General features: G+C 39.5%; 7 protein-coding genes, 1 long non-coding RNA gene and 2 other non-coding genes across 11 annotated transcripts in view; 6 read left to right on the plus strand and 4 right to left on the minus strand.

Moving 5' to 3' along the window:
* Positions 1 to 784, minus strand: part of LOC103708272 (40S ribosomal protein S13-like) — a 4928-nt gene extending 4144 nt beyond the window's left edge. Inside the window, exons 1-4 of the mRNA XM_008793115.4 lie at positions 652 to 784; positions 486 to 558; positions 251 to 389; positions 1 to 161 (exon numbers count right to left, since the gene is read on the minus strand). The exon at positions 1 to 161 is cut by the window's left edge and continues 26 nt beyond it. Coding sequence (XP_008791337.2) covers positions 1 to 161; positions 251 to 389; positions 486 to 558; positions 652 to 674 — 396 coding nt within the window. The 5' untranslated portion in view covers positions 675 to 784. The remainder of the gene's footprint in view (positions 162 to 250; positions 390 to 485; positions 559 to 651) is intronic.
* Positions 785 to 14806: 14022 nt separating this feature from the next.
* On the plus strand, positions 14807 to 25011 carry LOC103723773 (tRNA 2'-phosphotransferase 1-like). Its single transcript, XM_008814804.4, has 8 exons — positions 14807 to 15572; positions 15660 to 15767; positions 16250 to 16397; positions 17544 to 17633; positions 21833 to 21887; positions 21981 to 22103; positions 24521 to 24577; positions 24667 to 25011. The coding sequence occupies exons 1-8, from the start codon at positions 15316 to 15318 to the stop codon at positions 24795 to 24797; spliced, it is 969 nt and encodes a 322-aa protein (XP_008813026.2). The 5' UTR covers positions 14807 to 15315; the 3' UTR covers positions 24798 to 25011.
* Positions 25012 to 26533: 1522 nt separating this feature from the next.
* Positions 26534 to 30522, plus strand: LOC103723774 (40S ribosomal protein S20-2-like). The gene is made up of 3 exons (XM_008814805.3): positions 26534 to 26809; positions 26900 to 27013; positions 30146 to 30522. The coding sequence occupies exons 1-3, from the start codon at positions 26680 to 26682 to the stop codon at positions 30286 to 30288; spliced, it is 387 nt and encodes a 128-aa protein (XP_008813027.1). The 5' UTR covers positions 26534 to 26679; the 3' UTR covers positions 30289 to 30522.
* Positions 27912 to 27998, plus strand: LOC113461049. The gene has a single exon (XR_003383011.2). It is a non-coding gene; the product is annotated as a small nucleolar RNA SNORD36 (small nucleolar RNA).
* LOC120104366 lies at positions 29005 to 29090 on the plus strand. The gene has a single exon (XR_005506773.1). It is a non-coding gene; the product is annotated as a small nucleolar RNA SNORD36 (small nucleolar RNA).
* A 1532-nt stretch (positions 30523 to 32054) lies between the features above and the next one.
* Positions 32055 to 54376, minus strand: LOC113461048. Its single transcript, XR_003383010.2, has 2 exons — positions 53608 to 54376; positions 32055 to 32639 (listed from the first exon to the last, which is right to left on the minus strand). It is a non-coding gene; the product is annotated as an uncharacterized LOC113461048 (long non-coding RNA).
* Positions 54377 to 55317: 941 nt separating this feature from the next.
* LOC103723775 (3-phosphoshikimate 1-carboxyvinyltransferase 2) lies at positions 55318 to 62020 on the minus strand. Its single transcript, XM_008814806.3, has 8 exons — positions 61566 to 62020; positions 60719 to 60960; positions 60446 to 60599; positions 56674 to 56888; positions 56456 to 56573; positions 56138 to 56348; positions 55907 to 55968; positions 55318 to 55815 (listed from the first exon to the last, which is right to left on the minus strand). The coding sequence occupies exons 1-8, from the start codon at positions 61908 to 61910 to the stop codon at positions 55597 to 55599; spliced, it is 1566 nt and encodes a 521-aa protein (XP_008813028.2). The 5' UTR covers positions 61911 to 62020; the 3' UTR covers positions 55318 to 55596.
* A 7441-nt stretch (positions 62021 to 69461) lies between these two features.
* Positions 69462 to 73574, minus strand: LOC103723776 (transketolase, chloroplastic). 2 transcript variants are annotated; one of them, XM_008814808.4, is made up of 7 exons: positions 72990 to 73571; positions 71920 to 72010; positions 71692 to 71797; positions 71304 to 71586; positions 71067 to 71215; positions 70826 to 70979; positions 69462 to 70721 (listed from the first exon to the last, which is right to left on the minus strand). In XM_008814808.4, exons 1-7 carry the CDS (start codon positions 73488 to 73490, stop codon positions 69765 to 69767), a joined length of 2241 nt encoding a protein of 746 aa, XP_008813030.1. In that variant the 5' UTR covers positions 73491 to 73571; the 3' UTR covers positions 69462 to 69764. The 2 variants fall into 2 exon arrangements, with proteins under 2 accessions (XP_008813030.1, XP_026656039.1); XM_026800238.2 differs by having other exon boundaries at positions 70826 to 71215; positions 72990 to 73574.
* A 9286-nt stretch (positions 73575 to 82860) lies between these two features.
* On the plus strand, positions 82861 to 85784 carry LOC103723779 (two-component response regulator 24-like). Its single transcript, XM_008814810.2, has 3 exons — positions 82861 to 82883; positions 84772 to 85020; positions 85494 to 85784. Exons 2-3 carry the CDS (start codon positions 84787 to 84789, stop codon positions 85665 to 85667), a joined length of 408 nt encoding a protein of 135 aa, XP_008813032.1. The 5' UTR covers positions 82861 to 82883; positions 84772 to 84786; the 3' UTR covers positions 85668 to 85784.
* A 20386-nt stretch (positions 85785 to 106170) lies between these two features.
* On the plus strand, positions 106171 to 107601 carry LOC103723777 (protein EXORDIUM-like 3). The gene has a single exon (XM_039114790.1). It carries the CDS (start codon positions 106273 to 106275, stop codon positions 107323 to 107325), a length of 1053 nt encoding a protein of 350 aa, XP_038970718.1. The 5' UTR covers positions 106171 to 106272; the 3' UTR covers positions 107326 to 107601.
* Positions 107602 to 115694: the final 8093 nt, after the last annotated feature.

Here is a 115694-nt window from a genome sequence, read left to right on the forward strand (position 1 = left end):
GGTCCTCTTGTAGTAACGAGCCAAGCGGTGGATCCTGCTCTCCACAAGAATCAGCCTGAACTTGGAATCCTTGTCCTTCCTGTTCCTCTCCAAGTGCTTCCTGATTGCCACCGCCTTCTTAATCAAATGGTATAAATCCTCTGGAATCTCCGGACCAAACCCTACCAATGACGCACATAAAAATTACAACTTTATACCAAAAACACTATAAAAATCCAAACAAAATCCAAACAAAACAAAAACATAATACCATGAGCCTTGAGAATCCGGAGAATCTTGCTCCCAGTGACGCTCTTCACCTGGGCAATACCATGAGAATCACGGAGAATAACACCGATCTGCGACGGCGTCAGCCCCTTCTTCGCAAACTTGCAGATGTTCTCCTCCACCTAAAAGATCGAACGTATCCAAAACCCAATCAAAACCAACAAAAGAAAAGGAAAAAAAAAAAAGCTAAAATTGAGAGAAAGAGAGCGCTTGCTCACGTCCGGAGCGGAGATCTTGAGCCAGCTCGGAGGAGTCCTCTTGTACGGCAACGCCGACGAGGAGATACCCTTTCTGCGACCCAATAACAAAGAGATCAGGGAGATGGTATAAACGAAGAAGAAGGAGACTGCGAGGTAGAGGAATTGGAAGAAGAAGGGAGGATACCCGCGGCTGTGCATACGACCCATGACGGCGGCAGTGGCGAAGCTCCTGCGGTTCTCTCGATTTGGAGTGAAGAAGAAACCTAGCAGGCGGCTAGGTTTTGAAATATATATAGGAGGAGAAGAGGAAACCCTAGCCGTCGGATCTCTCTCCCCACAACTCTTAAAGCACTACAAACCCTTATACTCATCTCACGAACCGATCATTACGCGATCTAACGGTGGATTCGCGCGAAGGAAGGTGGATTCTTCTTTCGCGCGAAAGATGCAGAACCCCTGTTCTATTGGATTTCGCCGAGAATCCACCCACCCCTGTTCTATTGGAGAGCCCAACCCACCCCTGTTCTATTGGATTTTGCCGAGAATCTACCCGAGAGAGCCCAACCCACCCCTGTTCTATTGGATTTTGCCGAGAATCTACCCGAGAGAGCCCAACCCAACATGGATCCCACTATCTTAAGAGTCCATGGGAAGCCCATACTCCCTGCGTTTATCCAAATTTCCCATATCCTTTAGCCTATAATGGTAGAATCCTCCCTGAACCACTCGCAGAAAATGGAAAGAGTTATAATCCTACACTCGAGTAACTATTCTTTCTTTCTTTTTCTTTTTTTTTTTTGGTACAACAGCTGCTCACATTGCTCTAAGATGAGTGCAACCATCAAGGAGCTGCTACAAAATACGTCCAAAGGATCTCTCCTAAATAGTGAGGAGCGAAGAAGGTAACTCAGTTTGCAGCTCTATCTGCCTTCCGATACACAAATGAGTCACAGTCTCTCGCTATTCTATGGATATTTTTGAGAAATGGGTGGCCATTGCCCCTCTACTTCGTATGAATTCTCACTTCATATCACCTTTTCTCAAAATTGTCTTATATTTTCAATGTAATATTTCATTGACTCGATTACCTCATGTCTGCGTACATAACTGATGCGGGTACCATGATAGGTTTGTCTTTCCTTCTTGAAGTCTAACAAGTTGGAAGACCAATCACGTCTAATCCAATTATAGTTTTATCCTCAAAATACCAGGATATTTTTCAAACCGATCAAAGTAATAAACTTAATATTTCATCCATCTTTGTTCCCCTCACGTTTTTGTAAAAGACCGACGTGTGTGTTTCTCATATGCATGCACATCTAGATTGATGTTTGATAGGTTAATCAAGAGAAGAATGCACTTGAGTCTTGAGATGCCAATGGCAATGTGCTTTCGTAACAGAATTCTTGTAATTTGAAAAGTCAATTGTTTGCTTGCCTGGGGTTTTTGTCATCCCTAACTTTTTACTTAATAGGATCTTGGGAATTATTATTAGAATTTGAGAATCTTTGTTTATCAAAAGAATTTTTTGAGTACATAACTTTTAAATATTGAAATTTGCATGAATACTCTTCCAAAATTGATATTTGCATTTACATCCTTATAAAACTTATTTTGTAAGTATATCTTTCTCTTTTCTCTCTTTTGTTTTTTACATATATATACCTATGACATCTAAGTCATTAAGAAATTAACCGTTTAAAATTGAAATAACTTAAATATCATTAATAGGTAGACATACAAAAGAAAATATTTATAAGTATATATATATATATATATATGTAGATAGCAACTTTACAAGGATATTTATATAATTTCACATATTTAGAGGGCTATAAAAAATCTAATTTTGTTTTTATCTATTTCATCTTATATTAACACTCATATTTGTCTACTCCTTAATATCTTATGTGAAAATATAGCTTAGGAAAAAAAATAGATCTGACGATTATATTGTAATGATCAAACTTTATTTTTACTGCTATGCTCATAGGTGGAAGAATAGTACTACTAAGGAACTAAACTTGTTAACATAGCAATAGATGGTGGATGGCGGATAAACTTTCACAACAAAATTATATAATAGGCAATCTTTAGTCGATGTCAATGCTAAATTTTTTGTAGCTGTCATTCTATTTGCTAGGTAGTTAAGAAGTAAAAGAATTTAATTTAATTAATTAATCAATTGTGTATGTATGTATACAGAAGTCATAAATACACATATTAAGAATTAGATTACCAATTATTTTGGCATCATCCCACAATGACATCCACTGCGGCCATAATTTGGCATTTATACTCTTCATCTAATTATTATTCAAACTAGAAATTGCAACTTAATACACACCTTAGGGAGGACTAAACTCTTTCTTTACACTGATATCACAATTTTTTTTTATTATTCATTTTAATACAAGATGGACGAACCCATTATTAAAAAGAGTCCCATTACAGCTTTTGGGTTTCCACATAAAAATGCACGTTATACGATAGGAAAAAAGCTTGCTCCATGCGATTTTCTATAGGCTTTTTGTTCCCGTTCCCATCTTTCCTCCATCTTCTCCAATCTCCTTCTTTTCGATAATGGCCTTTGCCGCCTTCACCCATTCCCCCTTCGCTTTTACCTAGGGCAGCTCAACTTGCTTCATTGACGCTGGCACCGCGCCCTCTCCCTCACTGTCCTCATCACTGAGGATAGCTTCGCGAACCTCGTCTCCCATCGCCTCCTTACTCAATGTCGTTCTCAGTTCCCTCCTACCTCTGTTAAGTTAGCAGAAGATAGTGGACAGAAAATGCAGTAGAGTTGCGAGGTTAGAAAAAAAACTTGAGAGATTTTTGAATACTTTAGCTGCTACTCAAAGTATGTTTTTGATTATATTTTTTTGCTTTTATAAACTGCTTTCAGCTTCTCATATTTATATACCTATATAGAATTTTTTAGATATAATTTTCTAGACAGAATGTTCCTCATGATTCTTCATACTTGAAGACTAATCAATCATCTTTTAGGTTCTTTCACATGATTCTTCATCCATCATCTTCTAAATTCTTCCATATGATTCTTCATCCATCATCTTCAAGTTCTTCCATATGATTATTCATGCTTTCAGAAAATTACAAATTATTTTTTCCAACACCCTCTTTTAATTTGTAATTTTAGTTGCTTCTTGAAGTTCTCAAATTTTTTACTTGTGACAACTTTAGTAAGAAAATCTGCTAGCTGAGAGTCTCTGTTGATAAACTCCAAGCATATCTCTACTTTGTATACCAAATCTCTTATAAAATGATGCTGAAGTTCAATATGCTTTGTCCGGTATGAAACGCTGGATTTTTTGTCATTGCTATGGCCAACATGTTGTCGCAATGAATTATTGTTGGCTATGATTGAACTTGACGTAAATCTGAGAGAATTCTTCTTAGTCATACTACTTCACAAGCAGCATCTGTAGTAGCTATGTATTCAGCTTCGGCTGATGATAACACCACCGTCTTTTGCTTCTTTGAGCTCCAAGAAATTACCTTTGTACCAAGGCAAAACAAATAGCCCGAAGTGCTTTTTCTATCATCAAAGAAGCCTGCCCAATCACTGTCAGTGAATCCAATAAGCTTATTATCTTCTTCTTCCTCATATAAGATGCCATGTTTCTTTGTTCCTTGAAGATATCTAAGCACCCTTTTTGCGGCAGCATAATGAAGTTTGCTTGGCTCACTCATGAATCTTGAAATCATGCTTACTGAGTGCACAATATCGGGCCTTGTATTTGTGAGATAAATCAAGGAATCTACAAGACTTCTGAATGTTTTTGCATCAACTTTTTCAGCACCATCATTTTGCTACAACTTTTTATTCAAGCCCCTAGGAGTTGAAACTGGTTTGCACTTGTCCATTTGGAATTTTTTCAACAAATCTTCAAGATACTTTTCTTGAAAAATAAATATCTTTTCTTTGGATTGCTTAACTTGAATTGTAAGAAAGTACTTCATAAGGCCCAAATCAGTCATCTCAAATTCCTTCATCATCCTCTTCTTGAATTCTTCAACCATTTCAATATTTGTGCTCATGTAAATCAAGGCATCAACATATAAGCAAATAACGAAAATATTTTTACCTTCAATCTTCACATAAAGTGATGGTTCACTTGGGCTTCTTTGGAATCCATTTTGAATGAAGTATCCATCAATCTTGCTATTCCAAGCTCTCGGTGCTCTTTTGAAGTTTGTATACTTTGTCTTTTTTTTCTTTTACTTTATAACCTTGTGGTTGCTTCACATATACTTCTTCTTCAAGGTCTCCATTGAGAAATGCTGATTTGACATCCAATTGGAAAACATTCAACTCCAATTGTGTAGCTAATGCAAGAATAGTTCTTATGGTTTCCATTCGAGCAACCGGGGCAAATGTTTCATTAAATCTATTCCGAATTGTTATGAGTAGCCCTTAGCAATAAGCCTTGCTTTGTGCCTTTGAATATAACCATCTTCCTTGAACTTTGTCTTATAAATCCACTTTAGGCCAATTACATCCTTTCCTTTTGGCAAGTCCACAAGCTTCCAAGTGTTGTTCTTCTCAATGGTTTCAATTTCTTCATCCATAGCTTTCCTCCATACTTCTTCTTTGGTGGCTTCTTCAAAAGTTTGTAGTTCACAAGAGAAGAAAGCAACATCACATGTTTCATAAATATCTTGTAGTGTCTGCATCTTCCTTGGCGGTGAAGTTGAACTTTGTTGGTTTGAAGATCTTGAAATTGGTGATGTTGAGCTTCTTCTTGCCTTGTCAATGGTTCCCAAAACTCAAATGTAAATAGTGCTTAATGGGATTTTCTTTCCATTTCTATGATGACATCTCATCAAAAACAACATCCCTTGAGACAACAAGATTGTTTGTTTTGGGATTAAAGAAACGATAGCCTTTGGACTCATCACTATATCCAATGAAAATAAGTTTCTCACCTTTTGCATCAAACTTGACTTGAGTTTGAGTTGAGATATGAGAATAAGCTATGGATCCAAAGACTTTGAAATGACTTACCATCAGCTTTCTTTGATTCCAAGCTTCAAATGGAGTTTTATTTCTTACCGCTTTAGTAGGAGAGCGATTGAGAATGTAGATCGCCGTGTTAATAGCTTTGGCCCAAAAATTTTTGGATAGGTCTTTGCCTTTCATCATGCTCCTTGCCATTTCTATAATAGTACAATTTTTTCTTTTCACCACTCCATTTTGTTGTGGATTTCTTTTGATAGTGAGCTGCCCTTGAATGCCATTTTTCTTACAATAATTCATGAATGGAGTGTAAATAAATTCTCTTTCTCGATCAGTCCGAAGGGTCTTGATTTGGCGACCACTTTGCTTTTCCACAAGTGTTCCACATCATCCTTGTGAAATCATCTACGAAAAGAATAAAGTACCTCTTGTTGTTGAGAGATGGAGTTCTTGAAGGACTCGGCATGAACTAACTCCAATGGTGCTTTGGCTCTTCAAGAGGTCTTGGAGAATGGAAGCCTATGCATCTTCCCATATATGCATCCTTCACAAGCTTGATTTCTTTGCTCTATTGTTGGAAGATCAATAACCATATTCTTTTGCTTGAGCAAATGAAGCCCTTTGTTGTTCAAGTGACCATATCTCAAGTGACATAAGAAGGTCTTGTCTAGAGTCTCACTTTTAAAAATAACTTTTTCAACTTGTGGCATAAAGAAACGAAACACTTTGTTTTGAGCCATCTCAATTATTGTCATAGTGAGATTATTTTTCTTGTCAAGTATTTTGCATTTTCTATTTTCAAAAATTAGTGAATAACCCTTTTGTAAGAGTTGTCCAACACTTAGGAGATTTAGTACAAGATTTAGAACATAAAGAACATCTTTAATGAGTTTTTGCTTACCTCCATAAGTGTGGACTGAAATGACTCTCTTGCCAATGGCATTTTGAAGCTTTCCATCTCCAAGTTTAACTTGAGAAGTGATGCTTTGATCAAGCTCCACAAACAAGTCGCGGTTTTCGGTCATGTGGTTGCTACAACCACTATCCAAGTACCAAACTTGTTGGTTTTTTTGTTGAATACTCATGCAAGAGAAGAGTTGATTGGATTCACCTTTTGTGAAGTTGGCTTCATTCTTCTTCTTATTTTGAAACCAACAATTCCATTGAGAATGATTGAGATTTTTGCACTTCTTGCACTTATAGTAGCAATTCTTTGTCTCATAGTTAGATTTCTTGCAAATTCGGCAACTGGCACTTAAGCTTTTAAATTTTTGTTGTGTGCTTCCGTATCTTCTTTTAGCTTGACCATCTTCTTCATTTTGGTAGTGATGCCCTTTGCTATTTTTGAAGGATGAGACTTTTCTTGCTTGTCTTGGCTTTGCCGCCTTGAAGGTTAGCTTGGATTAGAATGCATGCTCTAAGTGAGAATTTAAAGATCTATTAATTCTTTGCTCATGAGTTTGAAGAGAACACATGAGCTCATGCAAAGTATATTTGGCGAGGTCTTTGGATTCTTCAATGGTAGCCACAACATGATCAAATTTTGGGGGAAAGGCTCCGAAGAACCTTTTGGACAATTTTTTTTGTCTTCAATGGTGTCTCCACAACTTTGTATTTGATTAACAATTTCAACAATTTTGAAGAAAAATTTCTAAGAACTTTCACTCTTCTTCATTGCCATAATTTCAAAATTCCTCCAAAGAGATTGCAGCTTCATGGAGATGACTCTATCATTTTCATGAAATTTATCTTTCAATATATCTCATGCTTGCTTTGCTTTGTTGGCACCAAATATCCTAGGATAAATGGCCTTTCTACCCCTTGTTGGATAAGCCCTAGTTCACTTGCATCTCTTTTCATATTTTCTTTATATTGCTTTTGTTGCTCTTCTGTCCAAGTTGATGAGCTTCCCTCAGCAGGTGGTTCTTCATAAGTGTCTTCAATCACCTCTCAAAGGTCTTGAGAGATGAAAATGGTCTTCATTTGGCTACTCCAATAGTCATAGTATTCTCCTTCAAAAATAGAAACTTGATTAGGAGAGTATAGGAACATGGTTGGAACATGATTAGCCGCCATTACAAGCTCTGATACCAATTTTTTTTGGGTTAGCGGAAGATAGTGAACAGAAAATACAGTAGAGTTGTGAGGTTAGAAAGGAAACTTGAGAGATTTTTGAATACTTTAGCTGCTACTCAAAGTATGTTTTTGATTATATTTTTTTGCTTTTACAAACCGATTTCAGCTTCTCATATTTATAAACCTAGACATAATTTTTTAGACTGAATCTTCCTTATGACTCTTCATACTCAAGACTAATCCATCATCTTATTGATAAAATCATCTTAAATAGGATCATAATAGAACCAATCTTGAAAGGAAGCATACCTGGATCCATGATAGACTGAACGATCAAAGCTTCCTTTGTTTTCTGGATGATCAAGTCCTTAGTTCGTATCTCCCTTTTGGCCCCTGTTCGAACACTCAGGAGATGGAGTCCAATTTTCTGTTCGCTTCTAGGCAGAGGGTGAGACCCGTTATGTTATCCTACCATCAAGGATAATGCTTCCACTTCTCACGGAATCGTAACTGACCACGATGTGGTCATGTGGGTCAAAACCCAACATTCTCCCACTTGGCCCATATGACCATACTTTGGTTAGAAATGATATAAACATTAGGCGCGCATCATTCTAATCCATAGTCAGTTGGGTCATCATAATACCATAATTAAACAACTTACTAATGCGAGTCAAGGCGGTTCCACATCAATATAATGACATAGTTCCTTCCAAGTACTACAACACTAGCAAATTATTTAACCATAGTCCATAAATGAGAAGTATCTTTAATGGTCAAACATTATGTCTTTGTCAGAGACAATTCCTGTAATCATACATTCAAACCCATACATGTACATATATTTGAAGAACAGGAAAAACAGAAACATAATCAATTATATCTAAGTGTCAAAGAAATAAACATAATACAATCCTCAACAAATATCATGGATTACAACTAAGACCCATTCTTTCAACATGCTCTTTAAAAGTCTTCGGTTGTAAACCTTTCGTCAAAGGATCTGCAATCATGAGCTCTGTCCTCATATTTTCTATAGACACATTTTGTTTCTGAACTTCCTCCTTGACAACAAAATATTTAAGTTCGATGTGCTTGGCACCATTAGAATATTTGTCGTTTCTGGAGAAATGGACGACTGCAGTATTGTCACAAAAGATTCTCAGCGGCCTGGCAATAGAGTCGACAATCCCAAGTCCCGAGATAAAGTTACGCAGCCACAAACTATGAACCGTGGCCTCAAAGCATGCCACAAATTCTGCTTCCATGGTGGACGAAGCAGTGCTTGTCTGTTTGGCACTTTTCCATGAGATTGTTCCTCCAGCTAATAGGAACAAATAGCCAAACGTTGACTTTCTACTATCCACACATCCAGCAAAGTCTGAATCCGAATAGCCAATCACCTCAAGACTATCTGACTTTCTATATGTAAGCATGTAATTCTTTGTTCCTTGTAAGTATCTCATCACCTTTTTGCAGCTTTCCAGTGATCCATCCCTGGATTACTTTGGTATCTTCCTAACATTCCAACTGCAAAATTGATGTCCGGTCTGGTACAGGTCTGAGCGTACATCAAGCTACCAACTGCAGAAGCATAAGGTATATTTTCCATCTGCTTACGTTCCAATTCATTCTGTGGGCATTGCATGAGACTAAATTTATCCCCTTTCTGAATTGGAACAACACTGGCTGAACAATTCTCCATACCAAATCTCTCTAGAACTCTGTCTATATATGCCTTTTGAGACAACCCTAACAATCCACGTGATCGATCACGAAATATTTCAATGCCTATCACGTAGGTTGCCTCATTCATATCTTTCATTTCAAAGTTCTTTGAGAGAAAAACCTTAGTTTCATACAATAAGCCAAGATCACTACTGGCAAGCAATATATCATCAACATATAGGACCAAAAAGATAAACTTGCTCCCACTGACCTTCAGGTATATACACCGATCAACAGTGTTTTCCTTAAAACCGAAGGAAGTGATGGTATCATTGAACTTGCGATACCATTGTCGGGAAGCTTGTTTAAGACCATATATTGACTTCTTTAATTTGCAAACCATGTGTTCTTTTCCCTTTAATGGAAAACCTTCGGGCTGGTCCATATAGACTTCTTCATCTAAACTCCCATTTAGAAAAGCAGTTTTTACATCCATTTGGTGCAACTCTAAATCATAATGTGCAACCAAAGCCATAATAATTCTAAATGAGTCCTTTTTAGATACAGGAGAAAAGGTCTCTTTATAATCAATGCCTCCTTTCTGAGTGAAACCCTTGGCCACCAGTCTGGCTTTATGTCGTTCAACATTACCCTTTGAGTCGAGCTTGGTCTTAAAGACCCACTTACACCCAACTGTCTTACAACCTTCGGACAAATCAACGACATCCCAGACTTCATTCTGATTCATTGATTTTAACTCATCTTTCATGGCATCAATCCATTTAGTCGAATCAATACTTTCTATGGCTTGTTTAAAAGAAACCGGATCTTTTCTTGTCCCTATATCAAAATTAAATTCTTGTAGATAAACCATATAATCATTTGGAATGGCAGATCTTCTTTCTCTTTGAGATCTCCTTAATGTCATCCCTTGTGGTTCTTCTACAACTTGTTCAGTGGTGATAACTTCATTATGGAGTGTTTGATCATTAATTTGTTGTTCATTGTTATTAAACTGTGTGACAACTGTAGGAACAACAATTTTCTTAGAAGTCATGGGTAAAGGGACTTGCACCCTAACTTCTTGAATTTTCACATTTTGTGGTTTATCACTCCCACTGGTTTCACCATTCTCAATGAATTTGACATTACCGGTCTCTATAATTCTCGTACTATGGTTAGGACAGTAAATCCTATACCCTTTGGATTTTTCGGGATAACCTATAAAGTATCCACTAATCGTTCTAAAATCCAATTTCTTTTCATGTGGATTATAAATTCTGGCCTCCGCCGGACAACCCCAAACATGCAGGTGTCTTAAACTCGGTTTCCTTCCTGTCCATAACTCAAAAGGAGTTTTTGGAACTGCCTTACTAGGAACCCGGTTTAATATGTATACAGCGGTCTTAAGGGCTTCCATCCACAACGATATGGGTAACGGAAAATTACTTAACATACTCCTAACCATATCCATAAGTGTACGATTACGCCTTTCAGCTACTCCATTCTGCTGTGGCGTTCCCGGCATAGTGTATTGAGCACGTATGCCATGCTTTTCTAAGAGTTTAGCAAATGGGCCAGGGTGTTGTCCTGTTTCATCATACCTACCATAATATTCACCACCTCTATCAGACCTGACAATTTTCACCTTTCTATCTAATTGTCTTTCAACCTCAGTAATGTATACCTCTAGGACATCCACTGCCTGAGATTTTTCATGCAACAAATAGACATAACCATAACGTGAAAAATCATCAATAAAGGTGATAAAATACTTCTCTCCACCAAATGATGGGGAGTCAAAAGGCCCACAAATGTCTGTATGGATAATTTCAAGAAGTTCTTCACTTCTTGTGGCAACTTTCTTTGTGTGTTTGGTTTGCTTTCCCTTAATGCAGTCTACACACATACCGAGATCAGTAAAGTCTAAGTTTGACAAAATCCCATCCTTTACTAATCTCTCTAATCTTTCTTTGGATATATGACCCAATCTTTTATGCCACAAGTTAGAAGATCTTTCATTTATCATGTTTCGTTTAATTCCAATATTACGATGCAAGGTCATAAGAGTTTCAGCAAAATGATTATCAAGATTTACTTTATATAAACCATCACACAAGACACCAGAACCAATGAAGAGATTGTCTTTGAAAAGACGCAAACTAGCATTCCCAATTTTAAAGAAATATCCTTCAACATCAAGTTTAGAAACAGAAATTAAATTTCTAGAAATAGAAGGAACATAAAGAGTCTGAAGCAAATCTAAATGACAACCAGTATTTAAAAGCAAACGATAGGTTCCAACAGCTGTTACAGGAACTCTAACCCCATTCCCCAAAACGATAAAACTCTCATTTGGATCTTGCATCTGGGTTGTAAGGAATCCCTGCATCGTATTTGAAACATGAACATTAGAACCTGAGTCAAACCACCAAGTATTAGAAGGAACTTCAGTAAGATTTGATTCAAAACATACATAAGCCAAAGGCTTACCTTTCTTTTCAAACCATGCCTTGCGTTTATGGCAGTCCTTCTGATAGTGTCCCAATTTCTTGCAAAAATGGCATCTATCTTTGTTTTGTTTCTTCTTATGAACCTCGGTATCATGATGAGGCTCTTTACCCTTGGATGGTCCACTCTTCATGCCCTTTCTTGGCTTCTTCCATTTCTTCTTGGCTCCATGACTTACAAGATTGACAGAATGATGTCCTTGTTGCTTAAGTCTTGTCTCCTCTTGAACAAGCATACTGGTCAATTCATTCACATTCCACTTATCCTTAATAGTGTTATAGTGAATTTGAAATGATCCAAATTGAGGAGGCAAGGAGTTCAAAATAAATTGAACTAAAAAGGATTCATTCACATCCATCCCAAGAGCCTTCAGCTTAGCAGCTATATTTGTCATTTCAAGGATATGCTCATGCATCCCACAAGTACCATCAAATTTCATGGTGATAAGTTTAGCCATTAATGTCCCAGCTAGAGACTTATCAGCAGATCGGAAACGTTCTTCCACAGTTTTCAATAATGCTTGAGCACTGTCACATTCAGGAAGCGTTGACTTGATATTGTTCACTATACTCATCCGCATAAACATAATGCTCAATCTGTTCGATCTTTCCCAAGTCTTATAAAAAGACCTTTCTTTCGAGCTGCTCAAATCAGTAATGTCAGCCGGTTTCTCAGATCGGAGTGCTAAATCAAGATCCAGAACACCTAGGTGAAACTGGACTTGTTCATTCCACTCTGAGAAATTAGTTCCATTAAAGATCGTAACAGATGAAGCTTGCGAATGAAGCGAAACAGGAATAGATACTGCAATAAGAAAATTAACAATAAGAAAATGCTTACAACATTAACACTTTGAGTTAGCAATAATGATGAATAACATAAACAGTATTACCATAATACACCTTTGGGTAGTAATTATGAAACACTAAATTACTATTATGGTGATTCCCAATTCACCTAGGAATAATTAATGATATAGGTCCAAAATTTAAATAGGTCTGTTGCCTTTGAGCATCCAATACCTATTAAATCAAGGATACTCATTAATTATCCTAACTCAGCAAATCAATCATTTGAAAGTGGTGCACCTTTGGGCCAATCCATAATATCTCATGATTGAAAAACTGTAAGTCATAATTTGCAAAGTCATTATCTTAATACCTGAGATTAGAGTATTTGATGACTTGATGTCTATTAAACATTCTAGTTGGGTTACTTTGGCAACTACCAAACTATTTCATAATATAGACATCAAATTAAAATAATGACATTGCACATAATTGACAATTCATAATATGACAAATTAAAATAAAACATGTATTTAATATTTTACTAATCTACACAATCAGTACATATGTCATATCATGCTATCAAGTATACTAAAATGTAAAATAAATGACAAAATTTTTTATCACATTACCCTACAAGGACCTCTGCATAAATAATATGTTTTATAGGGACTAAATTAACATATTTTGAGGACCTCTAAATAAGTGATATGCTTTACAGGGACTAAATCAAAATATTTTGTTTCTTATAGCCCTGGAAGGATGTCAGCATAAATAAAATGTTTCACAGGGGCTTAACAGAAACAATTTCATCTTTTAACAGCCCTCTAAGGACTTCACTATAAATAAAATATTTCACAGGGATTTAACAGAAACATTTCTTTCTTTAACAGCCCTGGAAGGACTGTATGCATAAGTTTAACATTTAACAGGGACTGAAATGAAAATTATTCGTCCTTCTAACAGCCCTGGAAGGACTGTTTGCACAAATAAACTATGCAGAGGGGCTTAACCAAAAATTTCCTTTTTATTGGCCAAACGAACTCGGGTTTCGGATCGAAACCCAAAAACCCGAACCCGTTATGCCCGTTATGCCCTTTTTTAAATGCAGACGGGTTACCAATTACGGGTTCGGGTTAAAACTCAAAACCCGGACCCGTTATGAATAAATTAGTATTTTTTTTTTTTAAAAAGAACTGAAGATCTTCCCCCTCTTTTAGCGGCGGGCTAGGGTTCCGCCGAACCCAGCCCGCCAGCCTCCGGTCGCCGGGCGACGAGCGTGCCGCCTCCTTCCGGTGGACTCGCCGCCCGATGGCGAGCCCACCGGCGGTCGCACGCCAGCAGGGCAACGCCGGCGGGTTGGGGTTCCGCCGAACCCAACCCGTCGGCTCTTAGGAGCAGCGGGCGGCGATCATGCCGCCGGACGAAGTGCCGCCCGACGGCGCCACCGGGATGGGCCCGGTGCCGGACGAAACGCCGCCCGACGGCGTCACCCGGGCGGTCGAACCACCCGCACTGACTCCGGTGAGTTTTATCTTTTTTTTTTTAAAAAAAAAAGGGTGGGAGGCAGACCATGGCCGGCGGCTACGCCGGATCCTCTGATGGCTCATGGCGGCATATGCCGGCCAAATCCGGCGTCAGCAGGGTCATTCTTCCCCTTTTGGGGTTGTTTCTCAAATCCATGAATCCGGCCCGATCCGGCATTTGGATGGGATGGAAGCCATGGCCGATCCGGCATTGGGGTTGTTTTGCCGGCCATCACAGGGTCGGACCATCCCATTGCCAAGTCCCTGCGGCCGTGGAGGACTATCCATGGACTGTCAAAAATGGGTCTTTTACCATGATCTGGTTCTCCCCTTTACTGTGATCTGGTTCTAGGATGAACCAGGCTCTGGTACCACATGATAAAATCATCTTAAATAGGATCATAATAGAACCAATCTTGAAAGGAAGCATACCTGGATCCATGATAGACTGAACGATCAAAGCTTCCTTTGTTTTCTGGATGATCAAGTCCTTAGTTCGTATCTCCCTCTTGGCCCCTGTTCGAACACTCAGGAGATGGAGTCCAATTTTCTGTTCGCTTCTAGGCAGAGGGTGAGACCCATTATGTTATCCTACCATCAAGGATAATGCTTCCACTTCTCACGAAATCGTAACTGACCACGATGTGGTCATGTGGGTCAAAACCCAACACTTATGGGTTCTTTCATATGATTCTTCATCCATCATCTTGTAGGTTCTTCCACATGATTCTTCATCCATCATCTTCTAGGTTCTTCTACATAATTCTTTATGCTTCCAGAAAATTACAAATTCTTTTTTCCAACAGCCTCTCCCTTCCTCCAGCGTCAAGCCCATGTGCGGCCCTCCTTTCCACCCTCGCCTCCGCCTCCGCCTCCGCCTCCGTCCCTGACCTCACCGACGCTAGGGTCACCATCAAGATCGTCATCGACGGCGTCGAGGTCACCCGACCGGACCTCTTCAACGACGGCCGGATCGTGATCCACGGCCTCCAAGGTCTCATCAGCCCCCTCTCCTCGCTTTCTTGCCGTTAGGACTACCTTCCCTACCCCAACTCCTACTCTCCGCCGGATTGTGATCTCCGGCCTGATGCAAGCTCACCTAGTGGTTACCCACTCCGGCACCGCGGACACCACCGCCGTCGGTCCCTCCTGATGATGCCTCAGAATCAACTGTGTGCCGATCGTTGCGGTTTCGACGTGGCAGGATGCTATAGGCTGTGCTATAGCTGAGCCGGTAGACCGGGTCTACCCAATAATTTCTCCACGTCCACGCACCCCCTCCCAGCCTCCGGTTCTCGATGTGGGCTTCAGCGGCTGCTGCTCTCCGCGTCAGGCGCGGCCCTCCGTCGCCCCCTCCTCCTCCTCGCTCTCGCTCTTCTTATTCTTCTTATCCGAACGTTATTCCAACCCTATTCCTGTCGACTCTTCCCCTGTACCCTGACCGCCTTCTTCGTATGGCGAACCCTAATCCCGAGCCCACCGCTCCCAATCCCTCCTCGTCCTCCAAACCCTTCTCTGCTGCCTCCATCTCCGCTTCCTCCACCTCCAGAAGAAGGTAAGCTACTGCCTCGTTGCCCGTCTCTTCTATCCTCTGATTTGAATTCGTTTGGTGGTCTCAATTTGGTTTCTTATTTCTTTGCAGCGGGAGAGGGAGAGGGAGGGATTCCGGCTTTAGAGAGGACCGGCACCGCGGGAGAGGAGGCGGCGCGGATGGGGATAGCAATCGGATAGACGCTCTTGGTCGTCTCTTGTAATCTACTCCATTCTCGTCTTTTTTTCTCTTGTTTTCCACTTCAGTCTTCTTATTTGTTTGTTTAGTTTCTTAAAGTTTGGTTTTTGATAACTATATTGTTCTGTTAAACTCTAAATGAGATCTAGAATAGTATAAGATGGGGAACTGAATGATAGGAGTCGTTGTAATGCATGAAACTCTCTGGATGATTGCTATTTCCCCAAATCCAAGGTAAATGAATTCTTATCAATATCTTTTAAACAACAACTCTGGTTGAATGGCTCTATTTGTGATTATTGAACCAATAATTGTTTGCTATTCGATGGTGGACACTTTGGCAATGAATTTCTCAAGAATAAAAGGTGCTAAAACATCGTTTTGGGTTTGGTGTTTTCCAGAGAGCTAGTTCAAAAAATGCTTTTCTGTTCAATCATTGGTGCGAAACTAGACAAACAAGGGTAAATGCTTAATGGATGCTTATGTTGATCGACCAATTCCAGGACACGGATATTGCGCCATATGGCTTCGGAGCTGAACCTGGATATAAGGAGTGATGGGTTTGTCCGAGTCCGTGATTTATTAAAGTTGAACATGACAACTTATGCAAAAGTTCCATTAAGATCGCATACTGTGGAAGAAGTTAAAGAGGTCGGTTCTGTATTGCCTCTATTCTGATAATTGCTTCTAAATGCTATAGTATCTTGTCAGCTGCATTAAACAAAATTTCCTTTCAGTGGACTCTGAAGATGTGATTTTGGGGCATGATTATGCTAGTTATCTCCATTGAGTTCAATATCTATGTAACAGAATACGTACCAGCATTTGATCTTTGTATAGTATTATTGGCTTACATCTGTTTATCTTTGGATTTCCAAGTACATGCTACCAAGCATAACATCATCTATCTGTGAGGAGTTGCCCCATCCAGATATGGATATTCATCCCCATCTCTTCATTCAGAGGATAAAAAGCAAACATGCATCTTACTTCATGATTTAAACGAATCTATATAGTGTGAATTAGTTAAAAACAATAAATTAATCCTACCTTAAGATTTTGCTTCTAATTGTGGTTGAAACTATGTAAGTTAAGTATTTTGTTGATTTTGTGATATAAATCTTGTATGGGAAGCTGCGTGTCTTTAGACAAATTTACATTGTGTCATGTATGCACATACATATGTAATGGGGCAAGTATATGTTGTTTGTGATCCTTAAATATTCACAACCTCATAGAGTGTTCAACAACAAACTATGTAAAAGATGCCTATTAACTCAAAAACATCAACCATTGGTTTAAGGTACTATGATACCCTTGTATTGTGACTCTTTGCTGACAAAATTCAAGTATAAGTAGAATTTTAAAATTTTTATTTTATTTTTCATTGACGGACAGTGGAGAAATCACTGAAATTAAACTAAACAATTAGTTTCTCTGTTGGTTTGGAATATTGCATATAGAATGGACATATTGGACCAAGAATTGAAATAGAAAATGCATAAAATTATCTCTGCAAATTGCTATTGTCTAATTGTGTATCATTTTCCATTCTTCCCTTTAATTACATGTTTTCTTGTCTAATTTACAAATAATTTAAGATTTAAACTCTTGGTGGAATATATTTCAGTTGTATACCGATGGTGGAGAATATCTGCTGCTGTTGTTTCAGTAATTTTGTTCACCAACAACAATAAATTATTAGCTAATTTTAGGCCTTTTTTTATATTTATCTATTAATAAGCAGCGTCTTTCTCCCTCCATGATATTGCTCTAACAAATTGTTCATGGTTGCAGGCAGTGAAGAGGGATAATAAGCAAAGATTTAGCCTCTTGGAAGAAAATGGGGAGCTTTTGATTCGTGCAAATCAAGGGCACACAATAACGGTGGATTTTCTTCTCTAATTGAGCATTTGTCCTTTTTTTTTAATGATAGAAACTCATAGAAGTCCTTCATCAGTAAAATTGGAGCTGTTGTTGCTGTCCTTTTTATCTTTGCATGCAGACATTTTAAAACTAATGCTGATCATCCTCTTATTCTGATTATCATTCTTTTCTTAGACAATGATTATCATTCTTTTCTTTAGAGTATGAAATATAGCTTAGACAAATGGATGCTACAGAGATATTGATGTTACTGCATGTGCATAGTAGGTAAATAATTTTTAAAAATTTTAAAATCCATAAAAGTTAACAAAGGAATTTACAAGATAAACATTTCAAATTTCGCTTTGAGACATCTATATTGATATTGTTGAATTCTGTGCACATTTTGTGGAAATAATAACATTAGGATTTGGATCTTATTAGAAATATCCAACCTTTCGGCATTCACATCAAAGGTTGTTTTTCTCATGCCAAAGACCCTGCACATAGCATTGGCTGAACTCCTATTTTATATCTTTTGTATCCTAACTTCTACTATGAGGCTGGATAACCAAGAAGATAGTATGGATTACATCACCCAAACAATGGCCTGAGGGCAGAGAGTTTTGCTCGGAAGATCTGTCTGCCTAATTTCATTTTTAATTCAATGGAACCTAAAATCTAATAATGTATTGAAGTTCATAATTGGAAGGGGCAGCTTTCCAGTTACACATGTGAAGTTAGGATTTTGCACATTTGTGGACAGGTAAATGTGAGTATTTTTTTTGGGAGTTCGTGCAATAAAATGTTCTAAGAGTCAGTAGAGTCAGTGGATTAGAGAAAGGATGAATGAGTAAGGGAAGTTGTGTGATGCATGCAAGCAAAAAGCTAATATAGATAATATAATATGTATCATGACATTGATTTCTTATTTTTAGATAGCCCAAACATGGAGTAACCTTAGGGTAATTCCTTGGCCAATTCCACAGACTAAGTCAGCATCCACATAGTCTCTTCTTTTTTTGTTCTCCCTGTTTTAGTAGTAGTTGGGCATTTGTATTTTCTTTCAATATTTGGAGTTTGTTATGGTTTTTGTTATTTCTACTGGACGTTGAATCAGTGTCTGATATCAACTTTAAGCTTAGGTTCAGTTAGAAAATTTCTAGTCATTAGGATTTTCTTTAGAAAATAATTTGATGGCTTGCTGTGGTCGCACCATTCTATTTGTGCTTTCCGCAATCAGGTGATGCAAATCTTTGGTGAAGATTTTCAATTGATACACCAATTGCTTGGATCCATTTGAAAGCCTGAAATTATGCTCTGTGTGTGTGTGTGTGTGTTACCATGAAGACATCTTATTTCAATCTTTTTCTTGTTTCTTTCTTAGGGAAAGGGTCTAGAGGTGTTCTATTTAATGAGTCCTATCCAGTAAGTGTTTCATTGTTCCTTTCGCTATAAAATGAGATGAAGAAGAGTATTAATCAGTTTTGTTGATGGATTACTACTTGCTGCCTGTCCATTTTGTTTCTTTGCATCAAACTCTTTTACTGTGCTTGTGGAATCTCATAAATTATGGAACAGCCGCCGTTGGGGCGTATAATCATTTCCTCTTGTTGATTTTCTCGACAAATATCTGAATAAGTTTTCGGGTTTCATTTTTGCATGAAGGATATGCCCAAATTGTGGTTGTTCTGGCCCTGGAAGGCTGCCAGTTAGGTATTGCCTTTGGAAGCCTGGTGGCTGAACTCGTCCTAGTTCTTAATGGTATCAAGATTGGAGTCGTGTGGATAAGGCTGCCGTGACTATGGTGGGAGTAATGGGATAAGGCTGTGACAATGAATATCACCTTGGCAGTTGAATCATACTCAGGTTGGATCTCTTCACCAAGGCCATGGCTATGGAGTTGTTGATAAAGGTCCACTCTACCGGAGTAGCAGTGCGCTCAGATCTCATGAGTTCGCTCGGATCTCACAAGTCTGCATGTTTCCAGCATCCAAGTTGGGTAGCAAAATACTGGGGTGTGGCAACCTTTGTCTACGAGAGTTTATAGATGGTTTGTTTTGGTTACGGTCATATCGGCTACGACCATGCTTCTTATCCTATCCTAGAGGGCCAGGATAGCAAGGTGATTACTTTTGAGAATATCTAACCAGAAGATCAGATTAGGCGGACTCTCCTCCCCAACCAGCTTAGGGCCATAGTAAGAGACAGTAGTCTATGGGCTGTGGTTTCTAACGATGCCTATCCGTGTGTGATGAGCCAAGGGCTCATGACAAACGAGAAGCGCTAGTTTGATGGTAGGGTTCTCATTGGCAGTGAGGAGAACCCTTATGGAAGTTGAGTGAGCGATGCATAACACAGCCGTAGATAAAGTCTAGGTAGCGCTCCTTGGTTGCTCATCCACCACCTTTGTTAATTCAGAGTAAATTGGATGATCTGCTGATGGCATGCTAGCCCCTGCTTCGGGTCAGGTTCATGGTTTTGTATTGTGCTATCAAATCCTGCTGACTTGAGATTGTCGGTGTCCTAGGCTGAGCCGACTCCTTGGGCCCTCTTTGTAACTCTCTCCTCTATCGAACCCCAGCCACCGGGTGTATTCCACTGCATTCTCCTGTTGCATTGATGCTGTTTCATGATCACTGTGGGTCACTGCATGGTTTTTGCATGAGTTTGCTTTCTAATTCTTTGTGCATTTTGGTTGGGTCAATTGGCATTTGATGCCTTCTTTTGTTTTAGCGTATGTAATCTGGCTTTACAACCATGGTATGCTGGTCTCCAATGCTGGCTGTTGAATGGTATCATTTGCTACTGTTATACATAAAATAAAGCACAGGATACTTACCAAAAGAATTATTTCACATCCCCACTTATGTTCAATTTTTCAATTTGAATCTACATTATCATGCTAGTGAAACTAGGCATTTTATGCAAAGTTAGATGTGGTTATGAATATGTCTGAGGAATAAGATCGAATAATACAAAGCTGTTCAATTGGCTATTTACCAAGTGCAATTCATGGGCAACCTTTTATTTAGCTTTATTATGTATGATACATATTTGTACCATATGAGAGAGCAAACCAGAAGAGTCCATTATACAATGTTGTTGAGTTATACCTTTTGATGTGTTATAGCAAAAGGAAAGCTGTGAACTTTTGATAATTTTTATTTGAAAGTGAAAAGTGACTAATCATAAAAACAAAACTACTATGATTAGTATGATAGTTTAGCACCTAAGAACTTTCCAAATTAGAAAGCTAATAATGGTAATGCAATTTGTACACTGCACTTGGTAGTAAAAAGTTATGGTCTAGATGCTGGATATAAATATGAAATCATATTGTATCAATAGCAGATGGAGACCAAAATAAGACCCTTTCAGAGTTGATGCTATGAAATATTTTATTAAGAGTCATCCTCTTGTTGGAATCTTTTATAAAAATAGATAAAATGATAATTGAAGACATATCAGATTGTTTAAGATTGGTGTAGATGAAGTGGCGAGGTTTCCTCAGGGTCTTATGTAACCAGTGCATGCCTTAATGGAAAATTCGATTTGGTAATAAGCTCCATAAAATTATGTAGTTAAGAATGTTGGGCAATAGAGGGGGCAGGAGAACAAGATGAATGTGAAATGCTGGGCTGAAGAATGAGTCTAATAGAGGAGGCATACAACAAGATGGATTTTGTTAAGATGAGTACATTATGTTGAACAAGTAGATAGAAAAGGCATGTAAGTTGAACCATTTGAGGATAAAATGATGGAGAAGCCCTTGTGATGGTTCAATTATTGACCCGATGAAGAATTCAGCATAGTTGGTAAGGAGAGGTGTTCAAGTTATTTTTGAAAGGTTAATTAAAAGAGAGGCTTTTATAAGCTTACCTGCTACATGGATGGAAGTTGCAGAAAAAAGATTGTTTGGAAAATACTGCAGTAACATTGGAGGTAGTCTCTATCAGATGATGGACTTATATAGTTAGCAAGTGGTTGATAATCAATTGTTAAAATATTGTTTACTTAGTTTGTTCTAAGATTTTATTTTATATTTATAGTTTTATTTTTTTGGTGAACCTACTATGTTAGGATTATTCTGTTATAAAACTTGTCCAAGGCCTATGCTTACTCATGCATCAGTTGCTTATACTTGTTATAGTACCTGCTTTTCTTGCAGTTTTTCTTAATATATTTTGATCAGTAATCTGCATTTCCCCCCTTTGCAGACTATTAGCTCAGAAAGCTTACTAAAGCCTATCCTATCTGCTGAGGAAATACCAGGTAAAGTGCTAAGCAAACAATGTCATGACTAAGTTTCTATCTTCTGAAGGATTTGAAATATTTTATTCAGAAAATAATTGATGTATGATGCAGTTTGTGTGCATGGGACTTATAAGAAGAACTTGGAATCGATCTTGAAATCTGGGCTTAATCGCATGACAAGGTTACATGTGCACTTCTCAAGTGGTTTACCTGCAGATGGTGGAGTAATTAGCGGTATGTTTTATAGGATACTCAATTTGAGCCTCCAAAAGTAATGCCAAACAGGCCTATGACAAAACACACTTCACAAATGGTGCATGTTTGTCATCGGGCCACATTTTATTAGTATCTCTTTTATTTGGTAACATGCTTTCCAGCATTTATTTTATTAAAAACAATCTAATTTATGAAATTATAGTTGTCAATCCAATGTCTGGCTTGTAAAATTGAGGGTTTCAAATCTCCAGTTTTTTAAGGGTTACTTTCAAGCTGTGGAAGCTCACAACTCAGAAGACTATAAGATGCATATTTTCATGCTTTAAGTTACATTGAGAGTTTTTTTAAGCTAGTAGAATTATGCTCCATTAAAATGATCAATATATATTATTGAGTTGTTCATTTATTTTATTCATATGGCCATTTTTTCAATTCAATCAAAGGAAATGCAATAGTTCAGGGGGTTGCTCTTGTCTTCCATCTTTTAGCTTAACCTGTTATTATTTCTTAAATGTTTTAAAACTTATACAAACCTCTAGCAAAGTAGTTTGCTCTAGTTTTAACTTAAACCTTGATAAGGTTATTCTTATTTTTTGAATCACGGGCCATCTTACTCTTCATTTAGTCCCATTTTTGGGTTTTGGTCCTAGGAAAATAATGAAAACAGATATTGCAAGTATCGACTAGGTTTGAAAGCTAAAATCTAAGCAATTCTAAATCCTCAAATGTAGGAATTGTTCTTGATTTTGTATCACATGTCCCATAGTCTATAACAGGTATATAGGAATTATTGCCCTTCTTGATATCATTTTGGACCGAAGCAACATGGCTGGCATATTGTTCTTTAACATCTTCTCAATGTAAGACAACCAAAATTTATTTCTCCTGCCAAAAAAAGACTTATTTCTTTTAATTTGTACAAGAAGTTGATTATCATCATCATAGTCACACCGGCACTAGACTCTGTTGAAGAGATGAAAATCAGAAATGAGCTTTTCCCCACTCTTTCTATCTTGCCTTTCTCTTATTCTTCACCAATTGAAGAACTCTTGCTTAATCTCCACCAAAGTATCATTCATTCATTCTTGTTGTACTTTTCATAATAATCCCTTTTTATCCAAATATCTTTGCAAAAGATATTGTAGTTTCCTGTGCCAAAACTCCCTCTCTTCTGTTTTTCATAGCTATTTTCAAGTCTTGGCATATCTAGGATGGTTGCCTGGTTGCATGAACTTCAACTGTGTAATTAGCAAGGCAAGTTTTCATTTTTTTTGCTATCTGGTTTTCTAGGTATCATGACAAACTATACTCTCACTCCAAATTTACTTTGGCCACGGTCCCAAGTTTGACATGAAGTTGAGGTGTAGCATAAAATATCTCAAGGTTAGACTGTTATCCACATCAGCAATCCAGACTGATATGATAATAGATTCTTCAATAATTAGTTTGAAAGTAACATTGTGCTTATTTTGTATGAGGTGAGAGATGTAAATTTTTTGCTCGGTGTACCTGAAGATCAGAATAATGTCCATACTTGCAATCTTGATCCTAAATTTCTTTGCTTTTGCAAGCACTAGATTCGGTCTAACTCTATACAATTAAGAAAATTACTCTGAACTAGTGTCTGTGGTCGATGATGACCAAATGCAGATCTTATGAAATCATTCCCAACAATTAAAGTGACTTTAAACTAGTGTTTGAATTTCTGAGGGAACATCATTTGTGGATAAGTAGAACTTGCATGCGAAGTGAATGGTGTAGAGAACATATGGTTAATTGGCACGTATGCTCTCTTTTTTTTTCATTATTATTTTGTGGCTTTCTCCTATTACCTACTACATGTTGCTGATATTTGTATTAGCTATTTCACATCTAGTGGAAATTAAAATGGTCATTGATCAGTTGAGCCTTCTTCGGCTCTACACACTGGTAGCACATTTTGCAGGGAGAGTATCATAGGTGTCTCATTCATCTTAAGCTGGGTAATTATGCTGCTAGATTTGGCACCAATTTTTTTAATCATGCTACAAAATTATTGGGCCTCAAAAAGATTAAGATCCTCTTTCACATCTGCCTTATTTAGATGTTTTATGAAGCATCCCCATCCTTTCCTTCTTCACATTTGAATGAAGATATAACCATCCATTTCATGGAAACATTACACAAACTTCTTGTTTTAATTCTTCAGTGCATAGGACCTATCCAGGGATTGAATTAATTTCTTGTAATAGAAGTTTGTTGTCCAGTTATATTCTTATATCTAGCAGTTCAATGATTGCACAGATTAACTTTGGGTAGTATCCTAATATCTCACAATCCAGATACTGGCATACTATACATCCAATTGTTTAATTCTCCATGTTGCCACACTGGCATTGTTGTTTATATTCAACATCTATCAACTAATGCTTCTTTCTTTGAATTGTTTTATTAAGGTATGCGTCGAGATGTCAATGTCTTGATTTATTTGGATGTTAGGAAGGCATTGGAAGGTATCTATCCTATCCATAACTGCATTTTGATTTCAAAGAACTTTTAAAATGTAAGCTAACATGTGATACACGACTTATTTGCTTCTCAGAAGGAATGAAGCTTCACATTTCGGATAACAAGGTGATATTAACTGAGGGATTTGATGGTGTCGTGCCTGTGAGATTTTTTGAGAGGATAGAAACATGGCCAGGGAGGGAACCAGTACCTTTCGAAAAGTAGGTGTTGGATTATTTTCATTGTATGTTTGATACAGTGGACCTGGCTACTCGTACCAGATATTGCCGAATTTTGGTTGGTTGTATCAAGATATATTTTGAACAAGATAGCAAATTACAGCTGAAAAAAGGTCATGATGCTTCAATGTTGGAAGCCTCTGTTTCACAAAGTTTTGAATTATCTACTAGCATTGATATTTAATTCATCCCGAACTCTGCCCAAATGCGTGCTCATTCTCTAGTATTTGTATGTTAATATGTGGTATGAGTCATAATATGAAAAATTGGATGTGTTCACAGTTGGAACTTCAATCCACTCATGATGGAAAAGCACTGGCCTATTGCGATCAGAAGTTCTGCATTGTAAGGATGAGTTTTTTTTTTTTTTTTTTTGTGGGGTGGGTTGGGGGGGGGGGGGGGGGGGGCATCTCTGTTGAAAAATTGAATGTGATTACAAAGAGAGGAGTTTCATATTGCAATAGTAAAATGCTGATGCTATTATACCAAGAAGACTTGCTTGCCTTTTATGTGTGAAGCAAAATCTGATAAGCTGTCTCAAAACCAGTGAGCAATCCCCCAACAAGAAAGGGAGAATGATATGATCAGATTGTCCTCTCAGTATAATCTGCTAGGGATCCAATATGAGCACCTTTTGTTTATTGCTGGATCCAAGTTACTTTATCCCCCAAGGACCATTATAAACAACAAAAGAACTTGGGGCCACAGAATGCAGCTGAGAATGGGAAGGAGAGTGTGCCTAATAAAGGCCTCGAGAGTTGGTCTCTTCTCTCCCTTCAATCGCGCTGGGATTGGGCCGGGGTGACCCCACGGGCTCTTCCTCTCCTACTTTTGCTTCCTTGCTTTCGCAGTGCCCTTTTTCAGTCCGGCTGGGTCTTACAGGATTTTTCCAAACATGCCTCTAGTAGATTCAGTTTACTTCCTTAGCTAGCTACCAATCTTCTTATTTAATGTCTGCAGGTATTGTATGTTTTACTTATCATGTCTCCTGATTCAAATTTCTATAATATGACCCTCATTTTCTGAATTTTGTAATGTATAAAAAGTCGTCTTTTATGTTTATGTAACTCTAGATATATACATTCATGCATCTGTGCAATTCTATATGTGATTTAGATTATGGAAAACAATCTTGGCTTGATGATTCAGGGTCCATTCAGGTATTGATCCTGCTTTCAAAAGTTGAAAAAGAAAATCCTGCACAAATTTCTTCTATGAAACCTTAATATGTGTGCCCATGCGTGCACATAGAAAGGAAAAGAAAAAAAAAAAAGCTACTAAATACACCTATAATTTGGGTTGGGTGAAGAAACTACAGCTTGTTTATGACCTAGATCTGATCCATATGTGTTTCGGGTAAGGATTGTGGATCCAAACCTAAGTGATGAGTTGAATTGGCTTTCTGAAAACAACTTGAGGTCCGAGGTTTCCTGGGGCTGAGTCAAGGTCATGTGTGATCTGACGCAGCCCGAAATTCAACTTGAAATTTTTAGATCTAGGTTGAGGCCAGATAAACTTGGGTCTAAACTTTTAATTAATCATTTTGCAAATCTTTTTATAACTAAAAATATAATAATATGATTAAGACTAACATTTTTAATATACAAGTTTATACGGTCTGCTCCAATTGCGTCGGATCCGGATTGGCCAACGGGTCGATCCCCACTTGCAGCCCTAGATTTAGCGGACCATCACAATAAACGTGGCGAGAGAAACCCTAAACCTCGTCCTCAGGGCGTAAAGTATAAAGATCGCGGGTTAGAATCAGCAGCAGCGCCGCTCTCAAACTCTTCTGCTCTCTTCGCCTCCCGTTCTAGGGGTAGGCTTAGGGTTCTTTCTGTGAACTCTCGTCGGACGATCACAGGGGAATGGTATTTGCTTCAGAGATGGCGTATGCTGCGATGAAGCCAGCGAAGCCGGGTCTGGAAGAGCCCCAGGAGCAGCTACACCGCATCCGGATCACCCTCTCCTCTAAGAGCGTCAAGAACCTCGAGAAAGGTGCCCCTCGATCCAACTTACTCATGAATTCGATTTCGTTTTGTAAGCCTTTATGATCTTTTGATCGATTCTGGGTGCTCTTGGTTGTAGTTTGTGGGGATCTGGTGAGGGGAGCGAAGGACAAGACGCTGAGGGTCAAGGGACCGGTGAGGATGCCCACCAAGGTTCTCCACATCACCACCAGGAAGTCCCCCTGTGGTGAAGGTGACGCCTTTTCTCCCTTCTTTAACTCTTTAACATCTTCTGTTATTCTTTTTTGTTTGAAGATATCTAAAATGTGCTTACCTCCTGCAAAGTTTCTTCCTTTTCCTTAATCTTTAATGGGTGTCGCTTAGAGATCGAATTTTGTTCAGTTTAACCAACATGGGGGTAGTTGGTGTTGGAGAATTGACATATAGCCAGTGACAACTACCTCTATTATGGTTTTCCCCCCCTTAAACAACGATAATAGCTGATTTCCATTGTCAAGCCACTTCTTATGTATTTGTACACTTATATGTTATCATGGTCCCAATTCTGCTCCTCTATAAGAAAGCCTAAGGCTTTTGAGGAGGCAATGGTTAATGCTGGTTTTGTTTTTAGAGTGTCTTTTGGTCTAATTGTATGCCTGATATGGCCTTTTTTTGGTTTTTTATGCTTCATTTGTTTATGTAATATTTAACAAACAAGGCAGACCACTACGCAAAACGAAACACTTTCAAGGAAAAAAATGAATGATTTTGTAGTCATCTTACAACGTAAGTTGTATCAGCAACTTTTATAGAAATGATTATATTGGTATTTTTTCTTGCACTTTGAACTGTTGCAAAATGTATTATAAATTCACACACGTTTGCATGCCCTTGTTAAGGTAATGTAAAAGAACATCTCAACTGTTCCATATCTGTTGTACAAGTAGGGGAGGATTTGTTAGTTATATAAGCACTGCATAGTCTGGACTAAAGTTCTTAGTGTGTTTTAAGTTGATTAACTTGGTTGAATAGATTTATCGTTTGATAATGGTGAAAGATATGATCAAATACGAATAGATGTTTCCAGTAATACACAAAGTAAGCTGTGAACCGTATAAATTTTAAGAGCTCAATGCTTGGATGATTTGACTGAACAAATGATGATATAAAGATTTAATGATACTGAGACCTATGTCCTTGAAGTCTCAAAAAATCGAGCTTTTTAAAGCTGATGCTCAGTTAAATTTTAGCATCCAATCAAGTTTTAAAAATTTGGTAAAAGTCCTGAAAGGAGCTAAATATATGGGGTACTCACTGATGAGTCATGTTGCAGTCTTTCTGGCAACTATGCATTTGGTCTGATGCAAGCATATTGTGCCCATGTCAACTGGTGCTGGCATGGCACAAATTGTACCATACCTGAGCTGGCTCTGAGTATGTGCAAATTTGTGGAAAAGCTATTAGAAACATGATATGAGTTAGAACATTTAGAAAATATTAATGCAGCATCCAGCATTAATTTTAACAGTTAATACTTGTAAATATAGTTTTACAAGTTGTCTCTAGAGGGAGGTTACTTCTATACACTATGTTCTAAATCTACATTTGTGTCTTCATGAATTGACATAAATTGATTTGTGAAACTGATTTGCTTAAATGCATAGTATGAGTTGTGCTGATAAAAAATGATTACATCTTCTAGATGGTTACTTCTTATTACTAATGTAGTTTATATTTCTAAGTGCATTTAATTTGATAGAACATAATTTCGTTGGTTATGCTAACTGCAAACGAAAGTGACCAAATAAATAAATTATTTATATACGTAAGAGTCGCTCTCGTTTCTCTTTAGCCTCTTTAAACACATCTATTTATGTATAGCAATAGTTGCATAAATAATAAAAGAAGCACTTCAGGTATTATCACTGTTTGGTTGATTTGACTGAGCATAAATTTATGTCTATGAAATGTCAAAAATCAAGCCTTTTAAAATTGATGCTTGGTCTAATTTAACCATTACTGCAAAGAAAAGAAAAACTTAACATACTTCAACTAATGCATGTAAAGGTATTTGTAATTATTTTTACCTATAGCAATTAGTCTGATTGCATATGCCTTGGAGATTATTTGATGTTTTTGTTTAAAGACATGCTCTTCAGTTTATATATGTCTGTATTTATGTTCTGGAGTTTTTTTCTTTGTTTTTTTTTTTCATTGTGATAGTGGTGGTCGGATAAATTGGCCGAGCAGATAATGATATGCAGACAATTGATACTGAAGTTTAAATTCATGAAGTCTCAAAAAATCGAGCTTATTAAAACTGATGCTCAGTCGAATCACTATCTAGAACTGAGATCCTTAACTGACTATTCTTGTTTCAGGAAAAATGATAATGTAATTATAAGAAATAAATTATAATTACTTAAATCCAGACCTATGCATTAATTTATTTTGTATGCCTTAGAGGAAACCTTTTTTTTTTTTGGGTTCAAAGCGCTGAAACTGATGTCTTCATGCCAACCTATTCATCAACCATCATGCTTGTCTAGAATAATGGTTATGCTTTATGAGAGGGATTTGTTGAGAGGTGGAGATGATTAGAGGGTTCGACAGAGCAGGTGACTATAAACTAGTGTGTTTATACCAGTCCACACCCCCCCCCCCCCTTTTTTTTAAGAGGGGGTAGTATATGTGATCTTGGCAGGTGACTATAAACTAGTGTGTTTATACCAGCCCCCCCCCCCCCCCCCCCCCCCCCCCCCCCCTGCCCTTTTTTTTAAGAGGGGGTAGTATATGTGATCTTGGATATTAAGTATGTTTCTGCCAAAGAAAGAAAAGAAAAAAGGTAACTGTATGTCTGTTGTAATCAGTGTGTGGGCACAGCCCGGTATTTTCTTCTGACACAACTGCGAATGAAATGGTTCCAGATGACAAACTTTTTGAATGGTTTCTTGTTTTTTTTTTTTTCACCAAGGGGGAAAAGGAATTTTGTGTTTCTTTAGACAGTTAGAATGGTGGACCCCAATTAAATTTTGCAATTTATTATTTGCTAGTCTGGATTGCAAAATGGAGGTAGTTCTCTATTATATATCTCAAATATGGTGAGATAGTAGACCTATAAGCCTACTGTGTCCCTCAGTAAGAAGTTGTTGGAACTTTGATTTCAATCTTATTACTCCACACAACTTTTCATAGAGGTTGATTGAGGGATACAGGCAAATTCTGTTTTTGATGGAAGGAGGGACAAATAACTGAATTCAGTTATTATATTCTTTCAGCAAATTCTTGCTATTCTAGATATTCAAATTCATTTCCTTTTCTTTGTTTATTTTTTTTTTAAGTTTGTAATGGTGCAAACTTCTGATTGCAACTTTTGTTGTTTCAGGAACCAACACCTGGGATCGGTTTGAGCTCCGTGTACACAAGAGGGTAATTGATCTTATCAGCTCTCCTGAAGTGGTTAAGCAGATAACCTCGATCACCATCGAACCTGGTGTAGAGGTTGAAGTGACGATTGCAGACCCTTGATTTTTTATTTATGTAGATCCATTGAGTTCTTGCTTAAGGATCCTCTAACAATCATTTGTCATTTTGTAATATGTTGATAAAACTTTTACCAATTTTAAAGCTTTTACTTTTTAGCATGTGACTGGACTCGCTCTTGCTGAGGATTTTTGGAATTGCCTCTGCTTATCATTTTGATGATGTTTTGCTTGGGTCTTTGATTGGAATGCTCAACAAGATAAATTTAATTTGTATGAAAGCTTAGCTATCATTTTATGGCTTATTATTTCAACTGCAGAGATGTGTTATAACTTAGATTATCAACTTGTCAGGTATTATTTCCCATGTTGAAGATCATGGAGTGTTTACTTTCTAATGATGAAAGAGTGCATCTGATGGCGGTGGATTAAGGTGCAGAATGCGAGACCATGGCAAAGTTGGTTTATTGAAGATTGTATAGAATTCCTTCAGAACTAAGAGTTAATAAATTGAAACTTTTGTAGAAAATGTTAGAATAATTATAATTCCAATATATATTAGGCAGGCAGGTAAACCTGAAGTTATAATGTGGCAAGTATGGGTAGCAGTAGTCATCAATGGAGAATCAGGGGAATTGGAAGAATAAGATATCATTCCGCAAGCTGGGAGGTGCTTTCTATTGGAGGGTATGCAAGCTATTTACTTTCATGAGGGAGGTAAAGCCAAGCTTTGCATCTGGCTAAATTTGCTTCTAGTCTATTATAACTTGATTGACAAATTAACCAAAGCGAAATTATGAATGACTCCAGTTGGCCATGCAGAACCAAAATTTTAAGTTCGTCATGCTCATGGCAATTCTCATTCCTAAAATGTGCTTTACGTAAAGAACAAAGAGTTGGATTTGGTTATGGTTTCCACTTTATAGCCTGTCAGGTTTGATAATCATAACTAGTTGTATCAACTTATTGCTAGACCAGGCTATATGGCAGGTGTCTACCAAATTGATGCTTCATCATTAGGTTTGGTCTGGCTACAATCAAAACATTTTAACATGGATGGGGCTTGGATTCATGGTACTTACATTCTTGGGGATTTTGTTGGACCAAACCTATAAATATGACTGATAATGCATCAAGCCTAGTAAAAGCTTCGATTGATAGCCTTTCATATAACTCTACATAATTCGATGTTTAAAGAGAGAGAACTTCATAAAGTAGATTTATGTCCCCAAAATAATTAATTCAAATTAGTTAATATGGGTATTAGGCTATATTATCAGTTAATGTTGAGAAGTTTTGTTTAGGCAGAAACCTGTCCAAATAATTAGGATGGTGTTTCTTGCCACTCAGCAAATTATAGTACTAAATATTTGAATCTATTGTTGCAGTTCCATATATATAACTTTTCTATGTTGGTTGGTTAAATGCTTATGTTATGAACATTTACTTTCATAACTTCTTGGACATAATCCAGCCAGTACTGTGTTCCTTAGTTGTGCCTTCCTGTATGATATATTTTATTATCAGATAGGTACTTTCATTAAAGTGCGATGATTGTAGTAAATGTTATTAAGAGCTCTAGTTTTGTTGGGCAACGGCATCTGTTTAAAGGATTAGCCTAAATTTTTACACTCCATTCATGGTGCAATTTATAGAGGATGATGCACCCAGGATACTATTCCACGCATGCTCTATCCATGAGGTTTACAGCATTATTGTTTTTAGGCGACACGAGCATACATAAATCCATTCCCACAACTTCTAACTTATACTGGGCTACTCATCCTTGCATCTTGACACAAACTACAAAAGTGATCATACTTAAGCAGTGCACTTGTATTTATCTCTGCAGGTCTCCTTATTACATAATGTTGTTCTCAATCCAATGGCTGGACATGATCAACCAGCTCTTCCTTACATCACCCCTTCACATTGGGTAAGTCAGGATCTGATAATCACTGGAGAGGAAAAAAAGTAACTTTAGGAACTTCGAAATTACTCGAAGGGAACTCTTCTTTCGCTTACATCATGACTCTTGTGATCCAAAAAAAATACAAGCCGATCCCATATTCAGCCTTGGATTTCATCTTGAACATGAATTGCAGTACCTTTGAGAAAGTCTGTATATTAAACTTGTTCAATAGATCTATGTATTTAGACTAGGCTACAGGCTTTTGTAATGGTACTTGTACAACAGACTAGAATTAGTGGAGACTTTGGCTAAGATTAGCAAACTGCCACATGATTTGTAACATGACTATGAACCAGATGTTGATATAAATCAGTAATCAGCCCTGGGTATGCGAAGAACGATAACATTCCATTGAGGTGCAAGTATTTCCTCATTTCTCCCCTCGCTTCTTGACATTGTCGTCGAATTTGAGCCCTGTGCTAGCACTGTTTCAAAAATTAAGATCTTGATTCTATCTCAAAGATGCAGAGATGATAGGCTTGAAGAGCAATATGACTAAGCTAGAACTCTCATAGGAAAGTGAAAGAATGAGTGAGAACAAATTAACTATTTTTTTGGTGCAGAACAGATAAACTATTTAGTATGGCTAATGGAAAGTTAAACTGGGTTTTACTGGATAGTTACTGAGATAAGGGATCACAATTAACACACCATAAGAGAGGTGATATACAAAAAAATCTAGAGCTTAATATGTTTGTATGAAATAAGTTTCTGCATCATTGATTCTCATTGGTGTATCTAGAGCATTGCAACCTGAGATCTATTATATTGCAATTAAGGAACATCAGCAAGATTATTTGCAAATATTTCTTCTGTTCTTCAACTTTTTAATCTAATGGAGGATCCTACCCTCTTTAAATGCTTAAACTTAGAGCATTTGACACTATTCATCCAACACACACACCATTTACAAATTGTGCAAGCTGTAGGGGGTAATGGCTGCTCGACTATGTCATTAGAATTCATATGCAAATGTTAACTTTCAGGTGCACCTACCTCAGGTGGCCGGCCAGTGTTATCTGTGCTAAAAGGCTATAAAAAACTCATATTTTGATCATCGACGGCATAGAGCCTTTAGGAATCCTTCTCACCATTTTATAAATCGTGCAAGCTATCAGCCATAATAGCTGCTTCAGTGTAACTCCGACGTTGGACTTTGATGAAAGGTTAAAACTTTCCGGTGCACCTGCTTGAGGTGCAAGACTCCGGCTAAAACAGTTCTCCACCTCAAACATTACAAGCTCAGGCCTTAAACATCATGTAACAAGATAACTTAGATGCATAAAAATATTTCCCAAGCCTGATGCTTCTACATAACAGTGCTACATTCAGCCATTTTGTACACGACAAACCATCCAATCATGATGGCTACAACCCTGAATGAACAAACAGAGTGAGATAATATCAACATACAACCTTTCTTTGAGAACAATAAATAAAACCCTAATATAAGAAAGTTCGTTTATCCCTGTTCTTCTGGTAATATCAGCTAACCATTAGTATTTTACTAGCATGCTACTGTAATTTCATCTCTAGTTACAAAACTTGTGATCAACAGAATAAATTGCAAACTAGAAGCGGTAGAACTATTGGTGGAAACTTTCAATAATCTGCAAGCTGTACGTAAATGATATCATAGATTCTAAAAGCTTCTTTCAAGACAGATAGATTTCCCCCACTTAAATCCTAGTAACTCTTGAATGCTTTCTTTCATGCTGCTCTTTAAAACTGTACAACCATATATATATCTTAATTTATATATAATCAATCCAAAGAATCCTTTTTGGATGCTTCCTTGTTTCAAAAAAGAAAGCAAGTACTTTTAACACAATCAAGCAGCGCTTATGTGAAATTTTAAGACTTCAAAGTGCATTGAAAAATGATAAAATTGAGCGAAACTACTCATTGTGTAGCCTGATTTGTCCATAATTTACCAATAAAACTTTGCATATGAGACAAAAAATTTACTGCACGTTGGTAAATGATGTTGAATCAAGATAATTTTAAGCTATTGGTAAATCTTTCTAATCCTCCTTTGTCAACTTAGTGTCAATTTGTTAATACTCTATGAAGCTTAGTAGATGGAATCTTCCTAAATATCGAACATGAACCTGCTTCTTAAGAGTGTGGTTGGAAATGGACTTGGGCTTGGCCAGCTCCAAGTTGGACTTTCGGCCTAACATGAAAAATTCAAGTCGGGCTTCGGTCTTGACCCTAAGCCTCAATTAAGTTTCAACTTTCAAGCTAGGTTCGGTTCTAGCCTTGGCTCGAACCAAAGCCCAGCTACCTCTCCTATGAAAATATCTCCCCATCTCAATGCCTCCTCTCAGGCTCATCTCAATGTCCCTTCTCCTAGCCCTTTTCCTTAGTCAAGACACCTCCTTCCATTTCAACACCCCTTCTCTTTATCATTTTTTCTCTCACTTCCCCTTCTCTTTGGCAACAATAGCGATAATCCCCATACCCACTTTTGAATCTAGACCTCTGCATTTCAACACCCCTTCTTTCCATCCTTTTCTCTCACTAGCCCTTTTCTTTAGTTAGGACGCTTTCCTCCATTTCAACACCCCTTCTCTCCATCCTTTTGTCTCACTGTCTCTTCTCTTTGGAGACAATGATGATAATCCCCATTCCCTCCTTTGAATATAGACCTCCCTATGGCCAGTGGCGGAGGAGGATGACATCGACCACTATGTCGTCCTTGACCTCCCCTCGAACAACAATTGTGCCACCCTAACCCTAAAGCAGATCAAGAAAGCCTACCAGAACCATCCCGCATCCATCACCTGGACAAGCATCCTAACAACTCTAACACCATCGCAACTTCTAGCACCTCAAGGATGAGTCCAAGCAATATAAGTTTGATACTCCCCTCTTCGTAGTGCACCTCCCATCCTGGCACCCCTTTCTCTTCCCCTCATTGTTGGTGCCTCTCTAATCTAAACTCTCTTCCCATCTGTCTCTCGATGCCCATACAGATCGCCTTTTCCCTCTTTCTCATATTTATCTCACACTCTTCCTTTCCTCCCTCTTGATGCCTCTCCCTCCCTCTCTTCCCCTACCCTTCTCAAGTGAACGATGGAGGCTGACTCGAAGCCCCTATGAGGTGAGGTTTGGGTGTTCTTTTGGCCTATCAAGCTTGATTTGGGCTGGGCTATTCGGGCTTCTAATCAAAACCAGGTTCAAGCTTGGGTTAGGTTGAGATCTAACTTTGTATAAATGTTTCAAGCTTAGGCCTAGCTCAAAGCTCAAAAACTTTTTCGAGACCGGGCCCAAGTAGTAGAGAAGCCCAAGCTAGCCCAATATAGTTCCAGCCCTGTATAAGAGATTCCTTACTAAGAGTGCTTCTAAAATATCTTTCCACTGCTCAAATGAACATTTGCTCCTACTTCCAGTAGCTAGGATATGGAGTTAGAAGTAGAGAGAAGTAATGAGAGAGTAAACTAGGATACTTAAGGGAGGATGCATTTGGATAGATTACACTTGCCATTCGAGAGTCTGGATATTTATAAAAGGAAAGGAGCAATAAGAATCGAACAGAAAAAGGAAAGCTACAAATGCAACAAAATGATGATGATAAGTGGGTTGGCATAGTCTATGAGAGTGAACCCTCCTGTTTTTAGCCTGACTATTAGTTAAAGTTGTCAATTTTGGATATGATGGGATGAAGAAAACTTGAAAACCTTTTTCTAACAAGAAAAGAAAACACTCGGTGACCTGATAGGACCAAATTCATTTTACCTTAAAGAGACTAGATCTCAACCCAAAATGTACACCCATCACCAGTAATATGCAAAGACGCAGGTAAGGAAGGCTATATCATATCGAACCATCCAGTTCGGAGTGTACCGAGCCGTATCAAGGGTGGACCAGCATGGTTCCGCCCCTCGATTCGAAAAACCGGTGGAGGGGGAGAGGGAGAAGGAAAGAAAGGAAAATAGAGAAAGAGAGAGATAGGGAGGGAGAGGGAGGAACAAAGAGGGAGGCGCTGGCGGAGAGAGAGGTGGATGGGGGAGAGAGGGGGCTCGAAGTCCCCTCTCCTTTGTGGCATCATAACAGGGATGGAGCCTGACCTCATTTTTTTTGAATTTTTTTCGAAGTCTGCCCCTATTACAATGCCACAAAGGATAGGGGCTTCGAAAGCACTCTCCCCCCTCCCCTCGCCTCTCTATCTCCACCACCTTCTTCCTTCCTCTCCCTCTCACTCCATTTGTCTCTCCCCCTCCCTTCGCCTCTCTCCCCCTCCCTTCGCCTCTCTCCCTCCCTTCCTCCCTCTCTCTTTTCCTCTCTCCCCTCCCTCTCCCCCTCCCTCGCTAGTTGTCATTTGTTGGTATGCGCTAGACTAATATAGTACCTCGCCATATTGTGCCGCCGGCCTACTGGCATGAGTATCGGTTCCAGTACTATGGACCCTGGATGCAAGCTTAGGATTCAAAAACCATGCACTCCTCCACTGTAAACTAATTCATGCAAAATGAGAAGCACATGAGAACTTTTAGCAAAAACAATAATATCAAGAAGAGCACTTGTAAAAGACCAAAATAAAATGGATTTAACAATGGAAACATAAAGATCCATCAAATTACCTGGTGATGATCATAGGTCGTATGTAAACGTTTCTGCATCATCTTTTTTCTTTTTCAGTGGTTAAGCTGGGATAAAACACTGGGCCTCAAGCGATACAGATGCAACCTTACTCCGAAGGTCACAATCTTATAATTATAGGCCCAGAGTTCGATCCCAGCTTATCCTACTGAAGAAATTCTTCAACAACTCATAGAGCGGACATAGCATGGAGTCAAAAGTAGAGAAGGAAAAAGAGGAGCAAATTAAGTTGCTTATGGAAGGGGGAACTGGAAAGCTTGCACTTGCAATGTGAGACCTTGAGTATTTATAAAGAGAAAGGAGAAAAATGCATTGAATTTTTCTAACCAAAAGCTATTAATGCAACAAAGTGATGATGACAAGTGAATTGGCATGGTGCAAGAAAAGAGCACATTCCCTTGATTTTGGTGTGACAATCAGTTACAGTTTGTTTTCGCTATGGTGGGAGGGACAAAATTGAAAAGTTCTTATGTGTTTGCATTTTCCGTCTAACAACTTGGGTATTTAAGCCGGTAAATAGTAAAAGCATCGAGTAAAAAAAAAGGTACTAATAACAGAAATTGGCAAGATATGGATTGACATTTGTTAAAAAAAATGAAGCCCCTTGTTTTTCTGCATGACATTCAATTATACGATTGGTTTTGGCTATGATAGGATGGATGAAAATTGAAAAGTTCTCCGATGGGGTTGCACTTGCCACTTAATAGCATGGATATTTATAGAGGGAAAGAAATAAAAAGCATCAAGTAAAAATACAAAGAGAAAGCTAGTAATGCAACAAAGCAGAGGCAACGTGTGGATTGGCATCGTGTAAGAAAACAATGAATCCCCTTTCCATATGAGAGCTTGGGTATTTATAAAGAGAAAGGAGCAAAGAGCATTGAGTTTTTTTTTTTTTAAATGGATGCTATTAATGCGAAAAGTAATGATGGAAGTGGTTTGGCATAGAGAAGATAAGAGTGAATCCTCTTGTTTTTGGCATGACAATCAGTTATATAGTTTGCTAGTTTTGGCTATGGTGGGATGGACGAATCAGAGAAGTTTGTGTTTGAATTTCCTATGACAATCTGCATATTTAAAGAGGGAAGAGAGTAAGAATTGTCAAGTAGGAAAAAAAAAGAAAAAAAAGCTATTAATGCGAGGAAATAGCAACAACAAATGGGTTGGCATGAAGGAAAAAGTGAATCCCCTTGATTTAGTGCGACATTTAGTTGGACTTTGTTGGTTTTGGTTGTGGTGGAATGGATGGAAACAGAAAAGTTTTTCCTATGGGCTCACACTTGTCACCTAATAGCGTGGATATTTATAAAGGAAAGGAAGCAAACAGCATCAAGTAAAAATAAAAACTAAAGCTACCAATGCAACAAAGCAGCATTGACATGACAATTGGTATGTTGTAAGAAAAAGTGAATCCCCTTATTTTTGAAGTGACATTCTATTACAATCTATTGGTTATGGCTTTTGGTGGATGGACTAAAACTAAAAATTGGGCTTGGACTTGTGATGTAATATCTTGGTATTTATAAAACAAAAGGAGCAAAAAGCAGAAAGTAAGAAAATGGTATGCTACTAATGCAACAAATTGATAAAGACAAGAGGATTGGCATAGTCTCTGTAAGAAAAAGTGGAACGGCATGGTGCAGGAAAAGAGTGAATCCCCTTGTTTTAGTATGATATTCAGTTAAAGTTTGTTGGTTTTGGTTATGGTAAGTGGATGAAAATTGAAAAGTTTACCAATAGGCTTAGTTCCTCTCAGGCGATTATATCCAAGTGAAAATTCTCTTCTTCACCATTTTTTAATTTATGTAGGTGTAATAAGGTTATTCATGATAAAATTTACTTTTGACTATTGTATTCGATTAGTTCAAGATAGCATTGAGGAGAATTAAGGTAAGAATGTAATATAGAGTTTTGAAATGCCAAGCACAATCAAATCTATGTGGTCTTGAATAGTCCCAATTAGATCAAACCATGAAAAATATTTTAACTAGTTACCACCAAGGTAGCAAGTTTCAGCCAAAATGGATCAGTTTTTTGGTTGCAATTCAATCAGAGCTGATGAAAATGTTTGTTTCTGGCAACTTACAAGTAGTTTGTCCAATTCTGTTAGCTTCACTGCTATCAATTGAAACCAATTAAAACTATTGTTTTTTATTTCCAATTAATAAGGAATTGTATTTACTTTTTTGCAAGTTACACTTATACTATTCAACAGTTAATAATATTATTAAAAATGTTTGTTTCCACTGAGAATGACCAAAACTATTTTTCTTACTATTTTTGTTTAACAAGTAATTGTGTTTGCTTTTTTTAATAAGATACACTAATATTATTTATTAAATGATTTCATTCATTAGTATGTTTGTTGAAACACATATTTATCCATTAAGGCATCAACCATCAGGAAGTTCATGTGATTTCAAATTTTAAAGATTGCAACAAAGCTTAGGAAGTGCAGCAAAAAAATTAAGGCAAGAGAAGGGAGTTTGATAATTTAAAACACATGTTTTTAGCATTTTACACACCTAGTTGTATTCATTTGTTTGGTGATAGGATGTGAAAACTGATAAAAAGAAAGGACCACTTCTAATGATGATTAAGGATTTTAGACAATGTGTAGCGAGTACTTCCAATTGAAAAGATAGGTATAATTTGGACATTGAGTACTTTGTACAGACATACTATTATAGCTTAAAGATATATAATATTTAAACTTCAAAAGAAAGCGAGCATGCGAGCGAGCGAGCGAGCGAGCGAGAGAGAGAGAGAGAGAGAGAGAGAGAGAGAGAGAGAGAGAGAGAGAGAGAGAGGAAATTGTGCACGAGTATCATTTTTTTATGCCTAAAATGACCTAGGCTATGTAAATAATGATTGTGATTAATTCATCACATGATAAAAAGATGTCAAATAATTTTTCCTTTTTTTATTTTTTGAATTCTTCTGACTTTCTGACTGAAACTTCGAAATTTGGAGTGAACTGTCAAAATGGCTAAAAATATCTCCCCATCTCAATGCCTCCTTTCAGTCTCATCTCAATGTCCCTTTATTAGTCCTTTTCTTTAGTCAGGATACCTCCCTCTATTTCAACACCCCTTCTCCCCATCCATTTCTCTCACTGCTTCTTTTGGGTGACAATGACGATAATCCAAATACCCTCCTATAAATCTAGACTTCTCCTTTTCAACACCCCTTCTCTCCATCCTTTTCTCACATTGCCCCTTCTCTTTGGCAATAATGGCGATGGTCCCCATACCCTTCTTCGAATCTAGACCTCTCCATGGCCAGCGGTAGAGGAATATGACGTTGAAAACTATTGTCTTTGACCTCCCCTCAAATAAGGATGGTGCCACCCTAACCCTAAAATAGATCGAGAAGGCCTACTAGAACCATCCTGCATCCACACCTGGATAAGCATCCCAACAGCCCTAACACCATTGTGACTTCTAGCACCTCAAGGATGAGCCCAAGCACTACAAGTTTGATGCTCCCCTCTCCATAATGCACCTCCAGTCCCAGCACCACTCTCTCTTTCCCTCACTCCCGGTGCCTCTCTTATCTATACTCTCTCTTCCCATCTTCCTCTCTTGATGCAAACACACCTCGCCGTTTCTCTCTCTCTCTCGTGTCTTACACTTTTCTTTTCCTCCCTCTTGATGCCTCCCTCCCTCCCTCTCTTCCCCTGCTCCTCTCAAGTGAACAATGGAGGCCAACTTGAAGCCCCTATGAGGTGAGGTTTGGGTGTTCTTTTAGCCTATTAGGCTTGATTCGGTCAGGCTATTCAGGCTTCCAATCGAACCCAGGTTCAAGCTTGGGTCAACTTCGGACAAAACTTTGCATAAATGTTTTGAGCCTAGGCCTGGCTCAAGGCCCAAAATGCTTTTCGAGTCTAGGCCCAACCAGCAAAGAAGCCCAAACTAGCCTAATACAGTTCTAGCCCTATATAAGTGCTTCCTTACTAAGAGTGCTTATAACTTATCTTTCCACTGCTCATACCAGCATTTGATCCTGATTCTGGCAGCTAGGATATGGAGTTAGAAGTAGAGAAGCGAAATGAGGAGTAAACTAGGATACCTGAGGGAGGATGCATCTGGATAGCTTACACTCGCCATTCGAGAGCTTGGATATATGTAAAAGGAAAGAAGCAAAAGGCATTGAACCAAAAAAGGAAAGCTACTAATACAACAAAATAATGATGATAAGTGGGTTGGCATGGTCTAAGAGAAGAGTGAATCCTCTTGTTTTTAGCCTAACTGCTAGTTAAAGTTGTTGATTTTGGATATGATGGGATGAAGAAAATTTGGAAAGCTTTTTCTAACAAGGAAAGAAAACACTTGATGACCTAATAGGACTAAATCCATTTTAGCTTAAAGAGACTAGATCTCAACCCAAAATATACACCCATCACTAGTAATATCAAGAGATGTAAGCAAGGAAGGCTATACCGCACCGAACCACCCAATTCGAGGCGTACAGAGCCATACTGGGGCAGATCGGCACGATTCCGTCCCTCAGTTCGAGAAAACCGGCGAGGCAGGAGAGGGAGAAGGAAAGAGAAAAAGAGAGAGGGGGAGGGAGAGGGAGAGGGAGAGGGAGAGAGAGGAAAAGGGTGGCGGAGAGAGAGAGGCGGAGGGGGGAGAGAGGGATTTCAAAGCCTCCTCTTCTCCGCGGTGTCATAACAAGGGTGGAGCCCGATTTTTTGTTTTTTTTGAATTTTTTCAAGTGAAGTTGGCCCCAATTACAACACGTTGAGGAGAAGGGGCTATGAAAGCCCTCTCTCCACCTCTCTCCCTCCACCAGCCTCCCTCTCCCTCCCTCCATCTCTCATTACTCTCTCCTCTCTCTTCCCCTTCCCTTGCCTCTCTTTCTGCTACACTCTCCATCTCCATCCATCCCTCCCTCCCTCCCTCTCTCTCCCTCCTTCTCCCTCTTCCCCTCCCTCGCCAGTTGCCATTTGTTGGCATGCACCGGAATGGCACGGTACCATACCATACTGCGCCACCAGGCTACAGGCATGGGTGCCAGTTCCAATATTGCAAATCTTGAACACAAGCTTAGGATTCAAAAATCTTGCACTCCTCTACTATAAACTAATTCAAGAAAAGATGAGAAGCACATCAGAGATTTTAACAATAAAAATAATAGCAAAAGGAGCACCGTAAAAGACCAAAATAAAATGGATTTAAGAATGGAAACAGAAAGATCCATCATATTACTTGGTGATGATTATAAGTTATATGCAAAAGTTTCTGCATCATTTTTTTTATTTTTCAGTGGGAAGGCTAGGATAAGACGCTGGGCCCCAAGCAATAATAGATACAACCTTACTCCAAAGGCCATATAATCTTATGACTAAAGGCCCAAGAGTCTGATCCTAGCTTATCCCGCTGAAGAAAATCTTCAAGGGCTCAGAGAGCGGGCATAGTATGCGATCAAAAGTAGAGAAGGAAAAAGAGCTGTAAATTAAGATGCTTATGGAAGGGGAATCTGGAAAGCTCGCACTTGCAATGCGAGAGCTTGGGTATTTATAGAGAGAGAAGAAAAATGCATTGAATTTTTCTAACCGAAATCTATTAATGCAACAAAATAATGATGACAAGCGAATTGGGTGGTTGTAAGAAAAGAGTGCATTCCCTTGTTTTTGGTGTGACAAACGGTTACAATTTGTTTGCTCTCGCTATGGGGGGGGGGGGCACAAAATTTGAAAAATTCTTCTTATGTGCTTGCATTTTCCATCTGACAACTTGGGTTTTAAGGAGGCAAAGAATAAAAAGCATTGATTGAAAAAAAGCTACTAATACAAGAAAGTGGAAACAAATGAATTGGCATTTGTGAAAAAAATAAAACCCCTTGTTTTTCTGCGTGACATTTAGTTATGTTGTTGGCTTTTGATATGGTAGGATGAATGAATTGTAAAGTTCTCAGATGGAGTTGCACTTGCCACTTAATAGCATGGATATTTACAGAGGGAAATGAGCAAAAAGCATCAAGTAAAAATAAAAAGGGAAAGCTACTAATGCAACAAAGCAGAGGCAACATGTGAATTGGCATTGTGTAAGAAAACAATGAATCCCCTTGCCATATGAGAGCTTAGGTATTTATAAAGAGAAAGGAGCAAAAAGCGTTGAGTGTTCTTTTAAAAAAATGAAAGCTATTAATGCAACAAAGTAATGATAGACAAGTGGATTGGCATAGAGTAAGATAAGAGTGAATCCTCTTGTTTTTGGCATGACAACCGGTTAAAGTTTGTTGGTTTTGGCTATGGTGGGATGGACGACTCTAAAAAACTTATGCGCCTGAATTTTCTATCTGACAACCTGGGTACTAAAAATAGAGTAAGATAAGAGTGAATCCTCTTGTTTTTGGCATGGCAATAGGTTATAGTTTGTTGGTTTTGGCTATGGTGAGACAGACAAATCTAAAAAACTTATGTGCCTGAATTTCCTATTTGACAACCTGGGTATTTAAAGAGGGAAGAGAGTAAGAAGTGTCACGTAGAAAAAAAAATGCAAAAAGCTATTAATGCAACGAAAACAAACAGGTTGGCATGAAGGAAAAAGTGAATCCCCTTGCCTTAGTATGACATTTAGTTAGACTTAGTTGGTTTTGGTTGTGGTGGAATGGATGAAAATAGAAAAGTTTTTCCTATGGGCTTGCACTTGTCACCTAAGAGCATGGATATTTATAGAGAAAAAGGAGCAAAAAGCATCTAGTAAAATAAAAAAAAAGCAGCATCGACATGTGAATCGATATGTTGTAAGAAAAAGTGAATCCCTTTATTTTTAAAGTGGCATTTTATTACAATGTATTGGTTTTGGCATTAGGTGGGCGAATGAAAATTAAAAAAGATTTTTCTGTGGGCATGGACATGTCATGTAATATCGTTGTACTTATAAATGGAAAGGAGCAAAAAGCAGCAAGTAATAAAAGGGTAAGCTGCTAATGCCACAAATTAATGAAGACCAGAGGATTGGCATAGTTTCTATAAGAAAAAGTGGAACAACATGGTGTAGGAAATCTGCCTGTTTTTAGCATCAAAGTCAGCTAGAGTTTGTTGGTTTTGGTTATGGTATGTGGACCAAAATTGAAAAGTTTTCTAATAGGCTTAGTGTATTTGGCGAGATTATATCCAAGTGAATATTCTTTTATACTTTCGCTAATACCTTTCTTTTATACCTATTTGCAGTGTCGGCTTGTAAAAGACTTGAGGACAGTGGTTAGATGCTTGACTTAATGGTCGACACCAGGGTCGGCGGAACTAGTACCGGGCACTGTACCAGTTACTCGGTGAAACGAGTCGGTACGGGCTAGCGCCGTGCCATGCTAGACCTCTACCGACATAGTAGAAGCGGCAGGGGAGAGGGAGAACGAGAGAGAAAAAGGGAGAGAAGGGGGAGGCCGAGGGAGGACGGCAGAGAGCCAGCGGAGGACTGGGGAGCCGCTGCACAGAGAAGGCGGAGGTCGGAGAGCCGCCGCGCGAAAGAAGAGGTCCGCTTTAATCCCCTGTTTCATTCGACATAAGGGCTGCAGGAGCCACTTTTATTTTTGATATTTTTAAGTAAAAGTCGGCAAACCAATTGTCGGTTTCACTTAATTTTTTTATTTTAAAAAATTATGTGGAGCCGACAATGGGTTTGACGACTTTCACTCAAAAACTTCAAAAATAAAAGTTGCCCCTCCGGCCCCTGTTTCAAACAAAATAGGGGACCGTATGAGCCTCTCTTCCGCAGCTTCCTCCTCCGCGCAGTGGCTCCTTAGCCTCCGCCGGCCAGTCTCGACCTTCCTCTCCCTCTCCCTCCCTCCCTCGCTCTCTCTGTTTTCTTCTTTTTATTCGTCTTCTCGCACTCCGGTGCCGATCTCGTTTTCGTCGCCAGAACCGTCTCGATCTTCGGCCGGTATGGCTTGGGATGCCTAGAACCGGGCAGTTCGGAATGGTTCCGCCAACCCTAGTCAACACAATAGCTCACCAACACCTTGTTTATTACAAAACTAGGTTGTGGAACAAATTTTTATATCCTGGAATGTACATAGGAAGGGAACCAATATGCAAATTGGTTGGCTAATTTGGGACTCTTGGACCTAGGCTTCATCTCTAGGTCTGCACCTCGGATTTTGGATTTTAATAGAATGGATAAATTTGCATGTAAATACACTACAATACAATGTCAATAAATACTCTATGGTAAGATGGTGTTATTCAGAAAACACTATATAATGATCTCCATATTGATCTCTAATATTTTATTGATCCCTACAGGTTTTAGTCAAAGCATGCAAACAAAATCCGCTATTTATATGAAAACTTTCGAAGAAAATATGTAAAAACACTCCCATGTTGATCTCATACTTCCACAACCATAACTTATAAGTTTCATATAAAGATTCTCATTTTTATCTCCGTACAAAACATGCTGATGAAAAATTGTATAATGATTCTCATAGCAATCTCTAATTATTTATTTACTCCTTTTCAAGATACGCCGTCTCGGTACTGGGCACCGTATTGGTGCATGCTATCACTGTATCGGTACAGTACAGTACGGAGCTGGTTCGGCATACCAAATATCGGTACGCCGCCCATACTGTGCACTGATACCGACCTGATATGGAATAGTATGCCCCGTACGACCCGGTTCGGTACAATATGGCGTCCCATGCTCCTTTTGGCTAACCAGATTTACTAATTTTTAACTTACAAGTTTTGTATAGCATCCTTAAAAAAGTTTGTCGTCTCCAGATAGGATATTTTCAAAAAATATATAGGACTTTTGACTTACAAGTTTCATATAACATCCTTAAAAAAGTGTCACCTCCATATGGGATATTTTCATCAAAAAATATATAGGACGGATTTAGAGAAATTTCATATTTAGACTGCAAACAAGTTTGCAGTCTCTATAAAAAAATATGTTCAATAGAAATTATTAGAAGATTCCAAAGTCAATTTATGATTACTTAGTGCTCGATAGTTCTCATTTCTATGTGCCCTCTATTTTTGACAGTCTTCCTAGGGTGAAGACATATGGTTCCTTCCCTACATTGAACTTAAGTTTTGAGCATGAAAACATGAAAACGTTTGAGAAAATTTGGTTTTAAGTTACCTTGAATTAAGTAATCAAATTGCCTTTAGTTCTAGGTGTCATGTTGAGGTCGCTATATGGAGGTTTCAAATCATGGGTAGGTGTGACAGATAGAACAAGCCAGAACCTGTAAACATAGAAAAGGTTTTCTAATTGCATGAAGTCATCATGGAAGAGCATCGCTATGTGCTTGCCACCTGAAAAAGGGTGTGTCCAAAGTTAAGGAATGAATGAAGATATATGCTCTGAGCTAGGCTTAGGAGGCAGTCCCATCTGACCTGTGAATCCGTGACAACTTCCATGGTCCTATTGAAGTCACCAACCTTGCATGATCTTTTTTTGTATGATTTTAAATGCGCTAAGCAGACTTGGAAATGGGCTTAGTTTTACATCCCTATCAAATTTTTCTAGGTTTTATGAAAGCCCAAAGACCCCTGAGTTAATTCAGATTACTCTTTGCTCAACTAGTTGTATCCTCTAGACTGCAAGAAATGAAAGAATCTTTCAACATGCCGATACTTAAACTGATCAGTTGGCTAAGTGTGGTAGCCATTCATGTCCTTCTGAAATTTAGCATGGCTAATGACACATCTGAATCATGTTCCTCTTCGTAAATATCCTGGTTTCCCCTTCCTATGGACTTGGTTTAAAGTCAACTTCGAAGGCACTGTTCACAATTCAACCAATAAGTGGAATTTTAAGAAGTACTTATCCTTTTGGTTAAAGTCAATCTAAAGAATCCTTTTTGGATGCTTCCTCATACCAAAAAAGAAAGTAAGAACTTTTAGCACAATCAAACAGCGCTTATGTGGAATTCTAAGAATTCAGAGTGCATCCAAAAATGATAAAATACAGAGAAACTACTCATTGTGTAGCCTGATTTGTCCATAATTTACCTATAAAACTTTGCATATGAGGCAAAAAATTTACTGCATCTTGGTAAATGATGTTAAACCAAGATAACCTTAAGCTATAGGTAATCATCTTTCTAATCCTCCTTTGTCAACTTAGTGTCAGTTTGTTAATTCTCTATGGAGCTTAGTAGATGGAATCTTCCTAAATATCCAACATGCACCCACTTCCTTAGAGTATGGTTGGAAATGGACTTGGGCTGGGCCATCTCCAAGTTGGATTTTCAGCCTAACCTGAAAAATTCAAACCGGCTTGGGCCTTGAACCAAAGGCTCGATTAAATTTCAAGCCAACTTTCGTTCTAGTGTTGGCTCAGACCAAAGCCAGTTGTCTCCTCTAAAAATATCTCCCCATCTCAATGCCTCCTCTCAGTCTCACTTTCATCTCAATGTCCCTATATTAGGCATTTTTTTCAGTCAGGACACCTCCCTCCGTTTCAACACCCCTTCTCCCCATCCATTTCTCTCACCGCCCCTTCTTTTGGGCGACAATGATGATAATCCCCATACCCTCCTATGAATCTAGACTTCTCCTTTTCAACACCCCTTCTCTCCATCCATATCTCACATTGCCCCTTCTCTTTGGCAACAATGGCGATAGTCCCCATACCCTCCTTTGATTCTAGAGCTCTGCATGGCCAGCAGCAGAGGAGTATGACGTTGAAAACTATTGTCCTTGACCTCCCCTCAAATAAGGATGGTGCTTTAGCCAAAAAAAAAAAAGAAGGATGGTGCCACCCTAACCCTAAAGCAGATCGAGAAGGCCTACTAGAACCATCCTGCATCCACACCTGGATAAGCATCCCAACAGCCCTAACACAATTGCGACTTCTAGCACCTCAAGTCCTCCTTCGAGAACCTCAAGGATGAGCCCAAGCACTACAAGTTTGATGCTCCCCTCTCCATAATGCACCTCCAGTCCCGGCACCTCTCTCTTTCCCTTACTCCCAGTGCCTCTCTTATCTACATTATCTCTTCCCATCTTCCTCTCTTGAAGCCCACGCACCTTGCCGTTTCTCTCTCTCTCATGTCTATCTTACACTTTTCTTTTCCTCCCTCTTGATGTCTCCCTCCCTCCCTCTCTTCCCTTCCTTCTCTCAAGTGAACAATGGAGGCCAACTCGAAGCCCCTCTGAGGTGAGGTTTGGGTGTTCTTTTGGCCTATTAGGCTTGATTCGGTCAGGCTATTCGGGCTTCCAATCGAACTCGGGTTTAGGCTTGGGTCAACTTCGGACAAAACTTTGTATAAATGTTTTGAGCCTAGGCCTGGGTCAAGGCCCAAAAACCTTTTCGAGTCTAGGCCCAACTAGCAAAGAAGCCCAAACTAGCCTAATACAGTTCTAGCCCTATATATGTGCTTCCTTACTAAGAGTGCTTATAACTTATCTTTCCACTGCTCATACCGGCATTTGATCCCGATTCTGGCAGCTAGGATATGGAGTTAGAAGTAGAGAAGCGAGATGAGGAGTAAACTAGGATACCTGAGGGAGGATGCATCTGGATAGCTTACACTTGCCATTCGAGAGCCTGAATATTTGTAAAAGGAAAGAAGCAAAAGGCATTGAACTGAAAAAGGAAAGCTACTAATACAACAAAATAATGATGATAAGTGGGTTGGCATGGTCTAAGAGAAGAGTGAATCCTCTTCTTTTTAGTCTGACTGCTAGTTAAAGTTGTTGATTTTGGATATGATTGGATGAAGAAAACTTGGAAAGCTTTTTTTAACAAGGAAAGAAAATGCTTGATGACCTAATAGGACCAAATCCATTTTAGCTTAAAGAGACTAGATCTCAATTCAAAATATACGCCCATCACCAGTAATATCAAGAGACTAGATCTCAACTCAAAATATACTCCCATCACCAGTAATATCAAGAGATGCAAGCAAGAAAGACTGTACCACAACAAACCACCCAGTTCGAGGCGTACAAAGCCATACTGGGGGCGGACCGACACGGTTCCAGTCCCTCAGTTCGAGAAAACCGGCGAAGGAGAGGAGAGAGAGAAGGAAAGAGAGGAAAAGAGAGAGAGAGGGAGGGAGAGGGAGAGGAAGAGGAAGGAAGGTTGATTTTGGATATGATTGGATGAAGAAAACTTGGAAAGCTTTTTATAATAAGGAAAGAAAACACTTGATGACCTAACAGGACCAAATCCATTTTAGCTTAAAGACACTAGAACTCAACCCAAAATATACACCCATCACCAGTAATATCAAGAGATGCAAGGAAGGAAGTTTGTACCGCACCGAACCCCCAGTTCGAGGCATACAGAGCCATACTGGGGGCGAACCGGCGCGGTTCCGTCCCTCAGTTCGAGAAAACCGGTGAGGAAGGAGGAGAAGAGAAGGAAAGAGAGGAAAAAAAAGAGAGGGGGAGGGAGGGGGGAAGGGAGAGGGAGGAAAAGGGCGGCAGAGAGACAGAGAGGCGGAGGGGGGAGAGAGGGCTTTCGAAGCCTCCCCTTCTTTGCGGTGTCATAACTAGGGTGGAGCCTAGCTCTTTTTTTTTTGAATTTTTTCAAGTGAAATTGGCCCCTGTTACAACACGAGGAGGAGAGGGGGCTATGAAAGCCCTCTTTCCCCCTCCCTCCACCTCTCTCCCTCCGCCAGCCTCTCCCTCTCCCTCCCTCCATCTCTCATTACTCTCCTTCTCTCTCTTCCCCTCCCCTTGCCTCGCTTTCTGCCACACTCTCCCTTTCCATCCCTCCCTCCCTCCCTTCCTCTCTCTCCTTCTCTCTCCCCGTCCCTCATTAGTTCCCATTTGTTGGTATGCATTAGAACGGCACGGTACCATATCGTACTATGCCACTAGTCTACCGGCATGGGTGTCAGCTTCGATATTGCGGATCTTGAACACAAGCTTAGGATTCACATACCTTGCACTCCTCTGCTATAAACTAATTCATGAAAAAATGAGAAACACATCAGAGATTTTAGCAATAAAAATAATAGCAAAAAGAGCACGGGTAAAAGACCAAAATAAAATGAATTTAAGAATGGAAACAGAAAGATCGATCATATTATTTGGTGATGATTATAGGTTGTATGCAAAAGTTTCCGTATCATTTTTTTTCTTTTTTAGTGGGAAGGGTGGAATAAGACGCTGGGCCCTAAGCGATAATAGATGCAACCTTACTCCAAAGGTCATATAATCTTATGACTAGAGGCCCAAGAGTCTGATCCCAGCTTATCCCGCTGAAGAAAATCTTCAAGGGCTTAGAGAGCAGGCATAGTATGCGATCAAAAGTAGAGAAGAAAAAAGAGTTGTAAATTAAAATGCTTATGGAAGGGGGATCTGGAAAGCTCGCACTTGCAATGTGAGAGCTTGGGTATTTATAGAGAGAAGAAAAATGCAATGAATTTTTCTAACCAAAAGCTATTAATGCAACAAAATGAAGATGTCAAGCAAATTGGGTGGTTATAAGAAAAGAGTGTGTTCCCTTGTTTTTGGTGTAACAAACGGTTGCAATTTGTTTGCTCTCGCTATGGTGGGGGGCACAAAATTTGAAAAATTCTTGTGTGCTTGCATTTTCCATCTGACAACTTGGGTTTTAAGGAGGCAAAGAATAAAAAGCATTGAGTAAAAAAAAGCTACTACTACAAGAACATGGCAACAAAATGGATTGGCATTTGTGAAAAAAATAAAACCCCTTGTTTTTCTGCATGACATTCAGTCATACTATTGGCTTTTGATATGGTAGGATGAATGAAACTGAAAAGTTCTCAGATGGAGTTGCACTTGCCACTTAATAGCATGGATATTTATAGAGGAAAATGAGCAAAAAGCATCAAGTAAAAACAAAAAGAGAAAGCTACTAATGCAGCAAAGTAGAGGCAACATGTGAATTGGCATTGTGTAAGAAAATAATGAATCCCCTTGCCATATGAGAGCTTGGGTATTTATAAAGAGAAAGGAGCAAAAAGCATTGAGTGTTTTTTGAAAAAATGAAAGCTATTAATGCAACAAAGTAATGATGACAAGTGGATTGGCATAGAGTAAGATAAGAGTGAATCCTCTTATTTTTGGCACCGATTAAAGTTTGTTGGTTTTGGCTGTGGTGGAATCAAGGTCCACCATACCGACCGTACCAACGTACCGGTAGACGCCGGTACCATTGGTTTGGCTTGGTTCACGCATCCAAAAGCTCTAAAAAATTTAAAACCGGTACGGGCTGGTACGGTTGGCCGATTCGGGTCGGTTCCGACCGATATGAGCCGGTACCGATTTTTAACATCGAACCAAAATGGTCAAAGCTGGTACCGGTTCGGTACGGGCTGAACAGGCTGGTACGGGCCGGTTCAGCATTCCTTGGGTAGGATGGACGAATCTGAAAAACTTATGTGCCTGAATTTTCTATCTGACAACCTGGGCATTTAAAATAGAGTAAGATAAGAGTGAATCCTCTTGATTTTGGCATGGAAATAGGTTATAGTTTGTTGGTTTTGGCTATGGTGGGATGGACTAATTTGAAAAACTTATGTGCCTAAATTTTCTATTTAACAACCCGGGAATTTAAAGAGGGAAAAGAGTAAGAAGTGTCACATAGAAAAAAATGCAAAAAGCTATTAATGCAATGAAAACAAATGGGTTGGCGTGAAGGAAAAAGTGAATCCCTTTGCCTTAGTGTGACATTTAGTTAGACTTTGTTGGTTTTGGTTGTGGTGGAATGGATGGTGCTTTAGCCAAAAAAAAAAAAGAAGGATGGTGCCACCCTAACCCTAAAGTAGATCGAGAAGGCCTACTAGAACCATCCTGCGTCCACACCTGGACAAGCATCCCAACAGCCCTAACACCATTGCGACTTCTAGCACCTCAAGTCCTCCTTCAAGAACCTCAAGGATGAGCCCAAGCACTACAAGTTTGATGCTCCCCTCTCCATAATGCACCTCCAATCCCAGCACCTCTCTCTCTTTTCCTTACTCCTGGTGCCTCTCTTATCTACATTATCTCTTCCCAATCTTCCTCTCTTGAAGCCCATGCACCTCGCCGTTTCTCTCTCTCATATCTATCTTACACTTTTCTTTTCCTCCCTCTTGATGCCTCCCTCCCTCCCTCTCTTCCCTTCCTCCTCTCAAGTGAACAATGGAGGCCAACTCGAAGCCCCTATGAGGTGAGGTTTTGGTGTTCTTTTGGCCTATTAGGCTTGATTCAGTCAAGCTATTCGGGCTTCCAATCGAACCCGGGTTCAGGCTTGAGTCAGCTTCAGACAAAACTTTGCATAAATGTTTTGAGCCTAGGCCTGGCTCAAAGCCCAAAAACCTTTTCGAGTCTAGGCCCAACCAGCAAAAAAGCCCAAACTAGCCTAATACAGTTCTAGCCCTATATAAGTGCTTCCTTATTAAGAGTGCTTATAACTTATCTTTCCACTGATCATACCGGCATTTAATCCCGATTCTGGCAGCTAGGATATGGAGTTAGAAGTAGAGAAGCGAAATGAGGAGTAAACTAGGATACCTGAGGGAGGATGCATCATCTGGATAGCTTACACTGGCCATTCGAGAGCCTGAATATTTGTAAAAAGAAAGAAGCAAAAGGCATTGAACCGAAAAAGGAAAGTTACTAATACAACAAAATAATGATGATAAGTGGGTTGGCATGGTCTAAGAGAAGAGTGAATCCTCTTGTTTTTAGCCTGATTGCTAGTTAAAGTTGTTGATTTTGGATATGATTGGATGAAGAAAACTTGGAAAGCTTTTTTTTAACAAGGAAAGAAAACGCTTGATGACCTAATAGGACCAAATCCATTTTAGCTTAAAGAGACTAGATCTCCAATCAAAATATACGCTCATCACCAGTAATATCAAGAGATGCAAGCAAGAAAGGCTGTACCGCACCAAACCACCCAGTTCAAGGCGTACAAAGCCATACAGGGGGTGGACCGGCATGTTTCCATCCCTCAATTCGAGAAAACTGGCGAAGGAGAGGAGAGGGAGAAGGAAAGAGAGGAAAAGAGAGAGAGGGGGAGGGAGAGGGAGAGGAAGAGGAAGGGAGGGAGATAGAGGAAAAGAGCGGCGGAGAGAGAGAGAGAGAGAGGTGGAGGGGGGAGAGAGGGCTTTCGAAGCCTCCTCTTCTCCGCAGTGTCATAACACGGATGGAGCCCGGCCTTTTTTTGTTGAATTTTTTCAATTGAAGTCAGCCCCTGTTACAACATGTGGAGGAAAGGGGGCTATGAAAGACCTCTCACCCCCTCCCTCCACCTCTCTACCTCCGCCAGCCTCTCCCTCCCTCCATCTCTCATTACTCTCTCCTTCTCTCTCTTCCCCTCCCCTTGCCTCTCTTTCTGCTACACACTCCCTCTCCCTCCCTCCCTCCCTCTCTCTCCTTCTCCCTCTCCCCCTCCCTCATCAGTTCCCATTTGTTGGTATGCACCGGCCGGAACGGCACAGTACCATACCGTACTGTGCCACCAGTCTACCAGCATGGGTGCCGCCGTGCCGGTATTGCGGATCTTGAACACAAGCTTAGGATTCAAAAACCTTGCACTCCTCTGACACGATCTATGTCCTGGAAATACCAGGAACAAGATAAATCTGAAACGAACATATATATGTCTCAAAGTAGCATTTTGTTTTAATTTCATGTACATGAATCATACCAATGAAGGTAGATAGAGAGAGAGAGAGAGAGGCAGAGAGAGAGAGAGTTTTCAGACGATAAAAGCAGGGAAGTAGTATAACTATTCATCTATCAAAATCTCAGACAGAATTCGTGAGTTCTTTAGATATATAACAAGTAATGATAGCATAAATCAGAATGCAGAAATAATAATAATATAAAAGGATTTTCAGAGATGGAAAACAACTGACTTGATGAGCATCCCATCGAGAAACCTGTTCAACGAAAGTCCTGTGGCATGGCATCAAAAGAGAACACTATGCGCGGGGTCCAACAAATCCTCCTCGATCCACTGATAGAACCTCGGAAGACCGAGGTTTCGAGGGGGTTAGGGTTTGATATCAGTTACCTGATCCCAAGAAGAGGTGGCGTAGTTGGTAGCGTCTGGATCATTAGATCTAGGGAGAGCAGCATTCGCCATGGATTCGAGGAGAAGAAGACGAAGGAGAAGCAGGGAAGAGGAGAGGAACGACGGAGAGCCTCGTTTCAAAGGCTATGAGGTTTTTATTTGTAGTGGCGGTGTTGAAGGGAAAATTGTTGCAAGGTTCCGATTTCACCTTTTGGTATTTATAGTTTTTCCCAGGGGGACTCCATGCCTTTACATAGAATGTGGAAAGGGTATGCGAAAATATGGTAAGGTCCCTATTTCGATCTACAATTATTGATGGATTCTTATCTAAGCAAATTTCATACTTGGGACTCCAAAACTTTGCAGTGATTGGATGGTTAAGTAACTCTCAACGGTCGACAAAGCAGGCTCACTTGCACCTTGCCGTTACAAATCGGGGCTGTGGTTCAAAATTTCATATCCTCAAACTATATAGGAAGGAAACTAATAAGCAGCTCGGAATTTGAATTTTGTTAGAATGGATAAATTTGCCTGTACATACTCTATAGTAATCGATGAAACTCTTACAAAAAAAAATGCAATCTTATTCAGGAAACACTATGTGATGATCTCCATATTAATATCTAATATTTCACTGATTTTTACAGGTTTTACTCAAAGCTTACGAACAAAATCTGCTCTTGATATGAAAAATGTCAGAAGAAAATATGTAAAACCCTCCAACTCCTTCATTTATGGCAGGAGGTTGGATTCCACAGCCGAGGATTCGCCTAGCAAGGGTGGTGAATAAGGTGATAGTGGTCAAAAAAGTTTCTTTCTGAACCATATCTTATAAATTTCATGTAAAGATTCCTATTTTTATCTCCATGAAATACATCGTCAAAGAAGTGTATAATGATTCTTGCATTGATCTCTAATTATTTTCTCACTCTTTTTGGCTGGCCATGTTTGCTAATTTTTGACTTAACAAGTTTCATATAGAATCCCTAAAAAATGTTTGTCATTTCTGCATGACGTACGAGCTTGGAATTTATAGAATAAGAATTCCCAAACCTTTAGTTATTTAGAAGTTATTACTTAGAATTTTCATATTGAACTGCAAACAAATTTGCAGTCTCTATATAAAATATGTTCAAGAAAAAATATCAGAAGATTCCTAGGTCGATTTTTGATTACTTAGCATCCAACAATGTCCTGTCTGTTTTTGACAGTCTTCTTGGTGTGAAGACATGAGGTTCCTTCTCTGCATTGAACTTATTTTCTTGACACATGGTGGTTCAGCTTCAATTGATTTGCGTCTGGATCTATAACAACATCCGTAGCTTGCATGGCAATTTGATTTAGGATCATCTTGGCTTTGATAGAACCAATATCCTTCATACCATACGTGATAGGACCTAGAACTCCAACTATAATCATCTGAGCATAAATGGCGTCCCTCAACGGGAACTGCAAGTATGCGTAGCTGCAGATGCGTGAAGTTCTCTTAAGTTTATAGTCATGTGGGCTTCAGCATAACAAAAACTAGTGATGCTTGGAACACAAACCAGGGTAAAGCAACCCTTAGCATCAACCATTGATGACCTGCATATTTCCTTTTGGGGAGCACACTTTACATCTTGATGTATGAAAAGTATAGTGCTGGGAAGGACAGAACTAACAAAAGATGGAAACCACCGACAAAACAACTAAAAATGTTTCAAAAAGAACAGCCTTCACTGGCAACATTGACCATATTATTTTACAACAAAACAAGAATGCTGCTCATATACCATCCATGAAGGTTACGTAATGGGTTTCTGGACTCAACCTTCTTTTGCAGATCCGTGGCTCAGTACTTTGTAAACCTTCGCAGGACATCAAAATAGTCAGGGAAAGTCTTCCTCGTGCAGCCGGGGTCTTTAATGGTGACAGGAACATCAGCACAGGCAGCGATAGAAAATGCCATCGCCATCCTGTGATCGTCATACGTGTCAATTGCAGTCACATTCAACCTCTCAGGTGGGGTGATCACGCAGTAATCAGGCCCTTCTTCCACTATTGCTCCGAGCTAGATCCACAGAGGTGAAACAAATGTCATAGAGAGAGAGAGAGGGAGAGAGATACAAAGAGAGATATTAGAGGAAAGAGAATGTATTTACCTTTCTAAGCTCGGTACAAATGGCAATCATCCTTTCAGTCTCCTTGACTCTCCAAGAGGCCACTGAAAATAATAATAATAATAATAATAAAAGATAAGACATTCTATGGATACATAAAATTAAGAAAGGGAAGCTATAAGATGACTGCTTTCCAAATCACTGCCAACTGATTCCAGATACCAATTTATATGAACAAGTTATAAGCTTGCAAGAGTGCAAGCTAAAACTTACCATCTCTAATGGCTGTTGGACCATCCGCAAATAGCGCAACAACAGCAAGGGTCATGGCAACATCGGGCATTTTATTCATGTTTACATCAACGGCACGCAAGTTTTTTCTCTTGGAAGGATCTCGTGGTGGACCAGTAACAGTGACACTGTTCTCAGTCCATGTAACCTTGGCTCCCATTTTCTCAAGAACTTCTGCGAATTTCACATCACCCTACATCATAAGGGCAAAACAGAGACACAGCAGGAACACCCTTGTCAAAAGAATGAAACAACCAGTTGGCTAAATGCTTCAGGATCTACAGAGATAACTATTAATACCTGCAAACTGGTTGTACCACAACCTTCGACAGTGACAGTACCCCCAGTGACTGCAGCACCTGCCAAGAAATAACTAGCACTCGATGCATCACCTTCTACGTAAGCCGTTCCAGGGGATCTGCAACAGGTTAGGATGCAGCAAAGTGATTCAAGTTGAAAAAAATTATGAAGCGGCATCATCATCGATTTATTGTGAATCTTCAGATTTCTAAACTCACTGGTACTTTTGACCACCCTTGATCAAGAATTTGTCCCAACTATCGGAGTGCTCCACAGTGACACCAAATCGTTCCATCAATTTCAAAGTCATTTCAACATATGGAATAGAAATTAGTTTGTCAATGATCTCAATCTCCACATCTCCAAGTGCCAAGGGAGCTGCCATGAGCAAAGCAGTCAAGTACTGACTGCTGATGGATCCAGAGAGTTTCACCTGAAGAAAATGGTCCAAGTTCATCCCTTTATGGATCTTCCCAATTATATACAGACTACATCTTTCGTATAAAAGGCAGCACATATGTTGATAATACGAATATACAGACTAGATACAGAATGGGAAGTCTCCAAGTTGCAATTATTATCAATCATAAAGCTTGTAAATTCATGCTTCAAACAGTAAGGCAAACAGCATACTTTAATGAAGCTTTAGAAAACACGGCAGTTTTGAAGATACAAAGGAAAAACTGGGAACAAGAATTTCAAATACTGGCTTCTGGTATTTGAAACAAAGTATAGAAATCTATTGCTGGGACAGTCCAAGAAGCAGCCATTGCAAGAATATTTGATAAACAGTTAATGGTTCAGTTAAATCTTGCAAAATACTAGGAATATCAGAGATGGGATGAACCAATTATCAAGGAGCTCGAATTTTCGCAATATGTTACAATCGAATGCAGCCATTATCAATTAGGCATGGAGGATCTAAGTACATGGTGAAAACTTCCTTGATAACATTAAGTGCTATTAGTGGAGCTACTGTAGAACATTCACATTTAGATAATTAGTTACTTTCAAGCAGGACGACAAACGTGTAGGACTAGTCACAAGCCCTGAGAACTAAGTTAAATTAATTTGATTGAAATGGTTTGTTCATTCACCACAAGGACAAGGCAGCCTCCTGCAGCAAGTCATCAAACTTTCCAATAAAAGGGCACAGAAAAGGGAGCGACCAAGGAAGACCAAGATGAGTACATGGAGCCTGGGAGGACACTTCAAATATTATTGTGATATATTTATTTACATAATGGAAAAGAGTTAAAAAAAGTAAAAAAAAGAAAGAATCAACAGATTGTTACTACTAGTTACCCCAAATAAAAGAAAAAATAATTGCAGATAACTGACAAATACGTCATGTTTGATCATATTTGACTGCTAAACTACTGTAAGAAGCATTATACTAGTTTATTATTTGTGGAAAATTGTTAAGAAGGGGTAGCAGCAGCTACGTATCTCATAAGAGGAAAAGGTGGACGGCATAACTAGATAGAGGAGAAAGTCTGAAAGTCAGGAATCAGGGTAAAGAAGACTGTTATCTTTTATGAAAAAAGATATACAGTGCTAAAATGTTAAAAAAAAAAAAAAACAGGTCCGTGAATGAGTAGAAGCTAAAATGGACTTTGGTTTCCAACATCTGGAGGGGGGCGGGGTGGAAGCCGCATAGCGTTGCTCTTTTTGCAATTCAGAGAAATCTCTGGGAAAAATTAGAAAATCAGAGAATCAAGAAATGAGGAATCACATAAGAAAACCAAACTCAGTTTTCTTTTAATTGAAGATATGGTTAATGGTAAAGGTTTGAAGGGATAGAGAGACAAAAGCCGATATTGTTTCAATTTTGAATTCCAATTCATAAGCACCAATATTCTACTCCACAAGTGATCAGAAAAAGTCAACCATGTAGCATGACATGTTTCCATTGTGTTTGGAACTGATTTAGCTTGAAGCATTCTTTGTTATATAATTTAAGTTTCAGAAAGGTATTTAGGTTAAAGTTGTTACCGGACATCGTAATGAGTTGACAAAGAAGTTCAGATTTCCACTTGATTTCAGCAAAGTGCATATAAGTTTTAAAAGAAAGTACAAGAACAATTTGATGTGAGCTTTCATTATAAATTCTCACGAAAATTTGGGTACCATTTTATAAACGGTGAGAGAAATAGGGGGACTATCTAGGAAAAAAAAAGGAAAAGTGGCAAGCCATTAAAGAAAAAGTTGGGAGGCAACAGAAGATAAAATCATCATTCACATTTGATCTGTTACGGGAAAGCCATTTTATATTTTTTTTCACTTCCGAGATACATGGAAAGTGACAAAGTTCTCAATTTCCCATTCCTCTACAAAAACATTTTAAACATAACTGCAGAATAGGAGCCTTCTCTTTCAAAGATATAAAACAACTATATCCTGGAAAGAAAAATTTAATGTGGAATTAAAGTTGCACAATTTTTCTTCATCAGTAAAAAGATCGGTTGAATATGGGATGCAGAACATCAAGAAAAAAAAAATCTACAAAGTGAAATGGAAAATCCAGAATATGTCAACCCATAGATTGTAAAATCAAAATCCATAATTACACTTCCCAAGAATTTAAACTCAAACTTCCTAAGAAAACATTTTATGCTGACCTGGCCAAGCCTTCAGCTCTAATCTCATATGTTCCAGAACAAAAAAGAAAACCTATCAGTATTATTATAGCAAATTATCAGAGAGGGGGGGAAGGATGAGAGGCTACAACTTACACCATGGTCCATACTCTAAAACTTCTGTTAAAAGCCCTAAATTTTGATTATAAACCAATCAACCGCTGAAATTGATAAATGAAGAAAGCAATAAACCGATTTCACCATCTACATAATGCAGGGGCTACCACTATGATTGACTAAAAAGAGAAGGTTTTGGAAAAAGACTCATTTTGTATGTGATACTTTATGAGGCATACGCCTCAAAAGGGATGAGTGTTGAAGTGCGTACGTTGCTAAATATGGTCTAAAATGGAGCTGAACTGGTGAGAGAAGAAGATATTTTGGTCAATGGACAGCTGGCAGCTTCATAAGGCTGTCCAACATCTCTAAAATATGCAGATAAAGTTTCTAATGTGTATCTGACTTGCCAATATATGTTTAAGAAGAATTCTGCAAGTTGGACATGAGAGTTCAGTGCAACATACTTGAATCTAAGTGATCATTCATACTGTTAAAAATTGAATATTGTTTCATAGATTAAATGCCCACTAGAACATTTGCTTGTAATTTCAATCCTTCCAGTAGTGTAATTTCAATCCTTCCAGTAGTATATGAATAGCTCAAGCGAAATCTGTCTACAAGGCATTGATCAAAAAAATTTCATTGTCTAATAAAATTAAACATTTTTTTAAATGCTGATAATAAAAGGGTTAAAAACTATAGGCTTGCAAAGTGCAAGTTGTACCTATACAAGAGAAGAGTAACACTACCAAAGAAGGTTCTCGAGGAGTAGATGAAGAAAAATATAATTCATATTCCCAGCTTGCAACAGATATCTTTTTTCTGCATCTAGATAAATACATATGAAACACACAGCAACAAGCATGCCCCTAGTACTTTCATGAAAAAAATAAGGGGTGTACATCAGCTAACAATCATCTCAAGTTATCTCAGATCCATATGAAGACTCAAGTCAGGGGCTATCCGACCACTGGAATGATGTTATAAAGAGAACATTATGATCATGCGTGTCCGAACAAAAATAAAAAGTTAAATCTATTGGCATTGGAAACTAGGAATGTTTTTTTATTTATTTATTTTTACCTTCTAGCCAAAATATATGCACTTTGACATGTTGTTCAGTAATACATACCACACTATTATCAATTTATTATTACCATTCATTACAGCAGAAGAAGCTCAGGTTGTATTTGATAGTGGAATCACTCAACAAATAGATGATACTACTTCCCCTGAACAGTGAAGCCTCAAAGCAAGACAGAAGTGAGTATAAGGATAATATGACACTGACCTTTCCACCTGGAAGGCCTCCCATTGCATTAACACGGACAGGAGGGCAATTAGTGCCTAAGAAACAATCAACATCTGCACCCAGCTGCTTCAAACCAGTAACCAAGTCTCCTATAGGCCTTTCCCTCATCCGTGGCACCCCATCAAGTATGTAACTGGAATGTGAAGCAGATAAATTTTCAGCTAGAGTGATTGTGAATTAGATATTTGACCTAAAGTACAGCAACATGTAGCATAGATCAGCCTAATCTAATCCCAAAAGATAATGTGGTACCTTGCATTTCCACCAGCAGCAGTAACAGCAGCTGTCAATGGACGCATTGCAGTTCCTGCATTTCCTAAGAAGAGTTGAACTTCTTTGGAATCTTTCCCAACTGGAAATTGACCGCCACAACCAACAACTGTTGCTCTTTTCATTGCACTGTCGTCTTCCACAGGCAGGCCAAGGGTTCTCAGAGCAGCAAGCATGTAGCGAACATCATCACTATCCAACAAATTGTCTACAACAGTAGTTCCCTGATCACAGATGTAAGAGAGAACTTAGGGCAATGCCATTTTAAGGGCAGCAGCAGCATAACCAAACATGGACTATATCCAATTATCTATTTTGTACCAAGCATACGATTTTGATTTTCTATAAACAATCAGTTTAAGAACACTGGAGGAATAATTATAGATAACGAAAGTCATATGCAGACCAAACTGTGTCTCAGAATACACATTATTTCTCATTTCCTCTATCTATCCTAATTCTTAATTTTATTTATGAACGAATTCATCTCCAGAATGGAAAATTAACGCAAATTCCACAAACCTAGATGAAGTAATAATAGGGAAAAAAGAAATAAAAGAAAAGATTGAACAGATTAACCTTTTATCTTAAAAAGTTGTTTTTTTAAATTCAAAAAAAAATGAAAAGTGATGCTTCACGTGGCAACAGGGATAGCAAAGCCAGACGATAAGACAAATAAATGGGAAAATAGAAAACCTTAACAGTCAACGTAGACATAGTATTTCCCCAAATTCCAGAACCAATCTCTCTCGACAGACAGAAAGGTTTCACCTTTCCACAATAAGCATCCAAATCAAGACCAGAAATAGAGTTATTTCGATCATCTCACCTCGGAAAGGGCGGCGAGGAGGAGGATCCGATTGGACAGAGACTTGGAACCGGGGAGCTTGACGGTCCCGGAGATCTCCTTGATCGGCTGCAGCACGATCTCGGTCGCCATCGAGGGCTTCTCAGTGGCCGTAGAGATGGAGGCCGAAGCCCTAAGAGGAGCAGCCTTGAACGAGACAGACCTTCCACTGCTCGCCGTCCTCAGAGCGCCGAAGCCTCCGAGCTTGGATGCCGATCGAAGGCGGAGGGAAGAACGGAGGGGCGCTGGCCGCTGCGCTCCGTCGAGGTGGGAAGGGAGGAGGGCGGTGTTAGCCTCCAGGCCCTGCACCATGGTTGCTTGCGCCATCTCTGTCTCCCCCTGCTCTCGGTGGTCGCCGACTTCTCACAGAGAGGAGCTCTTTGGGTGACTGAAATACTGAAGTAGTCGTCGTTGTCCCTCACCAACCCCTGGGACGAAATCGGTTCGAATATTTATTTTGTGGCATATCCATATTTATATTTACTTTATTTGACGAATATAAATATAAATATAAATATTAGTCAAATATAAAAATTTATATTTATATTTATTTTACATAAATACAAATATAAATTAGATATTAAAAATATACATATAAATATGAATATAAATTAAATAATTAAATTATAGCACATTAACGTAGTTATTTATTTTTTAAAAAATTCATGATTGTCATATAAAATTAAATAGAGTTATAAATAAAATTAGATATTTGGATATGGTTCAAAAGTTAACCGTCCATATCTATATCTATTTTTGTTTGATGGATATAAATACAAATATTAATTAAATATTTAAATTTCGATCCATATCCAAATAAATTTGAGTATAAAAATAAATTCAAGCGAATATTATCCGATTCACTTTTATTTCTTCGAAACCTACTCCACTTTAAAGATCATGTATCTACCCACCAACAGTTTATTGGTACATAGTGGCAGTTGATAAATAAAGACACTTAATGTAAATGAAACTATTCAATCATTTTGATCCAGTAGTTATATTTGAATAAAGAAAAATAATTTCAAAATGGCTCTTTCAAACTTTTGAATTTCTTTCTTTTAGTGTATTTATTTTAGTGTCAAAAAATTATCACCTTGTGCACGAAACTATTATATTTTGCATAAAAATGCCCTTATTCCCATTAGTTATATGAACTTCAGTAGCTCTAAACTAAGAGTTTGAAAAGAAAAAAAAAAAAAAAAGATAAGAAAACTATTTGCATAGTCCTGCCTGAGTGCGATAGGTACCTTCACTTTTCCTTTTAATATTACATGCATGTATTTGTCTACTTTTTATACCATTCAAACTTTATTTCCGGGTTGGACCATTTGAAACGCAAATTAAGATATATTTCTGTAAATACCAATATTATCAGGGTGTATATGCAAAGAAAAAAAGCACAAATGTGTCTATGTGGACGTACATGATTGGAGGATAGGTTGTAGCACATTTTTTTTAATCAGTGCACTGCACGTGATGCCAGGGGTAGTTAGAAACTGGTAGAAGCCTTGAACAATGGGTTAGTTCGAGGACATGGTGAGTGGGTGAGAACCGCGGGTTCACATGGGAGGGTTTGGGTTGGTGGTGTCTCGTCCACGGTTAATAGCTCACCAAGCTCCGAGTCTTAGACCACAAAGTCCATGGTCTCTCTTACCTAACTCCTTAGCGGGTTGGTGGCAGTTTTAGGTGAACTTTTTAAACAAGACCAAGGCTTGAAAGAATCTTGATCTAGGTGTCTGCTAATATGTTATTTGTATGCAAAGATTCAACCAATGAGAAGTTTGGTGGTAGATGGCCCGGATGTGTACTCGGTCGACTGATGTACAGTTTTTAGTAAGCAGTTCATTATAAGGTACATTGTTATTCCATACTGAACTTTGTACCATTGCCACTCTATTATTGTATCCGTAAACTCTATCTGGTTTGACATACTGAGTATCAATATGCCTCTTATATCATATACCGGTATCGTATAATTTTTAGTAAGCAATCCATTGTAGATAGGGCTCAAATCCGATTAGAAACTAGCATATTCATATCCATATTTGTTTTGTTTGACGAATATGAATACGGATAAAAATGCTTGTCGGATGCACAAATTCGTATCTATATTTGTTTTAAAAGAATATGAGTACAAATCGGATAACTAGAATATGGATATAAATCGGATAATTGAACTTTATGACTATAGAATTATATATATTACTAAGTGATGGGAGGCGAAATGGATCGTCCAGCCCACAGCTAAAAGGCCACCTTGTTTTGGCCTAATAAACGCCAACACCAACTAGTTGAATCCTTGGTTTGGCCCAGAATTAGCTCGGCTTTGGACTCTGCCAAAAGCTCCATCGATTTCGGATATTCACCGACTCCCCCGACCAAATCGGGGTGCCTCCAATACTAGCCGAACCGCCAAGACCAAGCTCGGGGAGCCTACTTCAAAAGTGCGCCTCGACCTTCGGGCTCGGAGCGCTCCACCGAGCACACCTCGGAACCCGGGGAGCCGAGCTAGCCTCAGCATCCGTCTAGCCGACCTCGCCAAACGCATGATGCGACCTCTCAACGGTTCGGCCTCGCCAACAACCGCATCCATGTGCGCGCCTACGCCCTCCTACAAGACCGTACATTAGAACACCACCGTGCCACGCTTTGATAGCTAGCCCTCGACAGTCAAAAGACAACACCATGACTACTCCGGCCATACCCTGTTGTGACTCTCAACACCTTACCGTTCTTAAGAACGGACAGCACCATACGCCACCAACCAGCTTTAGCTGCACGCTATTCGGCTCAGAGCCGCGCCCCCTCATGATGAGGGCGGACAGTGCCTCTACCACCTGTGCCTCTCCGCCGGAACTATAAATAGCCCGGTCGAGTAACTTCTAAAGGACTTTTTGGCTGGACCAAATTTATTCCACTCTAACTTGATCGTCGGAGGGTCCTCATCGGGAACACCGGTGAGACTTTGTGCAAGTCCGCTGCCGCCGTTGCGCAGGAGGTGGCCCCCATCTTATTCTTCCAACCACCGGCGGCTCCCTCAACTCCTCCGACGTGGTCACCCCCGGGCTAAATTTGAACCACAACACTAGGTAAATAATAAATCAAAGTAGTAGCATGTTCATGCGGTTATTTATTTTTCTTAAAAATTTATAAGTACCATATAAAATTAAATAGGATTATTAATGAAATCGGATATTCGCATACGGATAGGATAGTTTCTATCCATATATATATCTTTTTTTTTTGTTTTACAGATATGGATATTAGTCGGATGTTCAAATTTCTATTTATATTCGGATAGATTCGGATGCAAAAATGGATCCGAACAAATATTATCTAATTCACTTTCACCCTTAATTGCAAGATATAATGTCTCAATATCATGCTTTGTATCAGTGTCACTCTGTCACTATGTTGATATACTTAATCCGAAGACTAATTCAACGCACCAAGTGTGGGTATGCCGTTTGTACCACGTATTAGTACCAAATCGATATGCTATAGTACGTCTCGTACCATCTGGTTTGATATGATATGATGTACCATGGTCCATTGATATATGTAATGCATGTTACACACATGCTATTAAAATTTTATATTTAAGAAATAAGCAACAATGTGTTTAATTTATAGCATTTTATCATGGTTAAACAAATCACTGATATCAGACCGGGTAACTAATTTTGATGTTTTCTACTAGTCCCAAGCCCTTAAAATTGTACTTTGCGAGTGGAATATTGACCATAGGCAGAGCTCAAATATACATGTCAACCATGCAATCAAGGAGGAATAATTGTGAGTAGGAGACCCAACCCTTTTATGCACTTTGAGCTCATCTAATCAATTTGGCTTTTTTTTTTTTTTTTTTTTTTTGCTAGTGCGGGTCGATCATACCCGGCGAGAGCGGATAGACCCAATAAAGTCGAAAAATAAAATACCTTGGAGTGCCAAGGGCAACTCCCCATCACCAAGCCATAAGGTGTCTCCGGAGTGACAAGCTACAAACGCAGCTACCCAATCCGCAGCACCGTTACCTTCACAGTAAATATGCGTGGCCTGAAAGGCCCATCCATCCCTCGCCATGGCCCAGATGTCCCGGAGCAGGAGATGGTCACACCCGCCACCCCTCGGACCCCCCTGGATCCAACTAATAACGGTGGCTGAGTCGCCCTCCAGAATGATAGACCTAGCCCGTAGGACGCATCGGGCATAGCGAACGCCCGCCCAGGCTGCACTCAGCTCCGCACATGGAACCGAAGTATCAAATAACTGACTGCCACCAGCAGCCACGACCCTAGCAGACGGATCCCGAATAACAAAACCCGCGCCTCCCCTCAAACCACCATCCAGAACAGACCCATCAAAGTTGACCTTAAGGAAACTCAGGGGTGGGGGTTCCCAGGTGAAAAACACCGTACGGGATACTGCCGAGGCAGGGTGGGAACCCCAGATGTCCCGAGCTGTCAAGGTCCCTCCAACAGGACTAGTATGACACAGCTCAGCCGCCCGAGCGCAAGCACTCTCGACCACGAATCGCAGTGACATGCGTCGTTCACCAAACAGGCGAGCGTTCCTGGCCAGCCAAATCTAGTAGGCAAGACAGCTCGCTCGAATAGCCGCCTGACGAAGCACTGGGGACCCCGATCCCTGACGCATGGCCTGTAGGAACGTATCCCTGCATCGCCATACCCCATGTGGGACCCCTGCCAGACGCCAAGTAGCCGTAGCCCATGTGCACCGAAATAGGGCGTGGTCCACCGTCTCGGTCGCACCACAAGCCCCACACACCAGTGGGATCCTCACACCCCGATCGCCGAGAACAGCACTCGTAGGAAGACGGTCCCAGACCACCTTCCAGAGGAACAACGCTACCATCGGATGGAGCCCCAATCGCCAAATCCAGGCACAATCCGGACCAGGCTCACTACCTCGCCTAAGGAGACGGGAAAGGTCGCCCATCCTAACCCGGGACCTGGTCGAGGAGCTCCACACACGAACATCAGGTCCGCCACTCTGTGGTAGAGGGAGTGAGCGAACCCGCTCCGCCAAATACTGCCCGAAGAACCTGGCCAACCGAGTCTCATCCCAGCCAGCCACCCCGGGAGTCATGAGATCACAGACTCGAAGACCCTCCCCAGCCTCAACACTAACCGTAGTCGGCCAAAGCCGCAAAGGAAGGCCGTCGACCCATGGGTCCTTGGCAACATCGATACTACACCCGTCGCCGATCAACCATCGGGTGTGACTAGACACTAGCGGCAAATACCGCGCTATCTCGCGCCATAGAAAGGAGCAACTCCGCCCTCCTCGGGCCCAGCCCTCTGGGCCTACCCGTCCATAGCGGCTAGTGATGATCCGACTCCAGAACCCCCGCGGCTCCAGAATGACTCGGGCGGCATGCCGGGCAAGGAGCAGCTCTCGTCTCTCGAGGAGAGATGCCACCCCTAGACCACCCTCGCTGAGAGGAAGGCATATGCTTTCCCACGCCACCAGGTGCACCCCCCGTCCTCCTCCATGTGAGCCCCATAGGAAACTCCGAAAAAGTTGCTCAATCTTCAGTAGAACAGACTTTGGCACCACCGTATTTGCCATAAGATAGACGGGCATAGAGCTCAAAACTGATCGAATCAGCGTGACTCTGCCCATCATCGACAGGGATGCTGCCCGCCACCCCTCTAGTCTACCCTGAACCCGCTGCACCAGTCCAGTACACTCGGACACACGCAATCTCCTGCCCGAGATCGGAACACCCAGATAGGTCCAGGTTCCATCCTGCTCGGGCATCTCCAGAATCCTCCGGATCCCCCGTCGAACCGCGAGTGTCGTACCAGGGCTAAAGGAAATGGAGGATTTCTGGACATTCACTCTCTGACCAGATACAAAGCAATAAGCAGCCAAAACCCTCCTGATGGTCTGAGCATCCACAACGCGGGCCCGAGTCATGAGGAGGCAGTCATCAGCAAAGAGTAAATGTGATATCGGCTGGGCCCCAGGAGCTGGCACGTAGGCCCCTAGCTCACCGGCAGCACATACATCCCGCAGCGAGCGAGATAAGACATCAGAGCAAATAATAAACAAGTATGGAGATAACGGGTATCCCTGCCGAAGCCCCATAGTAGATCTGAAGAAAGGAGATGGGGAACCGTTGACTAAGATAGAAAACCTCGGTCCCCGAACACACCCCATAACCCACCTAATCCATGTCTCATGGAACCCCAAACTCTCCAAGGCTAACCTAAGAAAGCTCCACCTGATTCTATCGTAAGCACGTTCCATATCCAGTTTAACAGCCATCAGGCAATGTCGCTTCGGGGCCCGTCGAAGATCCCAAATCATCTCTTGGGCCACCATGACATTGTCTGAAATATTCCTGCTACCCACAAAAGCACCCTGCTCGGGACAGATAATGTCAGCAAGGAAGGGCTTCATACGAACCATGAGTATTCTTGCGACAACTTTATATAAAGTTGTACACAGACTAATCGGCCTAAAGTGGCTCGGCTCGACCGCATTCTGACGCTTAGGTATAAGAGTGACAAAAGTGGCCTTCCAATCGTCAGGCATCCCAGCCCGCCTAAAGAAACACAAGACCGCTTCCACCACTGCACTCCGAACGATACCCCAATATCTCCGGAAAAAGAAAGGTGGAAAACCATCTGGGCCCGGAGCCCTATCCTCCCCTAGAGCCCAAATGGCCTCACGCACCTCTCTTTTTCCGGAGAGAGAGCCAATGGTCACCGGACATACCATCTAAGATTAGTGTCGCTACGACTTCATAAAGTAACTTGATTTTTTCTCATATTCCCTTTCACCTATTTCCTTTTTAAATGCTCAAACAAATCCATGCTGTAGACCGACCAAAGTAGTTTACTACTTTTCTATCAAGTCAAAAAGCTTGCATTTTACGATAGAATTTTTTCAAATCTTCCCTCATCGCTAGCAGCCAAGTCCATTGAGTAACTTGTGCTAATATCAGACCAAGTTTTTATGTTGTTTTCTTGTTATCTAATTTCCACATAATTCATCGTGGACATTCTCAGGGTTGACATTGAGTAAACCAGCTAATTGATAAGAATCGTAACATATTGCAGGCCAATCTAGAGTACCATATCCAAAACACTCTGCACAGATCTCAAAGTACTGCAAACTCCTCCATGCATCCACCTGCACAAATCTTGAAGTGACAATTGCAGGATCCAACAGTGAGATCATGCGAAGGCAGGGATTTCTTGCGCGAAAGATACAACCCCTATCCCTTCATGAGATGGCGTATAAGAAAACTCAAGGATGAGAAGAAGAGAAAGAAGATGATGGCAACTCCTGAGAAACTCAATTCAAAGAAGATGATGATAGCAACTCCTGAGAAACTCAACTCCTCTAGAAGATGATAAGATGAATAGAGAAGATCGACACCAATTTCCAACCATAGATGTCAGTCATCAGAAAAGGTATTCACGCCTGTCCCCAAATGAAAGCCATTTTGTGGATGCAGATCAATCTTAGCCTCTTTGCGTGGCTTGCATCGCAACTTTATCCATTAGAACAAACAGCCCCGTCCCGTTCATCCACAGCCATGTCTTCAGGTTCCCATTAAAGGTTGCAACAACATAAAAGCATACTTGGCAAGAATATTTAGAATGATAAACAGTACCATGGGAGTGAAGAAAGGAAAAAGAGAGCTTGATTTGACGACAAATAAATTCTGCTGCAAAAGCTTTCTTTCAACAGGGATGCCTCAAACACCACAAACATAGGGAAGGAAGAAGCTAACTTGAAAACACCAACATCAACCTACACATTCTGTATGAAAAAATGACTGCTTGACGACCAAACAGACAAGATAGTGCAGGTTTAAAAAGTCAAGGTTCAGAATTGCACGTCAAAGACTTTTCTATGAAAGCATTCAAAATTTAATAAATTAACAGAGTACAGTTGGATGCAACCATCAGACGCAATTGTTTGATTAAATTAGACGAAGAAGAAGACTCGACTTCATGAATTATAAAATGGAAAATGTTCCAGAAAATATGAAGGCTTTATTACAGGCCAAATGCCAGACTCAATCTGCCAAAGCTGGCTTCTTCCCCGCCTGTGTACTCTTAACTCGTTGAAGCGAGGCTCTGGAATCTAGGTTCTCCTTGCAACCATGAGAGAGGAAGGACCCCAGACAAGCTGATCTTATAGAGACTTGGCTGCTTCAATAACTTTCTCCGCTGTTAAACCAAATTCCTTGTATATCCGGCCAGCAGGAGCGCTTGCCCCAAATCGGTCAATCCCTATAGCCTTGCCCTTGGTCCCTAGGAACTTCTCCCACCCAAGAGTGGCTCCTGCTTCAATGCTGACTCTAGCAGTCACAGAAGCAGGGAGGATACTCTCCTTGTATTCATTAGATTGCTCATCAAACAACTCCCAGCAGACAAGTGACACAACTCTGACTGTTTTCCCCTCCTTCCTCAGCTCATCTGCAGCCTTGGCAGCAATCTCCAATTCTGAGCCAGTGCTCATAACAATGAGATCTGGTTTGTTACCAGACGAGTTGTCTGAAATAATATATCCTCCCTTCTCAACTCCTTCAGCTGATGTTCCTGCAAGCTGAGGAAGCTTCTGACGGGAGAGAGCAAGGATCGATGGCCGCTTGCTGTTGAGAATTGCAACCTTGTATGCCCCAGCAGTCTCATTCCCATCAGCTGGGCGGAGCATCAAAATGTTCGGCATGGCTCGGAAGCTAATCAGATGCTCAATGGGCTGATGGGTGGGACCATCTTCTCCAAGACCAATAGAATCATGTGTCATCACATAGATGACTCCTGCCTCACTCAAGGCTGAGATCCTTATGGCAGGTCTCATGTAGTCCGTGAAGACAAAGAAAGTAGCGCAGTAAGGGATAAGACCCGGGCTATGCAGGGCAATGCCGTTGCATATGGCACCCATTCCATGTTCCCTAACACCGAAACGGACATTCCGCTCCTCAGGTGTGTCCTTTTGGAAGTCGCCAAACATCTTCAGCAATGTCATGTTCGAGGATGCAAGATCAGCACTACCTCCTAGGAACCCAGGGAGTACTTTAGCAAGAGCATTGAGGCATTGCTGAGATAGATTTCTAGTGGCATCCGCAGGACTTTCAGGTGTGTATGTCTGGAAGAAAAAGTGTAACAAGTGCCAATGGTAAATGTCAAAATATGATGTTACTTCCATTTTAAATATCGAGAATGGACAGTGAAAGTAAATGAAACATTCACCGGAAGAGCCTTCTCCCATCCAGCAGGCAGATCTCCTGTTATGATCTGCTTCAGCTCTGCGGCGTCCTCTTTATATTTCTTCTCATACTCCACAAACTTGGCATTCCATTCAGCTTCAAGAGCAGCACCTTCCCGGGCATGGCGGCTCCAGTGACTGAAAATGAAAGATCCAGTATGTCCATTATCCACAAAAGATTCAGATTTATCTGCCAAATAAAAGACATTAACAAAGTTTGCAGACCTCTTCACATCTTCAGGTACAAAAAAGGGCTCATAAGGCCATCCAAGGTTCTGCCTGGTTGCTTCAACTTCCTTAGCACCCAATGCACTTCCATGTACACTATATGAATTCGCCTTGTTTGGAGACCCAAAACCAATGGTAGTGGTCACCTGAAGAAAACAGTAATTCGACAAGATTTTAACCAACAATGAAGTACCACATGCTTTATTTTTGAATAACTATGTGATTTTAACAGACCTTGATCAGTGTGGGTTTGTCTTTGACAGCCTTTGCTTCCTTTATTGCAGCACGGATTTCATCATAGCCTGTGTTACCATTCTTCACCCAGATAGTGTGCCAGCCAAGGGCCTCGAAACGGGCATTTACATCTTCAGTAAATGCAATCTCTGTGTCTCCATCAATAGAAATGTGGTTGTCATCATAAAAAGCAATCAGCTTCCCCAAACCCCAGTGCCCAGCAAGAGAACAACTTTCATTAGAAATGCCCTCCATTTGGCAACCATCCCCAAGTATAGCATACCTAAGACCATTGGTATATCAAATTAGCCATATGAATAAATTCTTCATACATGGATACATAAATAAGAAATATGGAATACAGCAGAAAATGAATATGAGTTGTTACGTGTAATGATCAACAATCTCCATGTCAGGCTTATTGAAGCGGGAAGCTAGGTGCCTCTCAGCAAGTGCCAATCCAACAGCATTTGCAATACCCTGACCAAGAGGACCTACACAATTCCACCAACCACCAGAGAAAATGAAACGTTTTAACATAAAACGAAAGGAAGAAGGGGCTGCCACCATTATATTCTCTAATATGAAATCCTCAGGATCAGTTCAGGAAGCAAACCAGTAGTGACTTCAATTCCCGGAGTTTCAAAATTCTCAGGATGACCAGGAGTTTTGCTTCCCCACTGCCGGAAAGCCTTCAAATCCTCCTCCTAAAAGATCAGATTGTAACCATCAAAAGCCTCAGCATAAGATTAGAGATAAAGCAAACACCAGATCAGTGAACTCAAACCATAGGTTCCAATTATTTCTCCTCAGATATCAAATTGGAGCATCAAAAACATCAGCAAAATTTTAAAGCGCAAGTAACACTATATCAATGAATCTGGATCAATGCATAGAGCTGCTGAAACCACGTTACCGAACAAAATTTTTGATCAATATGAAGGTACTTATATGAACTGAAGTTATGAAACTATCCACTCTGAGTTCAACAATAGATCTGAACTCCGACAGTTAAATATCACATAGCAAAATTACATACATAAAGGTGTCACCAAAAGCATATTGCTTCGGCTCCTTCTTAGTTCTGTTCCTTCTTCTGTCAGAGTAAAAGCAAACTACCTCAAAACTTTTTTGTCCTAAAGAAGAAAGAGAACAAATATGCATCAAGAGAGACTTTTCAATAAAGCAAAAGCAAAAGCTACGAATTAGGTAATCAAAATCAAATTTTGGACAAACCCATGGGAGATATGCCTCTTTTTACCAATCAAGAATCAAAAACATGAGTGACAAATTAAATGACAAACCCTAATTCTTCAATCCAAGAATAGATCCGAACCCTTAAAAACAATGAACAAGACCAAAACTATCTTTCCTGCTATTCTACTCATCTAATCTAGAAATAAGCTTCAGATGAACATCAAATTGCCGTCTTTCCTGCTATTCCACTCATTGAATCGAGAAATAAGCCTCAGACTAGCATCAAGTTGCCGTCTTTTTGGCTCTTATTCTCATCAAATCTGAAAATAAGCCCGAGACTAGCAACAAGTTGCCATCTGTCCTGCTAATCTATTCATCAAATCCAGAAACAAGCCTCATAGTAGCATAAGGCTGCCGTCCTTTTTGCCCTTATACTCATCAAATCTAGAAATCAAGACTCGTCGGAGATGAAGAGATCAGGCGGCTCACCTTGACGCTATCATAACCGGCAAGGTGAAGCAGGGCGTACTGGAGCATACACCCATGTCCGGCGGAGAGCACGAAGCGGTCGCGGTTGAACCAGTAGGGATTCTTGGGATTGTATCGCATGACCTCGTCGTAGAGGATGTGGCCTATTGGGGCACACCCCATAGGGAGTCCCGGGTGGCCGGAGTTGGCCTTCTCGACGGCGTCGACGGCCAGGAACCGGATCGTGTTGATCGACTTCTCCAACAGGGCCTCCGTGGCGGCCTTCCCCTCCAGCGTCTCCACCGCCGCCGCCCTCGTGACGGAGGATCGGCGAGGCCTGGAGGCGGCCCGCGGGCGCCGGTTCTGGAGGCGGGGGGCGGCAGGGGACTTGAGGGCGCGGCCGGCGAGGGAGCTGAGCCCAAAGGCAAGACGGTCGGGGTGGGAAGGGGAGGGGGAAGGGTGGCCGGAGATGGCGCGGCCGACGAGGGCCTGCGCGGCGGTGACGGAGGAGGAAGCGGCCATGGCTCGCCCTGTCTCTCTCTCTAGTTATCTCCGCCTCCTCTGTGTCTCCCCTTCGCTTTTGAGTTGGTGCGATGGAATCGAGAGGTTTGAGGTTTTATTGGCCCGTCGGCGGGACGGGGTTCTTCTGGACGGTACGTTCGAGGATGAGCAAATAGTGGAGCCTCTGCCGTTGGATTTAAAAAAGATTAGATCCTGGCCGTTGGAAGAGGGTAGGAAATGGCTGCCTCGTGTTCGTTTGACCAGAATGGCTATCGATAGAGCCATTTGTATTCATCCATTCAATATTATATGGTGATTGATTATGACGTCTGCTTTAATATGGATAGAATATGTGCCATACAAAAAATTCACGGTAGAATACATGACGGCCTTCCAAGTAATGAAAGGTCTCGTTGAAATTTCATAACAAAAATAATGCTTCTCACTGTAGACTAGTTAAATATATCAGTCTAAAAAAAATTATGCTTTCTACTTTAACTTTATAGCTAGATTCAATGGCATTTGGTATTTGCAACTGTGATTGTTTGTAATTGGACATTTGATATAGTAGGTATCAATAGCTATCAGTCTGTAAGTTCCCACTGTCTGAATCTGGTAGGATATCACTATTTTGCTAATTTCAAATTCAAGAGGGTGTGTTTGAAACGGTATAAAACTATAGGGGGTTCCAAAATATGCAAAGCATTTGGAAATTGCTCGGGATCAAAAAGCTATGGATTTGTTTCAGTGCAAAATATCCAAAACTGCATCAGGTAAAGCCATATATTGAAGTCCAACATATGATTCTCACTGCATGGATAGTTTAGTGGTTACAAAAATAGTTGGGATTTTAGCCTCCAATAGATGCAACTTGGGACAATCCCCAAACCACAAAACACTTAACCTAAAATAGGATTGTTACAAATAGCCACAACAATCCAAGATACTAGCATATAGAACACCAAATACGTGCTCCTTAATTGGCAACTTCAAAGTTTGGCCTCTAGCTTTTTGTTGTGCGACAAGAGTCTGTTAATGATCTCTGTCCCTTGCATTTAAGGCGTATCATACCAACGAAAGTAACCACAGCCGCCAGTTATCTAGAACACCAAGTTAAAACTGAAAATTAAAAGCAAATTTGGGAGAATAAATGTGAAAATAGGACCAAAGTAGCAACATACCTCTTACATCATGCATGCAAAGAAATATCGGTTAGGATTTGTATTGGTACATAATGTCTTCAATGACGCCCTTCTTCCACAATTATAGAAATTGATTGGGTGGAACAAAGAGGATTAGAACTTAACTCAAATGCTTCAATGGTCTCCTTCTCCTCCTTCCCCCTCTCTCGCTCCTATTTGCCTTGGGGATTCTTTGAATGCAGAGAACCCATGATTATTAGAAAATGAATCAAGTGACCTCACATAATTTGAGAAATTAGTAGCATCCACATCTTGATCTGTGTGAATCGTGCTTGTAGAGGTATGCAACGATCAACTATTAACGTGCAAACACATCACAAAATATAACCCAGAAAACTATGCTAATCAAAACAATAATTACAACCCCTTTTAATGAGACTCGCATGTCCAAATACATTAATATAAGATGCATGCAGGCATCTGAATTTCTGAATTACATGTTATCACAGAACATCACAGAAAATTGCAGAACAAAGGGATCCATCCATGATCATCACCACATGCATCTCATGCATGAATTAAAAGCATGTTAGATATGAATATTTAAGGATTAAGTTTGTTAATTTTTCAACTTGTTGATTTTTCTACATGTTGATTTTATGGTTCTATTGGTGTGTTGATAAGATTACGAGCAATTAGAATCATGTTTTGCATGATCAGTAGATCATATGATGACATAATCAATTAAATATTCAGATCTATGTTTTAATTCATGCATGAGATGCATGTGGCGATGATCATGGATGAATTTCTTTATTCTGCAATTTTCTATGATGTTCTGTGATAACATGTAATTCAGAAATTCAGATGCCTGCATGCATCTTATATTGATGTATTTGTGTTCTCCCACTTGCACTAAAGCCAATCAGCTAGGTATCTAAGCCCCATCTTTTTAAGGTGGGCTTCAGTCTTCTGCTGACTAAGCTGCTTAGTAAATGGGTCTGCTACATTGTCCGTGGAGTTTACTCTCTGCACCTCGACATATTTCTTCTCGAGGTAGTCACGTATAAGGTGAACCCGCCGCTCTATGTGGTTGGACTTCTAATGAGACAGGACTCCACCCCATTCAATGCATAGCAAGGGTATTTGTATCCTAGAACCACTTTAAGTTATCACATGCCACCACTTTGATGATGGAGACGAACGAAGAAGTCACTTGGGAACGATTTAGAAACTTGAAGGAATCTTTGAATATTTTAAAGATGAGGGGGTGTCTCTAAGAATCATAAATTTTGAAGGGGTTCTCATTATAATCTTATGATGGTAAGACATGTACTTGTCGTGCAGGAATACAATCTGTAAGTCTGTTAGGTTTGCTTTAGGTTGAGATCATACATTAGGGCCCATAGGGTCTGATTTGAAACTGATTCTAACCACTAGCAGGTCAAGAATGTCCTACCCAAACTTGACCCGTAGCCGATCAGATGACCCATTTTAACTAGGCTAACTCGATGTAATTTTGGATTTCATATTTCATGGATATGTTTTTTTCATAATTTTTGATTAAATTATATAAAAGGTAAATAAAATAATATAATTTAGAAATCTCTGCATGCACATCCGCTAGTTTGTGTTCACCCCACAAATCTTTCCATTAAAGAGATATAAATACAAATCTATATTAAAAATAATAATTCTATACTCTCTCCAAGCCAATGGGTTGAGGCACCCTACCCAAATCCCACCTAACACTCGAATATAATGGGTTGAGCAAGGCAAATCGAGCCAGATAAATAAGATGGCTCAAAAATTACCACCTTTATTGTAACAAGCTGACTCATACATACATGCATGCATACATACACACACACACACACACACATATATATATATATATACACATATACATACATACATATATATATATATATACACACACATATACATACATATATATACATATACATATACACACACACACGTATACATGCATACATATATATATATATACATATATACACATACATACATACATACATACATACAGAGAGAGATTGATTTGGCTACACTCAAGTGGATCTTCACTCAGTTTTGTTTAGATCTAGATTGTATAATTGAGATGCCATATTGATGATTCGAATGATTGGATGGGATCTACTACATCAAAACTGATTACAAGCCAAAAATCATATGATTTGGAGACCTATAGTCTATGCATCAAGTAATAAAAAAATATAATTTTATTTTATTTAGACTATCCAATTTTTTGACTAGTTGATGTATAAACCTTAGGGTTTTCAAATTTTGTATGTAAATAATTTAGAGGTAATAGATCACATCCAATGGCTCGGATCATCAATATGAGATTCTATTATCTTATATAGACCTGAGTGAAGATCTCCTCAAGTGTAGCCAAATCTCTCTCTCTCTCTCTCTCTCTATATGTATATATAATTGGCTCAAAGTTCAGCTGATTTGCATAGCTTACAAGCGTTATTTTAAAAACTAGCTTGACTCAATAGTTTTATTAATGTGGCTGAGTCGAAGCCTAAAAGACTAATGAATGGACACAAACTAGGCTCCGCTTGTTTGCAACGGCATAGGTTGGTAGTTGTCGGTACAGAAAGCCAAGCTCAATCACAATGTGTCTAAGGTGACAAATAAAGGGTGTACAGAGGGGGTTTAGGTAGAATACGGCGAGGCATGTGACTTATAAAATTAGTACTTCTTTTAGAGAGCTTAAGCCTGGTCCAAAATAAACATTGATGCAAGCCCTCATCGTTAGGGCTGCAAATGGATCGGGTCAGGTCGGGTCTTGAATGACCCCTATCCGACCCGGTTTCTTATTTGGGTCCTAATTTTATATCCAGATCTGACCCGGTTGAAAATTGGGTCGGATCGGGTCCATGCCTACAAATTTTGACCCAACGGGTCATTCGAGTCGGGTCGGATCGGATCCGGGTCAGATTTGGATCTATGCATTTTTATATTCAAAGTTTCATATATAATAGTAAAAAACTGATCCAAAAAAATGAGTCGGGTCGGGTCGGGTCCGAATCCGGGTCAAAATTGGGTGGACCCGACCCGATTTGAAAATTAGAACGGGTACAAATTTAGAACCCGACACGACTCTGTAGGTCATAAAATTCGGGTCGGGTCGGGTCGGGGCTTATACGGGTCGGGTTGGGTCATTATACGGGTCGACCCGACCCATTTGCAGCCCTACTCGTTGCATCTCCAAATAGGATCGGATATGGCATTTTGTGATTTATAGAGCCATGAGGCTTCTCGCAACATAAGTATCCCCACTTTTCACTTACCACCAACCTTTTTCTTTGCAATTTCCTTTTCTTGGGTCGGCAACATCAAACTTGATTTGATCCCAAAATGATATATTGGTTGGTAAAAAGAGTGTCAAGCGGAATACTCCTCTCTCTCCATCTCCCTTTGTTTTGTTATGTTCAGAAGCGGCTCAATGTATTTGGAGGCCTAAGGTGAACTTAAAGGCCCAACATAAATGCATTTGGAGGCCTCAATGCATAAATACGGAAAGAGATAATAAATTTCTTTAGGTAAGAGAAACGTCCTAATAAAAATACATTTGGGGCCTTAATGTATTTATAGCTATAAAGATACGTAGCATTTGAGACCTATAAATGCATTAGGAGCCTCAATGTATTTGGACGCTCACCTTGAAACTTGCTATAATAAATGCATTTGGGGGCTGGGGCCTTAGGCGACTGCCCCAATCGTCTAAGGGTTGAGCTGGCCCTCGTTATGTTTTTTTTTTTTTTTGGATGAAGGCAGCATACTTCTCTTTTGAACTTTTGGTTGGTGGGGGGAGTGGCAGATCCAAGGGGGTTAGGTGGAACTCAACATTCATCCCAGGGCTGCAAATGGCTTAGATCTCAGAGATCCCTAGCAGGGCTGTCAAGAACATGGGCAAGATTTTTATATTAATTGAACCTGGTTTCAGGCCGCTTGGGGCCACAAACGGGCTTTAGTTTTTTTTTGACCACACGTAAGATTGCATTTTAAATCTAATAACTAGATTCAGCCCAAATCAACAGTCATAAATTGGGTTGGATCAGGTCAATTTGACAATTTGATTTTTAAAGTCGGATGGAAAATTAGATTATCGTGCTGGTTAGATCAGTTTTCTTCCAAGTCCAACCTCATCTGTTGGGGTTAGATCATGATCGATCTGAGTTAGAACATTTCTCAAGCCCAAATATCTTTCTCATACCGTCAATTATTAATTAGACTATATCATAATGGAGGTAATTAAAAACTTATATAATACATTGTACCAATCTATCATAAATAGCTTGCCATGGTTGAACATGACTATATAACTTCATGTGGCATAGCAATATTGATTCCCTTTATCGAGGCAAATTGATAGTATATGCATATATGCATGCACATTGTGTGTGCAAACATGCATATATGTGGGGAGGGCAAGTCTTAGTGTCACGATAAGGTTGTTCTACTTTAATATGAATATAATATATTTGGACCACGGAAAAAGCCTCTTAATGCATGGGGGCAAGATTGTATATATCTTATCCTCTCTAAATTCTACAATGATGGAAGCCTCATGCATTTTGGACACCCTATATATATATATATATATATATATATATATATATATATATATATAACGTGCATGTATATATTGCAATATGTATAAAAAATAGAATATATATTAGATGTTAAGGCTTCTTTTACTTTGTGAGCCATGTAAATGAGCAGAGTTTTCAGCAGAGGACATGCTTACGTGAGTGAGCTTGTCTAATGCTAGAGTCTGAAAATGGAGCATTAGCTTAATTTAGTAAATGAATGAGCTCGAACAAGCCCGTGACCTTGGATTTCGAAGCCCTTGGAGTCTTGGACTCGATTGCATCCAAATCACTCTTACAACACCTTTATTTTGAGATGGGATTTGAGAGGAAATGGGTTTAGTTGAAGGATGGTGGCTTACGATGAGATGTAGCGGTGTTTAGAGCAATTTCAGCCACTATGAGCAGTAAAGGAGATAACAATGCCGTTGCAAAGAGAAACTCTAGATTCTTTTCTATTTTTTTTTTCCCTAGAAGAAGCTGTAGGTCTCCTTTAAGAAGTTGTTGTTGTTGTTTTACTCATTTTCAGAAAGCAAAATGGCGAGGACTTATATCTAAGTTCTATCCTCTCTGAAATTCAGAAAAAAAATAAGAAAATCAAGCATGCCATGTCATGAATATATAGTTAAGCGGACTCTTTTAACTAATCCCAATATGAAAAATCTAGCTTTTCTAGAATTTCACTGGAACAAAAATTTTCTAATTATTTTCTTTAGTTAGAAGTTTCATTTATCTAAAACTATTTTGAATTAGAAGTAGGCTTCTAAAGATTCATGACTTAAAAATATGAATAATGTATATTATTTTAAAATAAAATATTATATATATAACATTTTACTACTTGTATGCCCATGAGCAATGCTAGTCTTTGGTTGGCAGATGAAATGAGTTAGAAGAAGGCTAAGCGCAACAAAAAACTTGGCAACTACTCCTAAAGGATCTCTTTGAGTTACCACGAGAGAGGGGAGGAGGTGTGTGAGCAGTCTTGGGAATCACATCCGGCGACATGAACAAGCTGGTTTGAAGACTTGACTTTTGATATTATAACAAAAATCTTTGGCGAGTCATATAGTCCAATATTTTTGTTGATAATTATCAGACATAAAAGAGGTGCCACCAAGTATCGTCTAACCTGGACCTAATGTTTTGGAGGATTTTGCTCTAGCCTCTACATTTGAGCACATACCCTATCTGCTCAAGGAATGGATTGGATAGGATGAGATGAGGTACAAACAGGGTTTGGGTTGTATTAGGTATGAATCAGAATCGAATCCAAGTCGAGCTAAACCTAAACCTTAAACCCTAAACTCTAAACCCAAAAATTCTAAACCCTAAACCTTAAACTCTCAATCCTAAAGCCTAAACCCTAACATTTTAAACCCTAAAATCCTAAAACCCTAAACCCTAAAACCTAAACACCTAAACTATTGGGTATGGCCTAGATTTGAGTTTATATGGGGGAAATTTTGATATATACTCAAACCCAGACCCAATGTATTAAATTGGTTTTTCTTTGGACTTGAACTCATACCCGATCTAGAGGTGCACATGTATAGATTGGGTCTAAGTCAGGTGTAGATTGAGTACAAGTTTGTAGCTATTGGTAATAGTCCTAAATATAAAAGGTTAACGATGGATAGTCCAGCTCAAAAATATGAACCATTTATGTATAAGAAAAAAAAAGTGTACCAAATCATTTTTCTTATTTGAATCCTTTTAGTTGAAGAATCAATTCAATTATAAATATTAGTTAATAGGGTTTACATCACCATGTAAGAATCTGTACCATTTTGATTTATATTCTATGCCTATAATGGCTCCTTTAATTTGTTAGATATAAAACAGATCTGATCGAAAAGATCAGAAAAAAATTCAGAAAAAAATAGAAAATTTTTCAAAAGCAGTATTTTGATCATCTTTTCTTTTATTAATGAGCCTCAAACTGAGATACATAACTTTTATTTTACTAGCGAGGTTTGCCATTGTATAATTCGTGTTGATTTTTTTTTTAGTTAAAGAGAACACAACTTTTCTGAAATAGACACTACTAGTGAAAATAATTATAAAAAAATAAAATCATATAGAAGGTAGATCTCAATTTCTATATCAACTTTGCCTTTAGATGCTTCACAATCCAAAATTAGAAGATGCGTCCACTCAAAGTCTTTTTCCCTGAAAAAAGGGTTTGATCACCCCATTTTGAGGCTCAAACAGTAGAATGTGGCCTTAATCACTCAGTGTGCTGTACCCTTTAGAAAGGCGATGCCATGTTGAAGAACTTGAAAAGTTATCCGATTTTAAAAAAAAAGAAGCTCCTCAATTGAGCGTCTTAAGGATAAGTTGTAGCTTTTGGATGTTTGGCATGCAATTTGGCTTTTCGATATGGTAAATCTTGCTTTCGGACTCTATTAAGTCTTCCTTGTAATAGTCAAAGTGATCCACATTGAGTTTTATGATATTCCAAGATTAAAAATAAAAAAAAATAAAGCTCTACTCCTATACTTTATATTTTTTTTTGCAATAAAGAATTAGTATATGGTGATTCAACCACCTTCCATAAATTGCACCACCAATCACCTTATGCCACATTGTTATTAGGAATTTATGAGAAATATAAGCAAATCCTCTTAACATTACGCTATGATATATGCATGACTAGCAAAATTAGATAACAAAACTTGGTATTTGATTCAAAGTGACCTGTAAATTATTAAATCCTCCACTATAGGAGATTATTTCGACATCTTCAAATAGTTAATTTGTAGAATTTAAAATAAACAAGAAACCTCTACTTTATCAAGTTGAAAGGGTTGGACAAGAAACATTTTGATTAAATATTTCCAAACAAAATACTACTACTTCATTAGCAAACCACCTCTCCCTTTTGTCTTATATTTTGTAGTAGATAAACATTTTACTTGTTTTTATATACAATAAATATATTTACCGTGCGAGACTAATAAATTTGTTTTACACCTAAAATTTCTTCTGTAGGCATTGTTGATCTCGTGCAAATTTGGATTTTATTGTGAGGTGTGTCAATGATGCATTCCTTTGCTTTTATTTCAGTAATGTCTCTACATGTATCTACATTATTTGGATTCATACTAACTTTACTTGCTTTATTTAAGTTTAATAAATTGTACATAGTCATCTTCTATAGAAATGTTACACTATTAACAACATAACTAATTTTTAACATATAATAAAGTTTAGTTAGTGTGTTTATTATTTAGATTTTTTTTTTATATTTTTAGAATAACAATAGGTTAGCCACCTTTCATGCATCTCAAACACTAACCTTCATCCCAATGCATGAGCAATGCCAGATGGTAGACCTAGGTCCCATTGTGTTTTGCATGATATGCCACTCCGTCGTTCCTCAACTATGTGCGTTAACGCCAACAGTATTTGGATCGCTGAGTGAATCTAGAAATTGCTCTAACAAAGCAACATTCTTAATATAATACTAGAAATAATTAGATTTTATATAATCTCTATGCTATGGTAATAAACTTTTAATATCTAACTGTATCAGATACTTTACTCAGTCGATCTTGAAAGGATATTGCCAATTCTATTTAAAGGATGCCAATGTATGTGCACACAATAGTAGCATTGGGCTGTTAGAGTCTCAGTTTTCTCCCTAGGTAGAGCATCCTTCCCCTTTCTCTTTCTCCTTGCTATGTTTCTCTAGTTTCCATGCTGTTGAGAAACACATAATATAATTTCTTCTTGCAAATCATATTATTATGAAATATTCTTTTATATTGTCACTCTCTTGGTGGAGGTTGGCCACATAGCTATAAGTATATATTGGTTGGCCAAAAACTCTTATTGCTCTTCAACTTTGTTTTGTCCATAATATTTCATTTAAATTTTATGCTAAAAAAATGTTGCATATGTAGACCGCAATGATTTTGATAATGAATATACATTAAGAAATATGCAGTATAATTCCTTATAGCATTTTCATATAATTATGATGTAAAATTTATATTATCGTTCTCTCTACAATGGTTGGTCATACACCAGAAGTATTAGTTGACTAGAGGCCCTAAATGCTCTTTGATTGTAGTCATATTTTATTCATAATATTACCCCTTGATTAAATTTGATCTCGTAGAAAGAAAACTTCGTACAGTACAATCCATAATGCCTTTTATAATGAATGTAGATTTACTTCTAAAGATCATGTCTCAAACTTACGAGCTAATGGCAATTTCTTTTTTTCCCCCTTATGATGTATACCAATACCAAATTTATATTGTTATGATGTATGGTTTTATATTATCATTCTTTTTACCAAATTTATATTGTTATTATGTATGTTTTTATATTATCATTCTTTTCACAAAGGTTGGTCATACACCTAGAAATCTTAGTTGATCAGCCATTTCCTCTCTTTCTCTGCGGTCTTGTTTTGTTATAATGTCATCCTCATGTAAATTTTTAGCTAAAAAGAAAACATTGTGCATCATGGTCCATGATGATTTTGCCAATGAGAATAGAGTTATTTCCAAAGGTTACATATCAAAAAATCTAGAAGCTAGATGTGTCTCTGTCTCTCTCTCTCTCCCCCTCCCCCAAAATTCCTAGAAAATAATACCTAAAAAGTTTGGATAACATTACTCAAAATCTTCATGGTAACCCTAGAGTTGGAGAACTAATAAAGTCAACAATTTTTTTCTTGTAAATGGATTAATGTTGACACCATCATGAGAGATATCATCAACAAAGAGAAAGATATTAATCAATAGACACTAGTGTTCTCACATGCTTTAAATACTAGTGATTTATCAGATATTTTGATTGTTAGTTTAAGATCATAAAGGAATTGATGTTTCATGAATTAACACTCCTACAGTCTAATTTAGTGATCTAATTAGGAACAAATTTTTCCTTTGTTAGTGTGTCAGACCAAAAAGAGTAGGTTGCCAAATAAGAGAAATGTAAAACCAATTAGATGGAGGATCTAAGGACATGAATCAAATCCCCACTCTTTGCCTATTGCAATCATTTCTCACTTTAGATGGCGAATGTTGTGATCCAAAAATAGCTGTTAGATTTGGTGCACTACCCCCAATTCTGTCCAAATGGGTTTAGTTGCCATATATGACAATGCAGACTGCTTTTTTTGGTAATTAATATAGCTGCTTTTCATGGCTTACCATCTACATAATATGACCTCCATTAATGAGGTACTAATCAAGTTTATGTTCATACTTATCTGCTCACATATAACATAAGAACAATGTATCTAATATATAAGTTTTTAACATAGACATGAGAAGGTTCCATTCAAAATCCACAAATTAATCTAATATTACCTATACAACATATTTCCTAACTGCCTCGATCTTGTTTGCATTCTTGCCCATCCTAAACTATTGATATAATTTCTTAAGTTTGTTACCTTCATCTGCTATGATATCTATAATATCGTTGTCGAAGATTTTGTGTCCTTTTCTTTCTAAAATTGAATAGAACTATAGATTGTGACATGTTGGATCCTAATACATGCCAACTGTTTTATAGCAATATTTGTTCAGAATGGCTACCAGCTCTAGCTCGACAGGCGTCGATAAGCTCAAAAATAAGTTGAGAGCACTTGTTGTAGATGATAACAGGATGATCCGCCTGTATATGGTATCTCTCCTGAAAAAAGCCAATGTCGAAGCCGAAGTAGCAGAAGATGGGAAAGCAGCTGTAAATTGTTTCCTCCAAGGAAAGACCTATGATATAATTCTGATGGATAAGGACATGCCTCAAATGGATGGTGTTCAGGTATCATCTCTCTTAATCCATGCTACTGTGTGCTGTCACCATTCTCTCAGCTAACGAGCACTGAACAATTGTGATGCTTGTGACAAGGAGAAAGTTCATATCAAGATCGATTGATCTTTCTAAATTTTACACTAGTTATGTTGGATGAATGCACTCTCAGTTTTGGTTAAAAGAGAGATACAAGGCATGGTGGGTGCATTGAGTATGGTTGCAATGGACTCAACTTGCTCTGTTTCTATCCTAGGCTTGATCAAGTTCGGAAGACATGAACATGAGATTAGGCATGTTATTATCTCCACAGCAAGACAAGCCAAGATGCATCAATAGTTATGGCCAATGGGTGTTGGCTAAGCTTGGGCTTAATTACTTGGGCCTTGGTTTTGCATGAAACAAATATGTGACATGGGCTTTTTTTTTTTGTTTTATTTTTTGATAGCTTACCAACTTATTGTTATTATTTTTTTATGTGATAGGCTACAAGAATACTTCGAGAGATGGGCGTGAAAACTAAGATAGTGGGCGTTACTTCTCACTCAACTGAAGAAGAAAAGCGAGAGTTTTTGGAAGCTGGATTGGATGACTTTTTTGTCAAGCCCTTAACGAGCCCCCAGTTGATCGAGCTGCTCAAAGACGTTGGCAACAAGTAAAGTTTGCACTAGCAAACTACTGAAAAATAAAAGGGCTTCAGCTGTATCATCTAAGCCTGAATTTCTGATGAGAGTCTTTCTCCGTTCTGTTTCCTGGTTAGGCTATGTGGAGAGCCTTGTTTCCAGCAATAAAATATAATACTTATAAATGCTTTGGCATCAATAAATTATGCTGCAATGAGCTGATAGCCTCTTTCTTCTTCCTCATGCTTATATCTTGGACAAACGATTTAGCAATTGAAAACCAATTTAAAACAATTACCAAAGAACAGATTAAAAACCATAGTTAGGGGTCCGGTTTTCTTTCTTTTTTTTTTTTTTTCGGTTCACGGACCGGTCTGGGCTTCAAGATCCGAACGCGAATCTGGTTTGTGTTTCAGGCCCGATCCGGCCTGCCGGGCTTTAAATTGGCTCAGATCAATCTTGGGATCTCTTGTAAGAACGCACCAAGATCAAATCGGACTGGATTCTTAAGATGAGCCTTGCCATTCAGGAAAGTATTGATAGGTACAGACGTCTAGTTAGGCACCCACTCCTGTGGGATATATCTGAGATTGTGGGAGGGCTTGCAGCATTCCAAGTTACCTTTGTCTATTGGAAGGCAAACAATGCAGCGGACTGGGTCGCCTCCTATGTGGCGTACCACTCTGAAGAATTTTGTTGGAAGAACATGGAGTCTACTCCTCCACTCCTTCACCGATTTCTTTTTCTTGACTCCTATGGATGCACTCATACACATATGGTGTGAGTTGTCGCCGTATAAAACATAAATTTTTTTAAAAAAGATGAGCCTTGCCATGAGTTGGAGCCCTTGGAGAATATATACTGGTCTGAGCCTTTGCAACGAGGATGTCCTGCCCAGTGAAACTATATCCAAAACCATTATTCACTATGAAGGAAATAATGACCATTTTTTTCTCATCCCAGCTTTGGTCTTAACCTTCTTTTAGATAAATAAACAATGGTATTATAACAAATGATATTAATTACATGCATGTCATTAAAAGTTATAGCGTTTCTCCTGAACACGCTTAACCTTGAAGATATGGCCGTCGAAAACTTTACCAGCTTGATAAGCTCGCACCTTCAAAATTATAGCAGCTATTTCTTATCATGTATTCTAATACAAATTAGAAATACATCAAAGACATTATGAGCACAGTTATGACACACTATGACCATAAATTTAAACTCTTCCTGGTTTCAAGCAAGCTGAGCTTGGATGCTTAATGCGCAACAGTAGTGTTACAATAATCGTGGGCCATCATTTCACTCCACCATGAAATTTCCTCAAGGCTAGAGAAGCATGCCACAAGCCAATGCCTCACACCTCGCCTTTGAACGCGGAGCTTTTGCAATTGATGCCTCCACATGCCTTGGTAAAGCTGCACTTGACTTTGTTTAACCATTCATTACTCCAAGACACAAATTTCAATCCCCAACTTTCTATGATTCTAATAGTGATCCCAATGTTCTTTGTTCATCAATCATTGCTCCTTTCACATCACTTTTGTGCTTGTGGTTGGACGGATTCAAAATTTAGGCAACATGTTCCACATTGAATTGAACTCTAATTGTTGTGGTCATGAAACAAATGAAAACCACCAATTAAGCTGCAAAGTTAAAGTGGTTGTTTAGTCTGAGAAATCTTTTTCTCATGGAGTAGGATGGTCATTTAAACATATTTATTTTTGCTCTTTTTTCTTTCTTCCCTTTTCTCATAACAGTGTGTGTTATGTCCGGCTATTCTTAATTTTGAGAGAGAGAGAGAGAGAGATCAGTTGTCTCCAGTTGCGAAGAGGTCTTGGATTCAAACCTAGATGGCAGCAATTCCAAATTCCCATCTTCTTGCAAAAGAGAGAAACAAAAAAATAATAATAAAAAACTTAAAACTCCCTTGAGATTCATGGAATATGTAATGGTAATTGAAGAGAGGTTGATGCAATTCAAGGAACCTTACCCACCTTAATCACACTTAAACATCAATCCTTTTATTTCTTATCTTCTTTTTCCCAGACGAATCTAAAGCTCAATCATTTGAGGATCTTGTTGTATCATTGCTTTTGGACTTGATTTATTCTAGGGATACAATCCAAGGCAAGACCACTGATTGGGATTTCGATAATTGAGTCTTAAGTATGATTAGATTCTCCAATCGGATTAAGTACCATTATCATTTAGCCCTAGCAACTACGATCCAAAGTCTAACCAAAGTAATTTAGACCCAACCCAAACTCCACGAGGGATGACACTTGTCTCTTTGGATAAATAGACTAGATCCTCAATGATTTGATTGGATTAGAGCTTTGGCAAGCCAACAAATCCAAATGTAGCATGATAATGCATGGAATAATACCGGTTTGCGTACAGTTTCTAATTCTTGGCAGAGTCATCCTTCTCTCTACCCTAGCTCGGTCGTTTGTGTAGATAGTTGCGTAGTTGATGCTTTGCAACACTTCATCGATATCCAAAGATATGAAGCTTGAAGTTGACATAGCACCATATCAAATATGATGTCACCTACCTACCACATCAAGTTAACTATAAACTCATGCTAAGGGCTGCCTCCCTTCTTTCACCCAGCCTGGTAAACCACCTTTTCCCCACAAAGCCCTATCATCCAACATGAGAACTTCTATAGAGATCTTTCTTGTCCTCTTTCTAAGCTTTCACATGTCCAAAATAAGTTTATATATTGTGCCATCTTGTCTCAGTTGAATAGTTTACATCATTTCAATTTATCTTTAAATGTGCTCAAGACTATATTGCATTTAAATGCTTAGGGAAGGAGAGTAGTGATGATTTAGCGCTAAATGTATTTCAAAAACTAATAATTGAGCTATCTTAGGTTGCTTTCTGACACAATCAAAATAATGGATACAATGCAGATCGGATGAAGATAGTGATGTATAGCAACACTTGCCTGACATGCAGGCTTGAAGCAGCAAATGAGTAGTAAGTAACATGAGATGACGAAGACAACCATTATAACCATCCATCTGTTGGGAAAAATTTAAATGCGCACGCGGCCCGAAATTTGGCCGCGTGCGCGTTTGAGAAAAAAAAAAAAAAAAGAGTAACGCCCAGCGGGCGTTACGCTCGGCCGCGGCCGCGTGCTCGTTTGAAAACGAAAACGCCAACGGGCGTTTTCGTTTGCATTAAATGAGACGCGTGCGCCCGTTGGCGCACGTTGCGCGGACGCGTCCGCCGAAAAGACCATATTGCCCCCGATTAAATCCCTATATAAACTCCTCCATTTCATCTCTTTAGAAGTACGAAAAAAAATATAGAAAAATAGTGAAAAAACTCTGGAGAAATTCTTCTTCCCCTTAGCCACTTCCGATTTTCATTTTTACATTTTTATTCAGTTTTATTTTATTCTTTTCATACTGCTCTTTGCTGGATCTGCAAGTCCGATCGGGTTCGTTTTGACTTCTTCCGAGACGTGCCGAAGAAGAGGTTGTAGGGTCGTCGTATCTCCGAGAAGAATTGCCGGATGACCCGTACGTGGGGGCAAATACTTCTTTGGGACAGCGTCTACGCGCTTCGATCTGCTTTCAATCAGGCTACTTTCTTCTATCTTTATTTTTAATTTAATATTTGTAGATTGGTAGGATTTGAAATTCTATGATATAAACTTATTAAATGCATAGATTTACTTTGTGCTAGAATAGATTTATTTTGTATTAAAATAGAATTATTTGGATGCCGAATGATATGCATGTATATTATTTCCTTTAAGATTTTTTATTAATTGAATTTATAGATTTATTTATTTAGTTAGGAGATATATTGCTAACAATCCAAAGAAGTATTTGTTTTTTGTTAGTAATATATAATTAATTAAATTCTTTATTACAATTGTGGCATATTAGATTTTAATTGCAATAATTGTTTTTGCTAGCACATCATTAATAATAAATTATTCTAAAGAGTTAATAATTTGGTTAACCTCCAAGAGGTTTATTATACCTCCATTTGGACTCCTCAAGGAGTAATTTCCAGATCCCATTCAAACGAAAAATTCGGAAATTGGTTGATATATAATAATTAATCTATTGAATTGACTTATTAGATCTTAATCAATTATTCTAATAAAGAAATAAATCTTTTAATTCATCGAATTGACATCTTAATTACAATAATTGATTTGCTACAAAATTAGTAATTAATTATTCTAATAAGAAAATAAATCAATTCTACTATATATAATTTATTGAATTGATAAATTAGATTTCAATTACAATAATTGTTTTGCTAGAATTAAATTTAGTAATCAATTGTTACTAATTCGGAAAGGTCAAACAAAAAAAAAAAATTCAAAAATTAGTTAATTCGTTTAAATTTGCATTTAGGTTATTTTAAATATTGAATTTGTGTGATTTCTAGTGATTATATCCACTAACTAATAGTGTCTAAGAAAAGCTTGTCAAAAAGGCATACGTGCCTAAGAAAGGCTGGTACTTAAGTGAGCCTAGTGCTCCACCACCGATCTGGAGCTGATCTGGCTATTAGTTTTTTGGATATATCAATTAGACATCCAAAGTTCAATATAAATATTAGTGCAATCTTTTGACATAGATTTTTTTTTTTGCCTTCAATCAGGTTTCTGTCACTATTCTGTAACCCTGATCCTATGGCCTCAAACACTAGTGACCATCTCAGTGCCAAACCTGAAAAATTTGATGGCCATAACTTTAGGAGGTGGCAGAACCAAATGCGGTTCTGGCTCACCACATTAGGGTTAATCTCAGCCATAGGTGAAAGTACGACCGAAGTTGATAACGGGTCCAACCCAACTACTTCTTCCAACACTGAACATTCTGCCTCCACTAGCACACCCTCTAGGACACCTGATGAGATAGATTATCATTGTATCCATAGAATCCTAGGTGCTCTTTCTGAGAGGCTGTATGATATCTATTACACAGCCAAGAATGCCAAAGAACTCTGGGACACCCTAGATAGCAAATATGGTCTTGATGATGCTGGGGTAAAGAGGTTCAAGGCCTCCGATTTCAATAAGTTTAGGATGGTGGACTCAAAGCCTATGAATGACCAAATTCATGAATTTGAAACCCTGATCCACCAGCTTAGGGCTAATGGAACCAATTTGGATGAATCATTCCAGGTAGCCTGTTTGATAGATAAACTACCTACTTCCTGGTCTGATTTTGCTAAGACCCTGAGCCATACCCAAGGAATTCTCACCCTAACCCAAGTCTTAAACTCCATTAGGAATTGAAGAGCAGCATAGGCTTAGAAATAATACCTCTACTGGACCTAAAAATAATGCGTATAATGTAGAAGCTCCTCCTAAGAAAAATCAGAACCGACCCTTCCGTAAGAATTTCAAGAAGAAACCCTACAACCCTAGAAACCCTAACCACCACTACAATGGGAAGCCTATTCAATCCCAGGAGCAGAAGAAGAAGAAAGAGGAAGGTGGTGCTCGTTTCTGTTATGTGTGTGGTCGGACCAACCATTTGTCTCCACAGTGCTTCTATAAGAAGACTGCACCTCTTCAATCTAAGAAGAAGGGTCCACACACATCCAGTGCTCAAGTCAACATGGTGACTTCCGGCGCTGGCTCCTCTGAGACAGTTTTCAGGTCTGTTTTCTTCACTCCTGAAGTTAACATGACTTTACAAGCACTTGATTGGTGGATTGATACCGGAGCTGGTATTCATATTTGTTCGGATCGCTCCTGATTTTCTTCTTACCAGATCTCAAGTGGAGGAGCTGTGATCATGGCAAACAGCTCGGAGGCGCGTGTGTTAGGAGTAGGACGTGTGGACTTAAAGCTTACATCTGGAAAAGTCCTGTCCCTGCACGGCGTCCAACATGTTCCAGTTGTTAGGAGAAATCTCATTAGTGGTTCCTTGCTTGTCCAGCAAGGCTTTCGTCTTGTTTTTGAGTCCAATAAGGTTGTAATTTCTCATGGTGTAATGTTTATTGGAAAAGGATTCCTTAGTGAAGGATTGTTCAAGTTGAATGTAATAGCTCCTTTAATAAATGAAAATCATTTGATTATGAATATAGAACCCCCTTCTATTTGGCATGGTAGATTAGGTCATGTAAATTATAATTCAATTAAGCAACTTATGAACCTAAATCTAATACCAAAAAGTGATCTTAAGAACCATGAGAAATGTCAAATTTGTGTAGAAGCTAAACTCCCTAGGAAGCCTTTTAAATCCGTTAATAGGGATTCAGATCTATTAGAGTTGATCCATAGTGATGTTTGTGACTCTGGTAGAACTTCTAGGGGAGGTAACAGATACTTTGTAACATTTATAGATGATCTATCGAAGTTCTGTTACATCTACCTAATTAAAACCAAGGATGAGGTGCTCAGCAAATTTAAAATTTTTAAGATTGAAGCTGAGAACCAACAGGAAAAGAAAATTAAAATTCTTAGATCAGATCGGGGAGGTGAATATACATCAAATGACATAACTCAATTCCGTGAAGATCATGGAATCATTCATGAAGTGACTGCACCCTATTCTCCCCAATCAAATTGATGCCGCACAAATGCGGAAAAAGAGGAGAAGAAGGAAGAACAAGAGAGGAAGAAGGAAGAAGAGGTTCTAGAGACACAGGAAGAAGAGAAGGGGAGGAGGAGGAGGAAGAATAAGATCTGGGAGGAAAAGAAATTCTTAATCATTCATTAAACCCTAATCATGAAAATAGTTCCCTATATATAGAGCCCAAATACACAACTTGCATAAACCCCCCTTACACAGAAATAAATCCTAATGAACCCACAAATAACACAAATAAGCCCTAAAATGCAAATAAGCCCAGAAATAAAATAAACCACAAATAAACCCTAGAATGCAAATAAGCCCAAAAATAAAATAATAAAATAAATATGCAAATAAACGGATCTGGCTCAATCCGGGGGCTCAGGATCATTTGGATGAAGGGCTCTGATGTCCCCATCAACTCCTCCCGGGTGAGAAAAACTTGACCCCGTCGAGTACAGGTCTGGCCGGCTGTCGTACTGCTCCAGAAGATCGGGGTCAATGCGCTGCAACTGTGCTTTGGAAATCCACGTCACATCAGACTTTGGTCGACCTTTCCACCGAACAAGGTAACGTTGGTAACCACCGTTCCTGCTTGAAATAACCTGCTCATCCAATATATGTTCTATTTGTTCTCTGCGTGCATGAAATTTGGCAGGTGGTGGCTCAACAGCAGGTAATAGGGCAGGGTGTCCAACATGGGCAGGTATATCAATAAAGGGGTCAGAAGGCAGGAATATTATCTTTTTGTATGGGACTAAATCTTCAATATTAAATGTCGCACTAATCCCATAGTCATCAGGAAGATCCACAACATATGCATTTGAACAGGTTTTCTTTAAGATTTTGAACTGTTCTGTACTACAAATTTGCAATTTCTTAAACGTTTCCGAAGAAAATCGTTCAAACCTAATTCTTATCATGATGTAATCTCTTTCACTTAACTCATTATAACGTCTGTGTAAATCAGCAAAGGATTTATATTTTAAGTTATTAAAGTGACTACAATTGCTGATTTCTCGATGCAATGAATGTGGATGTGATACAATTGATTGTGCAGACTCAAAGACTCTATACTGATGAGACATGAAAAACAGGTCTATGGGTTGCCTAGGTTTGTAATCATGCACTACTTCGAATGGACTCATACCTATGGACTTGTTAACCGAACTATTACATGCAAACTCAACTGTCGGTAACATTAAATTCCAGGTCCTAGCATATGCATTCGGTCTGAGCCTATGATGTAGAAGGTTGGGCAGAGATGCTCCGGGAACTAGATCGATTGCGCGTTGGATATCATGCATTGGAGAAAGTGCATCCGGAAGATCATCAGGGAGTGCATCATGAAACTCCTCTAGAAGGGAAACTACTACCGGGGAATGTTCAAGGTTGGACTCCGCATGGGTAACTTTAGCTACAAGTGCCAATTCAGATGATTGGCTCTCAATATCTGTCACTACCTCTTCCACAGTTGTGATGTGAAGTGGCTTGGTTGTACTTAGATCACTAGTCTCCCTTTGGGAATCATTTTGGACAAAGTCTAATTCTGTAGGTTCGTCTTCAAAGTCTTCTTCATAGTCTTCTATATTTGGTTCATAGACTTCTTCGACATATTCGGCCTCTTGGTTCCTAACTTCTGGTTCAGTAATCGGGTAGGTCTTAGTGGAACATTGGGGCGCTATATGGCCGAATTGTTGACACCTAGAGTATTGAGTTTGGTGCCTAGGAGAGTGGGGAAGGACTACAGGTGGTGCGACCAAACCGATTTTAGTTTGGGCTGTAACAGGGGTTGGCGATTTAGGGGTCCTAGAATTTTGCACGAGCTCACGGATCTCTTGTTGGAATTCCTTGTATCCAGCCCGCATGGCAATGATCTGTTCTAAGAGAGACCTCAAAATGTCGGAATTCATGGTAGCTACAGGTGTTTTAGGTTGATTGAGATAGTGCTCCATATCACTACAGGTTGGCTTGCACTGATGACACTGGGTGATGATGTGAAATGTAGTGTCACTAATGAAACCCTTATAAGTATGATGCAGGACCAGATTTGATGCAGGACAACCTACTAATGCAATCTATTATGATTTCAGAAATCAGCAAGTTTTCACAAAATAACTTAAAATTTAAATGTTGCTGATTTTTACTTCGGTTATTCAGAATTAAGGATTAAGATTATTCAATTTAAGAAATTAGATTGCAATCAAGTAGTACAGTTGTTCTGATCCTAAAGTAATCTGATCGGATAATGTTGAGAAACGTCCTGTTACTAGGGTGTGCTAATTTAATGTTAAGATTTAAAGGGTAATGGGATGGGTTCGGAAGTGAAAGGTTTAATGTTCTGAATTTTGACAACAATATAAATTTTCAAGAATATGGCTATCATGCAAGAGACTAGAACATAATTAAATGAACAAGCTAGAAAAAGTAGAAACCTATCACCTGTCGTGAAGTAGTCGACCAAAATCGTGTGCTTGTGGACTGGGGCGACGATCAGGGGCACGAATGCAGCTGGTAGGCTCTTCAATTGGTGGACCGAATTTGACTTCAGCAATTTGCAGACTTGAATAATTCTAATTAGTAGGCCTATACTCAGCGGCTCTGAAAAGGAGTGGCGTGCTTGGCGACAGTGGCCCGATTGCGAAGAAAAGGGTGGTTTCCAGGCTGGGTCTGATGGGGAGGAATGGGCCGAATACTGTTTTGTGATGGCCTGATGAAGGGGGTGGGGTGGATTATGCTTATGGTGGTGGCGCGGACCTGAGACTTGTTGGCCCGAAGGTTGAGGAAGGGGCGGGCGAGTGTGAGGGTGTGGGGCCTGATGAAACCCCTGTGGAGTCGGCCCGTGGGAGTTTGAAGGGAGGAGGGGTTTTGATCGGAGAAGAAGGGAGGGGAAAGGGGAGCGGGGCGGGGGCGGCGGAAGTGGGGGAGGAGAGGGACAAAGGGAGCCGGACGCGGGTTGGGGCGAGAGCGGAAGCAGCGAGAAGCGGCGAGGCAGCGGAGCAGAGGCAGGGAGATGGATCTTGGCGCCGAGAAAGAGGCACAGAGGTGGGGCGGCTTGGTGGTTCGATGGCGGCGTGCTCGGAGGGCACGAAGAAGTGCTGCGGGCGGTCTGCTTGGGGAAGGCGGCGTTCGGAGGGAAAGCTCGGCGGAGGGCCCGGCGGAGGCGGCGCTAAGGCGGTGGAACGGCGACGGCGGTCGCGGCAAGGACGGGCGGAGCTGCGGACGGCCGCGGTGACGAAGGCGGTGGCAAGGCGGCGAGGCGGGCGGCGACGGCGGACGAAGGCGGTGGCGAGGGTGCTCACGGTGAGGAAGATGAACAGGTACCCTTTTTTTTTCTTTTTTTTCTTTTTTTTCTTTTTTTTTTCCTTTTTTTTTTCTTTTTTTTTTCTTTTTTTTTTTACTTTTTTTTTTTAACTCAGACCCGTTAGGATTCGGGTTAACGGGTTTGACCCGATCCGATACCCTTTACGGACCCGTCACGTGTGGGTCACGTGAAACTTTTTTTTTTTTTTTGATTTGTTGGAGCCGGACTCGGGCTAGCGGGTAATGGGCTAATGGGTTTGGCTCTTACCCGTGAACGCCGGTCTTCTTCAACCTCCCGACGAATTCGGGAGGGCGTGCCGCGCTTCGCGGCGGCGCTTGCGGGCGGAGCGGAGATCTCGGCCGCGGCTCTGCGGCGACGGGGGCGGCCGACCTCGGGTAGGCGGTCACAGGCGCGGACGGCAACCGGTCACGAGCTCCGGCTGGTGGCGGTGGCGGACTTTTGGCGACAGATGGCGGCGGTGGTGCAGAAGATGAGGCGGAGCGCGGCGGGCGGCGGCGTCGACTGGGACGTCGGCGAAGGCGGTCGTGGAAGAGAGCGGCAGCACGAGCAGGTTGCACAAGAGCTCGGGTGACGTCTGGAGCTCGGGTGAGGTCTGGCGGTGGCGCAGGCGGAGGATGGAGGCGGTGCGGCTTGACGGTGGAAAGGGGTTTTCCTTTCTCCTCTGGTTTGAACCGAGAGAGAAAGAGAGAGATTCCTTTTTTTTTTTTTTTTTTTCCTCTCGGTTTGGAAGAAGTAGCCGGGAGATGGATCGGGGCTTTGGCAGCAGGGGCAAAACCAGCCTTGCTCTGATACCAAGTTGATGCCGCACAAATGCGGAAAAAGAGGAGAAGAAGGAAGAACAAGAGAGGAAGAAGGAAGAAGAGGTTCTAGAGACACAGGAAGAAGAGAAGGGGAGGAGGAGGAGGAAGAATAAGATCTGGAAGGAAAAGAAATTCTTAATCATTCATTAAACCCTAATCATGAAAATAGTTCCCTATATATAGGGCCCAAATACACAATTTGCATAAACCCCCCTTACACAGAAATAAATCCTAATGAACCCACAAATAACACAAATAAGCCCTAAAATGCAAATAAGGGCAGAAATAAAATAAACCACAAATAAACCCTAGAATGCAAATAAGCCCAAAAATAAAATAATAAAATAAATATGCAAATAAACGGGTCTGGCTCAATCCGGGGGCTCAGGATCATCTGGATGAAGGGCTCTGATGTCCCCATCACAAATGGAGTAGCAGAAAGGAAGAATAGGACTTTAATGGATATGGTGAACTCCATGCTTATAAGCTCAGGAGTGCCAGAAAATTTGTGGGGGGAAGCTCTTGTTTCAGCCTGTTATATCCTTAATAGGATTCCCTCTAAAAATAATGATCTAACCCCATATGAAGTTTGGAAACATAGAAAACCTAATCTTAGCTATTTAAAAGTGTGGGGGTGCTTGGCAAAAGTAAAAATACCTGATTTTAAGAGAAAGAAAATAGGCCCTAAAATAGTGGATGCCATATTCATAGGTTATGCAGCCAATAGTAATGCCAATAGATTTCTGGTGATAAGTTCAGAAGTAAATGATATTAATAACAACACTATCATAGAAGTTAGAGATGCAACATATTTTGAAGACACCTTTCCACTTAAGACTAGAGTAGATAGCGGTATAGCTAGTAGCTCTAGTAGAATAAGGACAAGAAAAATAGAAGTAGAAGCAGAACCTAGGAGGAGTAAAAGATCCAGGGTAGAGAAAACATTTGGAGATGATTTTTATACCTTCCTAATAGAAGACTCTCCAACTACCTTTGAGGACGCAATGAAATCTTTGGATTCACCTTTTTGGAGAGAAGCTGTGGACAATGAGATGCAATCAATTATCCAAAACCATACTTGGAAATTGACTGATCTTCCTCCTGGTTGTAAAACAATAGGATGCAAATGGATCTTTAAGAAAAAACTTAGGCCTGATGGCTCTGTAGATAAATTTAAGGCTAGATTAGTTGCCAAGGGTTTTACTCAGAGACCTGGTGTAGATTTCTTTGATGTTTATGCACCTGTAGCTAGGATTACTACTATTAGGGTCCTTATAGCATTAGCCTCCATTCATAAATTAGTGATTCATCAGATGGATGTTAAGACAGCTTTTCTAAATGGAGACTTAAATGAAGAAATTTATATGGACCAGCCAGAGGGATTTAAAATCCCAGGCCAAGAAAATAAAGTTTGCAGACTAGTCAGATCTCTTTATGGTCTTAAACAAGCACCCAAGCAATGGCACTTGAAATTTGATGAAACCATAATGACATTTGGATTTGAAATCAATAGCACAGACGAATGTGTATATCATAAGAGAGTTGGACACAAATTTGTGATCTTGTGCCTTTATGTAGATGATATACTGATCTTTGGGACAGATCTTCAGATAATTGATGAAGTAAAACAATTTTTAAGTCATAAGTTTGATATGAAAGACTTGGGACAAGCTGACTTAATTTTAAATACCAAAATAATTAGAAGTGCAAAAAGTATTGAGTTATCCCAAAGTCATTATGTTGACAAGATACTTAATAAATTTAATTATTCCGATTGTCAGCCTGTCTCTACTCCATTTGATCCCTCTACTCATCTTAAGAAGAACTTAGGAACTCCTGTCCTTCAAAGCCTATATGCTCAAATCATAGGCTCACTAGGATTCCTAACAAACTACACTAGGCTAGACATAGCATATGCTGTAAATAGACTTAGTAGATATACTGTTAATCCAAATAGAGATCATTGGACAGTATTAGAGAGAATTCTTAGGTATCTTAAGGGTACCAAGTCCTATAGTTTGCATTTTAGTGGGTTTCCTGCTGTTCTAGAAGGCTATAGTGATGCCAACTGGATCAACGATACCTTAGATGTTAAATCCACCACAGGATACGTCTTTCTCCTAGGAGGTGCTGCTGTATCTTGGAAATCCACCAAACAAACCTTAATATCTAGGAGTACCATGGAATCTGAACTGATAGCTTTAGACACTACTAGCACTGAGGCTGAGTGGCTCAGAGATCTACTTATAGACCTTCCTGTAGATGAGTCACCTTTACCACTTGTCTCCTTACACTGTGACTGTAAATCTGCAATAGATAAGTGCAACCAAGAAAATGCCAATGTAAAAATGAACAGGCACTTAAAAGTACGTCATAAATCATTGAGATATAAATTGAAAAATAATGTTATTGCCTTGAATTTTGTAAAATCAGAAAATAATTTGGCTGATCAGCTTACAAAAGGTTTATCTAGAACAGTGGTTCTAGAGTTGTCGAGGGGGATGGGGCTTAGCCCATAAAGATAGATCACCACGGTGGGAACCCAACCTTAAAAGGTTCAATGGGTAGAAACAAACCGAAGTGTGACTAAGAGGAGCACTATTTTATGTTGTCCTCATCCCTATGGCGCTAGTGCTCATAAAAGCAAGCGGTAGGATGAGTTCGTTTGTATAACTCTTAATGAGTCCGAGACCCAAGAGGCAGGAGCTTCCTTGCTAGCATCCTTATTAGGACTCACCTATATGTGCAGTCGTGAGGCCGCGATTATGGGAAATGGGCGATTCCCTAAAAAGCACATGAAAGATACCTGCGCATGGCCATAATAGCGCAACCCGCTTAGAACCTTGATCGGGCTATATTATGTGTGCTGTTGATTTAATCTGAGCCATGGACCGAGGTTCAAGGTTAAGACCACCTTGGCTCCACAGATGTAATCAATTGTCACTAAGTGAAGGTTCAAACCGAAAGGTACCTACACCTATTACATAATATAAGATATCCAGCATTTTATTTTGATTTTAAAATTATTTAAATTTTTGTGGAGGATTGTTGGAAAAAATTTAAATGCGCACGCGGCCCGAAATTTGGCCGCGTGCGCGTTTGAGAGAAAAAAAAAAGGGGTAACGCCCAGCGGGCGTTACGCTTTGGAAACGGCCGCGGCCGCGGCCGCGTGCTCGTTTGAAAACGAAAACGCCAACGGGCGTTTTCGTTTGCATTAAATGGGACGCGTGCGCCCGTCGAAAAGACCATATTGCCCCCGATTAAATCCCTATATAAACTCCTCCATTTCATCTCTTTAGGAGTACAAAAAAAAAATATAGAAAAATAGTGGAAAAACTCTGGAGAAATTCTTCTTCCCCTTAGCCACTTCCGATTTTCATTTTTACATTTTTATTCAGTTTTATTTTATTCTTTTCATACTGCTCTTTGCTGGATCTGCAAGTCCGATCGGGTTCGTTTTGACTTCTTCTGAGACGTGCCGAAGAAGAGGTTGTAGGGTCGTCGTATCTCCGAGAAGAATTGCCGGGTGACCCGTACGTGGGGGCAAATACTTCTTTGGGACAGCGTCTACGCGCTTCGATCTGCTTTCAATCAGGCTACTTTCTTCTACCTTTATTTTTAATTTAATATTTGTAGATTGGTAGGATTTGAAATTCTATGATATAAACTTATTAAATGCATAGATTTACTTTGTGCTAGAATAGATTTATTTTGTATTAAAATAGAATTATTTGGATGCCGAATGATATGCATGTATATTATTTCCTTTAAGATTTTTTATTAATTGAATTTATAGATTTATTTATTTAGTTAGGAGATATATTGCTAACACCATCCACTAGCCCATCTTCTTATCTTAACCAATAATCTCAGAATTCTCTCTGTAAAAGAAGTCCAAGATCCGGACAGAGGGGCATGCTCTGAAAACACCAACAATCCAGCAATATTTGTGCATTATGGACTCCTAGTCCTTTTTATCTTAGTTTAATATTTGCATTCTCACTATGTGACAATCAGAGAGACCTACCCTACATCAAGCAAATAGATGTTGTATTAGCTTGATAGTGAAGAGTAAATCCACCTGTAACTATGTTTGTGAGGATCCATACGAGCGTGTATTTAGTCCCATATTTGTTATTCGCTGAATAAATCTTAAATACTAATACAGAATTAAGGAACCTAAATAATACCTTCCGGCAAGCTATTTTGGATGAGGTCCTATGTTGTTATAAATGGTATCAGAGTAGACCCGACTCATAAGCTATGTGGACTAGGGGACTTTGCAACATAGATTCATTGAGGCTCCATGGCACACATGAGTGAATAATGGACAACCATAGTGCAGTAGATTGTGCCTAGCACGACATTATAGTGTTTTTCAAAGACAATGCTTAGTCAATAGAGAATTGAAACCGACACCCCAATTGCTAAAGCCGAATAGGTGGTGGTCTAAGTTCATCAGTGATAGATGAGCCACCTTAGCATGATCCAGAACCACCTCCTTTATGGGGGGGGCGGGGGGCGCTCACTAAAGAGGATAACTAGTCCTCAGTGGAACATATTAGCCAAATCAAAATTCAATGTGGTGGGATGGCATGCGATGGATTAACTTTTTCCAAGATTGTTGACTAAAATTGCCTTTGGGTGGTATACTACTTGCCGTGTAATGTTATTATTTGTAGGTAGAAAATAGGGGATTGCTTGCATGCCCAATTCTTTAGTATGGAACTTAAATGGCCATAAACCAAACTATCCAACCCTTGTCAACAACTGGATAATCAGCCTACCAGTTCATCATTGGATTCAAGCAAAGTGTTCGCTAGATGCCACTTCTAGAGGCCAAATTTATTTGATTAGCCCTATCCAAGCTTGCATTGAGCTTTAGAATATTTTAGAAGAGACCTAGATGAAGATGCCTCATTCGAGACCTATTATTGAGAGTCCAGCTTGGAAATTGATGCTGCCAAAGTGATCGGCAAAAAGCCTTGCACTTATGGGGCTTTGGCGAAGCTAGAGAACATCATTCAATAGCAAGCGAAGGTGAACCCTAGCAACATTGTCTATACCTATTTGTTTTTCATAACGAAGGATGATAAAGTGACATAAGTCTTGGAGGCATTCGAGTATGCAGTATAGGGTATGTGTCGCACATCGATCATAGAAAAAGAATCTATGAATACTTTAGGGTTTATCCAAGTGGACGAAGTTGGCGGTAGGATTAGATATTTCTAAATACTCGAAACTTGCTCGCAACTATAGGCAAGGTTGGACATCACATGTATAAGGTTATCACAGTGATAGCTTAGAGTTCCTTTTTCACCAAAGTCAAACCTTGCATTGATACCTAGGTGTGCCACCATACTAATGATTAATACCGATGATCCACCTCATAAAGTACTTTTAGGAAAGGCGGTGCGAACTAGATGTGCAAGATGCGGAGAGACCGCTAGCAAGAAAAATTGGTTCGCACCTTCTCCCTGAAAGAAAAATTGGCTCTTTGCAATCCTTAGCCTACGAAGATGCGAAACACACCGGTAGGTAAGGCAACGTAGGAAGAGGGGGATATTGTTTACATTTGATCATGGATGGTCCGCCTGCTATTCATCATCCCTTCCAACCACCAGGTAACTTTAGTGCTTCCACAATATCACCAAAGATGCAGGTGGCTATACAACTAGATAGCCATGAGGAGTTGTGGATAAAACTGGCCAAGTCTGAGGGTCATGACCTGCTCCCATCAACCATCTAAGTTAATAGATTTGCTAGAGACTCATTCGGGACAAAAATGGTGCTTCTATTCTAGAACCAAAGCTTGGTGGAGGTTGTCATCACTGACATACGAGTGCCTATTCCTGACCAAATGCTGTCTTCATAAAAAGCTAGCTTCTCTGATGGAGTTTAATTGATGTATAGGGTGCTAAGGAGCCGGTCTATGAGCAATTTGGTACCTAACCAAACTGGCCAGAGCTTCCAAGAGTTGGTTTTAACTAAATTTACATACTTGAAGAAGATGTCTATAAGATCGCATTCCATATTATTGTTCAATATGTAATAACTCAACATTACATGGATTCGAGCAGTTAATCATATCACTATCAAACAAAGCCTAATATGATTATTTACATTTATTTCCATAACCTTTTGAGTTCTTCATGAAGTTTCATATTTCCCTTTTTTCATGAGGTTAGATTGTTTTATGCCCAGGAACCCTAGTCGGTGCACCATAAATCGGAAGTTACAAGTGGATCTTCAATGTTGAGCAAACAAAAATTTTTCTTTTCCATATCTTTTTTAGAGATAGGGAGGGAGCCCTTTACCATACTTATCCTATTTGAAATCCTTAGGGATGCACCATCCAAGACTTGAACTCAGAATCTTTGATTGTTAGCCATACTCTGCGACGGTTCGGACAAGTCCGATTCACTTGTCTCCCATCTCAAATGGTGTGTTCTCGAAAAAATTTGCATAACATACAAAATTCAACCTGAATATATTGTTTTCTTCTTTAGCTTTCTTTTCTTTTTCAAAGATCTAAACGAATCTTCTCATGAATAATATTTTGGAATTCTTGAGGGTTTAGTTCTTTTACAAAGCAAGATTTAGTTACCTGAGCGATAGATTTAATTATTGATTCTCTTCCCCTAGAAGAGTTTTCTTTTTTGTAGACTACATTAACTTGTCTGGTGTTGCTTCATTGGTTATTTTGCTTATATCATACCATTGTGACATTGTTTAAGAACAGATATAACTTCAAGCATCTAATTCTTATTTAAGAAGAGGTATTGCAATGTTTTATTTTCATGTTACTATCATTTCTTATGAAAAATTAATTGTTCTAATTTCATTGCATCCAATTATTATGCTTAATCGTACCTACTCTATAAGCAATTTTAAAAAAGCTAACCAACTATCGATAATTTTACAAAGTTCAATAGAAAATCACAACTTGGCTTTTCTTTTCATGAGAAACATTAGGTTCTTGCACCCTCAGTAAGTCATAGTGTAGGTGCTTAATTTGGCTCGCTATATAATCATGATCCTATGAGCTTGTTTTGACAACTTTAGTATTATACTCATGTACTTGTTCATCCTCATTTTCTTTTCCTAGATGAAGATATCATTATAGAACTTGAATGAAATGTTCAACTATGCCCGGTGGGACCATATTGTTTGGAACCCATCAAGGATGATCGTGTGTCGAGTGGATGCCCGGATCAACACACTAATGTTAGGGTTGTAGGACCCTTCCAAGGGACCCATGGACTAAACATAATGCAACCTACATCTTCCTAGCTGTGTATGTATAGGCACTACATCAATACTTTGATTTATGAAACTGAATTTTAATTAATAAATACCTATTTGACATCAATTTTATGTTTATATTTTTGTTTATCTCTACAAGTTAATGAAACATTCATAGAGATTAAACTCGAAGATAGCATTTGCATAAAACTTCTGCCATTTTTTGTTTTATTTTTATTTATTTTTTTTGAAAAACTTTGTTGTCAAAGACTGCAGAGATTTTACAAACAATTTAAAATTAAAAAACCAAAAAGATTTCACCATGAACATTGTTCACTCAAGTTCATTTTCTTCTTAGATTTTCTAAAATAAAACATAAAAAAAACAAATGGGCCTCAAGTTGGCTTGACTTAAGATGGCAGCTGGAACCTATGCCACTAGACAAGATCTTAATTTAATTAGCAACCATGGTTGTCGAGAGATGAGGGTTGTATCTTTCATGCTGAAGAAGGATTTAGTTGCCTTTGCATGAATCCACCATTAGGTCACCCATTTCGCATATCTCAAAATGCTCCAAATTATACCATTATGTATCTGTTTACATAGATCTCAAAGCACTAGTAGATGATCCAATGATGGATTCATGCAAATCCAATGGTGGATTTGCACAAAGAAGGATTTTTTTTTTTTTTTTTTTTTTTTTTTTTTGGAGGGAGAAAGAGATACCCCTCCAGGGATACTCTCCTCCAAGGCTCTCCCCTTTCCCATGAGCTTTGGTTTCCTCCAGGCACGACCATAAATTAATGCAGCCTTTTGCATGTGAACGACGATTCAGGTTCTAGATTCAACCACCAAGATGGCGCATCAAAGACAGGTTTAGTGAGTGTGAATGCACCAGTTCTTTCCGTGGAGAAGGGAGAGCACTCTTAAAATGCAAGACCAGTGTCATTGGGGTGGCAGGTATTCATGTACAGCTTCATAGACCGTATCATGGGGAAACATCTTCCACTTGATAGATCATGTAGCTAAAGCACTACCATTAGCACCCAATGTCAATCCAACAAAGCCAATTGAACTGAACCACAGGTTGATGATTATTCTAGCCGCAGCGAGGCTGAGGATTAAAGGCTGTGATTAACTAATATACCACTAATGTATGGAGTTTAAGTGAAATTAATGGTAGAGGAGTTTGGATCCTCTCCCATTTGTTTGAATTGAAGAAGTCCGATTTTTAGTTACCAGACATATGCGTATTTGCACAATGGAGCATGATGTACATCTCATACTTCACTCAATTACGCATGATCATCTATTTCCAGCTCCTATTCGACATGTATAAAATGACTCGAGAGAACGAATTTCTACCTCATTCCATCTCAAAATATGGCCTATTTCCTTCCCACTATTTTAAGGATATATTTGGTTCGAGGGAAGAGAAGCAGGAAAGTGTGGTCAACGGAAAAATAGAGAAATATCTCATATTTGATTGAAGTTTTCAAAAGAAAGAGATAAAAAAATAATTTTTCTATGGAATTAATTTTTTTTCACATTTTATAGAAAAAAATTATGTGGGGCATATAAAAGTCCAATTCCCACACCAGCTGAAAATTGAGATAATTATTTTCTCAAAACTCCCCTTAAATTTTTAGATATAATGGGGTAAAGCCTTTTCTTTTATTAAGAGCATAATATATATTTACACAATTTTTTCAAAAAAATAGGTGCTCAACCAAACATAAACTATACTGAAATATATTATTTTTTCATAACCAACCAAATATACAAAAATCATTTTTTTCCGATATTACCATTTGAGAAAAAATATTTTATTGAACCAAATCACTCCTAAATGCTCTAATGGTATCTTAACAAAAGATCATAGGTTTGTTTACGAGGAAGACCCATTTGCTTAATTAAAGGAACTCATCTTCCAAGAACCAACCCTAGATTCTAGATCTGACGCGCATCCAAGCCAGACCGAGTACTCTCCACCTCCAACATTTTCTTCCATAAAATCTATAGCCGCTGGGGTGGTGGGAGTGGAATGTTCCACAAAAGATTTCCTCGCCCTCCTCCCAAATCATTTGCGGCCCTGCCTCCCGGCAATCCGCTCCGTGATTGAGGACACTCTCCTCCACTGTAGGCCCCAACGCAGAGCCCAAAGGGCCCACTCCCCGATCCAACCATCTGAAGCCCCAATTCACTCGCCTATCCTCACCGGACTGGTGATCCCATCCCAACCCCTCCCTTCTCCCGGACGCCGGACTGTGGGCCCCAGTGTTTCGACTCCTTCTGCTCCTCCGCACCCCCAATTCGATCACCACCGTCCGCCAAATATCTCCACCCGTGTGGACCCTACGTCTCGTATTTACGAGAGTGTACGTGTCGACCGGCCACTGGCCTGAAATCCACCCCTATTTCTAGGCTCAATACCCCCCCCCCCCCCCGGGGGTACGTGGGCCCCACTCTGACAGCTAGACAGTAAAACATCCTACCTGTCATCCATTACCCGCCTTTCCCCTCCTCCCGCATCCTCACGGCGCGCCTCAAAATAAAGCCCTCCTTTTTCTTTTTCTTTCCTAATTAGAAATTAAACTGCGGAAAAAGGGTGCCTTCTTCCTATATAAACCAAGCCAAACTTATACCCTCTTCCACCACTTGAAACCGTCCATCTCCCACTTCCCTCCGTTCCAGGTGAGCTGCTAATGAGCTCGCCGGCCGTTCTTTTGCTTCTGCTGCTCGTCGCGCCGGCGGCGACGGTGTTGGCTTGGAGGCCGTGGCCGCAAGCTGTGCTGAACGCCACCAACATCACCGGAAATGGAGGTGGGACGATGACGGATATCGGGGTGTCCAAGAAGTACGAGGGCTCGTCGGAGTTCGTCCACCTGATGTACCATATGGGCCCCGTTCTCACAACCAACATCACCATTTACCCCATCTGGTACGGCGCATGGAACCCCTCCCAGAAGCGAATCCTCCGCGCCTTCCTACGCTCCATCTCGCCGGCCGACCCCGCCGCCGTCCCCTCCCCCTCCGTCGCCGCCTGGTGGCGCACCGTGCAGCTCTACGGCGACCAGACCGGCGCCAACGTCTCCCGCACCGTCCTCCTCGGCGCCGAGAAGGACGACCGCCGCTACTCCCACGGCAAATCCCTCACCCGCCTCTCCATCCAGTCCGTCATCGGCGCCGCTATCACCGCCCGGACCCGCCCCCTCCCCGTCAACCCACGTGGAGGCCTTTACCTTCTCCTCACCTCCACCGACGTCGCCGTCCAGGACTTCTGCGGCCAGGTCTGCGGCTTCCACTACTTCACCTTCCCATCCATCGTGGGCTACACTCTCCCCTACGCGTGGGTCGGCAACTCCGCCGCGAAATGCCCTGGGGTTTGCGCCTACCCCTTCGCTGTGCCGGACTACGTTCCCGGAGCTCGGTCGGCGGGGCAGCCGCCGAATGGGGACGTGGGGGTGGATGGGATGGTGAGCGTGGTGGCGCACGAGCTGGCGGAGATGGCGTCGAACCCGCTGGCGAACGCGTGGTACGCCGGCAGCGACCCGAGCTTCCCGACGGAGATCGCCGACCTCTGCGAGGGGATCTACGGGACCGGCGGCGGCGGGGCGTACACCGGCCAGATCCTGGTGGATAGCCGGAGCGGCGCGGCGTACAACCTGAACGGCGTCGGCGGGAGGCAGTTCTTGGTGCAGTGGATCTGGAACCCCATCCTCAACTACTGTTCCGGCCCCAATGCCCTCGATCAATAACATTATTAGATTAAGGGGGAAAAAAGAAAAAAATATGGTGTTTTATTTACTTAATTATAGTTCTTACTAAGGTTTTAAGTAATCCCCTCCCTCTCTTGGAGCCACTTGTTTTCGAGGGGTCAGCACTCCTACAGTAGTTAGGGGCTGATTAATAACACGAAAAGGGTGGGGAGGAGTACTTTGATATTTTGGTATGTTTTGTTTGTACAGAGGCAGGAGTAGGATGGGATCTGCTCTTGTTTTTGCTTTTAACTGCCATCGCTCTATAGTTTTTTAGTTGGTCTGGGCTTTGCTTCTTACTTCTGATGATGGATAAATTTTTTTTTGAGTTTTTTCATAAATACTCTTTTAAATATCGAATTTTATATAAATATTTTTTAAAAAGTAATATTTGTATGCATATTTTTGTAAAATATTTGTATTGCTATTTTATTTTTTTATTCTTATCATCCAGGTAGATGTGTAAAAATTATTTATAAAATAATCATTATGAAAAATAAAAATAATTTTAAAATTTTATTTTATTTTTACTTAAAATAAATATAGTTTTTATTAATGATTTTAGAACAATGCATCTATACAAAAATAGTATTTTATAATGATATAAAAATAAATATAAGTTTTAAAAAAATATTTATATAAATTTAAATTTTGAGAATGATATTTATGTTTTTTTTGCACATATTTGATATAGCTTCGTGAAAGATAAAAAAGTCTATCTTATTTGTTGCTCATCATTCTGAAAATTTTTTTTGGATCCAATCTTCTTCTTTGTGTAGTCTTCTTATTAGTAATGTAGTTGGTTGTGCTCATAGGAGATCAATGTGAGCACAGGATCAAGTATATAAAGGAGAATGTCATCCAAGTTAGTTTTAGGAGCACTCTGCTTTCAAAGCAGGACCTTATTTTCTAAGATGGGGACTCTAAACGAATGCCTGTCCATGGAGATGTCTTTTATATATACACACACATACACACAAGTTAGAAATTATATAATGTACATGCTGCATCATTGAATAATAGCTTAGGACTACAAAGGGATTTGAGCTATAACGCAAATGAAATGGTCCGAAATCTATATAAAAAAATTCTATCTACTTGGTAGTCCAATCCTAAATTAGCTTCCACCTTAAATGGCCTCAGTAGGTTGTGTGCCCGTTGGCAGGTAGTCTGTAGATCAAGTTTCGGTCAGGTTCTAATTCTAGCCTGACACCACTCATCGCGACCTCGAAATCGGGCAAGATTACAATCTGTTCTCCAGAAGAACAAAATCGACATGCCTGTTTATGGATGTTTTAATTATCATCCAAAAGCCACATTCATTTGCTTGCCTTTGGAATTCAGATAAATTGTGCCAGTTAAGTACCTGTAGTTGTGGATTTGTGGGTCCTCATTCATCAGAAGAAAACATCCGTCCAGTTCTTTTCGGACCCTAGTTCTTTTCGGAGCCTAGCGGGGGATGGGACAGGACCACTAGTCCTTAAGGGAAGAACATGGGTGTAACATTCTTATGGGAGAAATTATATTCCACAAGGTGTGCACCATGTGGCTGTGCACACCATTTTGTGGACCTCATTCATCACGTGCTTATCTTAGTGCATCGCTGTAAGAATGAGTAGCTGTCATTGGCGGCATGTACGGTTGTTGAGAGTCATTGCTTATCCTACTTATGTTAGATTCTATTTGTAATTTTATTCTACTTAGTTATTTCTTATAGAATAGTTATCGTCATTCTTTAGGACTTATTTGCCTCGCGGAAAAAGAAGAGTGAAAGTATGGTCAACAAGAAAACAAAAACATGGTTGGAGTTTTTGAAAAAGAGAGATGAGAAAATAATATTTCTATGGGAATAAGATTTCTATGTTTTATGGGGAAAAAAGAAATCTATTGAGGATATGAAAAAGCTACTTTCTCACTGGCTAGAAATTGGGGTCGTTTTTTTTTCTAAAAGTACTATTAAGCCATCAAAATCCATAAGTAAAATCTTTCGGTGCAATAGGCATTTCATACAACTTTTTTAGAAAAATAAATGCTCAACTAAACATAAGCCACTTTAAAATGTGTTACTTTTTCATAATCAACGAAACATGACAAAACCATTTTTTCAAGCATCATATTCAGGAATCATCTTTTTGGAAAAAAACATTCCAGTAAAAAAAATTCTTCTCGCATACCAAACGATCCTTAGTAGTTATCAAGTCTTATCTTTTAGTGAGTGTTGGTTTTTGAATTTCAGTAGGAATTAAACATCTCACTCATATAATACTTTATTTAAAGTATCTCCTTTAGTGTGGCGTAAGAAAAGAGAGAAAGAGGGAGTGAGGTTGTCTTTCTTGGTGATGAATGAGAATGCAATTTTTTAATTAAATATTTTTTTCTCTCTCCTAATGAGTTTTCTTTCAATATCTCTTTTCTATTTTTTGTGTGGTGTTTGTTCTAAATCTTAGGTCGGCACGGTCGATCTACTCCGTATAATGTGTCATTCTACATGGTATTAGAGCTATAGGCTTGGAGATTGGTTATTCGTATGTTCGTAGCTCGACGGGATTGAAGTACTTTCAGTAACTTGTTGTGTGGTGGTGTAAACGTGTGAATTTTTATTTGGTGATTCAAAAGCTGAATCATCATGACTAAAGATACTACTATCTCTAGCATTGGCGTGGTTGAAGAGCTTCTAAGAATTTGCTGTGCGGTGGTGCAAATGTATGGGCTCTTCTTGGTGGTCTTTTGATGGATTCTATTTCCTAGTTGGTGAGTTTAGATTAGTTTCTGATGAGGACCGAGTATCTTAGAAGGATGTTGTTTCCACAAAAATTAGTGAACCTTCTTTCCCTTCTTTAGCTCAACATCCAGAGTCTTCTTCATCTTTGCCTACTTCGGGTACTCATAAAGAAAATGAACATAGTATTAGAGAAAATAAAGACATGAAGTTATATAAAGTCGAACCTGAAGCTCCCGAGGATCCATCACCATTGCAGAGAAGCAAGAGAGAGAAGAAAGTAGGTGACATGTATGGAGATTGGGATTGTTCTTCTTTTCCTTATTGTTATGCTTCTACTATTGTTGATCAGTTAGAACCCACTTCATATGATAAGGACAAGGGCATTGGTGTTTAGGAGGATGCCATGAAAGAAGAGATTTCAGAGATCAAGCCTCCAGGCTGGTGGCTACTTTGGGGCGAGTCATTCCTTTGAGGAATCGGTGCTGGGGGTGGAGCTCCAGACAGCATGGCAAGGTATTTCCTATGCGAGACAAGTGCTAGGATCTAGGTACATCATTCTGGATGGAGACTCGACAGTGGTGGTGGAGTGGATTCTAGATGAAGGCCGCAGGGGAGTAGAGCACCCACTTGTTGGCGACATCCGGTGGTTGGTGAGGGAGTGCAATACTTTTTAGGCCGTGCATGTGTACTAGGAGGCGAATAGGGCAACCAACTGGGTCGCTTCCTATGCTTCTCAACACACTAGTGAGATCTTCTAGACTCAGAAGTCGGGTGTTCCTTCTTCATTGGGTAGTTAACTTTCTCTTGATAGTGCTGGCTATACTCACGCGAGATAAGTGTGAGTAGTCGATGTACCCAAAAAAAAAGAGAGATTTCAGCTCTTAAGAAAAATGAGACATAGGATTTGGTTCCTTTACCTAGTAGTGTTTCTCCTATTTATTGTAAGTAGGTTTATAAGTAAGTAGGTTTAAGGTAAAAAGGAAGAGTGATGGCATTATTGAATGCTACAAAGCTAAGCTTGTAGCAAGAGGATTTTCACAAATATATGGATTGATTTTGATGAGACCTTCAGTCCAGTTGCAAAATTAACTACTACCAGAGTACTTATTTTCTTAATAGCAAGCAAAAGTTGATCGTTGTGGCAGATGGATATCAAAAATGCTTTCTTATATGGTGGTCTTGATAATGATATTTATATGCTGCAGCCTTCTGGCTTTGTTGACTTCTCCCATCTTGAGTTTATTTGCAGAGTTATGAAAGCTTTGTATGGTCTCAAACAAACATCTAGATCATGGTTTGGAAAACTTATAGAGTATTTGTTAGTTTGTGGTTATTCTCTATCTTATGCAAACTCTAGTTTATTTGTAAAGTATACTAAGTAAAAGTATAGTAATTGTTTGCCTTTATGTTGATAATTTGATTGTTACTGATGCAGTTGATGAGGTATGTAGTGTTTATGGACAACTATCGATACGGTTTGAGATGAAAGCACTTGGTGAATTAAGATATTTCCTCGGCATTGAAGCAACTAAGCTTCAGGATGTCTATTTTATTTGTCAAAGAAAGTATGCTCTAAATTTATTGAATAAGTATGGACTGGCTAGTTGTAAGAATATGCAGACACCAATTGAATCAAATTTAAAGTTGAGTAGAGAGCATGGCAAACTTCTTGATGATCCTACGATGTATAGATAGGTTATAGGCAATTTGATCTATTTAACTATCACAAGGCTAGATATTTCTTATGTAGTTGGCGTTGTCAGCCAATATGTGCAGTATCCTCGGCAATCACACCGTGATGCAGTTTTACGGATCCTGAGATATAAGACTGTTGATTGTGGTATTTTATATACTTATAATTCTTTAGTCTAGTTAGTAGGTTTTATAGATGCACACCGTGCTGGTGATGTAGACACATATAGGTCTATAATTGGTTATTGTTTTAGCTTGGGATCTGGTATTGTTTTTTGGTGTAGTAAGAGACAACTTACTTTTGAGTTGTTTTCTATAGAGCCAGAGTATTGTGCGGCCGCGATGGCAGTTTAGGAGTTCACTTGGTTCACAAGGTTGCTTAATAATTTAGGTCAGGATACTGACTATATTGTTCTTCTTTATTGTGATAATGTGAGTGCAATCTGATTGGTGAGGAATCCGGTATTTCATGCAAGGACAAAGCACATTGAAGTTCATCATCATTTTATTAGAAAAAAATTGCAGAGGTTGATTTGTTTCCAATTTCTACGAAGGATTAGCTAACGGATATCTTCACCAAAGTATTGGCAGTCGAGTGGTTTGAAGATTTGCGCAGCAAGCTCGACATTGTCAGCATGGACTTCGCAATGATGGTGAGTGTTGAGAATCATTGCTTATCCTACTTATGCTAGGATTCTATTTCTAGTTTTATTCTACTTAATTATTCATTCTACAATAGCTATCATTAGTCTTTAATAGTTATCAAATCTTATCTTTTAGTGGGTGTTGATTTTTGAATTTGAGTAGAAATCAAATATCCCACCTATATGATACTCTATTTAAAAGAATCTTTAGTGTCTCCTTTAGTGTAGCATGAAAAAGAGATAGAGAGAGAGAGAGAGAGGAGAGTTATCCTTTTTGGCGAGGAGTATAAGAGAGCCTTTTTATGTAGCTCAATCTTCGATACAGTCGACCTAATTTGCATAATGTGCCGTTCTACAATGGCTACATAGTTCACGCCATGTAGGATATAATTTCTCATCGTATGCAAGGAGGAGTACTATCTTAATTTTTTTAACCTCCGTGGCCAGAACAAAAGGCAGCAAAAGAATGCTATGAATCAGGCATGGATCACCCACCACCGGAAATTGGTGACTACTAATTCAGCATCTGACACATGCCAAGCTGCAGCATAACCATCATTTCAGTTCCTGTCACGCATGGCCGCAGTGTGGAGAAATAGTTAACGTGTCCTGGAGTGGGCTCCTCTACTGCCCATGGCCAGCAGTTAACCTGCACCGTTTCAGAAGAAAAAAATTATATTCTACACTGTATGCACCATTTATCAAGCTAATTATAACTTTTTATTTTTATAGACTCCATTCATCGAATGCTCATCTCATTACCTCCTTATAGTTATGATCGGCTGCGTGCAAAGCCATGATGCATGCAGTGTATGGTATAATTTTTGGCCGAGAAGAAAGAGTAGATTAAGAGAAGAAAAAAAAACCCTTAGAAAAGCTTTAGACTAGCTTGGTTTTCCCACCTCATGGTCTGGTCTCAAAAGAGAGATGATAGCTCGGACCCCACTTTCATGGAGCCCTGAGAAAGAGAGTTTGGGAGGCTCCCGTGATGAACAGTTTCAAATAATGAACTGTTTAAAGATGGTCCCCGTGATGGAGAGTAGAGACCAGTTTACAGAGATAATAATTAAATAACAAGGAAACAAAAAGAGAGCAACCATCGCTACCTGCTGGCCTCACCAAATGGAATCTCCTCAAAGAGAGCTCTCACTCTGCAGCGGAAAGAAAGGGAAAGTGATAGGGGAAGGCAGCAAGGTGGCCCACTCCTATGGAAGCCAAGGGTCAGCAATAAACCAATAATAGCTTAGAGTTAAGTTTTCTTTTCTCTAGAGAAAAAAAGAGAGGGAGGTCACTGCAGCTGCCGTTGTGTTTTCTTCTTTGATGGCTAGGGACATCTGAGGTATTCTTTACGCTGTTTCAGTGCTCCGATTTGCCCTCGTTTCTTGGGTACCCTCACTCCTTGGCTATCTCAAAGTAAACTTCGACGACAGTAGGTCAGTGGATGGTGTGACTGGAGGGGCTGGATTTGTGATCGGAGACCACCTTGGTAAGATGATTGCAGCAGGAGGGCGGCGCACGCCAGGGTTTACAGTAGTTGGGGCAGAGCTGCAGGCAGCCTGGAAGGATATATCCTATGTTAGGCAGGTACTTCGAGTCGAGCGAGTGTACCTCGAGGGAGACTCATCTATGGTGATCGATTGGATCCGGGGGGCGGATAGGTATGGTGATGGTCATCCCCTTATCTGAGAGACTCGTATGATGGCATAGATGATGAGCGACTTTCAGGCAGCACACGTGTTTAGGGAGGCGAACAGGGCAGCAAACTGGGTCGCCTTATTTGTCGCCCGGTATTCCGGAGATTTTCTCTGGACGTCTGCATCAGACGTTCCTCCTCCTTTGTATTTTTTACTTTCTCGTGATCTGGCAGGATGTACTCACATTAGAGTTATATGAATTGAGTAGCCATTTTTACCCCCCTCCCCCCAAAAAAAGAGATCTGATCATCAAGCTCTAATATGAAAAAAACTGGATGTGCTATCAGATTATGAAAAGACCTAACTTGGTGCCTCACCTTCTCCTTGGATGAAGTGTCTACATCATGATATTTAACAGATTTGGAAGATCAAATGAGCCCAAGAAGGTAATCCGAACTCTTCCCTATTGTATCAGGGAGGTACTGCTGGATAAACCTTTCTTTTTTTTAAAAAAAAAACCCAAGTACTTTTCATTCAACATTGCTTAACAAGAAACAATGCACGAGCTATAAACATGATTGCATTTATTTGATGAGAGGTTCACAATCACTAATGTTTCCTCTCACAGGAACACAACAATCGATGCTTTGCTAGTATGAATTAGACTTCTCACTAGTAGCATATATAATTCATAATGCTCAAAAAGGATTAGAATAATTTAGCTCAATCAGATTTCCAAGTTGATCACAATCAAATGTTTTATATCTGTATCATGTATTTTTTATTTTTTATTTTTTATGTGGCACCCCCAACTTTTAAAGGTCCAGGTTCAAATCTTGGTGCAAACATTACCACCACATTATTCAAAAAATATCTTCAATTTATGTTCTGTAATACTGTCCTTTCATTATTCAAATTCATACCATCATTTCATCATTAGGCTAATTTATTAGGTAACTTGCCCGAGTTGCCAATCCACTTTGATTATAAGAGATCCTAGTTAGCCAAGCATAACAAATTCATTGGGCTAGATTTCTGAGTCACGGATATTGGCTAGAGTTGAATGGTTGTTCTGCATGATAACAATATTTGCCCAATTACTGCAATATTGTCAGATGAATGCTTCTCCAAAATACTCTCAACCAATCAACTTAATCAAGATTGTTATAATAGTTCATGAATTTTACGATGTACTCGTCTTCTTTGTAGAACACTTACAGACTAAAAGTTATTGCATTCACATTTATTTTTATTTTCATAATAATAAAGTATAATTATATATATATATATATATATTCATAATCTTAAATTTTTACTTGATTAACTTCTTTCTAATTGTTGATTATAGGAATTCTTGATGTGCCTTTCACAAAAAATTTTGTATATTTTCTTAGTTTGGAATCTTCCACTTGGTTGAATTATTTCCAGTACCAACATGGGACTATGTGACACAGAGCACTGCTGCCTGACATCCACCTAGAGATGATCATATCTTAACTCTAGCTGGAAGGAGGGCTCCACCATTCTTGCTCTGGGCCGCTGGGGGAGTAGAAAGGAAGCAAAGATGGAGATGATGAGGCCCCTTTCCCAGCCTAAGTTAATATTAGCTTTGGAGGTACCTGCTTTCTTGAAAGAAGCTACTGTGGGGATTGACAAAACCTCTGTTTCCTGGGGAGC

The sequence above is a fragment of the Phoenix dactylifera genome, chromosome 17, assembly GCF_009389715.1.
Source record: "Phoenix dactylifera cultivar Barhee BC4 chromosome 17, palm_55x_up_171113_PBpolish2nd_filt_p, whole genome shotgun sequence".
In the NCBI taxonomy this organism is placed as follows: Eukaryota; Viridiplantae; Streptophyta; class Magnoliopsida; order Arecales; family Arecaceae; genus Phoenix; species Phoenix dactylifera.

Coding starts and splice junctions, on each gene's coding strand:
- LOC103723773 (XM_008814804.4), top strand. CDS start 15,316: ATGTGGGCTTCAGCGGCTGCTGCTCTCCGCGTCAGGCGCGGCCCTCCG. Junction 16,398..17,543: donor CTGTGGAAGAAGTTAAAGAG/GTCGGTTCTGTA, acceptor TCATGGTTGCAG/GCAGTGAAGAGGGATAATAA. Junction 24,578..24,666: donor TGTTAGGAAGGCATTGGAAG/GTATCTATCCTA, acceptor TTTGCTTCTCAG/AAGGAATGAAGCTTCACATT.
- LOC103723774 (XM_008814805.3), top strand. CDS start 26,680: ATGGTATTTGCTTCAGAGATGGCGTATGCTGCGATGAAGCCAGCGAAG. Junction 26,810..26,899: donor CGTCAAGAACCTCGAGAAAG/GTGCCCCTCGAT, acceptor TCTTGGTTGTAG/TTTGTGGGGATCTGGTGAGG. Junction 27,014..30,145: donor GAAGTCCCCCTGTGGTGAAG/GTGACGCCTTTT, acceptor TTGTTGTTTCAG/GAACCAACACCTGGGATCGG.
- LOC103723775 (XM_008814806.3), bottom strand. CDS start 61,910: ATGGCGCAAGCAACCATGGTGCAGGGCCTGGAGGCTAACACCGCCCTC. Junction 60,961..61,565: donor TCCTCGCCGCCCTTTCCGAG/GTGAGATGATCG, acceptor ATCTGTGATCAG/GGAACTACTGTTGTAGACAA. Junction 55,816..55,906: donor TTTGTACCGAGCTTAGAAAG/GTAAATACATTC, acceptor CTGTGGATCTAG/CTCGGAGCAATAGTGGAAGA.
- LOC103723776 (XM_026800238.2), bottom strand. CDS start 73,490: ATGGCCGCTTCCTCCTCCGTCACCGCCGCGCAGGCCCTCGTCGGCCGC. Junction 72,011..72,989: donor CCGGTTATGATAGCGTCAAG/GTGAGCCGCCTG, acceptor CTGATCTTTTAG/GAGGAGGATTTGAAGGCTTT. Junction 70,722..70,825: donor GATGGGAGAAGGCTCTTCCG/GTGAATGTTTCA, acceptor TTTTTCTTCCAG/ACATACACACCTGAAAGTCC.
- LOC103723779 (XM_008814810.2), top strand. CDS start 84,787: ATGGCTACCAGCTCTAGCTCGACAGGCGTCGATAAGCTCAAAAATAAG. Junction 85,021..85,493: donor CTCAAATGGATGGTGTTCAG/GTATCATCTCTC, acceptor TTTATGTGATAG/GCTACAAGAATACTTCGAGA.
- LOC103723777 (XM_039114790.1), top strand. CDS start 106,273: ATGAGCTCGCCGGCCGTTCTTTTGCTTCTGCTGCTCGTCGCGCCGGCG.